The following is a 141456-nucleotide window of genomic DNA, read 5'->3' on the forward strand; positions in this document are numbered from 1 at the left end:
TGGAGCGATCCCCCGTGCGCCCAGCGCTGCAATAAAGAAGTGCCTGCTTCTTAACTTCTCATTGCTGTTAAGGAGTTTTATTCCGGATTTCGGTAACACTAGCTGTGTAGGACAGTGAAGAGGCTGACGCGTGTGTGTCCGTAGAGCTGCTAGAAAGCGTACGTGAAGAGCAGGAAGGGCTTTCAGAGCAGCCGGTTCTCGTCTTGGACGGTCGCCACACATCCGCACTTTTAGTGCCTCAGCGCCCCGGACAGCTTGGAAAACACGGCTGTAGCTGTCCCAGCGCAAGCTGTTCAGGAAAGCACAGAGACGCGATGTTCGTGTGCCTTTAGCGCTGCTCGCAAGAAGCCTCCGGAGCAGGCACTTCTCGTGCGGCAACAACCGTGCCTGCTACGATCTTTCCCAGTCTCTTTTCCTCCGGGCAGCCGGCTTGAGCTGATGTGAAGTGTTGGTGGGCAAATCATCCAGAGAAGCGTCGCAATGCTTCTGGGCTGTTAGCAAGAGCGAGTGAAGAGCAGCAAGAGCTTTCCTTGCTGACCCTTTTCACGTGGGAGATTAGCTGGACATTTGCCGGTTTAGTGCCTTGTTTCTTCTGCGCAGCTTGCACAAAGCTCATTGTGGCTTTCGCGGTTCGAGTTGTGCATCGCCGGAGCTCTGCGGGAAAGAGCGAGAGAAGAGCCGCGAAAGCTCCGAGTGCGGCCAGCTCGCGTGTAGCCGCGATGATGCGCTGTTCGCCGGTTGGAGGGCGACTGCCTTCTGCGCGGCTGCTTCCAAGTTGACGGTAACTGCCAGTGTGCTAGCTGTGTAGGACAGTGAAGAGGCTGACGTGTGTGTGTCCGTAGAGCTGCTAGAAAGCGTACGTGAAGAGCAGGAAGGGCTTTCAGAGCAGCCGGTTCTCGTCTTGGACAGTCGCCACACATCCGCACTTTTAGTGCCTCAGCGCCCCGGACAGCTTGGAAAACACGGCTGTAACTGTCCCAGCGCAAGCTGTTCAGGAAAGCACAGAGACGCGATGTTCGTGTGCCTTAGCGCTGCTCGCAAGAAGCCTCCGGAGCAGGCACTTCTCGTGCGGCAACAACCGTGCCTGCTACGATCTTTCCTAGCCTCTTTTCCTCCGGGCAGCCGGCTTGAGCTGATGTGAAGTGTTGGTGGGCAAATCATCCAGAGAAGCGTCGCAATGCTTCTGGGCTTTTACCAAGAGCGAGTGAAGAGCAGCAAGAGCTTTCCTTGCTGACCCTTTTCACGTGGGAGATTAGCTGGACATTTGCCGGTTTAGTGCCTTGTTTCTTCTGCGCAGCTTGCACAAAGCTCATTGTGGCTTTCCCGGTTCGAGTTGTGCAGTGAAGACAGAGAGCCTCCTCGTCCGGAACCCCGGAGCTCCAACCCTTCTATGATTCTATGGTTCTATGACTCTTTTCAGTGATTCTGTGGTTTTTATTGTCCAAAGTCTCAGTTTCAGTTTGCAAAGTCTCCTTTTTAGAGTCCAAACCACATCTAGAGTGTCCAAAGCCTGTTGTTCAGGCTCCAAAGCCTCGTTTATTTGATCCAGACAGTTGGTTTTCATGTCCAGATTGTATCTTGAGAGTCCAAACTCTCCTTTTTATGATCCAAATGCCTCCTTTTGGACCAAAAGCTTCAATTTAGTTGCCATGCTTTGGTTCTAGGGTTGAAAGCCCAATTTCTACGGTGCAAACTCTCAATCTTTGGTTCCAGGACCTCACGTGTGAGTTCCAAAGCCTACTTTTAATTTTCAAAGATTCACCTTAAGGGCCCAGAGCATCCCATTTAATGCGTGCAGGTCCAAAGCCTCATATTGTGAGTCCACAGCCTGATTTATAGGGTCCAGAGGCTCACTTTTGGGCCCAAAGCCTCATTTTTAGCTTCCAAAACCTCCTTTTCAGGGACCAAAGCCACATTTTAAGGACTCAGTTTTCAGATTTTTAAGGGGCAAGGCCTTAGGGTTTCGTACCAAAGCAACAGTTGAGGGTTCAAACCCTATTTTTGTGGTTCAAAGCCTCATTTTCACTTTCAAACCCTCATTTTAAGGGCCCAAGGCTGCATTTGCAAGTTCCAAACCCTCAGTTTGCGGGTCCAAAGCCCTGTTTTACAGCTCTAAGCCCTCATTAGAGTGCCCAAATCTTCATACGCTGGACAGCGGGTTGCCCGGGCAACGGATCACTGTGGGGACCCTTTGTGACCTCACTTTGTGACAGCCCACGGTGCTGCATATACCCAGCGTGGGCCCCACCCCACAGTGTCCGGCAGGACAGCAACGGGACAGGGCAGGAGCATGGGTCTGGCGAGGAGCCCCTGAGCGCAACCCACGTCTTTTCCCGCTGCCCCGCGGCACTGAGACATTTCCCCGAGGCTTCCCCAACCCTTTCCTCCATCCCACAAGATGGAAAGGAGACGCCCCAGCCGTCCCAGGGTGGCCTGGGAGGAGGTGAGGGCTTCCAAAAGGAGCAGCAGGGCCCAGTCACTAAAATACGGTGAGTGAGTGGCCCCCGGGCTGGCAGCAGGACGCGGACCTTTCCAGCCCATCTGCAAGCCAGTTCCTCAGCCCTGAGGAACCCTCTGGGTTCTCCCTGACGTGTGGTGCTTCAGCCTCGCAGCCCTTTTGCTGAGCACCCTCAAGGCCGGACACCCGCAGGGAGACCGTGCCAGGGGAGCAGGCACAAGGCTGGGCGAAGAGCAGAGCTCCTTCTTCAGCTCTCTCCTGCCCTGAGGCCCTCTCTACAGCCCTCCCTGCTCTCCTCCAGGTCTAGATGGCAGCTGGTTAGCTGTCTATGAAGAGGAAGAGGAAAGCGTGAGCTGCATCCGGGCTTTTCTCAAGAGCACCAACAAGGTAACCGTGGTCATTGCCCTGGCAGCTGTGCCTGCATCTCCTGATGGCCCCGCAGCTCTGCTGCCTGCTGCCAGGGCTCTGGTCGTGCTGGCCATGTGCCTCCCTCTCTCACGCTCCCCCTTGCCTCCCTGTCCCTGGTTTGCAGGATGAGGCCCAGAAGATGCGTTTTCTGCGGATCATCCGCAGGCTGTGCTGAGCTGCCAGACACAAGGTCTTGTGGCAGGGCCTGGATGTCTTCTGCCACAGATTGGAGCTGGCAGAGAATATCAGGGTGAGGAGACACGTGGTGGGTCTGGGGAAGGATGCAGGGACCCCGGGCAGCGGCACGCTGTGACGGCAGCACTGGAGTTGGGAGGGGGCAATGGCGAGCGTCCGTGGGTCCCAAGCTGTCCCCGAGGGGACTTGAATGCCACTGAGTTCAGGGACTCGGAGCCCTGCCAGCGGACGCCCCAGCACCCGGGTCCTAAGGGCGGCATTCTGTGGGCCGGCAGCGGGGTGGGGGGCAGAGGGGCTCTGCCAGCCCTGCCCAGCAGTGCCAACGCTCCTGGCACGGGGTGCCGCTGGCTGACAGCTCCCATCCCGCTTGTGCTCTGCAGGCACTGCTGCAAGAGGAGCCCAAAGACCACCTGCGCACGGCGGTGCGACAGGAAGCCATGCTGGCCATCGCTGCCTTGAGGTACCTGCCCATCCCTGCTTTTGACTCCGTCCCCAGGGGTGCCTGGAGGCACAGCGCCCAGCGCCTGTGTCCCACTGGCCCTCTCTCTCTCTTTGCAGCAAGGTGGGGACGGTGCTGGAGGGCAAAAAGCAGTCCCTCTTAGATGCCTGCTTCACCAGTGTCTTTGAGCTTCCTCCAAAGGAGGAGATGCGGGGCCTGGACATCTCCCTCTACCACGAGGTGAGCACTGGGGAGCTACAGGAGCTCTGGGGTCCCCTGGGGTTACCTGCCCGCCCTGTGCCGAGAGACAACCGGATGTGCAAGGCCGGGCAGTGCCCCTGGCTTTGCTTTCCCAGTCTCATCCTTCTCCCCCGTTCCCGTGGGCCTGACCACGTGCAGTGCTGCAGGCTGCGCTGCCCACAGCAGCTTCTCTGCCCTGAGGCCTCTCCCGGGCACCGCGAGGCAGCGCGGATGTCCTCCCCTTGCACAGGGAGTTCAGATCCATCTCCTGGGTGTGAGAGGGGTCACTGAAAGACTGCCACCACATTCGTCCTCCCTGCAGACCCTGCACGCCATGGACATGATGCTGCAGACGTTTATACTCAGCTCTCCCGCCTCCAGCTTCAGCGAGGAGCTGCAGAACATCTTGCAGGTCTGGCACAGGCACAGCGTGGGGTTGGCAGGGGCTGTTCTTCAAGCGTTGCTCAAGCTTACAGGACGCCTGGGCGACTGCACGAGTCCAGCCAGGAGATCAGCAGTGCTGCTTCTGCTGGCACGGGCGGCAGCTCCCAGGGCACACCAGCAGCTTCTCTCCTCCCAGATGCTGCTGACCTCCACCAAGTCCAGGATGGCAGCGGTACGCGAGAGGGCTGTGGGGAGGATCGCGATGCTGAGCTATTTGCTGGCCAGCTATTTCTCACTGGAGGTAAGAGCCAGGGCCCTTCCAGCAAGCCGTCTCACCTTCCCTGCACACCAGAGCAGCCTGCAGCTCGGGGTGCCTGCGAGGCAAGTCGGGGCACAGGCTAGGGCACTGGGCAAGGCTCCGCCCTGAAGCAGGCCTCTTGGTCCCTCCTTCCCCCACGGTCTCCCCTCAGCCCTTCTGATGTTCTGCCTCCCTCGCCCAGGGCTGCTGTCACTTTGGAACAGAGGAGGACAGCCCTGACTGCTACGGGGACATCCATATCCCGATCCTGGGACAGCTGCTGGGACGTCTCATGCTTCTCAGCTCTTGCGAGTACAAAGACACCAGCTGTGTGGCCCTGGATGCTCTTCACCTCCTCTACAGTTTCATCCTGCAGCAAAGACGTAAGAGAAGCTGTGGCAGGCCGTGTCCCTCAAGACGCACACACCTCTGCTTGTTTCCCTGAGCATTGCCACAGACGGTTCTTGTGCTTGCTGGAGGCTGTCCATGAATGGCAGCCAGCTTCCCTGACCTCCATGGCCCTTGGCAGCTGCTTTCCGTACGATCCCAGCGCTGTCGTCTCTATCATTCTGCTGCAGAAGCTCAATGCTCACCTCAAGTACAGGACCTGTTCTCTGCTGCTCTCCTTAATCACTCCTCTCAGGATCTCAGACGCGGCTGTTTTGTGGGCCCTGCAGCCACAGCTGCCATTGCTTGCCATGTCCCAAAACCCTTTTATCAGTGAAGAGCAGATCCAGCCGGGCATCATGCCGGCTGGTCCCTCCAGTGCCTGTAGCAAGAAGCTGTCCCTCCTCCTAATCCTTCCTCATCATTCCTAAGGAATGTTCCCATCTTCTTCCCATCACCCGTCACCCTTTGCTTTACACCCCTGCCCACCACCTCCTCCCCTGAGTGTGGGTTGTCACCTCCCTCCTCACTCATTCCTACTTCCAAGCTCTCTTCATCGCTTAGGAAGCGTCTTAGCAAAATGCTGTGTCTTACTGACTCTTCTGATTTTCCCCTCCATTTAGGCAACGCGCTGCCAGAGGACCATCCAGAGTACCCAGACTTGCAGCAGAGATGGGATTCCGAGGGCAACTGGTTGCACTCTTTGCTCAATAGCAGCGACACGATGAAGGTAATGAGGTCCCCCCATGCTGGGACTCTGGTCCGTGGCATTGGCAGGAGGCTTGTGTGAGCAAAGGGACCCAGAATCAGCGGGGCTCAGCCAAGCAGCACCACCAGGTCATTCGATGTGATTCATCTTGCCTTCTTTTCTTCCCCCTAGATGATTGCAAACTGCCTCGAGCCTTTTGAGAGGACAGATGTCATCCTCACGGCCATCGAGGCCATGACAGACAACAGCCTTTGTGACGAGGACGGGGCCAGCAGCATGCTGGACGAGGCCATGAAAAATCGTTGTTCCTGGCTGACGGACGTAAGCGGCCTGTGGCTGGATCGCCTTGCCCATGAGTCCTTTCAGGGCTTGCTCCTCCCTCCCTCCCTCCTTCCTTCCTTTCCTCCCTCGCCCACCCCTCAACCCCTCCCTCCCACTCCCCAGTGTGTCCAGCACCTGCAACCTTCCTAAGCCTAAAGAGAGGGAGGGGAAGGGCAGCAGTTTCAGTGGCAGCAGCTGTGCAAACGGCTGTGCTGCAGTGGCAGCACCATCCTCACCTGTGTCCCCTCCAGGTGCCAAAGATCATGACTGCCATCCATGAAAGCCTGGACTGCATTTGCGTGACAGCAGTCCTGCACAGCCTGGATGCACTCCTCCTCTTCCTGGCCAACTGGCGCCCTAAGGAAGTGGTGAGGAGCTTGTTGAAGTTCTCTCCACCAGCTGACAGGTAGTGGCCCAGACACCCTTGAGGGCTTGTTCCCTGTGGGGAGAGGGGTGCGGAGGCTCCGGCTGCCAGACCCTTGGGAACCTGCAGGACATCCTGGAGGAGCTGGGCCCTGGCCCAGCATGGTGGTCAGCTAACCCTGCTGACCCAATGCTCTGGCTTGCAGCGCTGCCCTGGCCATGTGGGAGGTGATCTTCTCCCTACCCCAGCTGTTGGAGAAGGTTTTGAGGGAGCTGCGCAGCGAACTCCAGGACCAGCTGGTGTGCAAGTTGTTCCACACCATCAGCGATGACGTCTGCATCCTGCACCTGGCTGTGAGTGACCGGAGCAGGCCTTGCTCACCTGCAGGGCTGTGCCTGCCCTCTCCCCTGCCACCTGCCCCCAAACGCTGTTCAGCCGCTCCTCAGAGGTGTGAGGAGAGGCTGGCCATGGTCAGAGGACAGCAGGAGCCATCACAGACACCGTGCTGTGTGTGGTCTGGTGCAGGGCATGGGGGGATCCAAGAGGCCCTGCACAGGCAGAGCTGTCCCCAGGATGGGCTGTCTGGCCCCAGTGCCCTTGCCCTGAGCCGCCAGTGGGAACCAGGAGCCACTGGGTGCGGGGAGCCCTGCAGGCTCTGCCAGTCTTTCACTGCCCTCTTCGTTGCAGCTGCTGGCCACCAGCGACGTTCGGTCAGAGGATTTTGCTGCCATGTACAGTAAGCAGAGGTCTCTGCAGCACTCAAGCCTGGAGGTGCTCTCGCTGACGCTCCGAGGCCTCGTCACGCTGTCGCAGAGACCTGAGCTGGTGAGTGGGGCAGAGTCGAGTGGAGCCCAGTTGGCAGCCTGGGGCTGCTGGGGCAGTGGGTGATGTGGTGGCTTGGCCTTGGCTGGGAGTCGGGAGGTGGGGTGATGGCTCCAAACACCTTCCCTTCATGGAGGGGCCTGCTGCCGTCCTGGGGAGCTCTCCAGGCACAGGGGGTTACCAACCCATCGGCCCTTCGGGCTGCTCAGAAAACGGGGTGGCTGAGCAGGGGGAGTCTTTGCTCTCCTACTGCCTCTTCCCTCCCCCTGCTCTCCTTGCATCCCCATCAGTGTGTCCGTGGCCACCGCCAGCCAGGAGGCTGCTGCAGCAATTCCCGTGCTTGCTGCCAGGAAGCCGGACGGGAGGCTGGTGCTCAGGGACCAGAGCAGTTTGGCCAGGATGGCTTTTCATTGCTTCACAAAAAGGAGATGGTGTGTTTCATACAGGCAAGAAAAATGCAGGTCCTGCTGGGAGACGTCCTGGAGACCCTGCAGCATGCCAATGAAGACATTCAGATGAAGGCCCTGCTTGTCTTCAGAAAAATGCTGGTTTATATGAAGGGGGAGAATGCCTGCCCCTTCACTCTGCAGCTGGTGGAGAAGCTCCTGCCACTCTTCGGCAATGTAAGGCTGCTGCGGGAGCCTGAGCTAAGGCAATGGACACGCTGCAAGGACAGCTGCTGGTCAGCCCAGCCCTGTGGTCAGCAGTCGGGCAGGGCTGCTCCCCTCCTCACTCCCCTGGGCTCTGCAGCCCAGCACGGCTTCTCCCTGGCAGGCTGATGCTTCCGGGTATCACCGGAGACCTGAGAGCCTACGCTGGGGCCCAGCTCGGCCCCTGTGCACAGCACCAGCAGCCCAAGAGCTGCTCTCAGAGCTTTGAGGGCCTCCTCAGCTGCAGCGCCAGGCTGGAGCAGACGTTCTCCCCAGGCGCTGTGGCGGGGGCTGAGGCTGAGCCAGCCGTGTGTGCGCCAGACCGGCCAGCCTGGTCTTCTCTTCAGCCTGTCGCTTGGGAGCTCTGCACTGGCACGGCCGGTGTGGCTGATGGTGGATGCTGGGTGGCTAGGGGAGCACGCGGAGCATCGGCCCCACCTCTTGTGTGGCCTCTCTCAGGCCCAGGGCTATTCAGCCGCAGCTGCAGATCTGGCCCACAGCCCCTGTGTTCAGAACCCAACCCCGGGGCATCTCCCCCCACATCAGCCACGCCAACGCCCTTGCTCAGCGTGGGCAGGGAGCAGCTGTTGCTGAAGTCCCCTGTCTTCCTCCCTACCAGGAGTCCAGCCAGGTGCGGGAGCTCTCCATCAGCCTCTTCAGAGACATGCTGAAGACTGTGGTGGGGAGGAACTGTACAAAGCTGAAGAAGGCAGTGCAGAGGGCCCTGCTCCCGCTCTTCCTCCGGATGCATGACCAGATCGGGAGCGTGGCCAAGGTGCAGTGACTGCGACCGCTGTCGTGGGGAGGGGTGTGCTGACAGCATGGGCTCTTGTGCCTTCTCTGAGCCTCTGCTTCTATTCAGGCCTCCAGGGAAGCCCTCCTAGCTGCTGCAGAGCTCCTGGAGCAGAACGAGCTCAAGGACCTCACTCAGACAGAGCAGACATGGAGGATTGGAGAGCGCTTGGTGAGAACAACCCCAAATCCTAAGATCCAGGCTGGACGAGGGCTGTCCTGTGTGCCCGGTGCTGTGGGCTGTGCAGCTCTGCCTTCCCTGCTCTGCTCCAGCCGGAGCCCAACGCCTGGAGCTGCATCTTCCTTCCCTGCCTTCAAGCACAGAGCCCCCAGGAGCTCTTCTGCAGGCCCCTCTCCCCTGCTCACTGCCCCGTGGGTGCTGAAGTCTCCTCCCTGCCCATCCAGGGACCTGGCAGCGGGACAGAGGGATCTCAGTACCTCCGGGCTCCCTCTGCCTCTGGCTCTCTCTGAACCCCAGCCCCACAGGGCTGCTGGCTGGAGACGGGAAATGCCGGGAGAGAAGGGCAGTGCTGGTAGGAAGGACTGCTCCAGCCGGCTGGGGAGGGTTGGTGCCAGCCCCGTGCCCCTGTGCTCTCTCCAGCTGGTGCACAACAGGAGCAGGGTGGAAGAGTACCTGCAGCAGAGCCTGCCATACTTGAAGGACTCTCAGGCCCCCGTGCGAGAGGCAGCTGTCAGGTTCATCGGTGAGCCACAGCCCCTGGGGACCCTCTTCTGGCAGCCCGGCCCCAGTCCCCGCTGTTGCACTGGCAACAAGGGGCAGCCCGTGGCTACCAGAGCCCTGAGGAGGGCCCAGCACCACGCAGCTGGGCTCGCTGGGAGCCTCGCTCGGTCCCACCACCCTCGGCGACTGTCCTTCCCTGGGGTCAGCCCTGCCGAGGGGGAGGAGGGTGGGCAGCCACCCTGCAAAGTGAAGGTCTGACAAGAGATCTGTGCCTAGGGCTTGCCGCACGGCATCTGAGGGACCGAAGCTCGGAGAAGCTCTGTGATATCCGCAACGGTGAGGAGGGCCGGTGCTGTGCTGGCTGGGGCTGGTGGGGAAGGGGACAGAGCCCGGGCAGGGCACTGTCACGCCTGGAACTGCTGCAGGAAAACTCTTTGGGGCCAGAAGAACATGTTGGGGGCCACGAGGCATTCGTCTCGCCTCCTCTCCGGGCCAAAAAATGAGATGGTTGGGCTGGCATGGTCTGGAGGGGACTCCTGGGGGTCTCTGCAGGTAGTGGGGGTTCATCTCTGCTCTGCTTCCTTCTCTTGCAGCTCTCAATCCCTTGAGGAATGACCCTGACCCCTCAGTCAGCTCCCTGGCAGCTCAGACCATCTTCATCCTGGGCGAAGAGACACCAACATCTAGAGAAACGCCGGCATCAAGACAAATGCCAACATCAAGGTGGAGCCTGCGGTCACTGTGGTGCTGGTGCCGCTGAGCCTTTGAGAGATTAAATTCTCCTCTCAAAAATGCCGGTGTTAAAGTACTTTTTAAAAAAAATAACTCTGTAACAACAGGCCCAGTCCCATGCGGTCCTTGCCACAGGGCCCACCTGGAGGGTGCTGAGCAGACAGTGTCACTGCTGGCCTCTGCCACTGCCTCAGGACAGCACACCCGGACCCAGGGTGTCCTTGCAACAAAGCCCCAGCTGCCCCGCTAGAGCACAAAACCCGGAGGGGAGGAGGAGAGAAGCTGTAGCCCAAGCTGCCCCTCCTGCGACACCTCAGGGCACGAAGAGGCACCCGTGTCTGCCAAGCTGGCAAGTCGCCCTGTGTCCCGTCACAAAAACCCTGTGCTGCACTGGGGAGCTGTGCTGGTTTGGGCTGGGACAGAGCTGAAACGCCCACAAAATGTCCCGCGAGTCCCTTTGCTCCCTGACTTTGGGCTCCGTCTGTTCTGGTGGTCACTCAGGACAGCAGAGGGGTGACGTCGTGTGGAGTCACTGGGCACCACAGCCAGCTTAGCTTGGAACCAAGAGATTCCCCTGGCTTTCTGGGTCCAAAACGCCACTTGTCGCATCCAGCCCGCCCTTCAGCACCCAAAGCCCCGTTTTTAGGGCCAAAAGCCTCATTGTAAGGGCACCCACCAGGCTGTCGGTGTCACCGAAATCGGGACTCAAGCTCATAACACCAATGCAGCATTAAGAAGCAGGCATTCTTTATTGCGGTGCCGGATGCACGGGGGATCCTTCCACCTAGCATGCGTGCTGGTCTGGAAATCTGGACAGCATATATGTAGTGATTTCATGCGTAATCATTACTAATTCCCAGAATACTAACACACAATCATTGGTTTTCCTAGAAATCATTATAATATTCCCCACCCACTTGCGCATGCTCAGTCCTTTGAATCGAGGGTCTTTCGGGTGGTCTTGAGGGTCGTCGGAGTGCCCCCTCCTCGAATTCGCTGGTGGAACCCCTCCTGAAAATCTCCAGCTACGGTCTTGGGAACAGGTCGCGTTGTCCTGGATTTTCTGGCTCCAAAGGGAGGGCTCAGGGCCTATTCCCACAGCTGGTGTTTGAGGCCTCCCTTTGTTCTGCCACCTTTCTTAATTACCCCAGACAGGCTGGGCTGACTTCTAACAAAGGAACAGCTCTGAGACTGCCCGCTCCCTCTCAGGACAAACAGATTTCATGTCAACTTTAACCTGTGTGACTACAGCTCTACAGTTAGCAAGAATCACCTCTTATTGATATTTAATTTTTAAAAAATCACATTATTCTAAAATTATTTTGATTAAGCTTTTTATGTCATGTAACATTTCCCCTCTTTGAGACTTATAAAATTTTTTCAATAAGTCTCATTTACTTATAACTAACCTCTATAATCAGTAAAACAAAATGTATTATTAACATTACTACTAAAATTCCTTTGATAGGTTCCATATTTTGATATGATTTTGTCTAATTCATTAAAATGAGAGAGTGTTAACTTTAAGTGACATGCTGCTTTAGAAATTCATTGTCTCTGTTCTGGAGACGGTGCTTCCTTGACTCTCAAATAATGAATTCAGGAATCAATATCTTCACATTTAAGGGCTGTAATATGTTGTTAGAAGCACCTGATATGGTTCTTTTCATTTTTGTTGAAGAGATTCTGATTCCCAAATTTTCAGGTACACATAATCTCCTGGTTGAAAATGGTGAACTGGGGAATCTAAAGAAAGAGGCTCTGTGGCAGTTCCATACCCTTTTAAAGCATTCAGAGTTCTTCCGAGGGATATCAAATACAATTTTGAACCTTTTTCCTTTTTCTTTTTTTTTTTCTAATGCCAAAACCGTCTGACCCTTGGGGACATATCCGCAATCTTTCTGCCACTCAGGATGATTTCTCAACGTAAAGAACAAATCAACATAGGGGACCACATCTCACTTTCCTTCCCTTCTACAAGATAACATCAACTGTAAAATATTGTGTCAATTTTTTCCTAGTCGTTGGGTCTCCCCTTACATGCTCCCAGTGTTTAAGAACACATCCCCCTGGAGACTTCATTAATATTTCCCCTCCGTCTGAGGTAGACATAGAAGATACATATTTTCCCATATTTTACAAAAAGAGGTTTTGGTACCAAAAAGACAATAATACTGTTCTACAGACAAAGTCAATCCTGTCACCCCTTCAGAAGGAAACCAGTGTCCTGGTTACCCGGGACATGGAGAAGGCTGAGCTACTCAATGACTTTCTTGCCTCAGTCTTCACTGATAAGGGCTCTTGTCTCACCACCCAAGTTGTGGAAGGTGCAAGCAGGGACTGCGAGGATGAAGAACTGCCCACTGTACTCGAAGAGCAGGTTGGGGAACATCTGAGGAACTTAAAGGTGCACAAGTCCATGGGACCTGATGAGATCCATCTGCGGGTCCTCAGGGAACTGGCAGATGAAGTTGCCAAGCCACTGGCCATCATATTTGAGAAATCGTGGCGGTCTGGTGAGGTCCCCGATGACTGGAAGAGAGGGAACATAACCCTCATTTTTAAAAAGGGGAACAAGGAAGACGCAGGCAACTCCAGGCCGGGCAGCCTCACCTCTGTGCCTGGTAAGGTCATGGAGCAGATTCTCCATGCTAAGGCACATGGAGAGCAAGGAAATGGTTGGTTGTGGGATATTTGAAAAGCAATGGACATATAGTGAACAATCCAGACACAATGGGACTGTTTAATCTGTGAGCCGGAGGCCTCTGCAGACAGCAGGCCATCGATGTAGTGGATGAGAATATGAGCAAGTGTATGGATGTACGCGAATGTGGCGAAGTGAGTTACGCAGATGGGAATATAGAATCATAGAATCATTGAATGGTTAGGGTTGGAAGGGACCTTCAAAGGTCATCTAGTCCAACCCCCCTGCAAGGAGCAGGGACATCCCTCACTAGATCAGGTTGCTCAGAGCCTCATCCAGCCTGGCCTTGAACGTTTCGAGGGATGGGGCCTCCACCGCCTTTCTGGGCAACCTGCTCCAGTGTTCTGTAACTCGCATCGTAAAATATTTTTTCCTAATTTCTAATCTAAATCTACCCCCCTCTCTTTTAAAACCATTACCTCTCGTCCTATCGCAACAGGCCCTACTAAACAGCCTTTCCCCATCTTTCTTGTAGGCCCCCTTGAGGTATTGGAAGACCGCTATCAGGTCTCCCCGGAGCCTCCTTTTCTCCAGGCTGAACAGCCCCAACTCTCTCAGCCTGTCCTCATAAGAGAGGTGCTCCAGCCCTTTTATCATCTTCGTGGCCCTCCTCTGGACCTTCTCCAACTGGTCCATGTCCTTCTTGTGTTGGGGGCTCCAGAACTGGACACAGTACTCCAGGTGGGGTCTCACCAGGGCAGAGTAGAGGGGGAGAATCACCTCCCTCGACCTGCTGGCCACACTTCTCTTGATGCAGCCCAGGATGCGGTTGGCCTTCTGGGCTGCAAGAGCACATTGCCGGCTCATGTTGAGCTTCTCATCCACCAGCACTCCCAAGTCCTTCTCCTCAGGGCTGCTCTCAATCCATTCCCTGCCCAGCCTGGATTTGTGCCTCGGATTGCCATGACCCAGGTGCAGGACCTTGCACTTGGCCTGGTTGAACTTCATGAGGTTGGCATGGGCCCACCTCTCCAGCCTGTCAAGGTCCCTCTGGATGGCATCCCTCCCTTCCAGCATGTCGACGGCACCACACAACTTGGTGTCGTCGGCGAACTTGCTGAGGGTGCACTCTATCCCACTGTCCATATCGCCGACAAAGATGTTGAACAGGGCCGGGCCCAACATGGACCCCTGAGGGACGCCACTCGTGACCGGTCTCCACATGGACATTGAGCCATTGACCACCACTCTCTGAGTGCAGCCATCCAGCCAACTCCTTATCCACCGAGTGGTCTGTCCATCAAACCCATGTCTCTCTAGTTTAGAGAGAAGAATGTCGTGCGGGACAGTGTCAAAAGCTTTGCACAAGTCCAGGTAGATGATGTCAGTTGCTCGTCCCTTGTCCACCGATGCCGTCACCCCGTCATAGAAGGCCACCAAATTGGTCAGGCACGATCTGCCCTTGGTGAAGCCATGTTGGCTGTCACCAACCACCTCCTTGCTCTCCATGTGCCTTAGCATGGTTTCCAGGAGAATCTGCTCCATGACCTTGCCAGGCACAGAGGTGAGGCTGACTGGCCTGGAGTTACCTGGGTCTTCCTTATTCCCCTTTTTAAAAATTGGGGTTATGTTCTCTCTCTTCCAGTCATCAGGGACCTCACCAGACCGCCACGACTTCTCAAATACGATAGCCAGTGGCTTGGCAACTTCATCCGCCAGTTCCCTCAGGACCCGTGGATGGATCTCGTCAGGTCCCATGGACTTGTGCACCTTCAGGTTTCTCAGATGATCCCGAACCTGCTCTTCGAGTACAATGGGCAGTTCTTCATTCTTGCAGTCCCTGCTTGCACCTTCTACAGCTTGGGTGGTGGGACAGGAACTCTTGTTGGTGAAGACTGAGGCAAAAAAGTCATTGAGTAGCTCAGCCTTCTCCATGTCCTGGGTAACCAGGACACCAGTTGCCTTCTGGAGGGGGCCTACATTTTCCCTGGACTTTCTTTTGTCCCCTACGTACCTATAAAAGCTCTTCCTGTTACATTTTATATCCCTGGCCAGATTCAGTTCTGCCAGGGCTTTGGCCTTCCTTACCTTATCCCTGGCCACTCGCGCAGCCTCTTTGTAGTCCTCCCAGGCTACCTGTCCCCACTTCCACCCTCTATAGGCTTCCTTTTTCACTTTCAGTTGGTCCAGGAGCTCTTTGCTCATCCACGCTGGCCTCCTGGCCTTTTTGCCCGACTTGTTTTTCATCGGGATGCACCTCTGCTGAGCTTGGAGGAGGTGCTCCTTGAATATGGACCAACTTTCCTGGGCCCCTCTTCCCTCCAGGGCTGCCTCCCATGGCACTTGGCCCATCAGGTCCCTGAAGAGGCCGAAGTCCGCCTTCCTGAAGTCTAGGGCAGAGAGCTTGCCATGTAGTTTCCTTGCTGCCCAAGGAACTATCTTGTTCCCTGTCTCATTCTCCTGCTAGTTTTAGAAATAAATGAGTGTTTTTCCCCAGGTCGAGTCTGTTTTGCCCGTAATGGTAACTTTAAGAATTTCTCCCCGTCCTTATCTCAAACCTCGAGCCGTTTTCCTTATATCATCTCCTCCTATTCTCTTGGAGGGTGGGGGAGCAAGAGAGAGACTGCGTAGTCCGGTCCCTATCGGGGCTGAATTACGACACCCCACCTCACTCATGCACATGTATGTCTGTATTGTGCAATCCTATGGATATGTGTACCTGCACCGTATAAATATTTGGCAAAATGTGCTGTCGGTGTGCGTGCTTTTGGAGGAGTGATCCCCCACGCACCTGGCGCTGAATAAACATGCCTGCTTTATAACTCTTTCCGAGTTGTAGAGTTTGATCCGCGTGTCACTGACAGTCTCCCTCTCCTTGACCCTGGCCATCTGAGAGACCACAATTGCATGGTCGCTACAGCCAAGGATGGCACTGTTCTGCACATCCCTGGTGAGCTCTTCCTCTTCCTGGAGTATCAGGTGGTGCAGGTGGCCATCAGACTGTCATTCTCAACTGTTCTGTGATTCTGTGTTTGTAAAGAATAAAAGTGAGGCGGAAAGAAATGACCGACACGTTACCTTGACTGCAAATACAGTGGGATCCTGTGGAGAGAACCCATACTGGAACAGAGGGAAAATGTAGGGAGGGTAGGGTGGCAGAAATTACCATGAGCCCCCATTCGCAATCCCCCCTGGTCCTCTCTGGGTCTGGATGGGTAGAAGAACAAGGAATGGAGCAATTTGAGCCTGGGAAAAAGGGGAGTGAAGGTTGGGGAATGGTCTTTAATATTTTGTCAGAGTTTCTCACCATCTAAATCTATTTTAATTGGCAATAAATTAAATTGATCTTCCCCAAATCACCTCTTCTTTGCCCACAAAGAGAAGCTGCACATGCTGGGTGTTTGATAAATCTTGAGAGCCAGAGGTCTGAGTACGGACCCAGGACTGTATGTGGGATCTCAATTAATGGAGAGTTTCAAAATTAGTTGAAACAGGGGCATGAGCACTTCATCTAGCTGGAGTTGTCTGAGAATGGGCTTGGCTGACAGCCCAGCTGTGCCAAAAGCAGTGGGATGTGGCCTGTGATGAGTGTCCGTGTGAAACTCGTTTCCTTTTTGTGAATAACAGCATGGAGGTGGGCATCACTGAGCCCCAGAGAAGGCCAGAGGTGGCCATGCAGCAAAGGCTGCTCCTCAGAACTGGAATGTACGGCCAGAGGTGGAAAAGGCTGGTGTGTGGGACCAGTCTGGGACAGTTGTTTTGGGAGAGCATCCCCTGGGTGTCCAGGTGTCGTTAAGTTCCCCTGGGAACTAGAGAGTTGTTCCTTTGCTCTTCTCCAGGGATGTGCGTGCCTCTAGAGAGCCTTTCCCCAAGGGCCTGTGTCTGTCCTGGCCTGATCGGGTGCTTCTGTCCTCTTCCCATGGTCCCTGTGGGGACCCAAGGTGGTGGTGCTGCTCTGCAGAGTGAGCAGGCTGTGGTGCGTGAGAGCCACAGGGAGACAGTCCCTGGCAGATCCCTGCTGATCACTCACCATCTCCGGGTCCACTGGGCACCCACAAGTGGAAGCTCAGCCCAAGTTTCCTTCCCTAGTTCATCGCCCCATGCCCTTCTCCCCTCAGCCCATGGAGAACCCCAGCACAGCAGCACGGCTTTGTGGCGGCAATTTCTACAGCCTTTTCCTGACCACAGCTTTGGAGAAAAACCAGAACCTTCAGACACCGGCACTGAGAAAATCCCTTTTTGTTACTGAGATGTGACCTGGGAGGCCATCTATACCGCTGTGCCAGACACATGTGCAAAGACCTCTGGGTCACATAGAGTGGGTTCATGTCTCTGGAGAAGTGGAGTGGATGCAGACATTCCTGGAGAAACAGAAGTGTCACAGATAAAGTGCCCAACACAGAGGAGGTTCCCCAGATACATTGGAAATCACTTGTGAGGAGATGTGGGCAGCTTATATCTGCTGAAAAATTACTGATTGAATGAGCTTCTTCAGGGCATCCTTGAGCTCCTGGTTCCTCATGCTGTAGATGAGGGGGTTCACTGCTGGAGGCACCACCGAATAAAAAAGAGCCACCACCGGATCCAAGGATGGGGAGGAAATGGAGGGAGGCTTCAGATAAGCAAACATGGCAGTGCTGATGAACAGGTGAGGGAGGCACAATCAGGTGAGGGAGGCATGTGGAAAAGGCTTTGTGCCATCCCTGCTCAGAGGGGATCCTCAGCACGGCCCTGAAGATCTGCACATAGGACACAACAATGAACACAAAACACCCAACAGCTAAAGAAAAACTAACCACAATAAGTCCAGCTTCCCTGAGGTAGGAGTGTGAGCAGGAGAGCTTGAGGATGTGGGGAACTTCACAGAAGAACTGGTCCACAGCATTGCCCTGGCAGAGTGGTATGCCAAATGTACCGGCCGTGTGCAGGACAGCAGTAAGAAACACACCACCCCAGGCAGCTGCTGCCATGTGGACACAAGCTCTGCTGCCCAGGAGGGTCCCGTAGTGCAGGGGTTTGCAGATGGCAACATAGCGGTCGTAGGCCATGACGGTGAGAAGATAGTACTCTGCTACAACGAAAAAGAGAAACCAAAAGACTTGAGCAGCACATCCAGAGAAAGAGATGGCTCTGGTGTCCCAGAGGGAATTGGCCATGGCTTTGGGTAGAGTGGTTGAGATGCAACCAAAGTCAATGATGGAGAGGTTGAGGAGGAAGAAGTACATGGGGGTGTGCAGGCGGTGGTCGCAGGCTATGGCAGTGACGATGAGGCCGTTGGCCAGGAGGGCAGCCAGGTAGATGCCCAGGAAAAGCCAGAAGTGCAAGAGCTGCAGCTCCCGTGTGTCTGCAAATGCCAGGAGGAGGAACTCGGTCAGGCCGCTGGTGTTGGAGAGTTGTTGCCTCTGTGCACGGCGTCCTGTCATGAGAGGAAGAATCAATAAAGAGTTAGGGGAGACTTCTCTGACAAAAGTCAGTCTTTCTCCTTGACCCTCACCCTGCTACACACAACCCCCCACCCTCTTGTGCCCATTCCTTTTCCAGCCGACCTTCCTTCACCTCTGTGCCTGGAGCTCTGGTTGGTGCTCCTGAGTGTGCCCTGAGTGTGCCCTCTGCACACTGGCTGTTGAGGAGACAGCCCTGCTCTGCAGCAGTGGGTTCATGGAAATGGTGGGGGACAAAGTCCGGTCCTGGTGTTCAGAACAAACTGCTCCTAGCTCAGAAGAGCTTTTCACCATCTGCACTCCCAGAGTTAAAGAAATTGAGATGGCAGAAGGCAGTTTGAGAGGTCTGGGGTTCTTAAAACTCCCCCATCTCACCTGGAGAGTGTCCATGGATGTCAGACAGCATTTCTGCTGCCCTCAGGGAGAACAGAGCCAGTCCTGTGAGGCAAGAGGATTGCCTGTGGCTTAGTGCAGAGTGAGGCGACCTGGTCTGTGCCTCCGACTTGTTCCCAGCTGCCCTGGGCTTGTTCTTCATGAGGTGGAGGGTGATCACACTCTTGTGTTACCCTGAAAAACAACCAGACACTGCTGAGAGCAGAGGGATGCTGTGCTGACCACTGAACGTCTCACCCCTTCTCAAGGTCTCAGCACCCCACTTCCAGCCAAGGACACACAGGGCTCATTTCACCAGCCCCACAGAGCTTCTTCATGGGGCTTCCAGATAACAAATTGTGCAAGGGGACAGCTTCACATTCTGGAGGGTGTGTCACAGCTTGGGAGGACACCTCAAGGAGATGACCAAATGTCTGAAGTATATCATCTGATTCAGGGGAAACCAGCTGCTTCTCCAGCCCCACAGACTGCACTGCCCAGAGCCCCACAGCTGAGAGGAAAGCTGGGACACTTGTTCCCACGGACACGGCTGCACGGAAGGACCCACAAGATCCAGGTGTGACCCTACAGCTGAAACTGCACCTCCCCAGCGAGCCTGGCAGCAAGAACGAAATAACAGCAGCAATAACAGAGACAAGTGGAGAGAGAAGCAAACACAGAGCGAGGGTCTGGCTGCCAGCAGGCAGGGCAGAGGCAGGCGGGCACTCAGGACAGCGTCCCCCTTCCCAGGCTGTGCGTGCCCCCTCCCCGACACCACCATCGCTGGGCAGCTGCTCTCAGCCCCTGTGCTCTGCAGAGGGACATGGACACGTGGCTGGAGAGCTTCACCATGGCTCTGCTGGAGCTCTGGCCTCACAGGAGGGGGTTCATGTCTGGGACCCCCCAGCCCCGGGGGCAGAGGCTCTGGTGGGTGGGAGAGGAGGCCAGGGGTCTTGCTCAGAGGAAGGGGTATGCATTGGAGGGGATCATATACAGAGTTTTCTGGATTCTCCCTACCACAGTTCTAATTTTAGTTTCCTCTAATTCTCTGATACTACCCCTCTCACCTGGAGATTCTCGTCCTGAGAGATGTTTCAGTGTCCCATGACTTTTCCCAGTCAGCACTCACAAACTCCAGCCCAACCTCTGGACATTGAACTTTGCCCTATAGCAACCTGCCACGGGGTGTAGCCTGGCACATCTGCCTGTTTGCAGTTAGAAAAAAAAACAGAGGTCAGACTAAGCCTGATGGTTCCAGCAGAGATGATGCTGGTACTGTCCACAGGGAGAGGAGAGGCTGGAAGTGCATTCGGAGATCCTCGAAGACGTGCTGATCACTCACTTGGAGTTCAGGGGTCTGAGTGACTTGTCAACATTTATGGCTGTTATTTTTAATCCCCTCCCATTTCCAAAGAGTAGGCAATGGAAAACACAGACCATGGTAAGTTTCTTATCTTTGTAGGAATCCTTATCTTTGTCTTCTCCTTCAAACCTCCTATTGCAAATATTCTTAGAGTGAGCTGAAGCTCTGAGCAGCCTTGACCCTCACAGCACCCTCTCAAAAGCAGAAGGACCCTGCTATCCTGGGGGTCACTCCTTCCCCCCACAGCTTCTCCCCACAGCAGCGCTGGGAGCTCCCCGGGCAGGCTGAGTGCTGAGCCTGGCAGGCAGCAGAGTCCCTGCCGCAGCACATGGCCCCTGGGCTGCAGGGACCCTGCTCTGAAGGACAGCCCTGGGCACCCCTGCCTGCACACCCGCCTGCACAGCCCTGCAGCCATCCCTGGGAGAGGGCAGCCGTTGTGCCCTGTCCCTCTGATGGTGCCGCAGGGAAGCCCTGCTCTGCAGCACCAACTTCCCCTTTGAGAAACCGAGAGCCCTCCTGACAGATCCCATAAACTGTCAGATGCACAAGCTCTGGGAGATCTCTCCAGGAACAACAGCTAAATTGCCCTGCACCCAGAGACTTACCACACAGAGGGCTCTGAAGATTCCTCCTCACTGACCTCTCAGCATCCTCCCACTCTCAACTGCCTTTAAGTTCTCTCAGCTGCTGTCTCTCTGCAGCGCTGCCCCCTTGCCATCAGCTCCCTCCATGCCAGGAGCCCAGCCCAGCTCAGCAGCAGAGGCCCAGCCCAAGGCAGCACTTTCTCTGTCCCCTTGGGGCTCCCTCCAGCTGTCCCTGGGGCTGCAGGGGAACCTGCTGCCAAACAGCCTGCAGCCAGCATGGGGGTTTTGCTCCTCAGCTGGGACAGAAGTCACGTCTTTTCAAGCACTGCCATTTTCCTGCTCACAGACAGAGTCAGCTCTAAATATCACCTGTTCTTGTCCCGTCAGCAGGCAGAATACCCAAAGTGAGGGATCTCCTCTGCCCCTGCTGAGGGAAGGGATTCAGCGCAGTCAGTGTAGGCATCTCACCCTGGGTCTGTAGTGCTGGCGCTAGAAGAGGACTCAGCTCCCTTCCATGCACACCACAAACCCACAGGAGCTGGGATTCCTCTTGCCCCTGTTCAGCTGAGCACAAAAGGGCATTTGCCTGTGAGCTCTTTCTCTCAGCTCCCCTCCTCCTTACTGGAGATGGAGGGCAGCAGGGAGTTCTTTAGATGCAAAGCCCTGGTGACAGCTGAGGTGCCTGAGGTGGCCCAAGGTTTGTGCAGGAGACTGCAGGCACAGGTGGAGCAGTTAGGGACAGGGCAGTGTCTGGGGCTTCATCTTGGAGGCTGTTGGGAAATTCCTTTGGCAAACGGAAATGACAGCAGGTGCCCATGTTTAGGATAACGAAACCTCTTCCTACTCAGGACATGCAAGGAAACCTGTAGAGGTGTCCATCTGCCCCGCTGGAGTTATTTTGCACACAGAGAGCTGGGATTCTCTCTTTCAGTTCTCCACCACCTTTATTTGTCAGATCCCCACTGACCATAATGTCTCACGGCCTCCTGCCAGCGCTGTGCAGCCCAGGCCTTCTTCCCTCTGGATCTGGTGAGAGCAGGGTTTGCTCTCTCTGTGGGCACCTACACTGTTGAGGAGTGGGGGTGTCACGGCCCACTCGGGACTCGTGATGGTTCTTTTAATGCGATCTCGAAGTGCAAAATTACGGCAAACACGCCAAAGGGGTTGGTTTCAATCAAACAGCACAAACTTTATTATTTTGCCCGTAAAGCGGCGTGCAATAGGTGAAAGGGAGTGAAAAGGAAAAGTAAAGATAGGGAAGGAAAAAAAGAAGATAATAGCTACCACCACGGGTCCAAGGCGTCCCTACGGTCCCAGGTCCAGGCAGAGTCCTGCCGGTCCTCACGATCGATGTCGATCCTTGGTGGGGAGAGCTCTTCGGGGGTCTCGTTGCTAGGGGTCGACCTTTTATGCCAAGTGGCAAACCTTGCTCCTCCTTACTTCGGGGATCTCTGCCTGCTCTCGGCCCTTAGGATAGAAGTGTGGTTTTTGTACATTATAATTAGCAAAGTTCCATTAAAGGGCACTTTCTCATCGTTGTTTTTGAGACAGCAGTTGTGATTCATCCTCCTCGATAGCAGCTGCACGGTTATCTCTGCCAGTTTTGACAACAGGGATGAGCCGTGGCACCTCTGCGCCACTCTGTCCGCCGTTTCAAGGATGTTGTACATTTTGTTCTTAGGCCAGAGTCGGCCTTGTCTGTAACAGTTCCGTTCTGTTCCTGGGAGGAAAAAAAAAAAACAACTGCATCTCAGGCAGGCTGCTCACAGCAACTCATGTCAAGTTGTGAGCCTAACTTTTAGGCCAGATCAAGTCCATAGTCCACCTGGAAGTCCTCGATGACAAGGTTGAGACAATACTGATTTTCTGACCAACCCTTACACCACCCCGTGGCTCAACATTGTCGTCAGGACCGCATGGTGGTAGCATAACCCTCAAAGGGAGACAGGAAAGAAGAGAGAAAGAGAAAGAGAAAAGTAACAGCAGCATAATTACCATACAATTTGCAAAAAGTTAAGCTGTTTCTCTAACATACACTAAAAATCTTCTAATTCTAATGCTTTTCTCTAGGCAATCTGCCTTGCACTAGCAGATTTTGGAATATCTATGTAGGTTGGAACATTTATCAGACTGTATGCATTAAATACAGAAGTCAAACGTGTCAACTGATTCATCATTTTCCAAATTCTGACATACAGTATTGCTGATAAAACAAAACTTATTAAGACCAGTATTAAGAGAACAATAATGGGGTGACACAATTTGTTCAACATGCCTGTTGCAGTAGGTGACCACCCAAAAACTGTGTCCCACCATCTATGTTCTGAATCTTTTTCTACCCTTTCCAAAACATGGTGGATTTCATCCACATCATGATGAACCGTTACTAAGGTTTTTTGTCTGTTTTCCCTGATCTTTCCCAGGATCTTGATCAAATCCTGGTGGTGTAATAATTTTTTTACCAAAGTGAGATTAATTCCAATTGGTGCAGGTAGCATTTCATGAATCAGTGTGTAATTACATTGCAAGAGTTTGTGAGAGGTCACCGGTGCTAAGTAAGAAAAGTCACATCCAGTGATTTTAGTAAAATTACAAATACAAAAATTTGGGTGGTTCCTAGTATCTACAACTACATCACCTACAGCTATGGAATCGCAAACAGTCCGTAAGCATGCACAACCTTTGCCAATATATACGAGTATTGTCTCAGGGTTTTTGTCAGGACGAATCTCGAAATGGCAAATGTTTTGTTCAGTGTCAAGACAAATGTCTTGGGCTCTGGGTATTGCTTTCACAAATGAATCCTTGTTGTTCCCGCACAATACATGCATCGACATCAATACTTTGCCATTTATCTCCGTTTTTCCGGGCCCATACTCTATGCTCCAGAGGATAGAGTACAGTTCTGTTGTGGTTCAGTCCTAGCGCAATGATTGGGTATATTGTATCTACCGAAGCATTGTGTATGGTTAACACAAAAGCTGTGGCCACGTTGTCGATGGGGTTATAGGTAAAATTAACCAGATACCACCAGGACTGGAATTTCCTTTCAAAGTCAGTGGCACTGTCCCAAACTATTTTCCGAATTTCAGTGGGGAAAGTGCCTTCTTCACCTTCTCTTATAATTGATGCGGCTACTGATTGCATCCACAGTTGAGCTTGGATACAACTGAGAGCCAGGGAGAGGTTATTTTGGACCACACCGAGTGCATCTATAACCAATTCATGGTCTTTTTCATTCACCTTCTCCCATTTTGGTAATATATTTGATAACATCCAAAAGCCAATAGGGAAGATCGTAAAGGACATTGCAATTTAGTCAGGTCACTAGTTGTGGTAGCCAATTTGTTCATCAATACCTCTGAATCAATACTATTTAGAACTCCCAATCCTGTTCCCAGAACACCAGTTAAGTCTGTCTTTATTCGTTTCTCGGAAGGGGTCTGTTTTTGCAGCCAGGTTGTCCATCCCTCATAAGAGGTTTTTAGGAAAGGTGAGCAAGCTGGCTGAATTTCTGAAGCATTATTTTGCATTGACAATTCAACTTGTTTCAGGGACCATGATGGATTGAATAACATCTGTTGCTGGCCCGTATTTCTGATTACATATGGTCCAATCTCGAAAATTTTCGGGTTCAGTACAACAACTGGTTCAGTGGTAAGAGGTGCTGTGTATGTTGTCTTGTTGGGGCTGGGAGTAGTAGTTGTTGTTGGCTCAATAATGGCCATTTTAAATTTGAATGTCAGTGCCACGTCACCTTTCTGGTTATTCCAGAGACAGATTACAAAGACAGGTTGGGTTAGTGTAAAATTACTCCAGCATTCCAATTTTTCCTTTTCAAGGGCACAGAGACTCTTTGTGAGTACAGATTCATTAGTTCTTCTTACAATAATTTGGGTTGCTTTTTCATGGATAGATCCATTGACCATTCGGCAACCTATTTGAATTTTTTCTCCAATTGTTCCCATCAAGAGGGGAGCCCTGCTGTCTCTGTCCCAGCCCCACTCGTGCTCTGAGTACATTTCCATTTCATGCTTAACCACAGCGGCCAAGTTTAAGTCCACCCGTTTAAAAGGTGGTCCCATGCTTCCTGTAAACCTAAGGTAGGCGTGAGACCATGGCTATTCAGGTATTGATAGTAGAAAAACAAAAAGGGGAAATGTGGAGGCAGAGAGTGCAGCACAGCTGTTGATATTGACGAATTTGAGCTATGTCCTTGAACACTGCTTGCTCAATAACAAAAAACAGCAACTAGAACAAGATAAGGAAATACCAAAGGAAAAAATAGTAAAGACAACAAAAAAAATATTACCAATCCAAATGAAGTATAAGACGCGTGAACAGTATATGGCTACCAATCAAATCAGATGATTAAGTGTGTGCACTTCGCGTGTAACTTAGACTATAAAAGACTTAGGCTGACTAACAATAAAGGTCTCTGGAACACCATCCACGGAGTCCGTGATTTACTGCCACAGGTTGAGATGACTACAGATGTGACTAGAGTGGCTTGAAACAATTTTTGTTATACGTCATTATTATTATTGGTTATTATTTCCTCTCACAACATTGTAGTGGTTGGTCGTGTTGTTCTGCTATACGTGCTCTTATATAGACTGTGTTTTCCTGGTGGTGCTGTTTATCATATTGAGGACAAAGATGAGAATTATTATTTGTTGTACTATGCAATATCAGTTTATGAAATGGTAACATCAATGGCCTTGAAGATAAGTTGATGTCTGTATGCAGATGATCTAGAATCATAGAATCCTGGAATAGTTAAGGCTGGAAGGGACCTTTCAAGGCCATCTAGTCCACCTCTCTCTAAGGAGCAGGGACATCCCCAACTAGATCAGGTTGCTCAGAGCCTCATCCAACCTGGCCTTGAACGTTTCCAGGGATGGGGCATCCACCACCTCTCTGGGCAACCTGGGCCAGGGTTCTACAACTCTCAGCATAAAACTTTTTTTCCTAAGATCTAATCTAAATCTCCCTTCCTCTATTTTAAAACCATCACCCCTTGTCCTGTCACAACAGGCCCTACTAAAGAGTTTCTCCCTGTCTTTCCTGTAGACCCCCTTTAGGCACTGGAAGGCCTCTCTAAGCCTCCTCTTCTCCAGGCTGAACAGCCCCAGCTCTCTCAGCCTGTCCTCACAGGAGAGGTGCTCCAGCCCTCTGATCATCTTCATGGCCTCCTCTGGACCCTCTCCAACTGATCTATGCCCTTCTTATGCTGGGGGCTCCAGAGCTGGATGCAGTGTTGCAGGTGGGGTCTCACCAGAGCAGAGTAGAGGGGCAGAATCCCCTCCCTCGACCTGCTGGCCACGCTCCTCTTGACACAGCCCAGGATGCGGTGGGCTTTCTGGGCTGCAAGGGCACATTGCCTGCTCACGTTGAGCTTCTCGTCCACCAGCACTCCCAGGTCTTTCTCCTCAGGGCTGCTCTCTGTCCATTCTCTGCCCAGCCTCTATTTGTGCCCTGACCTATGTGCAGGACCTTGCCCTTGGCCTTGTTGAACATCATGAGGTTTGCACGGGCCCACCTCTCCAGCCTGTCAAGGTCCCTCTGGATGGCATCCCTCCCTTCCAGTGTGTCGATGGCACTCCCACTCTTTCACCTCCAGGGTAGTTACAACAGTTTTTGAGAGCTTTGAATATCCTGGGGATATTGAAGCCAGCATAATCTTATTGCTATATCTCTTGAATGTGTCCTGGGTCTTGTTTAGGGTTACAAAAACACTTTTAAAGAATATTATTGAGAGATCTTCCCTGAGGCAAGATAGTCATGTGTGGCATGGCATGTGGGAGAACATGTGCAGATACCTAGAGAACTTCTCATCCCCCGTGCTTTGGAATTTGAGTCCTGAACAACTAAAGTGCCCTGATGAAGTGACAGAATATTTGAAGAAAAATGTTGTGGCTGTTCTACAGAGGCACAAATTAGTGCACTGTGCTTGGCCCTGGCCGATATCTGCCAAACACTGCTCAATGTTATGCAGCACGCTCAAGAGAAAGAAAGGGAAAACATACTCACTTGCACTGTAGCTGCTGAAACCCCAGCAACAGCCATTGCAGCTGAATCAGAGAATGAACCTGTGCTGGTATTGGTTGCCCCTGTACGCAAGAAGAAAACTTGGAAGCTGAAGGCAGCTTGTGTAGTAAGGGACAAAGAAGCTTCTCCTAAGAGGGAGCAGGAGGAAGCAGCATACTGCCCTGTCAGCAAGAAGGCAGACTACTCTGAAGCAGGGCTGTCATGAGAACAGGAAGAGGAAGAATTCAGTAAGAGGGTTCCTCCTCTTCCTCAGAGGAAGAACTCATAAATGAGATAGTAACCACCTGATCTCTATCCCTAGAGAGCTGTGACACATGCAAAAAAATTTCAGTTGTCATCTGGGTGAGCACATTGTCGGCTGGCTGCTCCAGTGCCAGGATAATGCGGCCAGTAGCCTGGAATTAGAGGGCAGAGAAGCTGGGCACCTGGGATCCATTTCTAGAGAAGCAGGCATTGACAAAGCAGTTGGAAAAGGAACACCAGCCCTCAGCCTCTGGAGGTGACTCCTGTCAGGTGTGAAGGAGAGGTATCCTTTCAAGGAGGATGTAATGTGTCACCCAGGCAAGTGGGCCACCTTGGAGAAGGGGTATCCAGTACTTGAGGGACTCAGCTGTACTGGAGGTGATTTATGATGACCTGGACAATAAGCAGTTATCTGAGGATCCAGATGACGTGAAGTACACATGACCAGTGTGGCAGAAGTTTGTTTGAAGTGCACCATTGTCATATGCCAACTCACTGGCAGTTATGACTTAGAAAGGCGGAGAGGAACAAGCAGCGGATGAACTGGCTGACCAACTCCAGCAGTATGAAAAAAGTCTGTCTTTCTCCACAGTCAAGACACAGGCCCGTAGGGAGGAACTGTCCTGGGAGTTCCAGCAATTCAAAGAGGATATGTCCTACTCACCATTGGTACAGGCCAAAATTTCAGCTATTAGGAGTAAACGTTCCCCCACTCAAGAGAGACAGTACATGTGGCGAGGTACCCTGTGGTTTACTTTGTGTGACCAAGGAAAGGACCTTGAGGAAGTGGGATGGGAACCTACCTCAGCCCTAGAAGCACAGGTATGTGAGTTGTGAGGTAAAACAATTGCAAATTGAGATTCTCCCTGGAAAATTGCTGCACCAGTCTCCAATAGGCAGAGTAGAAGGAATGGCCTTACTTCTGACTCTCTTGAAGGGACTTCTGATGCATATTTACAAGAAATGAACAATTAATACTATGACCAGGATTAAAGGGGCCCTACCTCCACCCAGGTGAAGGACAGGGACAACAGAGTTTATTGGACTGTGTGGATCAATGGCCTGGCACATCAGACCCACAGGAGTATAAAGCTCTAGTGGACACCAGTGCACAGTGTACCTTTACACCATCACAGTATAATGGGGCAGAACCCATCTGAATTTCTGGAGTGGCAGGGGGATCCCAACAACTAACTCTAAGAGAAGTGTGTTGGTTTTGTTTAGGGCTGGGGTGGGGGCTGGGCTACAGTGGCAGCTTCTGCAAGAAGCTGCTGGAAGTTTCCCCTTTGTATGGTGGACTTGGCCAGGCCAAGGGTAGACCCACCGCTGGCCAGGGCCGAGCTAATTGGTGTCAGAATGTTCCCTGATAACGCCTCTGCAGTAACATATTTAAGAAGGGGAAAAATAATAATTAAAAAAACAAATATGAAGAAGCTGAGTGGGGGCAGAGAGGGGGAGGCGCGAGCCTTGTGGGCCTTGCAGGCCTCACCCTCTGGCCTCCCACCGGGCGGTGACTGGGCCCAACTCAGCCCAGCCCAGCTGCAAGAAGTGGAGAGGAGATGAGATGTGAAGAGAACCTGAGAGGCGTCTGCCAGCCTGTTGTGAAGAATTTTCTTGTGAGAGGAACAGCTACAGACACCAAGGTCAGTGGAGCAGAAGGAGTAATGCTGCTCCTGGCCAAGATTCCCCTGCAGCCCATGATGATGGCCATGGTGGAGCCGGCTGTGCCCCTGCAGCCCGTGGAGGCCCATGGAGGAGCAGAGATCCCCCTGCAGCCCGTGGAGGACCCCACTCTGGGGCAGGCGGGTGCCTGAAGGTGGCTGTGGCCCGTGGAGGGCCCGCTGGGGCAGCCATTCCGGACGGACTGCACCCCGTGGAAGAGATGACCCACGCCGGAGCAATTCCACGAAGGACTGCGGCCCATGGGAGTGACCCCACGCTGGAGCAGGGGAGGAATGTGAGGAGAGAGTTGGGGCTGTTCAGCCTGGAGAAGAGGAGGCTCCGGGGAGACCTGATAGCGGTCTTCCAGTACCTCAAGGGGGCCTACAAGAAAGATGGGGAGAGGCTGTTTAGTAGGGCCTGTTGCAATAAGACGAGGGGTAATGGTTTTAAAATAGAGGGGGGTAGATTTAGATTGGAAATTAGGAAAAAATTTTTTACAATGCGAGTTATAGAACACTGGAGCAGGTTGCCCAGAAAGGTGGTGGAGGCCCCATCCCTCGAAACGTTCAAGGCCAGGCTGGATGAGGCTCTGAGCAACCTGATCTAGTGAGGGATGTCCCTGCTCCTTGCAGGGGGGTTGGACTAGATGACCTTTGAAGGTCCCTTCCAACCCTAACCATTCTATGATTCTATGATTCTATGAGTTCTTCCCCTGAGGAGGAAGGAGTGGCGTAAAGTGACATGTGATAAACTGACTGTAACCCCCTGTTCCCTCTTCCCCCCTGTGCTGCTTGAGGGAGGAAGGAGGTAGAGATAACTGAACATAAAGTTAAGCCTAGGAAGAGGGTGGGATGGGAGTAAGTTGTTTTGTTCTCTTCCATATTATCCTGCTCTGTTTTTAATAATAAACAAATAGTTTTCACCAGGTTGAGTCTGTTTTGCCCATAACATAACTTTAAGAATCTCTCCCTGTCCTTATCTCAAACATCAAGCTTTTTTTTTTTTTTTCTTATATTATCTCTCCCTCTTACCTCAGAGGGTGCGGGAGTGAGTGAGAGACTGCATAGTTTGGTCCCAAGTGGGGTAAACTATGACAAGTAAGCCTAACTGCAAATGAGTGACAAAAGCACCTTATTGTGACTGGTCTTGGATGCTCCATGCATTCTTGGCATAGACTATCTCAGGAGGGGGTATTTCAAGGACCTGAAAGGGTACTGGTGGGCTTTTGGTATAGTTGCTTTGGAGATGGAGGAAATCATACTGTTGTCCACCTTGCCTGATCTCTCAGAGGAGCCTTCTCTTACAGGGTTGCAGGAAAATATAGAATCATAGAATCACATGGTTGGATGGGACCTATAAGATCATCTAGTCCAACCGTCTTCCCACTACCATTGCTGCCACAGCTACTAAACCATATCTTGTAGCTCCTCATCAAGCCGCCTCTTGAACACTGCCAGGGACGGCGACTCCACCACCTCCCTGGGCAGGCCATTCCAGTGCCTGACCACTCTTTGGGAGAAAAAGTTTTTCCTCACGTCCAATCTAAACCTCCTCTGGTACAACTTGTGGCCATTTCCTTGGGTCCTGCTTGTTTCCTGGGAGAAGAGGCCAAACCCCTGCTCATCACAACCTGCCTTCAGGAAGCTATAGAGTGCAATGAGATCTCCCCTGAGCCTCCTCTTCTCCAGACTAAACAATCTCAACTCTCTCAGCCAGTCCTCATAAGACTTGTGCTCCAGACCCCTCACCAGCTTTGTTGCCCTTCTCTGGACACGTTCCAGGGCTTCAATGTCTTTCTTGTAGTGAGGGGCCCAAAACTGAACACAATACTTGAGGTGCAGCCTCACCAGCGCTGAATACAGGGGGATGATTACCTCCCTGCTCCTGCTGGCCACACTATTTCTAATGCAGGCCAGGATGCCGTTGGCCCTCTTGGCCACCTGGGCACACTGTCGGCTCATGTTCAGCTGAGCATCAACCAACACCCCCAGGTCCCTTTCCTCTTCACAGTCCTCCAGCCACTCAGCTCCAAGCCTGTAGCGCTGCATGGGGTTATTGTGGCCAAAGTGCAGGATCCGACACTTGGCCTTGTTGAACCTCATGCCATTCAGCTCAGACCAGCGATCCAGCCTATCCAGATCCCTCTGAAGGGCCTCCCTACCCTCAGGCAGATCAACACCACCACCCAACTTGGTGTCATCTGCAAACTTACTGAGGGTACACTCAATCCCCTCGTCTAGGTCATCAATAAAGATATTGAACAAGATGGGCCCAAGTACCGACCCCTGGGGGACACCACTTGTAACAGGCTGCCAGCTGGACTTGACTCCATTAACTACTACCCGCTGGGCACGGCTCCCTAGCCAGTTCTTTATCCAAAGAAGGGTATACCTACCCAGTCCACGGGCAGCCAGTTTCCCTAGGAGAATACTGTGAGAGACCGTGTCAAAGGCTTTGCTGAAGTCCAGGTAGACCACATCAACAGCCTTTCCCTCATCCACCAGTCTGGTCACCCAGTCGTAAAAGGAAATGAGGTTGGTCAAGCACGACCTGCCTTTCGTGAACCCGTGCTGGCTGGGCCTGATCACCTGAATGCCACGCATATGCCGAGTGATCTCACCCAAGATGATTTGCTCCATAACTTTCCCGGGTACTGAGGTCAGGCTGACAGGCCTGTAGTTCCCCGGATCCTCCTTACAGCCCTTCTTGTAGATGGGAGTCACATCGGCAAGCCTCCAATCCTCCGGGACCTCCCCAGATAACCAGGACCGCTGGTAGATGGCCAAGAGCGGCTCGGCAATCACCCCCACCAACTCCCTTAACACCGTCGGCTGGAGCTCGTCCGGTCCCATGGACTTGTGGCAGTCCAGATGGAGGAGGAACTCTCTAACTGTCTCCACCTGTACCACAGGGGGTGTATTCGGCCTGGCACCCCAGACTTCCAGATTAGGGCATAAAGTGTCCTGAGAATAACTGATCTGCCTATTAAAGGCAGAAGTAAAGAATGCGTTGAGGACCTCAGCCTTCTCCTTATCCTCAGTGGTCACATTCCCCGCTGCATCAAGTAAAGGGTGTAAATTCTCCTTGTTTCTTCTCTTACCACTGATATATTTGTAAAAGAATTTCTTGTTCTCTTTTACTGCAGTGGCCAATCTGAGTTCATGCTGAGCTTTTGCCTTCCTAACTTCCTCCCTGCATACCTTAGAAACTTCTTTGTAATCTCCCCAAGTAGCCTGTCCCTTCTTCCAGAGGACATAGACTCTCTTTTTCTTCCGGAGCCTCAACAATAGTTCCCGGTTCATCCACACCGGTCTTCTTCCCCTACGGCTCGCCTTACGGCATTCAGGAATGGCCTGTTCTTGTGCCTTTAAGATCTCCATCTTGAGGAGCGTCCAGGCTTCCTGGACCCCTTTACCCTTAAGGAGACTCCCAAGGGACCCTTGCAACAAGCGTCCTGAACAAGTCAAAGTCCGCCCTCTTGAAGTTCAGGATAGCCGTTCTGCTAGTCATCCTTCTGACATCTCCAAGAATAGAGAATTCTACAATTTCATGGTCGCTCTGCCCAAGACAGTGCCCAACCTTCACGTCTCCCACCAGTCCTTCTCTGTTGGTAAAGAGTAGGTCAATCAAGGCACCACCCCTGGTAGGCTCTCGTACCAGCTGCATAAGGAAACTATCTTCCACAACCTCTAGGAACCTTTTGGACTATTTCCTCTGCGCTGTATGATATTCCCAGCATATATCAGGGAAGTTGAAGTCTCCCACAAGAACGAGTGTTGGCGATCGTGCGACTCGCTCAGGCTGCTCATAGAACGCCTCGTCCTTCTCTTCATCCTGATTAGGCAGTCTATAACAGACCCCCACCACGATGTCACCCCTACAGGCCTTTCCTCTGATCCTTATCCATAGACACTCAACTGTATCATTCCCAACCCCAAGCTCTTCAACGTCAAAATAGTCTTTAATATAAAGGGCCACACCACCACCCTTCCTTCCTCGTCTATCCCTTCTGAAGACCTTGTAGCCTTCCATCACAGAACTCCAGTTGTGGGAGTGGTCCCACCATGTTTCAGCAATAGCAACCAGGTCATAGTTATCCTGCCGCACAATCGCTTCCAGCTCCTCCTGCTTGTTGCTCATGCTGCGTGCATTGGTGTAGATGCACTTCAGCCGAGACAGCTGGCTCAGCCTCAGATCGAGCACCGTTCCCCTGGGCTCTTCCCTTGTGGGCCTTGTTTTGTCCCCTTCCCCCTTCGTAGCTAGTTTAAAGATCTGTCAATAAGCCCCGCCAGCTCCTGTGCTAGGATTTGTTGCCCCCTGTGAGATAGGTGGGTTCCACAAACAGAAGACAGGCCAGGGGCCGAGTAAACTGCCCCATGATCAAAGAACCCAAAGTTTCTCTCTCGACACCAGCCTCTAAGCCAATTATTCATTAATGGAACTTTCCAAGCCCACTCCGTGCCGCTCACTGACCCTGAAGGTATAGAACAGAAGATCACTTGAGCTCCTGCTCCTTGAACCAAACGCCCTAAACCCCTGAAATCTCTTTTCATAGTTCATAGGCTTCTCTGTGCAATTTCATCACTGCCCACTTGAACTATGAGGAGTGGAAAATAATCAGTGGGTCTAACCAGCTGTGGGAGCTTCCGGGTCATGTCTCTGACCCGGGCCCCAGGAAGGCAGCACACCTCCCTACGGGTAGGGTCAGGCCGGCATATTGGGCCCTCTGTCCCTCTCAGAAGGGAGTCACCTACAGCTACCACCCTTCTTTCTTTTTTGGAGGAGGCAGTCTTCAAGCGTGGATCCAACTGCCTCACCTTACACAAGCTAGGAGGCAGAGTTCCCACGTCATCCTCACTCGCCTCTCCCTCCGGTTTCAGGGCTTCAAACCTGTTACACAGAGGGACCTGGGGAACCGAGGTAGGTCGGGATGGGGGTTGCCTGCGACGCCAACCTGGGACCTGCTGCCATCCCTCCTCTCCTCTCAAGCAGTCCCTCTCTGCTTGACTATGGCAAGAGAGAGGGTCCACTACTCCCTCGGTCCGGGGGGTGCAATCTTTCTCGCAGAGAGTCACTCCACCAGTCAATCTCCCGCTCGCACTCTCTGATACTCCGTAACCTCTCTACCTCCTCCCTAAGCTCCACCACCAGACTGAGCAGCTCGTCCAGCTGCTCACACCTCGCACAGGCGGCATCCTTCCCGTCCTCTCCTGGCAGCAGCAGGCTCAGGCACTCCCTGCAGCCAGAGACCTGAACTGCCACATTTTTGGGCAGACCTTCTGTCTGGGTTACCACAGTCTTCTTGGGGGAAGCCCGCTTCCTGGTGAGGACCATGTTTAAAGCTGTGACGTCAGGGCCTGTCAATAGGAGAGCCGGTCACTAACACCACAGTGCACCGGTGGCAATATCACACCAACTAAGACTTGCTAATTCCCATCTATGAGCTGATTCATCAACTGGAGACCCAGGAGCTGTGGGAACAGAGAGTGCAGCACAGCTGTCTGATATTGAAGAATTTGAGCTATGTCCTTGAACACCACTTGCTCAATAACAAAAACCAGCAATTAGAACAAGATAAGTAAATACCAAAGGCAAAAACAGTAAAGACAACTAAAAATCTATAACCAATCCAAATGAAGTTTAAGGCGCATGAACAGTATATTGCTACCAATTGAATTAGATGGTTAAGCGTGTGCATTCCGCGTGTAACTGAGAAAAGATATAAAAGACTTAGGCTGACGGACAATAAAGGTCTCCGGTACACCATCCACGGAGTCTGTGTCCTTATTGCAACATATGGCGCCCGAACAGGGACCCTGACTCGCGGAAAGAGAGCAACTGGTGGCAGCCCCGGTGGTCCTCGAGACCAAGGATAAAGCAGCGGAGGTAAGAGACGCGGTCCCCGAGACCAAGGAGAAAGCGGCGGTTAAAGAGCCGCGGTCCACGTGATCAGGGAAAAAACGGCGGGAAAAGAGCCGCGGTCCACGAGACCAGGAGAGGGCGGTGGGTAAAGAGCCGCGGTCCACGAGACCAGAACGAAGCACTGCTTCAAAGGAACATAAATCATTTTTAACGATTCTAACAAAAATGTTAGAGGAACAAAACTGTGCTATTAATAACACTGACCTGAAGAGCTTGTTGATTCGGGTGTCAGCCCACGTAGCAGACGCTAACATCTCTAATATCTGCACGGTGGGCACCTGGGACAGTGTAAGTGCTGAACTGTGGGACTGTGCAACGCGGGGTGACCCTGCTGTTTAGAAGTTATTACCGGTGTAGCGTGAAATGTTTGAAGCCTTAAAGAATCACACCCAGAAAGGAGATCCAACAGCACCCGTTACTCCGTCCGCTCCTTCGTCCGTGGAAACAAAGACTAACAGCGAGCCAGAAAATCCTTTTGATCCAGGTCCCATAGATCCGGAAAAGGAGCCCTCAGTCTTTGGAGCTTCCTCGTTATAGAGGTGGTATGTTTGTGTGTGCGTTCTTTATGTCAAAAGTGTCGTGGTTTGTGTTTGTGTGTCTTTTGTGCCAACGGTGTCATATTTTTGTTACTGTTCAGTGTTGTTGGTGTGGACGTAAGCTTTTTCCAGCTGATTTATATTTGTGCTACAGCTGAGTGTTCGGGTGTGTGCGGTGTCGCAGGCCGACCCCGTTAGAACAAGTGATATATCTAGATTGATACTATTGCGTACAAGGCGCAGTGTTAAGTTATAAGATCTTTAATAGGAAACGGATAGGCAGTGCAAACAGAGAAATTAAGATATTATAGGCTGGAGGAAAGTAAAAAATTTCCTAGACAGGTGTAAGCATATGTGTGTGTGTGCGTATAAGCATGAAGTAAATGGTATGAAATAAGGGGTGAATACTGTCTTGGTTTTAGCAGGGATGAAGTTAATTTTGCTCTTAGAAGCTTTGGATTTTGTATGTGAAGAATGTTGATAAAAATGCTCTGATGATAAGGGTTGTTGTTAATGAGACCAAGGACACTGTCTGGCTTTTGAAGTCTCGTTAACGAGCAGGTGCAGGAAGCTGGGCCAAAAAACAGAGTATCAGTCATTTGGACACCGAGTGGTGAGAAATAGTACATTGTTCATTTTGTATATATTAATCTTCTTATATTTTGTTATTATTGTAGATTTCCTCTTAGTAAACTGCAGCATAAGGTAACGTGTGATTGGCTGACTGTAGCCCCCTTGTCTTGTTCCCTTTCTCATTGTCCTGCTTTGGTTTTAGTAATAGATGAGGGGTTTTCCCCAGGTCGAGTCTGATTTGCCTGTGGCAGTAGCTTTAAGGATATTTCCCTGTTTTCGTGGCCGCTGCCAGGCACCACCCCCCGCCCCCCCCCCCCCATCCGGCGGGGCGGGGGCAGCTTACCCGAAAAAAAAAAAAAAAAACAAAAAACAGCTGCAACATCTACTGTACACGATGTCATCCGAGGGCAAGCTCTGGTGATGGTAAAGAATCTGGAAACAGATAATTGGGAAGGACCATTTCCTCTTATAACGTGGGGAAAAGGACACGCTTCTGTCTTTACAGGAGAAGTGAAAAAAAAAAAAATGGATCCCTGCACAATGGGTACGACCAGCGCTCCAAGCTGCCTTGCGTTCATCGGACTGTTAACAAGCTGTATGGCAGCCCTATGGACATCAATCACAGAAAGAACAACTGTCCTGCCAGACAACAGTAGGACGGCAACTTTGTGTAAAACAACAGTAGCTGGGAGTGCTGAGTGCTGAACTGCAAGAAATGGAACTTTTGGGATCAGTAAAGATGGACTTCTGTCTATTTTGTTTCTTTTTAACTATTCAAGAGCTAATGTTTCTAGAGGAGTAATGATTGTAAATGCTTTAAGATCTATACATTGCAATGACACAGCATGGTATAATCATGCAAGCACTAACACATCAAAATCCAGACAGCATAAAGGACCTAAACGAAATTCACATAGCCTTGAATCTGATTACCAAAATAATATAGAGTTTTGGAAACCAAGTGAAATTATTGCTGCTTCAATCTTAGCACCTGGTGTGGCAAATTCCCAGGCGTTAGCTACATTAAATAAATTGGGCTGTTAGCTTGCTAAGAAAACACATACAACTGCATTGGTACTATCAACGCTGTTAACTGATGTAGATTCTATACGCTAAGCTAGTTCACAAAACAGAACCGCTGTTAGCCTGCAGAGCACATATTTGACAGGCCTTGTTGCATGTGCTGGCCACACGTGCAGCAACGTCTGGTCAGGCTTTGTTGTGTGCGCTGGCCATGCATGCAGCAACGTCTAGTCAGTACTCTTTCACTGAATCTGCTGAGGGTATAAACTGAGGTGGCTCACGGCGAGGGGGAGAGGGAGGACCTGCAGAGCACTCTGCGAACAACAGAGGACGCCCTGAGGGTGCTGTGCTTGCCTCCTTTCTCTGCTCTGACCCAGCTGATAATCATCCTCTTGCTCAGCGGTGTCTTTGGCGTAGTTGGGTTGGTAACAGAACAGATCAGCAATAGATTTTTTATTATTACCACAAAATCATGGCGGTCAGGATTTTGATGGGCTTTGCTGCATGAATCTGTAAACTTCAACAAAGGGATGATTTTGATATATTCAGAATTTTTTTTTTTGGTGGATTGATATAAGCTTATTACAAATAGCTGTAGGATGCTTATTCATTCCTATTTTGATCTATATTCTGTGTATTAAAATGTGTATTCTGTGTGTTAAAATATGTGTAAACTTTAATAGATAAGGCGTTGAAACAAGCCTCTTCTCATAAACAAAGAAGGGGGAGATGTGGTATTTCGCTGAGCCAGTACGGTGTCAGTGAAAGCACACCGACCTTGGGAGAGGAACACAATCCTGCTCGCAGGAAGAAAGCCATGGAATGAGAAGGGAAGCTTTAAGATACAAGACATTGTTAGCAGAATTTATGGCTTGTTTCAACAGAGGCCTGCAAAAAATTAGTCACTGCCCTTGTAGATAAGAAAGTTACTGGAGTTGTTATATTTATAATGGTAGAAGAATGCTATAGTAGAAAATTATTAGAAGGTAGTGAAATTTAGTTTTGCTTAAGTAATCATTAATATGTATAACATGTGGTCAGTAATTATCTTGACTAAGCTTCTGTGTAGCATAACTGGGTGGTTGCTATCTTTGGCTGAAATTGGAATTGAGATATTTGGTATCTTAGTAAGCATAATCATTAACATTTTGTGTTTGATTCACCTGCCTACAAAAATGATACAGAAAATACTTCATCAGATATTGATAGTAGAAAAACAAAAGGGGGAAATCTGGGAACAGAGAGTGCAGCACAGCTGTCTGATATTGAAGAATTTGAGCTATGTCCTTGAACACCACTTGCTCATTACAAAAAAACCAGCAATTAGAACAAGATAAGTAAATACCAAAGGCAAAAATAGTAAAGACAACTAAAAGTCTATAACCAATCCAAATGAAGTTTAAGGCGCGTGAACAGTATATTGCTACCAATTGAATTAGATGGTTAAGCGCATGCATTCCGTGTGTAACTGAGAAAAGATATAAAAGACTTAGGCTGACGGACAATAAAGGTCTCCGGTACACCATCCACGGAGTCCGTGTCCTTATTGCAACAGGGAGTCATCAGCAAGACTTGCTTACCTTTTAACAGTCCCATAAGGCCAGTGCAAAAATCTAATGGAGAATGGAGGTTACACTACTACTGAGTGCTTCTGTGCCAGACATGCTAGATTTTGATATGAACTGGAGTCAGAAGTGACCAAGTGGTATGCCACAATTGATATTGCTAATGCATTTTTCTCCATCCCTTTGGCACCAGAATGCAGGCCACAGTTTGCTTTTACTTGAAAGGGTGTCCAGTACACCTGGAACCGACTGCCCCAGGGCTGGAAACACAGCCCCACCATTTGCCATGGGCTGATCCAGAGTGCACTGGAAAAGGATGAAGCTCCAGAACACCCACAATACACTAGCGACATCATCATGTGAGGCAATACAGCAGAAGAAGTTCTTGAGAAAGGGGAGAAAATAATCCAAATCCTTCTGAAAGCCAGTTTTGCCATAAAACAAAGCAAGGTCAAAGGACCTGCACAAGAGATCCAGTTTTTGGGAATAAAATGGCAAGATATACATCATCAGGTTTTGATGGATATGGTCATCAAAATAACAGCTATGTCTCCACTAACTAACAAAAAGGAAGCACAAACTTTCTTGGGCATTGTGGGTTTCTGGAGAATGCATATTCCAAATTACAGTATGTAAGCCATCTCTAGGAAGTGACGAGGAACAGCTTAATATGGGGCCCTGAACAACAAGAAGCCTTTGAAAAAAATTAAGCAGGAGATTGTTCATGCAGTAGAACCGTGGGCCAGTCCAGACAGGACAAGATGTTAAAGACATGCTTGTTCTGGTTTTACTTAGTGGCAGGGGGGCATGGGGGTGGCAGCTTCTGTAGGAAACTTCTAGAAGTTGTTCCCCATTGTCCTGTGGACTTAGCCAGGCCTAGGGGGGACCTGCTGCTGGCCAGGGCCGAGCCAGTTGGTAGCAGAATGTTCCGTGATAACGCCTCTGCCATAATGTATTTAAGAAGCGAAAAAACCAGGGAGGGAGGGGGAAGAGAAGATGTGAAGATGCTGAGCAGGGGCAGAGAGGGGGAGGCACGAGCCTTGTGGCCCTCACCCTCTGGCCTCCCGCTGTGCAGCCGTCTGGGCCCGACTTGGCCTGGCTGCGAGAAGTGGAGAGGAGATGAGATGTGAAGAGAACCTGAGAGGCGTCTGCCTGCCGGTTGTGAATTTTTTTTTTGTGAAAGGAACGGCTGCAGATGCCAAGGGCAGTGAAGAAGGAAGGGGAGGAGTAATGCTGCTCCTGGCCAAGATCCCCCTGCAGCCCGTGGAGCCCACGGAGGGGCAGAGATCCACCTGCAGCCCGGGCAGGACCCCACGTCGGGGCAGGCGGGTGCCTGAAGGAGGCTGTGGTCCGTAGAGGGCCCGCTGGGGCAGCTGTTCTGGACGGACTGCACCCCATGGAAAAACAACCCATGTTGGAGCAGTTCATGAAGGACTGCAGCCCATGGGAGTGACCCCACGCTGGAGCAGGGGAGGAGTGTGAGGAGTTCTTCCCCTGGGGAGGAAGAAGCAGTGTAAAGCGATGTGTGATGAACTGACTGTAACCCCTGTTCTCTCTTCCCGCCCTGTGCTGCTCGAGGGGGGAAAATGGTAGAAATAATGTTAAGCCCAGGAAGAGGGAGGGGTGGGGGAAGGTTATCTTGTTCTCTTTCTCATTATCCTACTTTGATTTTAATAATAACTAGTTTTCCACAGGTCGAGTCTGTTTTGCCCCTAACAGTAATTTTAAGGATTTCTCCCTGTCCTTATCTCAAAACTTGACCCTTTTTTCTTGTATTATCTCTCCCTATTCTCTTGGAGGGTGAGAGGAGTGAGAGCGAGACTGCGTAGTCCGGTCCTGATCAGGGCTAAACTATGACAGTGCTCTACACTGCAGCTGGGGAGAATGGCCAGACCTGGAATCTCTGGCAGAAAGCAGCAAGGGAGACTCGAGGTTGACCCTTGGGGTTTTGGAGCAAGCGATACAGAGGATCTGAGGCCCACTATACTCCATATGCTGCTAGTATTTCTTTTTCAGCTAAAGGAGTTTGAGTTGCTTTGGAAGTGGTTGGTGCTGAAGTGCAGCTGCTCTTGGCATGTTGACTGCCAGTGCTGGGCTGGATGTTCAAAGGGAGGGTCCCTTCTACACATTATGCAATTGATGCTACATGGAGTAAGTGGGTCTCACTGATCACACAGTGAACTCGAATAGGAAACCCCAGTCGCACAGGCATATCAGGTGTAATCACAGGCTGCCCAGAAGGCAAATATTTTGCAGTGTCATTGGAGGAGAAGCTGACATGCTGAAGAGGCTCCACCATATAATAATTTACCAGAAAACGAGAAGCAATATGCCCTGTTCACTGATGGGTCTTATTATACTGTAGGGAAACATGGAAGGTAGGAAGTTGCTGTGTGGATTCCTACACGACGAGTTGCAGAAGCTGCTGAAGGCCAAGGTGAATCCAGTCAGTTTGCGGAGGTGAAAGCCATCCAGCTGGCTTTAAACATTGCTGAAGGGGAAAAATGGCCTGTGCTCTATCTCTACACTGACTCATGGATGGTGGCAATGCCCTGTGGGGGTGGTTAAAGCAGTGGAAGGAAAGCAACTGGCAGCGTAGAGGCAAACCCATCTGGGGTGCCACGTTGTGGCAAGATATTGCTGCCCAGTTACAGAATCTGGTCGTGAAAGTACGTCACGTAGATGCCCACGTACCCAAGAGTCAAGCCACAGAAGAACATCAGAACAACCAGCAAGTGGATCAAGCTGCTAAAATTGACGTGGCTCAGGTGGATCTGGACTGGCAGCATAAGGGTGAACTATTTTTAGCTCAGTGGGCCATGATACTTCAGGCCATCAGGGAAGAGATGCAACATACAAATGGGCTCATGATCGAGGGGTGGACTTGACCATGGACACTATTGCACAGGTTATCCTTGAATGTGAAATATGTGCTGCAATCAAGCAAGCCACGTGGTTAAAGCCTCTGTGGTATGGAGGATGATGGCTGAAATATAAATATTGGGAGGCCTGGCAAATAGATTATATTATGCTCCCAGAAACTTGCCAAAGCAAGCGCCATGTGCTTACGATGGTAGAAGCTTACTGAGAGTAATGGGTGGTGGGACCTTCAAACATTGGTATACACATTTAGTAGAAGCCACCTGGTTAGTCAACACTCAGTGTCCTGGTTTCAGCAGGGATGGAGTTAATTTTCTTCTCAGTAGCCGGTGTGTTTTGGATTTCGTGTGTGAAGAATGTTGATAAAAACATTCTGATGATACGAGTTGTTGTTAATGAGACCAAGGACACTGTCTGGCTTTCTAAGTCTCGTTAACGTGCAGATGCGGGAAGCTGGGCGAAAGACAGACAGAATAATTTATCCAGACTGGCCAAAGAGAGTATTCCATGCCATAAACGTCATGCTCAGTATATAAGTGGGGGTTACCCATGGGAGGGGGTATTCATTTTCTGGTATTCCCTTTCTGTTCGGAGATTCTTTTCGGGTATCTGTTCGGGCACCCTTGACATCCTTTTCTTCTCTCTTGCTTGCTGGCATCGTTCCCTCTACCTTGCTAGCTTGCTGTCCCCCCTTTGCTTGCTGCTCGATGTTGTTCCTGTGATCGCTGCTCGGGACGGGCTGCGTCGGTCATTCGAACATCGGGTGGTGAGAAATTGTACATTGTTTATTTTGTATATTTTGTATATATTAATATTCTTACATCCTGTTAGCTTTGTAGTTTTTAGTATTTTTAGTAAACTGTTTTTATCTCAACCCACGAGTTTTCCTTTCTTCCCAATTTCTCTCCCCTGTCCCACTGGGTAGGGGGAGGGTGAATAAGAAACTGTGTGGTGATCCGGGCTAAACCATCACACTCAGGGATGCACCAATTGAGCTGGCCGTGCCCAATCAGAACTTTTACATACTGTAGAAGGGGATAAAGTCCCTGTGGTGCATGTAAGGAATATGTTGGGGAAGCCAGTTGGAGTTATTCTTCCCCTGGGCAAAGGCAAACCCATCCATGGGATTGCTTTTGCTCAAGGACCTGGGTGTACTTGGTGGGTGAAGCAGGAGGATGGGGAAGTCTGATGTGTACCTCTAGGAGATTTGATTTTAAGTGAAAATAGCCAATAATTTGAACTGTATGATGTTAATAGCTGTATGTACAGGCCCCCAGACCATGGACTTGATAAACTAGATACACCAGCTGAGCAAACACTGCGTCATCTGTCCTGCCCTGAGAGACTGTTATGACAGATGGAGCCCAAAGCCATGGACTAAATGAAATTTATGAGACATTTTGGAGGATGGTCCGTAGACTAAGGGAGTGATATCTCTCTGTGTATATATATATATATGTATCAAAGTTAAGAAAAAAAATAGTGATGATTAATTGGGAAGTCTAGGATCTGGGCTTGATGTAGATGGTATAGATTAAGGGGTGGATAATCATAGAATCATAGAATGGTTAGGGTTGGAAGAGACCTTCAAAGGTCATCTAGTCCAGCCCTCCTGCAAGGAGCAGGGACATCTCCAACCAGATCAGGTTGCTCAGAGCCTCATCCAATCCTGGCCTTGAACGTTTCCAGGGATGGGGCCTCCACCACCTCTCTGGGCAACCTTGGGCCAGTGTTCTACAATTCTCATTGTAAAATTTTTTTTCGTAATATCTAATCTAAATCTACCTCCCTCTATTTTAAAACTATTTCCCCTTGTCCTGTCACAACAGGCCCTACTGAACAGCCTCTCCCCATCTTTCTTGTAGGCCCCCTTGAGGTACTGGAAGATCGCTCTAAGGTCTCCCTGGAGCCCCCTCTTCTCCAGGCTGAACAGCCCCAGCTCTCTCAGCCTGTCCTCACAGGAGAGGTGCTCCAGCCCTCTGATCATCTGCGTGGCCTCCTCTGGACATTCTCCAACTGATCCACTTCCTTCTGATGTTGGGGGCTCCAGAACTGGAAACAGTACTCCAGGTGGGATCTCACCAGGGCAATGTCCTCACTCTGGCTATGATCTAATTTTCACCTGAGTTGGGAGAGGAACTGAAGTTAGTGGCACCTGTGGCTGGAGGACACAGCTGGGATAGTTAACTAATTAGCCAACAGCTGGGATAGTTTACCCAAATTAGCCAAAGGGCTATTCCATACCATGTGACATCATGCTCAGTATATTAAGTGGGGGATGGTGCTGAGGGGCAGGTTTTGCTACTCAGGAGGGAGCTGGGCATCAGCATCCCCTGGGAGCTATTGTACTGTAAATTATGTGCTTAAGTATTTTGCTTTTGTTCTCAATCTCTGTTTTATTTTCCTCTATTTTATCTTAAGTTGTTTTTATCTCAAGCCAGGAGTTTTGTCTTTTCTTTCCTAATTCTTCTCCTAATCCCACTGTGGGCAAGAGGGTGGGGGGAGTGAGTGAGTGAACAGCTGTGTGGTATTTTAGCTGCTGAGTGGGCCTAAACCATAACAGGTACTTCAGTTTCTCCTGGCCTCTATGACCCTTTAGTTGCTCCCCTCTGAGCTCCATCATCCAACTGTTTTTTACCCATCTGGTTGTCCATGCATCCAGACCTTGATGTCCTTACCTGGGCTCAGGTAGGAGACAGTGCTAAAGGTTTTGCTAGAGTCAAGATAAATGGTAGCCACTGCTCTCTCCCATATACAGATTCAGCCATTTCATCAGAGAATAGTCAGGTTGGTCAGGTATGATTCACCCTTGAACACTCCTTCTAGTCTATGCACCCAGAAGTTTGATCCAAGGGGACTTGCTCCATTATTTTAGCATATAATCATAGAATATCTCCAGTTGGATGGGACCCATAAGGATCAGTGAGTCCAACTCCCGGGTTCTCCCAGGACTACCTAAAACTAAATCATATTATTAAGAGTGTCATCCAGATGCTACCTGAACTCTGACAAGCTTTGTGTTGTGACTAATTCTCTGGGGAGCCTGTTCCAGTGACCAACCACCCTCTTAGTGAAGAACCTTTTCCTAATGTCCAATCTGAACTTCCCCTGACACAGCCTTGTTCCTAACGTCCAATCTGAACTTCCCCTGACACAGCCTTGTTCCATTCCCTTGTGTCCTATCACTGGTTACCAGGGAGAGATCAGCACCTCCCCCTCCACTTCTCCCCTTGAGGAAGTAGTAGACTGGGATAAGGTCACCTCTCGGGCTTTTCTTCGCTTGCTTTGTTCAGCTTGGAGACCTCAGTCACTCCTTGTAAGTCTTGGTTGCCCTCCTTTAGATACACTCTAATTTAAGTTTGATGTCTTTATTGTATTGAAACACTCAAAACTGCACACAGTACTTGAGGTGGGGCTGCACCAGTGCAGCACAGAGTGGGATAGTCACCTCCTTTGACTGGCTAGCAATGCTGTGCTAGATGCACCCCAGGACATGAGTGGCCCTTTTGGCTGCCAGGGCACACTGTTGACTCATATTCAACTTGCCGTCACACAAACCCTCAGGTCTCTTTTTGCTGGGTTGCTCTTTTTGCCCCCAATTTGTATGTATAACCAGAATTGCCCCATCCCAAGTGGAGAATCCAGCAATTGCTCTTGTTGAATTCCATTCAGTTGGTGATTGCCCAGCTCCTTAGTCTATCCAGATCTCTCTCTAAGGCCTCTCTCTGTTCTTAAGGGCATCCACAGCTCCTCCTAGTTTGGTGTTGTCAGCAAACTTATGTAACGTACACTCAATTCTTGTGTCCAGATCGTTTCTAAAAACATTAAAGAGCACTAGCCCTAAAATTGAGTCCTGGGAAACCCCACTGTGACTGGCTGCCAGCCTGATGTAGCCCTGTTTACTATAATCCTTTGAGCCTGACCCATCAGCTAATTGCTCACCAAACGTATTATTGACTTGTCTAGCGGTGTGCTGGACACTTTGTCCAGAAGGATACTGTGAGAAACAGTATCAAAATCTTTGCTAAAATCTAAATCCATCTACTAGCTTCCTTTGGTCAACCAGATGGGTGACCTCATCCTAACAGGAAATTAAATTGGTTAAGCAGGACTTTCCCCTCAAGAACCTGTGCTATGGCTGATAACTACATTGTCTCTCAAGTGGTTTTCAGTAACTCCCAGAATAACCCGGGACTGACTTTTGAAGTCAGACTGACAGGGCTGTAATTGCCAGGCTCTTCCTTCTTTCCCTTTGTGAAAATTGGGACAATATTTGCTAGCTGCCAGTTGACTGGGACTTCTCAAAGTGAGGGTGACTGACTGTAGTTCTTTTGGCCTTTCTTGAAGGTGGGGCAGTGTTTTATTTCCTTCAGTCATCAGATCTCCCTTGACCTTCATCAGTTTTGAAAAATGGTTACTTCATGCTGCACACTGTTCTCTATGCAATGTCCCAGGTATGCTCCATCAGCCACAGCAGAGGTAACCTCAAGCCAGAGCCTCTCTCTGCCTGCTCTGGTGTCACAGTCCACTCGGGACTCATGATGGTTCTTTTATGGCGATATTGCAAAATTAAGGTGAACACGCCAAAGGGGTTAGCTTCAATCAAACAGTACAAACTTTATTATTTTGCCCATAAGTAAAGATAGGGAAGAGGATTATAGCTACCACTGTGGGTCCAAGGCATCCCTGTGGTCCCAGATCCAGGCAGCATCCCACTGGTCTTCATGATCGAAGTTGAGGTCAATCCTTGGTGGGGAGAGTTCTCTCTTGGAGGTCTCGTTGTCAGGGGTTGAATTTTATGCTAAGTAACAAACCTTGCTCCTCCTTTGCTTCAGGGATCTCCGCCTTTCTTGAAGCTCATTATCCTGAGCAAAGTTCTGAGATGGCCGTTGCGCTCCATCTTCCTTGATAGCAGCTATGCTATTATCTTAGCCGCTCAGGTCCTTCCCTGATAATGGAGAACGGACAGTCCATTCAGTCCCCGCTACAGGAGTACTGCACCTTATTCAGTCTCCGTTCCAGGAGCGTTACACTTCTGGCTTCCACAGAAAACACACTGCTCCCATAGGAGTAGCAACTGAGGCTCACAGCAACTCATCCGTGGAAACTGCATTCCACTCATGGGAGCAGCAACTGTGTCTCAGGCAGACTGCTCTCAGCAAACTCATGTCAAGTTGTGAGCCTAACTTTTAGGCCACACCAAATCCATAGTCCAACTGGAGGTGCTGTGTCCCAGATGTGCCATGTCCTTGATGACAAGGTTGAGACAATGCTGATCTTCTGACTCTTATATCTGGCAGCACCTTGCCGCTTCAATTCTGGCAGCTTGATCCACCTGCTGGTTGTTTTGATGTTCTTCAGTGGCCCCAACTCTTGGGATACTCCCAATCAGAATCCAGATGATTCAGAAAGCCACTACTAAGCAAATACTGCCAGCAAGAAAATCTTTGAATTGGGGGTCAGAGAACAACTAAACATTTGGGGCTGCACTCTTCTCTTGCCACTGATGCTTCAGGCTGTTGTTCTAGGTGCTGTGTGGTTTGCCTACGACATAAAAGAAAACTCTCCTTTTCCTAACACTACCACAGCTTTTGGCTTCAAGCAGTGATCAGAGGAGAGGAATGCCAGGAAGGAGCGTTGTGATCATCTAACCTGAATGTTGCCAGCTCAATTCTTATTTTGAACCTGAGCTCTCTTTTCAAAATAGTATCTAAATGTGCTTGAAAATTGTCCCCAGTTCTTAGCCTAATAGTCCTTATTCTAATACTTCATCTGCTTTGCTCTTTGTCAATGTCTTGCCTCCAACTTTCTTCACTTATTCTAGTCAGTTCTCCACAGCAGTAAAGATATCTCTCATCAATCTGCTGTTCCTTACAGAGCTAAAAATTTATCTGTTCACTTCTCCTTCATTAGACTGATCTCTCTGTATTTCATCATAAGCCAGAATAGTTTTAAATGACACATTGACTTCTACTTCTCTTCAGTTTTCAAAAACCTTGTCAGATTGCTGCCTTAAAACCCCAAACAACATTCTAACCACAGCGGCAGAGAGGTCACAATGGTGCCAATGGTAAAGCCAGGGAGAACTGCAAGGTGAAAGAATATCTTCAGATGAATAAATACTTCTCAACCAAAAAGATGGGATCTGACTCTCATCCTGCAGCACAGGCAGTGGGTCACATGTCTGGACTTGCTGCCCTGTGGGGATTCCCTAAATAGTTTGTCATGTACATACCTTTGCTTTGCTCTTTTACCGTAAGGATATTTGCTTTCCTAGGGAAAATTTGTAGTGACTTGTGGTGTACATAATATATTATTTTATATATTTTTAATGTTTTATATGTATTATTTGTTTTTAATAGTGCCTGATTCACAGCAGTTTGTAATAAGGGGACTGCAGGCAGGGGTTGAGGGACTGCAGGCAGGGGGACGGAGCCAGGGCAGGGGGACAGGTACAGCTGCACATCCTTGCTGGGGCTCCCACTGCTGCAGCCGGGCTGTGCGTGAGGGCTGTCTGGGCACAGACATGGAGCCCTCTGCCCTTGGAGACAGGGCAGGGATGGATGGGACTGATCTGCTCCTGGGGACAGAGCTGCTGCCCTGGGAACAGAGGGGGGACATCTGGGACCCCACTGTCTAGTGGGGAGGAGAATGGGGGAGCCAGGTGCAGGACCCTGTGGGTGGTGGTGAGCTGAGCATGGACCTCGTGTTGGCCAAGTCCCACAGCAAGTACAGGGCTCCAGGGTCACAGCAGAAGCAGAGATATGGCTGCGTAGGGACAGGGAGTGTGTGGGACTTGCTCCGTGGGAGGCTGGGGAGGCACCGGCAGGGCCAGAGAGCGGCTCCTGCTGCTGTCAGCAGTGACCAACCCTCCGGGCTGGGGGCAGCATGGCCAGGGCAGATCCTGCCGAGCCTGGAGGAAAGGGCTGGATGCTGGCCAGGCTGGGGGACACAGAGGTGCTTCCCTCCCTGCAGCCCCTCCGGAGCCCCTGGGCACAGCCCTGCCCCCTGCCCGCTGCTGCTGGGGACAGGGCTCTGGCAGGGTGACGGGCACTGGACTGCCCACTGGAAAGAGGGGAACCAGAGAGGGGCTGGGCTCTGGCAACAGCCTCCTCTCCCATCCCTCCCCGTGGGGACAGGGCCCGGGAAACCCAGGCTGCCAGCTGGGCAGGGCAGGGCAGAGGCTGCCAGCCTCCCCAGAGCGGGCAGGGTGTGCAGGCACAGCCCTGGGCCTGGGCTGCTGGAGATGCTCTCGGGCTGCGACCAGGACAAACAAGATACAAACAGCGGTTCTGGCCGGAGACACCAACGCTCCGCTTTTATTGCACGCACGGCCAGGCGGCAAGTGGTGGCTCCTTCCTGACCCAGCATCACACCTGCAGCCTTTCCGAGCAGGCAGTGTTTTGCACAGGGCAGAAGAGCCCCATGCGACCTAATGCATGGAGCTCCTTGAGGATCCCCTGCCAACCTGCTGCAGGGAAGAGAGGCGGAGGGAAGGAGGGCACAGCTGGACTCCTGGTCCTGTGACAGCAGGGAATTGCTGGCCAGAAATGGCCCCAAGGAGCCCTGGCAAGGCGCTGGGCTCAATGCTGCACAGGAAGGCGAAAAACCCCCAGGGACCTGCGCCGATCTGCCCGAGGGAAAAACTCCTTCCTGACCCCAGAACTGGCAATCGGCTGTGCCCTGAGCACGTGAGCCAGACTTGCCACCCAGCCCCCCGGGGCTGCCATGGCTCCGGGGGACACCAGCACGGCCCAATCCCTGCCCTCCCTCCCCTGGAGGCATCTTAGGGGCTTACAAGCATGGACACCTGAGGTACGTTTCTTCCTCTGACAGTTCTTGGTCATCCCAGAAAGCCACCAACGGTTCCTCCTGAGTAGCGCTCTGACCTGTTTGGTCTCCTTTGGAGGAAACTCTCCTCTGGGATCTACCCGACACTCCTCCCAGGCATGTCCCGGAGTCTTTTCACCTGTGCTTTACGGATGCGACATCCCAAGTAGCAGCCCCAGACTCCCCCAAGGATGCTACCTGATATGTTTTTTTCCTTTGAAGGAAGGAAGACTCCCAAGACTCCTCTCAGGCATCTCCTGGAGACTTTTGACCTCTGCTGTGGGAACCAGAGCTGCTGGGCACCAGCCCCGGACTCCTCCAAGGAAGATACCCAAGCTGATTTCTTCCCCCTTAAAGGAAATGCTCTCCTCTGGGATCCACCCGAGACCCTGTCAGGTATGTTCTGGAGTGTTTTCACTTCTTCTAAGAAGACTCCTCCAGGGAGGCTACCCAAGATGATTGTCAGTTTTGGAAGAATCTGTTTCCTTTGGGATGCACCTGAAACTCCTCCCAGGCACCTTCCAGAGTCTTTTCACATCTCCTTTATAGACCTGAGTTCCTGGATAGAAGCCCCGGACTCCTCCAAGGACATTACCCAAGATGATTTTTCTCCTTTGAAGGAAGCTCTCTCCTCTGGGATCCACCCGAGATTCCTCTCAGGCATCTTCCAGAGTCTTTTGATATCTCCTTTAGGGATCTGAGATCCAGGTAGCACCCCCAGAGTCCCCCAGGGAGCTACCCAAGATGATGTTCTCTTTAGGAAGATTCTGTCTCCTCTGGGAGACTCCTCCCAGGTATGTCCCATAGTCTTATGACCTGTACCTAACAATTCTATGATGTGACATAGAATCATGGAATCATGGAATGGCTGGGGTTGGAAGGGACATTTAAAGGTCATCTAGTCCAACCGCCTGCAAGGAGCAGGGACATCTCCAACCAGATCAGGTTGCTCAGAGCCCCGGCCAACCTGGCCTGGAATGTTTCCAGGAATGGGGCCTCCACCACCTCTCTGGGCAACCTGGGCCAGTGTTCCACCAACCTCAGTGTAAAAAACTTTTTCCTAATATCTACTCTGAATCTCCCTCCGTCTATTTTGAAACCATGACCCCTTGTCCTGTCACAACAGGCCCTGCTGAACAGCTTCTCCCCATCTTTAGTGTCAGCCCCCTTTAGGCACTGGAAGGCCGCTATAAGGTCTCCCTGGAGCCTCCTCTTCTCCAGGCTGAACAGCCCCAGCTCTCTCAGCCTGCCCTCACAGGAGAGGTGCTCCAGCCCTCTGATCATCTTCATGGCCTCCTCTGGACCCTCTCCAACTGGTCCATGTCCTTCTGATGTTGGGGGCTCCAGAGCTGGATGCAGTGCTGCAGGGGGGGGTCTCACCAGAGCAGAGTAGAGGGGTAAAATCACCTCCCTCGACCTGCTGGCCACGTTCCTCTTGACACAGCCCAGGATGCGGTTGGCCGCCTGGGCCGCAAGGGCGCATTGCCAGCTCATGTTGAACTTCTCATCCACCAGCACTCCCAAGTCCTTCTCCTCAGGGCTGCTCTCCATCCATTTTCCGCCCAGCCTGGATTTGTGCCTGGGATTGCCCTGACCCACGTGCAGGACCTTGCACTTGGCCTGGTTGAACTTCATGAGGTTGGCACAGGCCCAGCCTGTCCAGGTCCCTCTGTATGGCATCCCTCCCCTCCAGCGTGTCAACCACACCACGCAGCTTGGTGTCATCGGCGAACTTGCTGAGGGTGCACTCTATCCCACTGTCCATGTCACTGACAAAGATGTTGAACAGGGCCGGGCCAAACACGGACCCCTGAAGAATGCCACTCATCACCGGTCTCCACCTGGACATTGAGCTGTTGACCAGCACTCTGAGTGTAGCTATCCAGCCAATTCCTTATCCACCAAGTGGTCTGGCTGTCCAATCCATGTCTCTCCTTCCAGAGAGAAGGACGTCGTGTGCTGCCCTGCAGCCTGTGTGTCTCAGAGCACCAGCCTGAAGGCCCTCGCTGGCTGCCTGTCCCTCTGCTGTGGTTTAGCCCCAGCCAGCAGCTAAGCACCATGCAGCTGCTTGCTCACGGTCTCCCCTCCCAGCTGAGGGCCATGGCCCAGCTCCTCCCGGGAGGGAGATGACACCTGTGGCACTCACCTCCTGAGCCACAGGGCGTCTTGCCCTTGTGCCCCAGCTGCTGCCCTGTGCTCCCTCAGCCCACTCTGCCCGCAGTGCTTCCGCTCGCTGCCAGTGGCAGGGCTGCTCCGTGGAGGGGCCCTGTGCGCCAAGGCCCACGGGCGCCTGCTCCTCGTCGTTACCGCGCCTTCAAACCATCCGCCGTTGCCCTGGCAGCGCCCAGCCCGTGGCAGCAGCTCCCGCCAGACCCCCGGCCCCGGCCAGTTGCTCCACTGCCCACGCCCTTCCCACCCCACGAGCCCCCCACGTGCTGCTGTGGGCCCAGCCTTTGGCACAGGAGGAGCCCCTTTGCTCTGCCCCGGGAGAGCCTCCCGCCCTGTGCGGGTGCCGAACAGGCTCACAAACGTCCTGCGCCAGGAGGAAAAACGGATAAGCCTTTTCCCGTTCTGCCTACCCTCGTCAATGAGCTCGGCGCGGCCATACTGACCACAGCGGCTGGGGGCATCGAGGCCCATGGTCGCCCCGCCAGCAAGGCGGCACCAGTGCCATCAGCCCGGGGCCTGGGGAAGCGCCTGGCTTTTTTGTAGCCCTTATAGGATGCAGCGGGAAAGAGAGGGAAGAGTTCCCCCAGGAAACTGCCCGGCTCGCTTGCTTCGGCTTGCTCTTTCTGAAGCGCCTTTCCCTTTCCTCTCAGAAGACGGACGCTTGGTGAAAGAACAAGATGCCGTCTCAAAGTTAAAGTGTGCACGCTGTAGCTTCAGCTGCCTCCAGCAACCTCACTCCTGACACCGTCGTACGCCAGCTGTCCAGTGTCTTTCTGCTATCCATTCCTCTTTCTCCTTTTTCTGATATCTGTCCTACTGTCCTCTTGCCTGTCTAATTCTTGGCCAGATTGCCTCTGCTGGTTCTTGCCTGCGATTCAGGTCTGGCATCATCTCTCTGTCCACCCTCCTGTGTTCACAGGTACCCACCTGCCCGGGTCTCCTGAGTGCATGTCTAGCTGTGTCCATCTGACTGACAGGTACAGTTTCTGTCAGATGAAAAATGCTGAATTTTAGGGTTTGTGGTGTTTTGTTTTGTTTTTTTTTTAATACATAGCATGGCTTTTGGTAACCTCACCCTGCCTGCAGGCGAGTGACAGGGAAGGCAGTTGAAGCCCTCACGGGATATTACCAGGCCGTGTTGTGTTCTGCTCCGGTTGCAGCCCTTCAGGGGAGGTGGGCTGACCCTGGCTGGCAGCTGAGCCCCCACCCAGCTGCTCACCTGTTGTAGTTCAGCCCCAACGGGGACCAGACTACGCAGTCTCTCTCTCACTCCCCCCACTCTCCGAGAGAATAGGAGGAGATTTGACAAACAAAAAAAACCAAACACGCGGGTTGAGATTAAACAAAAAGTAAATTTAACAGTAATGACAAGAAAACAATAGAGTGATGGAACACAAATACAGTATAATAGCTCACAACAGATCTCTACATCCAGTCTCTTCCAACTAGGAGGGCCTCCCTTCAGCACCCTCCTCACTTATATACTGAGCATGATGTCAGATGGGATGGAATAGCCCTTTGGCTAATTTGGGTAAATTAACCCCAGCTGTTAGCTAATTAGTTAACTATCCCAGCCATAGGGGCTACCAGCTTCAGTTCGCCACCCAGCTCAGGTAAATATTAACTCTATCCTGGCCAGAACCAGGACATCACCCCTCCTCAGCGGGCTGGGGGAGAGGATCTAAAGGGCAAAAGCGAGAAAAAAAACCTCATGGATCGAGTCACAGATGGTTTAACAAGGGAGGGAAACTCCCGCAAGGAAACAGCCATAGAAGCACATGGTGTGTGAGGTTGGAAGGCACCGCTGGAGGTCATCGGGTCCAAGCCCCTGCTCTAGCGAGGCCACCTACAGCCAGCTGCCCGGGCCCACATCCAGACTGCCTTTCAGTATCTCCATGGTGGGAGACTCTAAAACTTTCCTGGGCAACTGGTGCAAGGGCTCGGTCACCATCACGGGGAAAAAGCGTTTCCTGATGTGCAGAGAGAACCTCTTGTGTTCCGGTTAAACCGACTACCTCCGCTTCTGCCACTGCACGCCAGGGAAACAAGCCACACTCCGTCCTCTCTGTGCTCCCCCTTCAGGCATTTGCACACCTTGCTAAACAGCCACCCCTTCGCCCGCCCTGAGCCTTCTCCAGGCTGAACAGTCCCAGCTCTTGCAGGGTAAAGGCCCTTTTTTGTGCAGCTGCACGTCAGAGTAGGAAAGCGGGACATCACCTTATTGACATAAGCGGTGCTAAAGAAGGTCAGCTCGTGCAACTCCTCCCTTATTGATGGCTTGTTATCCATCCAGTCAACCCTTTTTCCGTTGCCTGGTCCTCACTACTGTCCATCTCCTCGTCCAGTCCCCCAGTAGAAGGGCTTGAATCCCAGTGCACTCAGCCTTTACCAGCGTTTGTGGGACAGGACTGAGGAGAACAGAATAAATCAAAGTAGTTTTCTCAGCTCCATTTCTTCTTGGAGGGAAAGCATTGTTCCACTGCTGACGGCAGCCCAGGAATGAATACAGCACTATCTAGGGTGCATAACCCGTGGACCAGGATGGAAATATGCCAAACAGACCGCCTCATTTAGAGCATGACCTCCTTCTGCCAGACAAGTTACCCCTGAGACACAGTTACGGCTGTGTGTTGCTCCTGGTAACGTAACACCCACTCCGTGTTACGTGTTTGATTAGCGCTGGGCATGAAGGTGCTTACAGCGTCTCAGCTCAGGAGATGGCTGAAGAATGAGGGCTTACTGTAAATGCACTGGCATGATGGCAAAAAGCTGCCTGAGCACGCCCTAGGCACATCTGGAATCTTAACTCCCAGCCTCATCCCACCACATAGCAAACGCATAAATAATGACACAAGTTGCCGGCTAGTGGTAAAATCCAATCCAAAATATTTTCACCTTTTTAACGCTGTGAACCATAGTGCAGGAGTCCATCTAACACTCGAAACCTCCACCACTTCTTGGAGGGAAAGAGTGTTTTCTGCCTGGGTAAGACTGATTAAAATAACACGCAGTTCACAGTTGACACTTGTTTTATTAGAATCTCACACAAAGATTTTTAAATGTAAAATTCGTCATTTACAACAGTCAAGGATCTTAAAGCTTGTTCCTCTTTTTCCAAGCAATCTAGGTTGTGAAGAAAGAGACATTCTAACCCAACATCTTCAGTTTGTCAATGTGAAAACGTAAACAAAGCACAATTTCATTTAAAGCACTGGAGCACTGAGACAAGCAATGTGAAAAGCTGAATTGCAAAAGAAAGAAACAATACCACCGGACATCCAGGCTACAAGTTTAACTTTCCACAACTGTTAGTACTTTCAGGTCAGCTCTTCCCACCAAAAAGATACTGGAGTGGCAAAAAGATTATCCTGGGGAAACAACAAAAAAAGCACATTCTCTGAGAATCATAACGGCAAGGTAATTTCTGTCCACCAGAAAGACACAACCCCAAGACTGAACAAACAGAGGAAACAAAGAACAACTTGCGCCCTAAGGGTCGCCTCAGTAGTTAAAGGAACTGGCACACATTATGGTTAACAAAGAGTTTTATTTCTTCCCAAACTAACTCGCCAATCAAACAGTTACTGCCAGCGTTCACCCCATGCTGCGCAGTGACCAGACTGTTCTTGCGGGATACAGCTTTGACACCTTTAGAGCACTCCTTCAGTGAGCAATGCCCAGCAACCGTTCGCATGGTTACTTTAATTTTGGTTTAAAATGGTGTCTTTTGGGAGTCAAAGTTACAAAGGCCACAGCTGCAAAGCAGCCCAATAAAGGTCACACTTACCTGCACAGGACTGAAGGACCGTCCCGGGAAGGCCCTGTTAGAAGGGGGAGTGTTCAAGTCCCTTCAAAATCGGGCTGGAGACCACACGCCTCAGCTGATAAAAGCCACTTTGTACAAGGGCTGTGACCGAGGTCAGTAACCCTCCTGTGAGGAGGTTTTTTTTTTCCCCACAGATAGCTCAGAAGAGGAACGTTTATTGGGAATGCTTCACCTCATCACAAGGCTAAAGGACATCCCCTGCCTTGGGAGAGTTTGGTTTAACCATACAAAAGAGGTCTCTATTCTTCAAGATAGCACAGAATCACCTAAACTGCCAGAACTGGGCACAGGCTCAGACACAGCCAGGACCGCGTCTGCTCATAGCTGCAGGATTAGTACCTTCTCCAGAACTTGGAGAGACCTCCTCCTTCCAACTCCACGTGTCCTTTGTTTACCCTTTGGTCCACTTGCTGCAGCAGCTGCATTGCACCCTCAGCCTGACCGGTTCCTGTTCTTTCTTCAAGGTTAGATTCCACAGGTCCCCCTGTAAGAAACAGCAGCAAGAACAAAAACACGTGCTTGCTCTCTCCACGCTCCCTGCACACCCAACGGCAGACCCTGAAACGGAGAGACGGGTCCAGACTGACTGACGTGACGCCTGGCACCTTTCCAAGCAGCCACAACGCAGCCTGATTTGGAGGCAGGCTCCCATCCCACAGCTCAGCTCTGACAGAGCTACGCAGCCGAGCTCTGCGGGTGGGAATTTCTCACGTGGGAAGAGAGGCTCAGCCAAAATCAATGATGGCCTGCCGCTTGACAGTGGGTGTAATTCCTGATCTAACACGCTGCAAAATACCAAACGTGATTTTAAAAGGAAAACTAATGCCCCTGTAATCCTTGCAGTTTTTGATTTAATATGACCAATTTGAATGAAACAATCCAGGAATTCCTTACTTACAGAAACTCGCTTCCTGACAGCCCACGGTAAGGGATGCTGGACTAAACTCACACTCACTTTCTTTGCAGGAATTCTGAAAGGAGAAGGGACCCAAGAACTGTTACCCAATGTAAAATTCTGCTCTACGGGAGATTTTTATTGCTTTGCTTGCCTGAAGAACTAAAAGGCAAGGTATATTCTCTCGCTCTGTGATTTTTAATTTTTTTTTTTTTTCTGGCTACTAGGACTTTTTTCTTCACCAACGTATTTCTACCTCTCCCTCCTCAGGACATTCACAGGCCCAACATAAAGCAGTAATTCACTGAGCAGACTTTAACATAGCAGATAGTGAAGGAGTAACAGCAGCTATGGCACAGACAGAGATTTCAAAAAACATGACCAGGTGCTGTGGGCAACAACAGCCACTGGACCACACAGGCCCCTAGGCATCAGCCCTGCCAAGACATCGCCACAGGACACAGAGCAACAGGGAAGGGACAAAACTGGGAAGTGCCAGAAGCCAGAGGTGAGCCAGGAATACCCGTTAGGATGGCCAAGCAGCAAGACAAGCAACATCAGCATGTCATCCTCTTTAAGAGAGAGTAAAACAACTTTGGCATGGAGAGAAGACAACAGAACAGATCCACTCACCGACGGTGTTTCTCTTGCACTAAGCTCAGGTTCACCCAAAATTCCAAACTTTACAGGGCCTGAGATCTTTGCAGTTAACTTTCCTAACTTAGTTAATGCTCTGAGATGCTCTGCAGTGACAGGCTGAGCATCTCTCAGTTCTCTTTCTTTCCTTCCTTCTTTGACTTCTACGGTGCACTCAGCAAGTGGAAAGGTGAGCAGCCTCAAGTCCAGCCACCCCAACCAGGCAGCCTGGCGTCACAATCGCAGGCCTAGAAGGCATCTGAATGAGAGCTGAAAATGCAGTCTGTTTAAGATCCGTGTGGCTTGGCATCTTCATGCTCCTCTTCTGAACCCTCTGCCAACGTTGTAACGTCTATCCTACGTGTACTAAGTAGAGAGATTTCCTCCACGTTTAACGAGATCCTTCCCTTTTTGAGACGCATTCTAAAACACCAGGTGGATTTGGCTCCAAAGTCATGCGCTGCTGATAAACTGAACAAGAGCCCCCGAGGAATGATCAGAAGAATCCTGCGAAAGTACAGGAGCCACTGCCACGTTTTTCCTAAATCTAATCTTTCTTCTCATCCTGAATACCAAAAGAAACCTAATGGAAAGCATGTCACAGAAGCACCCGGCTCTGATCTCCCCAGAAAATGCATAAAAGGGCAAGGTCATCTGCCCATCGTTCCATGCAGTGCTCGTGACACCTGCTCTGGTGTTCATATACACAGCAGTTTGTGTCTGGACATCCTTCTCTCAGTGTAACAGTGCCCCGACCAGTGCAAATGTCACGTACCAGTCAAGCCGCCTACCACTTCACTTCTCAGGGTCCAACACGCTAACCGCGAGCTCCAGCTTTCAAGGACTCTAACATTTGGGAAATTCAGCCGCCGTACAAGGAGCGGAGGCATTCTGGGGACAGCAATTACAGCAAGGTGGGGAATAAAAAAGCATCTTGCCAAGGGTGACCCTTATCCCACCAACAGAGTGTCTGGAGCACCTGAGGAAAGAAGTCGGAAAGGGCATGTGTAGGGACCCATCACTAATCCTGCAAACGACAGCTGAGGGGAAAAGACACTGATACAGGTTTTAGAGACAAATAGGCCTGCTTGTTTTAGAGAAGTTCTTCTGTACTGAACGCTCCTGAGGAGTTACCAGGCAGTCTCCTCCTTATCTCAAAAATCCAACAGACCTGTCAAGAACCTGAAAAAACATTTTGAAACAGCGCGAGAAGCAGCTGTTCTTTTTATACCACCAGGCAACTTACTCTGTGGACAATCCCAACAGGAGTGAGTTTACCCTCCTCAGAAAACACTCTCTCCTAAGAGCTGGAGCAGGGAGAAGGCCAGGAAGGTGACAGTGTGGCAGGGATTTGAACTAAATTTAGAAGGGGTATCAGTATCCAGAAAATGGATGAAATGCACTGGGACATTTGGGAGGGTGGGCAGCAGCAAAGAGAAGGAGAACAGGGGTGTTAGGGAAGATCCTGTTACCTAAAGGTCGTGCTCAACAGCAGCTCTGTCAGAGCAGCCTTTTACCCTATGGGTTAAAAGAGAAAGAATCTTCCCCTCTTGGCAACGTCTCTGGAGAACAGTGGGTTTAGAAAGCAACTGCCAATCCCTCTGGAACAAACCTGTTGTAAATCTGCCTCCCGATGCCCCACGGGAGAGAGAAAAGGCACGACACTGTTTCAAGAAGAGGACGATGCCCGCAAGGCCTTCTGCACAGACAAAGGACACTGGTGGGGAGTGGCAAGGACTCATACTGACGCCAGTGTCCAGGTGTCAGCACCCACTGTTGGCCCTTCATGGAGTCCTGCACAAAGGGGCACCTGAGGTGAAAGAGGACTGGAGTCCTGAAGACAAGGCAGGGTAGCCTTCAGCTTCCTCTCCGACAGGCTAAGCTCACCCCTGGACTTCGTAGCGTGACAGTCAGAAAAGCTTGTGTCCTCTCCCAGTAAAACTCATCCCTTGGCTAAGTCTGATGAGCTGGAATCACAAATCTCTCAATGCAGGTGAAGAGGGAAAAAAAAAACCAAACCCTAAACACAAAGCCATTTTTATGCTTGCCACTTTAAGAATCTGGGACTAAACAGATACTGTTCTCTTTCCAAAAATTCTGTAGCTTACCGTTTCAAATCCATGCTTTGCTTTACTCATATGGTGAACACACTCAGCTCCAGTTCTAAAAATAAGTCAAATAAATAAGAACTGAGTTTACAAATAGTCACAAAAAGGAAGCAAGCTCGTAAATGGCGACTCCAAGTGTTTAATCAGAAATCAGGACTTTAGTACCTTCAGCCAACAGGACAGATACCCTTAACCTATATTTGCACTCGTGCCTCAAAGTCTCATTTAAAAAAATGAAAATATGCACTCATTCCAGTACTAGGCTTTCTGCTTTTCCAGTAAAACCAACAAGCAGTTAAAGAGGAAAAAAAGTGTTCCATGACATGGAAAGGGGGGTGAGTAGCAAGTTGAGAAAGCTTAGGTAGCAAAGCACCACAGAAAGATCTTACAGGACTAGGTCATGGAGCAACACAATGGCAGAGGAAACTCTGTACAGAGAGGTAGAAAGTGATGCACATGGGGAAAAACAATCCTGGCTTCACACACCAAAGAGATGAGAAAGCATTCTGGATCCTGGTCTCATTCTTCACTCATTTCCAGCAGTTTTACTGTGATGAGAAGCTGATGGGGGAGGGAAATGAAAGGACCACATTTTTAGGAGGAGAAGAACCAGGTTCCCATTGTCATCTCTGCAGGAAATACATTTGGGAATTGGGTAGAATACAAGGCAACAAGGGAGATTATTTGACATGGGCTGTACATCACCACGGAAGGAGAAAGGGTGAAGGGCAAAGACCGGGCTCCCCAGGACAAGACTGGGACTCACTGGGGTGAGCCCAGCAAAGGGCCACAAAGATGATGAAGAGACTGGAGCATTTTTCATGTGCAAAGAGGTTGTGAGAGCTGGGACTGTTCAGCCTGGAGAAAGCTCAAGGGAGATCTTGTTAATGTACACCTGATGACAGGCCATGAAGAAGAGGGAGTCGGGCTCTCCTCAGCAGCGCCTTCTGGCAGGACAAAAGGCGAAGAGCACAAATTGCAAAACACTAAATTAAATCTGAAGACAAGAAAAAACATTAAAACTGTGGTCAAGCACTGCAGCCGGTCACCCACAGAAGTTGTGGTGTTCTCACTCTTAAGAGTCCACTCTAAACCTGAGCGGACACGTCCTGGGAAACCTGCTCTGGGTGACCCTGCTTGAGCAGGAGGGGTTGGACTCAGCGATATCAAAGCTCACAAAAGCCTCAATGATTTTGTGAAATCCACAGACAGAGATCTCAGCCTCAAGCTGAGAGGCAGCATTCGTCAGCCGACTCAGAGCAACAGGCTGGGATGCAGCCAGAAAACTGCTCCCAGTTCTTCCCTTGTCAGCCCTGGCTCAGGTGTGCAAGCCAGTGCCCTGCTCTGTCGAGCTGCTGAGTTCTCACCGCGCCATGATTCTACAGATAACATTAATGCAATGTGATGAACAGGAAGACCTCTAGTAATGGCACAGGGACCTGAAAGCACATGACAACTTTTCTCCAAAGACGGGCAATGTTGCTTAGATTCCATCACCTATGGAAGAGAAGGAAGGAGACAAATGGGGCAAAGGATTACACAGGAATGAAAAATGAGGAAGGTACAAGAGACATTAAAAATACTGACATGTGCCCTGGAACACTATTTTGCAGTCAGCTCACCTGTCCATACCCGACTGTGGGCATGAGGTCTCTGCTCCAACTTGCACTCTTCTCCTCTTCACCGTTTCTTCCACTGCAGCACTTTCTGACACTTCATTTCTTCTCTTGACCTTCAAAACATTGCATATGTGGTGCTGATAAAATTTGATTCTGACTTTTCTCTTTTAGAACAAAATTCAGAGTTAATATACGTTCCTATGGCACAAAATTGTTCGTCTTTATACAACAAAAAAAAACCAAAAAAAAAATTACCTAGGAATAAACGATTAGCTGCCTTATTCAAACAGAAGATAAGCACTGAGAGGCCATCCACAGAACTAAGCTCAACAGTTTTAAACAAGAAATAGTGCTTTCCAGGACATCATATTCAATCCAGTTTTAGAGGAGGGCCGAGGAATGTCACTAATGGGAATGGAACGCTAGCAGAGAGAGTGGGATTTTCTTTTGGGGAATTTGCACAGGACATCTTCACTAATTCACTCCATCTCCAGACACTTACTCATATTGAAAACAAACCTACCCTGAGCTGTCACTAAACAAAAACTTTCCACAGAAGCTCAACTTTGTTGTTCATGACACATACAGCACTTAGGAAACAACTTAATTATCCAGCACTATTGGCCTCAGGCAGACTCTCAGAGTGAAGGAGCCACTGGACAGCTCAGCTCAGCCTTGAGAAAACACATTCAGCTGCAGCCAGCAGAGCTCTCAGGTCCTGAGGGAGTGTTCTGGTTCTGGCTGGGATGGAGTTAACATCCACCTCAGCTGGGAGGAGAACTGGAGCTGCTGGCCACTGGGGCACCCAGATGGGATAGGTTACTCATTAGCCCACAGCTGGGGTCAGTTTACCCAAATTAGCCCAAGGGCTATTGCATCCCGTGGGACACCATGCTCAGTGTGTAAGTGAGGAGGGTGCTGAGGGGAGCCTCCTGCTCCTTGGGAGGAAACTAGGCATCGGGATTGGCTCTGAGCTATTGTGCTATATTTGTTTTCCATCTCTGTTTTGTTTTCTTCTGTTATTTCTCTTAAATTTATTTTTTGTTTCACCTCAACCCATGAGTTTTGCTGCATTTTTTTCTACCAGTTCTCCTCTGCGTCCCACTGGAGCATCAGGGGGAGTGAGTGAGTGAGAGACTGTGTAGCTCGGTCCTGAGCAGGGCTAAACTACACCAGGTAGTAGCTTAATTCAGAGTCTGACAGAATTGACAGGAAGAGTTCTCTCAACTTGGATGGTTCTAGGGGAGAATTCAGTGCCTGACTGACATCCAGAAACAGAAGAACTAGAGCACTGCCTATATATATCTCCCACTTCTCCAGACTATTTAGACTACAACTTTTAAAAACAAACAAACAAACAAAACCCAAAACCACAGACACAACTTACAAGCTCACCACTGTCCTTGTTTACTTCGTCACCTGGAACAGAGGTATTACACAATTTGGTGAGCATTTGGTGACTGGGCTTTCTTTAACCAACTTAAAAGCACATTTTTGCATTACACCTCACTTTCTGAGAACAAGATAAAATACTGAGGAACCATGCTGGGCTTGCATGTGCTATGTTGAAACTGAACAGCTGCAAACACAGCTCTTTCAGAACCAGAATTCCTGGCTATGAATACCACGTGCCGATAGCATGGGGACAACTGCTTTTCTTGAAGGAGTCAAAGGAGTCTTCTGAAGAGAGGAAGGAACTGAAGAACCGCTGGCATCACTCTGTGTTTTGGGCACCAGACGGAAGATGCAAGGACATCTGGAGTGCAGCCTCCACAGAATGTTGGCCAGCTGACCTCTGATGCATGGGATCCATACATACTTCCCTGAAGAAAAATCCCTGCCAACAGAAACTTGAAACAGCAGCGCCTGAAAGTAACAGCATGTTATGCTATGCATAATTTTAGAATAGAAATGCTGTACAGTGACATGGGGAGGGCAATTAAATACTGGAGCAAGGTGCACAGGGAAGCGAGTGAATTCTCCACCTGTAGAAGTGTTTACATCCAAACATGGTATGTTTGACAGGGGATGCTCCACGCAAGCAAATGGCTGAGACCTAGGAACGACTACTTGTCCATTTCATAAAGGAGACCAGAATATCTGCTAACCAGTCGTAAGAGAAACCAGCAGCTTTTCCCAGGGAACAATAATTGGCACAGGAAATGGTAAGAATAAACACTCCGTTTTCCCAACAGAGGAGGTTAAATGTAGAGTCCCACAGGGGTCTCAGCTGCGGCCTGAGGCTGTCCAGGGAATTCCCAGAAAACCTGGAAAATGAGATGCGAGTGAGGTGACAACATCTGCTAATTAAACAAAAGACATTATTGCCATTATTATTGTCATTATTTAGAAAAACAAATGCATTCTTTCTTTAGGAAGACAGAAACAAAGGGTGCAAAGTTCCACGTCAACAAGTGCAGTCAAGCACAAGGAAGAAAACCAAACCGTGCCTTCCACAGGCTGGCTCCAGCCTGGCTACTGACATCAGAGAATGAAGGCTGGGAGCCACTGGGCACTCCTTCGTAAAACACGAGCTGAAGAGTCAGCAGTGGTTGAAAAGAGAAATTCAGGAAATTTTAGAAAAAGCAACACTGGAGAAAAGAGAACAGGCCTTTCTGCTCTATTTCAAACACAAAGTACAGCCATACTGCACGCAGTTTTGCTCCATCCAACCCAAAGACACAGTAGACGAAGGGAAAGGGAAAAGCAAGACACAGATCACAGATGTTTCCAGAAACTATCCAAACATAACCAGAGTGACTCACCACAAGATAGGTTTTGCCGAAATGAGTTCAGTTCTAGGTATATCGTGCAAATGTAGGGGTAAGGCACAAGATGGACATTCTCATGTTTGAATCTCATCTTTGATACTCTCTCCCATTTACTCAAATCTGAGAACAACAATAAGACATAAGAACACAGCACTAACACTTCAAAGGAGCAGGAGTCCTAACAACGTCTGCTTGGAAAGCTTCCAAACCCACACCACGCTGCACGTGTGTACAAGCGAGCAAAGACAACGTGTCGGTATGAACGGTGTCAAAAACCACTAGCAGCATGTTACCAGAAACACTTCTCCAGGTGATGCCCTCCCATCAGTCGCTTGGACTGATACCGTCGCATTTCCTTAACTGTATTTGCCTTCCGTCCTGACGTTCTCCCACAAGAAACAACATGCCAGGCTCTTCCAAAGCTACGAATAAAGCCTCATCAGCTTTTTTAACTAAAAAGTAATGCTTTTTAGAATTGAAAAGGACTAGGACTCATAGGAGTAGTACTGTTACATTTACTTCACAGTTCAAAATGGGAGGGAAAAAAGGATAACTGACAGGACAACCACCACAGCTGCAGACGTTCCTTGCTGCGGGTGCAGTTCTGACACCGAGGAGCTCACGCACACGAGAATGGATGACGCTAGGCAGCGTTCTCCCAACATGCCTCTGATCTCAAGAAGAAACAGGTAAAACAAACACCTTTAGTCTATTTGCTAGCAGGAACTCACATTCTGAGGACTGGAGATGGAGCCCCAGATTTGCCCAGCTGAAACGCTGACACAATCCGTTCCCTTAAGGGATGAAATTGCTCGTATGAGTTTGGTTCAAGGACTCTCACAGCCAGTGACTAACTAAGGGTTACACTACAGTGAGGAGCCCACCACTCAAGACTGCAGGACAACTCATCACGCCAGGCCTCTGAGCTTGCTGTTCTCATCAGGGCCCCAGCACTGGCTGAGCAAGTGGACGGACTGACAACTTCTAGAAATACAAGTTCCTGAATCAAACACCCCTCAGGCAAGCAGGCAAAACTGGCTGAGCTTTAGTGAAGCAAACCAACAAGGAGGCTTTGTCTGCTTGAGTGCTTCCTGTCTGACAACGCTCTTGGCTGCTTTCTCTTCCTGGCAGTAACAGGAGTAAGTTGCTATCACACGTACCAGCTTCTGAGAGGGAAAGAGGACGACCTCGTTCCTGCCTGCTATTACGAGGTGTGGCAATCATCCCAAGACTAGAAGGGAACACCTCGGAGGTGGGAACACGTGGGGGTTCATTACTACTTAGCACCCACAGCCACAGGAGGTGATGCCAAAGGGCCTGCCTGATTGTGCCAAATTGACATACCTTAGGACTGAAAAGGCTCCTCGTTCATTCAACCAACTTACTTTGCCTCTCAACAAGAGCCTCAGGAGGCTTTTGAACCCTTTATACCACAGCAACTACAATATTTAATCCCCACATGCCTTAGAAGAAAACTACTGTGGTCGCCTCTGCTAGCGGGCCAACGTTGCTGAGCCTGTGAGGAGCGCTTTACGCTTTATTCACCTTTTGAAACAACACACTCGCTCTGCTTGCACTGGACGGGCTTCCTGCAACTTTCTACAGACACGTTCGTTTTCTCTGGCTAAATCTGATTTGGAACGCAGGGGTGTTCATCTGAAACACTGCAGAATGCTCTTTCCTCATCAGTTTGCTCTCCTGTGAAGGCAACAACTGAGGAGGATCTTCAGCTACCGTAAAACTGCAAAGCTCAACGGAGTCGTACTCCAGCCAAAGATCTGCACATTACTAGACAGGAACGTTGACCTACGCAATGCCCAACAGAGACAAGTGATTGAATCTTTTCTTTTACAAGCACAGGAAAGGATACACGGAAAGACAGTGAAGTGGCCTGTGGAAAATGGATGTAAATCATCAAGATTTCCAAGGACTACTCGAATCGCTTCCTGGAGAGGCCAAAAAAAGAAAGGAAGGAAGAATGTTAACAATATAGCCACAATACCATTACAGTTTTGAAGCTTGGGAAAAAAATAACATTACAGTTTGCACAAATCATGGAAGAGCGGGCTCTAGTGCTTCTCCTCCCCCTCTTTGCCCCAGTCCCTCCCATCACCTTAGAGACTCATAGAGATCAAAGGGAAGTAACAGTTTAATCTTGAATTAACACAGCAGCATTACTATGGAGAGTGGAGGTCTGCTTTTAAATTTAAGAAGCTTTAAATTGAGTAAGTCTCCTTCTTTGTTTCAGCAAAACACAAGTAGTAGTTGCTGGTTTCAAAAATACACATATTCCTCTTTTTCCGAATATTGACCCAATTCAGTTACAAAGGAACCGTACCTCAGCCCCAACAAGCTCCTGCTTTACAAACAGGAAACTTTTTCTAGTACTACCCTTCAATATTGTCAAAAGTTAAAAAGAAAAAAAATTAAACGGTAATTTTCCATGTCAATTAAAATCAGCACATTCTCTTCAATAATGTTTATAATGCTACTACTGTACTCTGACAAATATTTCACATTAAGTAACAGGAACATTTTTAAGCAGGCAGTATATTTGTCTTATTTCCTCAGGAGCAGCAGGGGCTTTCTTCTGTCTCAGGAAGAAGACAACAACAGAACTCATGGGTTGCCACCAAGCTCGGTCACAAAGTAACGGTATCATTAAAAGAACATCCACTGGTTCCACTAGCTCCACAGCTACAAAGAAAGCACACGCAACTGAGCAGCAGATTAGCCTCTGCTGAGCTAGCTCACCAGCACTGCCACGGCTCCTGAAAAAACAGCAGAGTTTAATGGCTGAGAAGCCAAAAGCACTGGTCAGGTCTGGGGCTGAGAGCGAAACCATGGGAGAGTGCTGCTGCAGAACGAATCTGAAGAGGAATCAGAAAGGGACGGGGTGCAACTAGCTCGACAAACAGGAGTTTTCATTTCTCCAATTTTAACAGTCAATAGTTTCTTTGAAACATCTCAAATAAAAACATTACTCTTCCACGCTAACGCTGCCTGTTGATGACATTCTTCATTTACATCTTTTTTTTATTCCCTCGTACTCTCCAGAGAAGTTCCCCCTTACTCTCACTTGAAATGCTGCATCTGACAAAACGCCCTCAGTCCCATAACGATCAAAAGATTTGCTCAGCTTAACATTCAGCTAAGGTCCCATGGAGCTGCTTCATCTCCTACCTCTAACTCCTTGACAGCGCTTTCAGTGCTGGTGAGATCCGGAGCGCTGTGAAACAAACAGAGAGAGTCAGTCCCACCCCAAGCCACGGAGCCACCTCTGCTGGGAGAGTTCAAACACCAACAAAACACCGCTCCCACTGCACAGAGATAATACCTATCAGGCAGATGAATTCCTAATTTATGGTTCTTAAAAAACACCCATTACTCCACAAAGACTGTTTCTTTTCAGTTTTCTGCCCATTTGCATTTTGCGTGTCTGAGGATACAACAGATGAGATCAGATCTTTCCAGCCGATCCTCAGTAACCTTTAGGATTGTTTGTTTGACAAAGCATCCTCCACCCAGCACCTCTGCCTCCCAGCCTATCGCGATGCCATTCTTCTCAAGGAACTGGCGAGACACGTCTCTTCATCCCCTCCGCGGGGCAAACCTGCAGAGGAACAGGCCTTCCTGGCACCGGAGCTAGGCCCTGCGATTCTGGGAGCTGTGCACGGCCTGCATCAAACTGTGTTCCCAAACATTAACCACATCTTTCGTAAGACAGCTCCTCAAAGGTTGTTTGCTGCTGCTGGGTATCAGCCAACAATAAAAAGCACAAGGAGAGAAAAGGTCTTAAAGAGTAACGAGGAAACGAGGGTGGGAAGAATGGAAGACATCAAGGCACCAGCCAGGGTCTCATGACAAGGACGTCAGATCTGTTACCTGACTGCAGCAAATTCCTTGGTTGGGTTGCGGGGGCTGGGAGAGGAGGGGATGATTGTTTTCTTTTAAGCCTGGAGTGCAGAGATGCAAAAACGGACTCATCTTTGAACCGTTAAAAAGGGAAGAACCTTCACTGTCACCTGGCCTTCCCTGGGATTCAGGAGACCTGCAGTGAAGATGACCTTGCTCTAGCAAAAGCCTGCACCCCTGTGCAGATACAATCAGCTCAGTGATGAGCTGGCACCAGCTCTTGCAACTCTTTGAAGGTTCTTTTGGGAATCTGTCCTCAGATCGGTCACTGTCTTATCGTGGGGAAAAGGAGCTTCACTTCCCAAATCTGCAGGCTGACTGACAGCACCGCTTTGGGCGTAAGGCTGTGTATGCGCTCCTTTACTCTCTCTTATGAACTGGGAGAGAATCCAGATGCTTTGAGTAAGTACCCGCTGTTCACCACCACCCTGACACGATGGGGAAGACTTTCACGAGTTTCGCTGTAAAAGGAGTCGCTTTTGCTAAGTTTGACCACAGCGATGTGAAGACCAACTTGGTGAGCTCACCACCCATCCCAAAAGTGATGGTGAAACACAAAAGATGCTGCAAAAGTCTCTCGTCTCCTGTTCCCTCAAGTATAGCAACGAATTGCAAGAACTGATGTTGCAATGCACGCAAACCGTGAGCCATGCAGGGGCAATGACAGACTGCCAAACTCAGCCACAGGTACTGCTCACCACACCACTGTTCCCTCCCACAGCCCTCCTTGTCATTGTCCCCTGCACACCCAAAGGCTGTTTTCCTTTCTCTTCCTTGCACACCAGCAGTACCGCAGAGTACAATACTCTTCTTTCACTCTCATTTTCCAGGCTTGCCGCTACAGTGCCTGCCAGAAAATGAGAGGAAAAGTTATTCTAAAAGCCCTGCTCAGCCCCTCTGCCTGCAGGAGAGGCACTGCTCTTGTTCCAGAAGAACAGGACAGGTTTGCCACAAACACATGTGAAAGAGGAGCGGCAGTGGAAAGGGAACCCGGAGAGAAAAAAAGTCCCGAGAGCACAAGCACCTACTACTGCCAGCAACCAGCGAGAGTTTCCAAAGACTCTTTCCACATCCACACTTGAGCGCCGGGTTGCAAGGCCAGCAGAAGGCCCATTGCGAACAGCAGACAGCCCAAGAAATAAGTGCAAACTGCAAGTACAGAGCTCCTAGGGGGTGCTGGTTCTGGCTGGGACAGAGGTCATTTTCTCCACAGTAGCTCGGATGGGGCTATGCTATGCATTTGTGCTGAAAACAGTGTCGGTAACACAGCGCTGTTTTAGTTCCTGCTGAGCAGCACTTGCACAGCGCCAAGGCCTCTTCTCCTCCCCACACCGCCCCACCAGCAAGTAGGCCGGGGGTGCACAAGAAGTTGGGAGGGGACAAGGCTGGGACGGCTGACCCCAACTGACCACAGGGGTACTCCAGACCATAGGACGTCACGCTCACCAAGAAAACTGGAGGAAGAAGGAGGAAGTGGGGGAGCGCTCGGCGTTATGGCATTTGTCTTCCTAAGTAACCCTTGGTGTGATGGAGCCCTGCTTTCCTGGAGATGGGAAACAGTGAGTTTGCTTGCCCAGACGGCTTTTGGTTCACTTATTAAACTGTCTTTATCTCAACCTACAAGTTTTCTCACTTTTACCCTTCTGATTCTCTCCCCCATCCTGCTGCGGGGCAGCGAGTGGCTGGCTGCGGTTAAACCACTAAGAAGGCTCTAGAGCCTCTCAGTTAAGCACAACATTTCAAAATCCTGTCAGGAAAAAACAGCCTCTTTTTCCACTCAAACACGAAATCCACACATGGCAGTGAAGCAGGAGCGTTTTTTACAGCTCAAATTACTCTCCCAGCCCAACGCTCAGCCTGTGCAAGTGCAGTAGCAGCTTTGAAGTGACCACTTTTGCGGTCAAGGCAGGAAATCAGGAGCCCCCAAGAGCTGAATTTAGCGTTTCGTATTAACCCAGCGCTACACGCAGCCATCAAACTGCGAGCCGCCTTTGCAGCTTTAACACGCTTACCTGCTGAAGTTGCCGTACCGGATTTTGAATTTGTACACAAGCCCGCCTGCATGAAGAAACCTTGTTTCAGGCAACGGACAGGTAAATGGTTTCAAGGGCATCTTTCTTTCTCCCCCACTGCCGGCCTAGGGAAGCAGGAGAGCCCGAGGTAAATGACTAAAACCCTTTGCCACATCTCGTTCTGCCGTAGCAGAAGAAAAGATTACGGGCAGTTGTTCCTCTGGAGGACATGTGCAGAGAGAACACGCTTCCTACCGGCATCTCCCGCAAGTCTGAGAACCGCTGCTGCCAGTCCGTCCGGTAACGCGGGGATTTCTGAGCAGGGGTCGGGGACAGGCTTCCAGTCGGCGGCCACCCTCCCTCCAGCCACGCCGCTCGGGAAACGGCGCCGCCCGGGTCCCGGGAGCCCGACAGGCTCCTCGCCCCGGGGGCTGCCAAGGAAGCCCGGACAGGCGCGGGTCGCGGCCCGTGAGCGCGCCCAGGCCGTGAGGGCCCCCCCAGCTGCCGGGGTCCCTGCAGCCCCCGCGGGTGCAGCCGGGAGAAACTCCTTGCTCGGCACAGCCGCACGGCTCCCCGCTGGCCCCCGGCCTCCGCCGGACGGGCACCAGCGGGAGGCGGCCCCCACGGCCCCGGGGCCGGGCGGGAGGGGCCGCGGCTGCAAGGGGAAGGCCGGGACCCGCCCCGGCCCGCCGAGAGGGGACACGACGCCACCTCCTCAGCCCCGCTGCCAGCCTGCGAGGCCGTCGGGCGCCCCCTGCGCTGCCGCCTGCCCCTGCCTCAAGGTGGGGCCGGGGCTGCGCCCGGAGCGAGCCGACCGGAGCCGATCCCGGTCGAGCGGAGCCGAACCGAGCCGAGGGGGCAGACCCGAGAGGAGCCGAGCGGAGCCGATCCCAGCCGAGCGGAGCCGAGCCGAGGGGGCAGACCCGAGAGGGGCCGAGCGGAGCCGATCCCAGCCGAGCGGAGCCGACGCGGCCCGAGCCCAGAGGGGCCGACCCGAGTGGAGCCGATGGGAGCCCGGCAGCAGCAGCGGCGTCGCCCGAAGCCCGCACCCGCCCCGCCGCCGGGGCAGGGGTCGGTGCCCACCCGGGGCTGGGGGTCCCGGCGGCGGGCCGGGGCTAGGCTGATATAGGGAGTTAACGGTCTGCTAAATATTGCTTGATTTAGGAGACTAACTGTCTGCTAGAGAATGCCTAACAATCCTGTTTTGCCTTGAAACTCACTTAAGCTTATCAGGGACTGGTATTTGTCAAGGACTAATATCTCTAGCAAAGGACGGAATGTCAGTTCCCCCACAAATTCGGTCAGAAGCTGGGAAACTGCTGAAATTACCAAGTGAAAGGAGAGCATGGGTGAATGACTAAAGTTCATCTAGAGGAAGATAAGACCCCTGAAGAAGTAAACGACCACCAGAGACAGATCTGAAATGCTAACGCAAGTCTTTTTAATAACCCCGCCTCACTTATGCATGTGTATGTCTGTATTGTGCAATCCTATGGATATGTATACCTGTGTTACATGACATAAACGTTGAAAATTAAGTATCAATATGAGGTGATTCTTGCTAACTGTAGAACTGTAGTCACATAGGTTAAATTTTATATGAAATCTATTTGTCCTTAGAGGGAATGGGACCTCAGAGATATTATAATACCCATTTGTTAGAAGTTAGCCTAGCATATCGTTAATACAATGGTAAGTCCCAAACACCCCAAACACCACCTGTAGAAATACGCCCTGAGCCATCACTTTGGAGCCAGGAAAATCAAGGAGCAACGCGACCTGTTCTCAAGACCAGAGATGGAGATTTCAAGGAGGAGTTTGACCAGTGAATTCGAGGAGGGGGCGTTCTGATGACCACCAAGACCACCAAAAGACCCTCGACTCAAAAGACTGAGCATGCGCAAGTGGGTGGGGAATATTATAATGATTTCTTGGGAAGTTGATGTTAATGTATATTTCTCAGGAATTTAGTGAATATGTATAATTAATGTGTATTTAACCTGTGCTGTTGATCGAACAGGTGTGCACGCTGGGTGGAGTGATCCCCCGTGCGCCCAGCGCTGCAATGAAGAAGTGCCTGCTTCTTAACTTCTCCTTGCTGTTAAGGAGTTTTATTCCAGATTTCGGTAACAGTTTTGGCGACCCAGATGGGACTTTGCGAGTGAGACTGAACGAGATCGAGTGTTGATCGAACTCCAGCCGGCACCAAAGTATTCTCAGGGAGACCCATCACTCTTGACTCACAAAGCTCCTCGCAACGTTCCCTGGAGAAAAGGGTAAGGCACTTCTTTGAAATCTGTCTGCTCTGGATAGCCTGCCCATAAGGCGCGGCAAAAGCTTCGCAGGGTTGGGGCTTAGAGGGTACCCATTTGGTTTGGAAGCCTAGGCGTCTGCCTGTAAGTCATAAGCGAAAGCTATTGCTGGTTGGACATTTGTGTATTTGGGACAATTGTCATTTGCATTTGTTTGGTTTTTGTATTTGGGACAATTGTCATTTGCATTTATCTGGTATTTGGCATTTGGTCTAAATTGTTTAAGGGTAAGAGTATGGGGAGTATTGGAAAGATTTGTACATAGCTTGGAAAGGGGCCCCAGCATGTTTTAGAAGTGATTTACAAGCTGGTAATTGTTGCTTCAATGCTGTTTTTTTTTGAAGTCTGTATGCATGTGTTGCGGTGTACGGGACTTGAATGATATACAGTATTGCATTTGGGGTTTTAAACTTTTCTTGGTGACGGGATTGACTTTGTCTGTAGAACAGTGTTATTGTCTTTTTGGTACCAAAAACTCTTTTGTAAAATATGGGAAAACACGTATCTTCTATGTCTACCTCAATGGTAGGGGAAACATTAGTGAAGTCTCCACTGGGATGTGTTCTTAAACATTGGGAGGATATAAGGGGAGACCCAATGACTAGGAAAAAAAAAATTGATACAATATTTTACAGTTGATGTTATCTTGTAGAAGGGAAGGAAAGTGAGATGTGGTCCCCTGTGTTGATTTGTTCTTTACTTTGGGAAATCATCCCGAGTGGCAGAAAGATTGCAGATACGTCCCCAAGGATCCAATGGTTTTGGCATTAAAAAAAAAAAAAAAGAAAAAGAAAAAGGAAAAAGGTTGAAAAGATCCTGGCTTGTAGTATAGAAAGTGGTGTTTAAAATGTGGAAATGAAGAGGAAGACATAGAATTCATGTGTTAAATTTCTGTGTTAAATTTCTATGTTATCTTTATGGGTTGTCTGTAAGTGTTGATGCAGGTTTAAGAAATGAAACAGTAGAAAAAGGGGGCAGAACACCGAACCCCTGGTGGGAGCTGTAGAGTGGGACAGTTGAATTATGAGGGATTCAGTCCTATCGCAGGGAGAACTGGAAAGCCGACAAGACCAGATAGAACAAGGAGCGGCTCAAGCCTTGCTGGCCCCACCACTTTGACAAGCAGTAGGGGAACAAACCGGGGATGAGGTCGGGGTGTGGTAGAGGAATGGACAAAATAACTGCAGTAGGAGAGAGATTGGGAAAATCAGTGTGCAAAGTGTGAAGGATGGTGGCATTGGAAAAATGAATGTCCTTATTTTGAAAAAGAAACAAAAACTGGCAGCAGAGCAGATGCCTTTGTCAGAGGTGCAAAGAGGACTGGGGGAGAATTCCCCAGCAGAACCCCTGGTTACAATCCAGCTGGGGACCCAAACCATGGATTTTCTATTTTGATACTGGAGCTATTCAGTTTTAAGTACTTGTAGAAGAAAATTGAGTAAAAAGCATGTAGACAAAATTGGTGCCACAGGGAAAGCTGAAAATAATTTTTTCTTTCAATCCTTAACTTTAAGGTGGGTAAACAATGGGAATTGGCCACTTTTTATACATACCAGAGTGTCCTGTTGCCTTATTGGGGAGAGATTTATTGAGCAAATTGAAAGCACAAATTAATTTTTAAAACTGTGAAATTCAATTAAATATACCCTAATCAAAAGCCAGAGAGGCAAGAATTTTTATGTTACAGACAACTTCAGAGCCATATGAAATCCTTCAAGAAGTGGACAATGCAGTAACCCTTTGGTGTGGGCTGGCGAAGTTCCCGGACATTCAAAAGGAGCAGAACCGGTAAAGATTTTTCTAAAGGAAAGCACCAAACTGGTAAGACAAAAACAGTACCCTTAAAATTAGAAGCTAGAAGAGGCCTTGAGAAAATAATTGAAATAAAAAAAAAAAATATCGACTAATCAGTATTCAATACTCCCATTTTACCTGTGAAAAAGCCAGAAAGTGAGGAATATAGGTTAGTACAAGATTTTAATAGCAATAAATTTAATAGTTCAAGATATTCACCCCTTAGTGGCAAACCAGTATACCTTGTTGACAGCTTTAAAAGAAAATCACAAGTGGTTCACTGTATTGAACTTATAGGATGCCTTTTTTTCTGTATTCCCCTTGACAAAAATAGTCAGGCATATTTTGCCTTTGAACTGGAAAATCCCACAACTGGGCAGAAGACTCAGCTCACCTGGACAGTGCTACCTCAAGGATTTAAAAATAGCCCAACGATCTTTGGAAATCAATTGGCTAAGGAATTAGAAACATGCAAAATAATTTATCCTGAAAGACTGGTGTTGCAATATGTAGATAACATTTTAATAGTCACAGAAAACAAAGAAAAATATTTCAACTTGACTACTAACCTGCTAAATTTCTTGGGCCAAAGTGATAGCAGATTTTCCAAGAAGCAAGCACAGATTGGCAAAGAGACTGTCATGTATCTGGGATTTGAAATCACACAGGCACAAAGACAACTTGGAAATGAGAGAAAAGAGGCAATTTGCCAAATGCCGGAGCCAAAAGGAGCTAAGGAGCTGCGAGCATTTCTGGGAATGGCTGGCTGGTGTCACCTGTGGATTAAAGGAATCAAAGGAGGGACCCCTTGTGTGAGAACCTGAAGCTCGAAAGGCATTCCAGAATGTGAAGGCAGCTCTGATGTCCACTCCTGCTCTGGGGTTGCCTGATTTAACCAAACACTTTGAACTGTTCATAAAAGACAGCACTTGGCTCTCAGAAGAATCCTTTCTCAGAAAAATGGAGAATGAACAAGACCGGTTGGTTATTTCTCCAAACAATTGAACAATGTTAGCCAAGGATGACCAGGTTGTCTACGAGCTGTAGCAGCAACTGTCCTCCTGATTTAAGAAGCTCGTAAGCTGACAATGGGACAGCCAAGAACAGATTATGTACTGCATATGGTACTTTCTGTTCTGGAACAGAAAGCAGGACGCTGGTTATCCCCAAGCAGGATGCTCAAACATCAAATTGTCCTGTTGGAACAAGATGATGTCAAATCGAAAACAACTACAACAATAAATCCTGCCATCTTTTTAAGTTCAATAGAAGAAGAAGTTCTAAGTCATGACTGTCTACAGACCATCAAACAAGTTTATTCCAGCAGAAGTAACAGAAGAGTTACTTACATACCTGACCCAGAATTCGACATATGTACTGATGGAAGCAGCTTCATGAGAAACGGAAGAAGATTGGCTGGATATGCAATAACAACAACAAACTGTTATTGATGCAAAGCCACTCTCAGTGAACACCTCAGCACAAAAGGCTGAATTGATAACTAGCCCTCATAAAAGCCCTAAAATGGACAGAAGATAAAAAGTGAATATGTGGACTGATTTAAAGTGTGCTTTTGGAGTAGTACATGCCCATGGAGCCACGTGGAAAGAAAAAGGAATGCTGACAGCACAAGGAACATCCATTAAACACCAAGAAGAAATTCTGCAATTGCTCCCAGTGGTGCATAAACACAAAGAAGTTGCAGTAATGCATTGCAAAGCCCACCAATTTGGGAATTCCCCAGTGAATACTGGAAATAAATTAGTCAATCAAAAGGCAAAGGAGAGAGCAGGAAAAGGCATCATGACAATAATACCAGGTAAAGAAGTGAAATTTGAACAACAAACCCCAAATTACAGTAAGGTTGATTTGGAATTAGCTAAATCAATCCAAATAAAAATGAAAAATGATCATTAGTCCTAAAAATCAAGCTGTGCTCTCACCACAATCAAAGCTAAAAGCATAGAGAAATTCATTGGGAAATAGAGGCAATGATCAGTGATTTAAGTGTTAGGATGATAAAGCTAATAAAATCAGTAACAAAAAGTGTGAAATTTGTTTAAAGAATAACCCTAGAAATATTAAATAACCACCTCCAGGAACCACATATAAGGGAAACTTGCCTGAAAATTATTGGCAGATTGATTTTTCAGAATTGCCACAACAAAATGGATATAGATATCTATTGGTATTAGTAGATATGGCCAAAAGTTGTTTTTTTTTTTTTTCCTGTCGCACCAATAGGCAAGAGAAGTCGCTAAAAATCTGCTAAAAGAAATAATATCATGGTTTGGAATCCCCAAAAGAATGTCATCAAATAGAGGTCCTCATTTTGTAGTTGAAATTATTCAAATATTGAGCAAAATTCTGGGAATTAAATTGAATTTACACACTCCTTGAAGGCCACAATCTAATAGATAAGTAAAATTTGTCAGGAAATATCTTTAAAATGGCCTCATGCACTTCCTTAAGCACTTCTGAGAATCAAGATTCAATCCAGATCTAAGACTAAAATTAGTCCATATGTTAATGTATGGAAAATCTTATCAGACTCCAGCCCTTGTTCAAAATGGGACTGTTCCTGGGGATAATGAAATGGAATTGTATTGATGTCCCTTGGAAGAACTCTGAATGCTTTAAAAGGACATGGAACTGCCACAGAGCTCTTTCTTTAGGTTCCCCAGTTCAACCAGGAGATTATGTGTACCTGAAAATTTGGGAATCAGAATCTCTTCAATAAAAATGGAAAGAACCAAATCAGGTGCTTCTAGCAATATATACAGCCCCTAAATTTGAAGATATTGATTCTTGGATTCATTATTTGAGAGTCAAGAAGCACAGCCTCCAAAACAGAAACAATTGATTTCTAAAGAAACATGTCATTTAAAGTTAACAGTCTCTCATTTTTAATGAATTAGACAAAATCATACCAAAATAATGAAATCTATCAAAGGAATTTTAGTACTAATGTTAATAATACTTTTTGTTTTACTGATTATGGAGATTAGTTATAAGTAAATGAGACTTATTGAAAAAAAAATGTCTCAAAGGGGGGAAATGTTACATGACGTAAACGTTGAAAATTAAATATCAGTATGAGGTGATTCTTGCTAAATGTAGAACCGTAGTCACATAGGTTAAATTTTATATGAAATCTATTTGTCCTTAGAGGGAATGGGACCTCAGAGATATTATAATACCCATTTGTTAGAAGTTAGCCTAGCATATCGTTAATACAATGGTAAGTCCCAAACACCACCTGTAGACATAGGCCCTGAGCCATCACTTTAGAGCCAGGAAAATGAAGGAGCAACACGACCTGTTCTCAAGACCAGAGATGGAGATTTCAAGGAGGAGAAGTTTAGTGAATATGTATAATTAATGTGTATTTAACCTGTGCTGTTGATCGAACAGGGGTGCACACTGGGTGGAGTGATCCCACATGCGCCCAGCGCTGCAATGAAGAAGTGCCTGCTTCTTAACTTCTCCTTGCTGTTAAGGAGTTTTATTCCGGATTTCGGTAACACCTGTACCGTATAAATTTTTGGAAAAATGTGCTGTCTTTTGGAAAAATGTGCTGTGTGCGTGCTTTTGGAGGAGCGATCCCCCACGCACCCGGCACCAAATAAACATGTCTGCTTTATAACTCTTTCCGAGTTGTAGAGTTTGATCCACACGTCAAGGCCGGCTGCTTGGGGAGCTTTCTGAGGGAGGGGGACCCCGCGTCGCAGACCTCGCCACGCTCGTCGGGCAGCACGTGGCCATGTCGCTGGCAGAGCGGGACTGCAGGCGAGCCCCTGGGGACGGGCGCTGGCGGAACTGGGAAGGGTGGAGGCGGCGCGGCGGGAAGGGACAATGCGCCCCGCGTGCCCCAGCGCGGCCGCCCCTTTCCAGGCCCGGCGCAGGGGTGAGGGGCGGCCGGGGCTGCGCTGCAGAGGGGGCCATCGCAGGTGCGGGGAGGCTGCGGGAGCCGTCTGGCGGCTGCGAGGGAGGCCACGGGCTGATCCCTGGCTGCTGCAACAGCTCCTCTTCGCTTTCTGCCCCGCAGAGCTCCCTGCCGCACCTCTGCTCCGGGTCACCCGGGGCTACCGCCTCCCCCTGCCGCAGATCCCCGCGGCCTGCTCTGCGCCAGCTGCCGTGCTTCCGAGGCAGCTGCATCTGGGGGCTCGGGGCACTCTGGGTCCCAGTGCGAACTCAGAGCTCAGAGGAGTTGGCATTTACCTTCTGCAGTTCTTGCGGCTGCTCCCAACGGCGTCCGGGCTCTGCCCAGGCCTCTCAGGTCAGCACTGACTCTGGTGCCTAATGACAGCCCTTTCTCTGTGGCCCCGGGAGCTCAGCCCGTTCTCTCCCAGATCGCAGTGATGTCAGATTTGCCTTTGCCCGGTTTGGGCACCAGCTCTCATGCAAAGATTCCCAGACATGCCTTCATTCCTTCGCTACTCACAGAGCGCGATTCCGGCAGGGCCGCAGAAATGCACTGCCCCCTTAGAGAGCAATCTTGAGCCTTTCTGGCAGCCATGTTGTACTTGTAAGACAGACACAACTGAAAAGCTCCCATGATCAGTGACCTAGCTGAGCAATGATCCAAAAAAAGCCACTTTTTACCCTATGAAAGCCTAACGGTGATGCTTGTAGGAAATACAATGTCCCAGTTAGTTCTCTGGTGCCAACCTCACACACAGATTTTGGTATAAAAGAGGCGGCTTCTAATGAACTAAACAAAAACCTAAACACACAACGAAAGCAGACGCTGATCTGCCTCCTCAGGCAGGACAGTCAGAATCTCCCTTTGCTCGGCAAAGGATGGCCTTTCCGGTTCATGAGGAGCTCCTCCTCCTCGAACCCTGAGGCAGGAAGTGCTTGCTGGCTTCTGGCAGCAGCCCGGCCTGGGCACCCCGGCTCGCACAAGTGCTGGCACCGCTTTGGTGCTTCTGGGGAGCATCTGGACTCCTCCTGCCTCTCGGGATATGCCTGAAGATCCCAAACATCGTTCTTGTCAAAAAAAAAAAAAAAAAAAAAGAGACGATGTTCACGTCAACCTACAGGGAATGAGCTTCTGCAATAACAGTTTGCATTTTATTATCCAAAAAACCCAGTAGAGGGTAAGCTGAATCAGGAGACAACCAAACCAGGAGCCTCACAAAAACCTCTCCGCCCTGGTGACACCCCACCTGCCGTGTCCAGTTTGGGTGTCTCAAATAAATACATTAAAAAAGCCACTGTCACCCTGTTATGGCCCGGAGCCGTAGCAGGTTTGTGATTCCCTTGGACTAAATTAACGTGAAACAACACCAAACGATCAACTGAGGATTTTATTTAACAGTTGGAGGAATGACTTAACTTTGGAAACTTGAAATGCATAAAGGGGGTTGATAGCCAGGGCTCGTATTGGAATACTTCTAAGAAGGAAAAGGAAAATAGAAAAGAGAGAGGAAGAGAGGGAAAGAGATATGACCACCCTTGGATAAAGTGGTGGGTGCGCGGCTTCTGGTGGTGGGGCCGCGGTGGTGGGCGGCCATGATGATCTTCCGGTGGGGGGCTCGCCACGCAGCTCCCTGAGGCGGTATCTTTGATAGCCTTATCCCCGCCTCTGGTTCTGCCCCTTGAAGGGTCTTGTTCCAGAGAGTTCTGAGTCCTCCGCGCAGGCGGCAAATCGGGCGCTGAATGTGAGGAGTGGTCGGAAGCCCCCTCCTCAGATGGCCACGGTGGGACCCCCTCGCCATAAACGGCCAGTCGTTAACAGAGGCCTGGGGAGCTGCCAGCCTCCACGCGGCCTCCACCTCCCCTGTGCAGACTGCAGCCTGCACCTGAAGCCACAGCAGCGTTGGAGACATTGACACCCACCGTGGCTCAAACATTGTCCATATTATCTTCATCTGTGGTGGTGATTCTCACATGGAGACAGAGGACAGAGAAGAGAGAGAAGATAAAAAGAAAGGGAAATTACAATGGCAAGGCCAACTATCAAAAACAAGAGCTCACGGCCCAACATTATAACAATATCAAGCATTTTCTATCAGTAAGATTTAACATTTCACATACAGCTTGTTCTTTGAACAAAAACATATCCAATGCTGGTCTGTTTTGTTAACTGAGAGTATTCCAGGGAAGGAATTTCAACATTTCCCTCATCAACTGGGCGATCGAGATGAGTGTCCCCATATATCATATGTTTGACAGACCAGGCCCACTCATACCTCGTCCTGTCTATGTTATGTTTTTTGGCCTGGGCAATCAGGAATTTTTATCCAAAAAGGTTCTGTTTCAAGGGGTGGAGGCCAATAGGGAGTTTGGGGCCCCAAGTACCACTTGTGATATAGTTCTTAACGACTGTATTTAACTTATTTTCTAACAATTTGGAGAGGTTAAGATTAATGAATCTCAGCACAAACTCCTTCCTTACTATGATTTCAGATGCATACCAATTCCTGACTTAGCTCCCAGGCAAGATGTGGAGACCCATTTCCTCCTCCCTCCCAAAAGATGGTGAAGGTGAAGAGGAGGGTTTCCAAAACATTGCACTCTATTACAACATACAAAACAAAGAGAATCAAACAGACAACACGGGCAACCACCAAGGGAACAATGTAAACATTGAGAAGAGGGGCTAAGGAAACTTTAATAGATATGGCATTTATTGATTATTGCTGTGCATGCTAATACAAATGGCGCTTTATGCTTTGCTAACTAGCTATTGTAAAAACTACCCGAGGGGGGAGAAGTCTTGCATTCCCCAACCGAGGGGCCTTGCTTTGTGCTTTGAACTCTTTATCTGAAGTGAGAAGTCCTGCACCTCCCGCACAAGGACAGTCCTGATAAGAACCAAGGGGCTTCCTTCAGGAGCCAGCTAAAACTGGCCAAATGACCTCTTGGAACTAATTGTAATACCCAAATGACCTCTTGGAACTAATTGTAATACCTAAATGACCTCTTGGAACTAATTTTAATACGGAGCGGGGATAGCTCATGCATATGTATAGGCGTGTTTTTTTAACTTCATGTATATGTAACACTTGGTTGTATAAAATTCAAAGTGAATTGCCACGCCAGGTGCGCACGATTTTGGCAGGACTACCCCCCGTGCTGCCCGGCGCCGAATAAACATACCTACTTTACAGTCTTACAGATTGTGGAGTCTGCTTTCCGCACGTCAACATAAGGCCCACAAAGGTTTCTGGATAAAACAAACAGTTTTAGAAGGACGGCACAATCCATCGGTATTGATTTGGTGGTCTCTTCCATTGGTGTCAGCGGCTATCCAGGCACAGAAGCTGAGCAGCCTGGATAGCGGGACTGGTTTCACCGGATCTTTAAGGGGGTTTGGGGCAAAAGGCAGTGCCATTTACCCCCCAGGGATTGTTCAAAAGTTGCGCAGGCCATCCAGAATCCTGAGGTCTAAGGAATAGTTTTTTTTTTTTCCACTATCCCGTTAGCTTTAGGATAGCAGAGGGCGTGAAATACCCATTGTATCTCCTCACCTTTTGCCCATCCCTGGACCACCCCGGCAGTGAAGTGACTGCCATTGTCTGATTGAATTGATTGGGTTTTTGGTAGGTAAAGCCTCAGCCCCTTTATGGTGTTCCAAATGTGGGCTGGGTGATCTCCCTTTTGATGTGCAGCCACCCATCTCACCAAAAAAGTCCCCTGCTTAGCAGTATTTAGGATTTCCTCCCATTTTTCCCTTTGCCACACAGGCACTCGATTAACCTCCCACTGATTTTGTTCCCAGAAAGGCAGCCACTCAATGCATCCCTTAAACACACCGCTTCCCTGTTCTCCACGTCTCCTTATCACACTCCAAATTGCTACCAACTCTCCCACCTGAGCACCCCCCCACCTTCTGCTACTGCTCGGTATTTCCTGCCTCCCCCCTGCCTCTTTCAGAGGATGCCTCAGTGAACCGCATGTTCTGTAGGTGAGGTTCAAATGGAGAGGCAGGTTGGACATGAGAAGGAAGAGGTTCTAGGTCTGGGTGATCAGATGGTGGATGGCCGTAGTGCTCTAGCTGTGCGTACCACTTCCTCACTGCTTCTCCCTGTGTAGCCCCTACAGGGAGTGGGGTCCCAGTCAGTACCGGTTTCAGGATCTCAAATGGTCCCTGCAGAACGACGGACTGCTGCCATACAATTCTCTCGGCCTCCTGCAAAGCTAGGCCAAGCACAAAAGGCCACTCTCCCAAACTGAATATCGTTTCTCCGCATCCTCGAAGCTACGCGAATAAAACCCAACGGCATGAATCAGACCCTCAGGGCCACGCTGCCACATATGCATGGACAACCCATGAATTGAAATGCCCCGTTCAGTATGGAGTGGGTCTGTCAGGTGTACTGGCCCCAAAGGCTGCTATACCCCAGCCTCAAAGCAGTTTTAAGGCTTCCTCAGGGACAGGGTCCCGTCCCAGGAAGTTCTTTTGTGCATCAGATCATATAAGGGTCAGGCTATGATGGAGAAATCTGGGATGTTTTCTCCAAAATACCAGGGCATGTCGAAATTCCCTTTTGTTTCCAGGCATTCCCACCTGTTCAAGCATAGTCACGGTTTCAGGGGGAACACACATTGTCCTGCCCCACCAAATACCCAGGAACTTTACTTCTGAGGAAGGGGGTTGTGGAATTTGGAGTCCTGAACTCCCCAGGTAAGTAATAATTTCTGTTTGGGTTTGTCCTACTATGTTAGTATCAGGGCCACCAATCAATACGTCATCAATATACTGACACACTTTGACGCCCTCCCCAGGAGTAATTTGGGCAGCTCTTGTGCCAATGCACCATGAGCAGCAGTTGGTGAATGGCGGTATCCCTGCGGAAGGCAGGTAGAAGTCAACTGTGTGCCTTCCCATGGGAAAGCCAAACCATCTCTGTGTGCTTCTGGCAGGGGAACCATGACAAACATCTCTTGTACATCGATAGCTGCTAAGATTTGGTGGGCTTGTTCCTGTATAGTTGCAATTAATTCAGCTATGTTAGATATGGCAGCGGCCAAGGGGGCCAGTATTGGCATTTAGCAGTCGATAACGAACTGTTAATCGCCACACTTAGGTTTAGGACTGGCCCTACCGGGGGAGCCCCAAGGTGAATGGGCTGGAGTAATCATCCCCTGCCCCCGCAGCTCAGATATAACAGGGGCCACCCCCCGCAGGTCCCCAAGGGAAGGGGACAGGGCCCAACATCCATGGTCCCCGAATGGGGCAACTCCGGCGCGGGCTGGAAAAATTGCATATCAACAGCTGGGAGACCCAACACCCATGCCCCGAGCAGATCCAGCCCCAGCACAGCTGCTGGAATTTCAGGGAGCAAAATACAGTCACCCCCAGTGAGAGACACCCTTCCTGCACATTCGGTTTCCATCTCCCTGGGTCCCCGGGAATATTTTTCCTGAATTTCAGCCAAATCAGTAGTGGAATGGTATGCATAGTGACTTGTTGAGCTCCTCCATCATCAACAGCTTCTGTTTTAATTAGAGGTCGCATTTTAGTTTCCTCTGTTCCAGGGGAAGGTCTCTCTTGTATGTGTTCTAAATCCTCAAAAGGGTCTAACAATTCTAATTCCTTTCCCTGGTCAGAAATTATATCCATGTTTCCCACACCAATCTGGGAATGGGTTTCATTCAATTGCTGCTTTAGTTCTTTTCCCGCTCCAAAACCTCTGCCAAAGCACTGTGTAGCCTCGGGTCGGTCGCCCGCTCGCTGGCAAGACTGCACTGTGCAGAGAGACTTTTTGTCTCATTCTCCAGGTGTTCCTGTAAAGCTTTGACTTTTGTTGCCTACTCCTCTGCTTGTCGGGTCAGATACCGGAGCCCCACCAGGGCAGCTCCTAAAACCCCGCAAACCAACGCACTTCCCTTTCCAAGTTTAAGTGTTCGTTCCTTTGCCAGAACGGCAGCTCGTGGATCAGGCCAATTACTTTGGGCCCAAGTCACACCAGAGGAAGAAGGTTGGGCATTACAGCCCTCTGGCTTCTCCAGGAGAAAGTTACAGTCTACAATCAGAGCTCCCTGGGAAGCCATACTACCTACAATTCCAGGGAACTGATCCCTTCTAATTCTACAATTCCAGGGAACAGATCCCTTGTCCCTTTTGTGTGTGATGCCCCTCGGGGCAGGGGGGGTGCGGCGCAGTGAAGGCATGGGCTTAACGATCGCTTTAGTACCAACGAGAGAATCCTGTCCCTGTTACGGCCCGGAGCCGTAGCAGGTTTGTGATTCCCCCGGGCTAAAAGTGAAATGACACCAAACGATCGATTTAACATGTTATTTAACATCCAGTGGAACGACTTAACTTTGAAATCTTGGGAAGCATAAAGGGGCTGTTAGCCAGGGCTCACACCAGAACATTTCTAAGAAGGAAAAGGAGAAGATGGAAGAGAAAAAGAGGGAAAGAGATATCACCACCCTTGGATCCAGTGATGACAATGATAGGCGGGCGGGCAGATCCTCCGGTGGGGTGGCGGGGGGTGCGGCCGTGATGGTCTTCTGGTGGGGGGCTTGCACGGGGCTCCTTGAGGCGGTATCCTTGATAGCCTAATCCCCGCCTCCGGTTCTGCCCCTTGAAGACTGGTAGGGTCTGGTTCCAGAGTCCTCTGCGCAGGCGTGAAGCGGGCGCTAAATGTGAGGGGTGGTGGGAAGCCCCTTCCCCCACCTCCCCCTGCTGTGTTACCGGACTCCCGCCGCCCCTGTGCAGGCTGCACCCTGCCCACAGCCACCGCTGTGTCTGAGACACAGTGACTCTGCCGGTCCCTCGCAGTGCTGGGCAGTATCGAGGTGACAGCTGTGGGAGGAATCTCCAATTTCCAAAATGGATGACTGTAAGCGCAGGCACAAAGGAGGGACTTGAGGGTGTCTTATAAAGAGAGGGGATGTTGCACAAAATGCAACTCATGTACTTCTCAGTACTTCTGCTGTAAGAAACAGCTGGACGCGGCAAAGACGGAGGGGACTGAGCACAGACATGGCATCAACAGGCGCAACTGTCGTGGGCAGGTGTAACTGCCACGGCTGTAGCGGGTGAGATGTTTTCAACAGGCAGCTCTGACAGCCTCCAAAGCTGCAACGGGGCACCTGTGTCAGATGCGAGGGAAAAACACACTCACTTAGAGAGGCGTGCGAGGCAGGTAAGTGGTGCAACCTCCGCCTTGAAGGTTTTAAGAGCTCAACTGGAAAAAGCCCTGAACAATGTGATGGAGCTTTTGAGTGCGCCTTGCTTGGAGCCGGTTATTTAGATGACCTCCAGAGGTCACTTTGTTCCTCTGGTTTTTAAAGGCATCACTAAAACCTAATGTTACCCATAGGTCTACTTAACAAGGTTACAAAAAAAGTCCAATTGAAGCAGCTGCAGAGAAGGAGTACCAGGAAGGTTTTAAGAATGAAAAACTTGTTTTATCGGCACTTTAAAGTTCTTGCCTTGCTTTTCCTAGCAAAATGGAAGTTGAAGAGAGGACACATCAACTGTACTAATGAAAGTAACTCCAGGGAAGAAATGTCACTCAAACAAAAATACTTGGTACAAGATAAAAAAAATGCCCATAAAAAAAAAAAAAGTTAAAACTGGAAATGGGAAGTTTCTAGAGAACAGAGGGAAAAACCTAAGTAACACCTTCCTACCAGGAGAGCAGAAGGGATGAAACTGTCAGGAAGCTCAAGAAACATGTAAGAGCTGTTTGCCCCACCTTGGTGTACTCTGGGTGTTATGAATTAAGGCTTGCAAGCAGCAGCACCTCTGAACGGTATTTTAATGACATCTGGTTCTTTAAAATTTTTGCTGGCCACCTGGAAAGGACAAAGATTTCTTCTTTCACCTTAATATAAACTCAGTTTCTACAGATGGATCACGAAGCACCAGTGTGCCATCACAATTAACAAAACCTCCAATACGCGTAAGGAAATGGAGAAGACTGGTGGAGCTTGCTGGAGCATTGCCTCTCTGTCCAGGAAGGTGTACAGGGGTGTACGGGGGGGAGGGGGTGCTCCTTCCCTTCATTTATACCAGGATGTCCGGGCCCAGGTCCTGAATGATGCAGGCGGTCTCACTGCGTGCTGTTACAAGGACCTGGAATTCAGGTAACGAGCCAGAGTCTGCACTCTTCTCCTGCGCTATGTAGAACTTGGGAGCTCTCCAGGACTATAAACCATTAGTGCTTAAGACCTTCTGTGCCACAGATGTTTAATCTGGAAATCTTTTTTTTTTTTTTGCAAAACATCTATTACACATTCAGCTGTCAAACGAACCCCAGTGGTCCATGGTCCATTTCATTTGGTGTTCCTGAACGTGGGCACTGCTTGGTCACGCTGTGTTTCTCCAAACCACCAGGCTGTTGGGGATTTCAGTTTTCTGAGCACTGAGTTCATGGACGTCTTGTCTCAGCAGACCTGAGAAGCTGGCTAGCCAGTGAACTCAAACCGAGTCACCTTGGCCATAAGTGGTCTGCTAGGAGCTGTAGTGCAGCCTCCAGCTGGGAGGACGAGGGAAAGGCGTTGTCCTTGCCACTGACCCAGGGCCAGATGTGACTCAGCAATGCAGGGTTCCAAATTCCAGCTCTCTAATAAAACTACCTGAAGAGCAAGTTGATCAAGGCAACACGAACCTGAGAGAGTGACAATAGAACAGAGGGTCGCTTTATTTTCAGCTGTCCAAGGAGTCCTGCCGCTGTTGCAATTACGTTTCAAAGAAACAGCAGCAACAGTGTGCAATAAAGTGACTGCTAGGAAAGAATCTGAACTCCACCTTTCTACTTCTGATGATCACAACCCACTGCGAGCAGCCTAGGAGGCCATCCTCTTCTAAAAGGATCATCAGCCTCTGACTGTTAGCACGGTGGCAATTCCACCTGCTTACGGAGACCCCACATTCGGGAACCTCACTACCCTGGCAAGTGCCCCTACCCCCAGCCCCCTCAGAAGCACCAAGATTTCATCCCCTCCAGTCACACTCACACAGGGAATGTGTTTGATCTCCATGTAGCTCAAATTTCTGACTTGGCTTTTTCTAACCCAAGTTCAGTATCTGCAAAGTCCTCACCTCCTCTTCCATAACTCAAGGCTTATTTTTAAGTTGCTGCCAGGTTCTTACTTGAGACAACAACCTGCTAGGCGGGATGTTCTGGTCTTGCAGGTTTAGCACAAGAATATACCCCAGATGCACAAAGGGGACTCACACTTTTACCTCACTAAAAACACACAGCAACCCTCCTGCCATATCAGACACAGTTCCTATTTCTTTTAAAAATAAATATTTATAAACAAGAGAAAGAGATACAGAGAACTACAATGTTAAAATTGTTCCTGCCAACAGCACAAATGTCTTTTTCATGTGAAGTCACAAGAACAACTTGTACATTAACACGAAGTAAGTACTATCTAAAAACCCTCCCCCCTCAACAGCTGCCATAGTCCTCCACTGCAGCAATCCAGATCTCCCATTGCAGCAATCAGTGCTTCTGCACTTCTCTAGGACTTGTACCAGGTCTGCTCAATCTCCTTTTGTGATCAAGTCCTCGATGTATGCATCCAGTTCATCATCTGTATTAATATCAATGTCCTGAAACCAAAGGCACAAGAAATACCAGTGAAAAGTGAATCTTGAAGAACAGTGCAAGAACAGACAGGACAGAGCAGCACAGCATCCTCTGCCACATCTCTCCTGGTCAGCCTCTACACCCAGACTTCCAGCACTCTCCAGCTGCTGACATCTGCTGTGAAAGCACAACCAGCTTTCCTTGTCAGAGCCTGATGGACGGTGCCTGGACACCAGTCAGCACTTGATGCTTGGGCTAAAACATCCCAAGTGCCTGGAGGGGCCTGGGTCTGGGGAAGGCTGCTACTGGTTTCATTCCCTTCCCTCACTCACCTCCTGCACTTTCTGCAGAAAGGCCACAATGTTAGTCCTCAGCTTCTGCAGTTTCTCCTCCGTTTCCTTCAGCTTTCTCTCCGAGTTGCGAAGGTTTTCTTCACAGGCTTTGGCTCGGGCATCGGCACGTGTCTGATATGAATTGCACAGGTTCTGCAGACCCACCTCATACTGTTTGAAATACTCTTTCTGTAGAAGACAAAACACAGTGGATGACACGTTAAGAAGAAACACTAAGCATCAAGAAAACACCAGCACTCGCAGCTTATAGAAGAGTCCAGCTACAGGCACCTGGTGACCGAGCACCACCAGCCTAACACCGCGCCCCTGTGTGCCTTCTCCAGTCATTACCATGCTCACATTTACATTTCTGATTTGCGTACTGCAGGCAGCACAAAAATCACACACATTTTCACATTCCTCAAAGACCACAACTACAAGAAAATCTGCCTGAATTCAGATTAAGGATGCAGCACGTTTTAAAAAACCTAAAAGCACAGTTATGCTGTAGAAAGTTCTGACAGCTTCTGTACACAGTGAGTTTCCTTAGTATAGACCACCCTGACAACACAGCTTATTACTGCAAGGCAGGAATGTCTACACTTGCAGAAAACTCCAGATGAGACCAATGTGTCCTGTGGAAGCAGCAGAACTCAAGCAGACGCCTGAATTAAGAGAGAGAAAAGAGAAAGAAAGTGGCTTTTATCATCTGGTCATCTGCAGGTGGCTTTTGTCACCCATCAATGCCTCCTGCAAAGGTCTCCCTTTGTGGTATGTCAGAGAAGAGAGAAGTCAGAGAAGCCAGTACTATTTCTCTGCACTTCAGCCAGCACTGAACCTTCCTATATCAGCTCGCAGATACTGGTTCAGGCTCAGCTCCATCTGTTCCTTGCTCAGATAAATGGAGGCCACACCAAAAGCCTCAAAATATACAGCTGACTCAGAGTCTGTCAGTTTGCTCACCTGGAGAAGTGTGAGGGGGGTTGGCCTCCATGTTCCATTTTTAAGATTGCCTCCACGTAAGTTATATTTATATGGCTGGGGGAAAAACGAACAGGTATGCCTACAAACCTCTAATGTGGCCTCTCTTTTTTAAAAGCTTAAGACCAACGGACAAGAATTTAGGAGAGCGGCAGCCAACAGCTTTCCCACACAGATGTATGGTAATTTAAAAAAATCCTCAGACAACAACTGTCAAAAGACCTAAGGCACATTTCAGAGGCTCTTTTTCTCAGCTATGTTAGTCTGCTAAGGATCCAAATAACCTTTTGAAGAAGTGCAATCTTGCATCAACAGGATGCACACTTGCTATAAGAATGGAATGCGTGTGGGGAAAAACCCCAAACTTCCTTTTCTTGAAATACTGAACTCACCAAGGGAAATGCCAACAGCCCTTCCGAGCTCATGGAAGTCAGCTCCTTCTTGGAGATAGGAAAATTTGGAGGTAAGAAGTACCGCAAACAATTTCTATGCACGAAAGAAAAACACAAAGCCAGAACTGGGAGTTTAAAAGACTAAAGCAATCATTCTGCAGCAGCTCACAAGAACTGCAGTGAACTCACCGAAGGATCTGGACCAGTAAGTCTACTGTTTCTTGGTTGCTGCTGGGACCAGTGGTGTCTGGCTCAATTCTGATACAGTCTGAGGTGGAAGGTTCAGCCACAAAAATATCCTCTACCTTCTGTGTATCTGGAGTGTGGTACTCAGGAGAGGGAGGCCTCATCAGCCTCACATCCTCACTGCCCTTCTCTACCCTGAAAAAAACATAGTAAAGTCAGATATCTTTTTCTACACTGGCCATATCTGAAACACTGTTAAGAGCTTCCTCAGAACCTGTACCAAGCTGTCACTCTGAGACCTCAGATTACACAACAGCTGCCTCCGCAGACACATCACATCAAAGCGATGGGCAGACTGTATGGAGTCTGTCATGCTCATTCCTTACGAAGCAGTTGGACAGTCCTGAGACACACACGCTCCCTGACATGACAGTAACGTATTTGTCTTCAGCATCTACAGAAGTAAAATGGGCTTTTCCTCCTGAAAGTAAAGCAAGCCTCCAAAATCCAGTAGCTAGAGATAGTTACCAGCGATCCCTTGGTGTGGTGTCTGTAGGAACATAATCAAACTTCACCTTCCAGCGTACCGCATGCTTGCCCATTTCCACAGCTGTGACACGCGCTGTCAACCACACCTTGTTCACACGCACTTCCACGTGCAGCCCTTTATCTGCAAGGAGGATGATAGTGAAGATGTTTGCAAATATTCAGAGGCTGGAGAGCACATTCTGCATGAGCTCTAGAGAAGACAAGCACCCTCAGCGGGGAGCAACCCTAAATCTGTGATAATGCCTTCAAATGGTATGTAAACCATAAAAACACTGCTGTCACAGTTCAGTTCCTACTCAGAAACATTAAGACGCAAGGAAATTATATGGCATTTTCAGGGCTCTCCAGGCTCGTGTTGGCCACTAGGACAATTTGTCACGTGTTCCTCATGAGTCACTTTCCAGAAAGCTCCTTGGGAACGAGCTGAAGAAATGGCCTGCTCTGGCAGAAGGTGCAATACCATCTAGGCTATTGTCTTTCCTGGGGGTCTCTTGGCCCCTCTTCTCTCACAGCAGTGCAGCAGGTCTAGATATAGTCCTCTGCATTTCCCAGCTAACGTTGCTCCACGATCCATTCAGTAAGGAAGGGTGAGCAGGACATCAGTCTACACCATGCAGCCAAGCATCACACCCGTTAAGGTGACACAACCCTCAGATTACTGATCCTCCCATACCACAATTGCCTCTTGTCTAATCAAGGGGTTCCTGGCCAAAATGTTTCATGCGAGTGAGAGTAATCTCAGGGCTTGGGACCCAAATTTACACGAACTCTTTAAAAGCTTATTAATGAAATCACATTTAGCCAGCAAGTCTAGTCCTGCAACTGTTCTTTTCCACTGTGTTAGATACCGGAGGCAGTTCAAGGGTTCACTTCTCACCTTTCTGAGCTTTCTTCAGTTCTGCCAGCTCTTCTTCCCCAGCACTGTCTGTGAGCTGTGAGCATAGAGAGCTCAGATTAGCTGCCTCCCAGCAAGATTATACACACTTGACAAATACCTTCTGCTGGGGAAACCAGCACACTCTCACCTCTACCACAACCTCACTGGAATCTTTCTTCTCTTCTTTCACTGTCACAAATCTGCCTCGTTTTGTCTTCTCCTTCTTGTGCTCCCCCTCCTCAGACCCATCCTGTGTGGCGTTCAAGGTCCTCTTCCGAGTGGTGGAGGCCTGCAGGAAGCAAACAAGCTGTAGCTATAATTTCCGCATGCTACCAACCAAAACCTTCTTCCAGCCAAGTTAAAAAAGCCCCAAATGCTCAGTGTCCAGTATTTCATTTGATAGTTAATTAGCTTTTCCAGAAGGGTTTAGCAGCTGCTATGTCATCATGCAAATGCTCACCCTCCCACTCCACGTTCTTTTTTTTCGAGGGAAACAGTCCCATCTGACAGGAAAGAAATGAAACAAGCCTTCACAAGGGGTGTAGAATGGCACCCTAACCCAAGAGTTGTAAAAGTTATCTTGTCCTGCACAGGGATTACGGTGCAAATCCCATGTGAAAGAGCAGATACGCTACGCAAGGCAGTAGGTAAGGAGCTGACAGCTTTCATCCCATCAAGTCTCACCTGTGGGCATTTGACAGTGGCAGATTTCTTTAGTGCTGGTGTCTTGGCAGCTTTTGGACTGATTGTCTCACGTGAGCTTTTGTGGTTCTGCAGGGCAGCAGAGGGTGTTTTCATTGTTGTACTTTGTTTGGCATGGGTCTTTAAAGTGCTGTTAGACTTTCCAGTGGTCACAGTGTGCTGGTGTATCCTGGAAGTGCTGGCCTCCTCCCTGGAGAGCACAATTGCCAGTCTGGGAGCATTGAAATCTGGCCAAGCTGAAGCGCATTTTTTCGGCTGATTGACAGACTTGGGAAGAGACATAGGTGGTGGTGGTCTGCTGGGAGCGTTCTTGATTATATCAGGTAAAGGAGGAGACCTTGGGCGCTGAGGTCGAGTCTGTGACTGGGTGTTCTGAAACAAATGAGGGTACAGAGAGAGAAAGGATGGAAAAGTCAGGCACTGCTTTTCAGCACAGCTAAGGATAGCACAGAAGAGTACGAAGCCGACAGCGGTATCCCGTTTACCTCCCCTGCAGGCCGTGTGGTCACTTCCAGAGGAAGTTTCTTTAAGTCAGCTTGAGATCGAACTGGAGTGGTTTTCTGGTAAAGAAAAAAAAAATTCAAAAAATCAGAAAGGCCATCCTTAAAAGCTGTCAGGGTCTGCCTGAAACCCACCCAGCAAACAGTTTTCCCGTTTAAAATCAACAATTATAAGAAGGTGTGTTCTGTGTCCTTCAAGAGACACCCCTTCATCCAAACACCAGCAGTCACTCCCATTTTTCTAGCAGAAAATGAAGGGCAAGCTGAGATGCTTGTTTTCTGTTACTAAAACAACCCCTATCCCATGAAGGAGCACAGGTGGCATTAGAGGCTGAGACAGACATGACTTGGCATCAGCCATTTGCACTCATAGGTCCCCCAAATGTGCTGTGCTTAGCTGGAGACCTCCAGATTCACCTGCAGAGCTTCGAGCTTTTCCTCCTGCTGGCGGATTTTCTCTGTCAGTTCTTTCTGTTTTTCCTCCTGTGATTTCAAGTCTTTCTTCAGAGTTCCCAGTGGTACCTTCTGCTTCTGCTCTGCAGCTTCACATCTAGCACAAAGGGAAAGCAAGAGAACCTCAGCAATGACAGCAGAGCCTGCACCTTCTCACACACACAGCACTGTCCCCATATCCCATCCCAAATGCAGCAGCAAACCCCCTTTCCTTTGTGCAGTAGCCACGACCTCAAGAACGGTGATTTCCTTCTTAGGAAAGACATACACAATTTAAGAATCAAAAGCACAGTTAGAAACCAAGCCATTTACACTGGCAATTACCAATTCAGAGCCTGGGAGTGAAACAACGCTTAGGAACAGCTGCGACTAGTTTTCTGTACTGTGTCTGTAGTGTGGACTTTCACAGCAGTTTCCCTTCCTATCAACTTAGGTCTTCATATCAATTCATCTTTTTACAGGCTTCCTTTCCATTCAGAACGGAAAGGTTATTACCAGTAACTCGTGATTACGATGTTGTTTGCGCGAGCCTTCCAACAGAAGACGCGCTTTGCTGTGCCCAAGGCCGCAGAGTTGTCCTTTGCAACATCCCTTAACTTTTTGCTTTTCCCATCCTGTTCAGCTTATGGCCTGCAAAACAGTGGCAAGTATCCTACTCCCTCAGGTCCTCTCAGCTGCGGAATCCCGGAAGAGTCCTTGAGAGAGGAGGAAAACAGAGGCAGGAAATACACGAAAGGGGACTGGCAGCAGTGCCCCAGCAGTTTAGTCAGAGGACATCCTCAGCACAGCCACACTCTTCGTAGCTCTGCACCGGGGCACAAGTACATGGAGCAACAGGGAAGTCAGCATTGGTATTCTTCCAATGACAGGTGCCGAAAGGAAGAAGCCAGAAAATCAATACTTTTCAAATATCAACATCAACACTTCTTTGTTGCCTGTTCAGCCACAGATGTTACATTTTTATTCCAATCAAAAGTTACCACCTGGATTCACTCTCTTTGTCTCTAAGCACTGAGCCAAGGCAACTAAATTACAGCTGAGCAGCTTCCCTTGCTGTACAACAAAGACAAGAACCAGCTTCTAGCAGGCTCTCTCTCCACAGAGCAGCAGCAGCCCAGAGCAATCATCTTCCTCATTCAAATGACTAGTTTCTACCTAAATGTTGTAACTGTGAAACACAACGCTGGTAAATAAATCAATGCAGTAGTAGCAATAAAGACAATTGCAAAGACCCCACTGAACACATATTGCTCCTAGCCTGCCCTTATGACTATTCCTCAACTGCTGTCCATGCTACCTACATTAAAATTAACATGCATAACCTAGGGCTACAATCAAATTTCCAGTGGCAGAGCAGAAAAAATATAAAGGAACTTAATCTCACCAAATCACTTGTTGAGGCTGGAGGTCATCAGCTCCAAATCACTTGCTGAGGCCTCTGGAGATGATCTGCTCCAACTCGCTGCTCAGGCAGGCCCACTCAGAACTGGGTGCCATGGACACAGAATCATGGAATCACAGAATGGTTTGGGTTGGAGGGGACCTTTAACGGCCATCCAGTCCAACCCCCCTGCAAGAAGCAGGGACATCTCCAACCAGATCAGGTTGCTCAGAGCCCCATCCAACCTGGCCTGGAACGTTTCCAGGGATGGGGCATTCACCACCTCTCCGGGCAACCTGGGCCAGTGCTCCACCAGCCTCAGTGTAAAACATCTCTTCCTTATGTCCAGTCTGAATCTCCCTCCCTCTGTTTTAAAACCATCACCCCTCATCCTGTCACACCAGGCCCTGCTGAAGAGTTTCCCCTCATCTTTCCCACCAGCCCCCTTTAGGTACTGGAAGGCCGCTCTCAGGTCTCCCCGGAGCCTCCTTTTCTCCAGGCTGAACAGCCCCAGCTCTCTCAGCCTGGCCTCACAGGAGAAGTGCTCCAGCCCTCTGATCATCTGAGGCAAAAAAGTCATTGAGTACCTCAGCCTTTTCCATGTCCCGAGTAACCAGGTCTCCCGTTTTCTTCCACACAGGGCCCACATTTTCCCTGGACTCCTTTTATCCCCAGCATACCTATAGAAGCGTTTCTTGTTGCCTTTGACATCTCTGGCCAGATTTAATTCTGTCAGGGCTTTAGCCTGCCTCACCTCATCCCTGGCCACCTGGACAATCTCTCTGTATTCCTCCCAGGCTGCCTGTCTTTGCTTCCACCCTCTGTAGGCTTCCTTTTTGTTTTTCAGGTGGTCCAGGAGCTCCTGGCTCATCCATGTAGGTTACCTGGCATTTTAGCCCGACTTCCTCTTTGTCGGGATGCATTGCTCCTGAGCTTGGAGGAGGTGATCCTTGAATATTAACCAGCTTTCTTGGGCCTCACTTCCCTCCTGGAATATCTCCAAGGACGCAGACTGCACAACCTCCCTGGGCAACCTGTGCCAGGGCTCCATCACCCTCACAGGAAAAAAGTGTTTCCTGATGCACAGAGAGAACCTCCTGTGTGCTGGTTTGTCTGCACTGCCTCTGGTCCTGCCACTGGGCACCACTGGGAAGAGCCAGGCTCTGTCCCCTCTGCAGCCTGCCTTCAAGTATGTATACACATTTATGAGATCCCCTTGAGCATTCTCTGCTCCAGGCTGAACAGCATACATTGGGGCCTGGGGTTATTCTTCCCCAGGGGCAGGATTTGGCTTCTCCTGGTTGAACCTCACAAGGTTCCTGTTGGCCCCATTCTCCAGCCTGTCCGGGTCCCTCTGGGTAGACATACGACCCTCTGTTGTATCAGCCACTCCTCCCAGTTTGGTGTCCTCTACAGATGTGCTGCGGGTGCATTCTGCAATCTGTATATTGCACAGATGCCCACCAACGTGTCAGCTCCAAATACATACATCGTCACTACCTTTCCACAGACTGAGCACAGCTTCAGCTACAGAATTAGTGCCTATCCCTCCAATTGTTCTCAAAGAGCAGATGATCAGAAAAGAAAAAAACAAAATGTGCAGGTAAGGCACACTGCAGAAAAGTCTTTATATTGACAATTCTTACCTGTCTTGTTCAGGATCAGGGTTCATAGAGCACACCCAGCTGTCAGGGTAATTCTTCTCCACTGAACTCAGCTGGAATGGGAGAGTCCGCCATTTCAGACATACATCTGTTAGACAAATATTGGCAAGTCAGAGATATACAGCCTGAGCCACAAAATCTTTTTTTTCCATAGCACTTCTCAAGCCCATTTAATGCCTAAGGACCAAACCAATTTCCAAAGTATATCCCATGAAAAGAAGACTAGTGGCCAAAAAAAAAAAAAAAAAGAGAGACAGGATATATGGAGTCAAATCTGGCTTCACGCTCACAAAATACTTGGAGGAAGACCTCAAATCTTGTACAAGGCATCCATAACAAGAATCTGATGAAGCCTGGCATCAACCAGTACTAGAGAACCTCACACTCACTGCTGCAGTAACAGCACATACAAACCAAACTGAACAGCCAGTCCTGAAATCACTGCTCATCTCAGAAGTCGGGCTCTTACTCATATTAACACAAAACAAGTCAGAGATTTATCCACTTAAAAAAATTTATAATAATCTAATAAATTTTAGATGAACCCGGAAGATAGATTTGGCTTCCAGAGCATTGCTGGTCTACCAGGAAAGCAACAGCTTAAAAAAAAACAAGTTTTGCCAAGAAAATGGAAATGTTCTTAAATCAGGATCTGGAAGGATGTCAACAGCAGAGGATAAGAGAAATTACAGGAAAGCCCCTCCTCTTGGGAGGAACTTGGAAAGGACTAAGAAAACCATCAAGGCGGGACAGCCTAACAAAATAATTGCACAAGACTGGCCTCACATTCCTTGCTACATCCTCATTCCCAAGTCCTGCGGGGAAAATGAGGTCGAGGGAGTTTGGTGTCCCTCTACTAAGAGACAAAGGGGTTGTGTTGAGATCTCCCGTACCCCAGTATGGGCTTAGCCAGAGCTGTTTAGAGGTGCACAGAAGAGAATCTGCATTCAATTTGAAAGTCAACTGTTAAACGGTTCCTTTCTCTGCTCTCATGTAGCATGATTAGCAGGCCAGTGTATTAGAATGCAAATTACTTGGCCACTTTCCATTACCTACGAGGAAGTTTCAAATGTTATTCTAGTGTTGGGATGGGTGGCTTTGGCCAGTTCCAGTTCATGTGATATTTTTAAGCCCATTCTCAGCATTGCTGCTGGCCAGACCTGCCCTGTTCTGTAAAGGCACCTGAAGAACATCACGGTTAGTAAACTGTGTAGGAAAGGAACCTTTCGCCAAGATATCAACGTGCAGACAAAGGCAACTCACAGAAGGAAACAAGCCCTAGAAGGGGATAATGATAGCAAAGCTCCTCTCAAATCTCCCACCCATTTAGCTGCTCCCCAACCCCAGCCAGGAGTCCCTCCCCTCTTCCCCAGGAGGACCAGCCTTCTAATTGCAGCCTGGTCAGACGCACCGCACTGAATTGCGGTAGGAATCTCCATGGCTCTCCGGCGTTTGTAGCGCAGTTCACTAGACGGAGGCTGGTTCCAGTTTGCTGACAAATAACCAAATTCATCCCAGAACTTGATGATACCTCTCTGGGCGGGAAAACAAACAAGCAAGCCTCCACTCAGTATGGAGCCACCACCACAAAAATCACCACCTGCATTCTTGGCTGCCCTCCCCCTTAGCTGCCTTCCAGCCACCAAAGTTTCCCCTTCCACCCCCTGGTTAATTGCGAAGCTTCATCACCTATAGCAATATCCTTCCAACATTGAGCCAAATGCTCTCCCATGGCCTTCAGCAAGTGTCAATACTCTTTCGCATCAGCAAAGTCTTGTTTATTATGGGTTGGCTCCAGAACCAAATAGGGCACGTCCACCACGCCTACCACTCCACCACATGCCCTGGAAGAGGGGAACACAGTCACAAACATCATTAAACTACCAGGTCATTGTTCAACGGAATGATATTGAAAATAGCAGGTTACACACACACACTCACCCACTCATTCCTGCAGCAGTACTGTTTTTGATTGATCAGCTTTCTAAGTCAGACTTGAGTTAGCATGCAAAAAGTAAGGTGAGCTCAAATATTTGTATTTCCTTTCAAGATCTATTCTCCCTGTCCCTGGAATGAGGCCAGTATTGCTACCAGTATTCATCAGCCCCAGATGCCAGCATTGAGCACAAAAGCCTGCTAGTGCTGTGGGTATGACCAAAATCTCTGTAGAGAACTCTCTATTAAGAAACAAGGGAAATATTGGGCAATATTAAATATAATTTATTTGTCAGAATTCAAAGTAAAGGCTGACAACATGCTTGTGAAGAATGATTAATGCAGAACAAGGTTATTGCACAGCCTAAGCTACATGCCAGCCTTAAGCAAAAAGATTGCTGAAAAATCTCCAGAAACTCACATGCCACCCTCCAGCTGTGGGCCCACCTTCTCATACATCTTTATCAGTCGACTGCAGTTATAAATGAACATGCCATCCAATTCGCGCTGCTCAATATTCACGCCAAAGATAAAATTCAGTTCTTTGGGTTCCTTCAGCGCCCTGTAACAGAATGAAACAGTCTCAGAGATGCTGAATGTAAAACTAATTATTTCCTGTCATTAGACAGAAGGTATGAACATACAAAAACTTTGCAAGAGAGACACCCATTTAGGCTGGATAGTATCTGTTCAGATAATGTAATTATTCATTCCGGTTTGTTTTCTCCTTCAGGAATGGATTCTGGTTTTTATTTCAGATCTGCTTGTTCAAAAAAGATTACAGTTAACTAGTTTTATGAAGGCACCATTAGGTATAGACTGGCCCTCTCCAATACTATTTTGGTTTCTGTTTTCCAGATGCAGATATCTATAAAGCATGGAAATCAAGATTTTGATACAAAGCTACAGTCTTGATAGTCAGATTCTGGGAAAGTTCTCATAATTACAAATTTATACAACACTATTACTCATCAGTTCAAAAGCTGTAAGATACAACACACAGCCCAAACAGAGCTCTTTTTTTTTTCTGAAAATGGCAGGATAGCAATTTGCATGATTTTCACTTCATCTATGCAGCAGCCGACTTCAACAAAAGTTGGCCTGAAGTATGTTTGTGAGCACATACAGATTTGTGAATCTCAATCATTAATTATCAGGGATTGTATCTCCTGCAATGCAGAAAGCCTTAAGAGATTTAGCTCTGCATTATAAATCAAACAAAATCCTCATGTCTCACAAACGGTACTATTGCTCTTTAACAGACTGTGTTTGTTTTGTGTAGCACGGGGGCTGTGGAGGCAGCTTCTGCAAGAAGCTGCTAGAAGCTTCCCCTTTGTCCAGTGGATTCGGCCGGGCCTAGGGCGGACTCGCTGCTGGCCAGGGCCGAGCCAATTGGTAGCAGAATGTCCCGTGATAACGCCTCTGCCATAACGTATTTAAGAAGGGGAAAAATAATTTAAAAAACAGAAGGAATAAGATATGAAGAAGCAGAAGCTGGAAGCAGAGAGGGGGAGGCGTGAGCCTTGTGGACCTTGCAGGCCTCACCCTCTGCCCTCCCGCTGGGCAGCCAACTGGGCCCGACTCGGCCTGGCCCGGCTGAGAGAAGCGGAGAGGAGATGAGATGTGAAGAGACCGTGAGAGGCAACTGACAGCCTGTTTTGAAGGATTTCTGGTGAGAGGAATGGCTGCAGACGCCAGGGTTGGTGAAGAAGGAGGGGGAGCAGTAATGCGGCTCCTGGCCAAGATTCCCCTGCAGCCCGTGGTGATGGCCACGGTGGAGCCGGCTGTGCTCCTGCAGCCCGGGGAGCCCACGGAGGAGCAGAGATCCCTCTGCAGCCTCGGGAGGACCCCACACCGGAGCAGGTGGGTGCCTGAAGGTGGCTGTGGCCCGTGGAGGCCCCGCTGGGGCAGCCGTATTGGAGGGACTGCACCCTGTGGAAGAGATGACCCACGCCGGAGCAGTTTCACGAGGGACTGTGGCCCATGGAAGGGATCCCACACTTGAGCAGGGGAGGAATGTAAGGAGTTCTTCCGCTGAGGAGGAAGGAGTACCGTAAAGCGACATGTGATGTACTGACCGTAATCCCCGTTCCCTCTTCCCCCCTGTGCCACTCAGGGTGGGGAAGGAGAATGCATCGACAGCAGCCCTGAGGAGAAGGACTTGGGTGTACTGGTGGACAAGAAGCTCAACATGAGCTGGCAATGAGCCCTTGCGGCGCAGAAAGCCAACCGCATCCTGGGCTGCATCAAGAGGAGCGTGGCCAGCAGGTCGAGGAGGGGGATTCTGCCCCTCTACTCTGCTCTGGTGAGACCCCCCCTGCAGCACTGTGTCCAGCTCTGGAGCCCCCAGCATCAGAAGGACATGGACCAGTTGGAGAAGGTCCAGAGGAGGCCACGCAGATGCTCAGAGGGCTGGAGCAGCTCTGCTGTGAGGCCAGGCTGAGAGAGCTGGGGCTGTTCAGCCTGGAGAAGAGGAGGCTCCGGGGAGACCTGAGAGTGGCCTTCCAGTGCCTAAAGGGGGCTGCAGGAAAGATGGGGAGAGACTCTTCAGCAGGGCCTGGTGTGACAGGACCAGGGGTGATGGTTTTAAAATAGAGGGAGGTAGGTTTAGATCAGATATTAGGAAAAAGTTTTTTAAACTGACGTTGGTGGAGCACTGGCCCAGGTTGCCCAGAGAGGTGGTGGATGCCCCATCCCTGGAAGCATTCCAGGCCAGGTTGGCCAGGGCTCTGAGCAACCTGATCTGGTTGGAGATGTCCCTGCTCCTGGCAGGGGGGTTGGACTAGATGACCTCTGAAGGTCCCTTCCAACCCTAACCATTCTGTGATTCCATGAATTCTATGATTCTAAGGAGGCAGAGATCATGTTAAGCCCGCTTTACATCTCCAACCAGATCTGGTACCCCCTTTAGTAAGACTGTAAGGGTGGACTTGTGTACCTTCAGGTTCCTCAGATGCTCCCGAACCTGCTCTTCCAGTACAGTGGGCTGTTCCTCTTTCTCCCAGTCCCTGCCTGTGCCTTCAACAGCTCGGGTGGCACAACAAGAGTCCTTATCAGTGAAGACTGAGGGAAAAAAGTCATTGAGCACCTCAGCCCTGTCCATGTCCCGGGTAAGCAGGTCACTCATTTCCTTCTGGGAAGAGGGAGGGGTGGGGGGAAGTTACTTTTTTCTCTTTCTCATTATCCTTCTTTGGTTTTAATAATAAATGAAGTTTTCCCCAGGTTGAGTCTGTTTTACTCCTAGGAGAAACTTTAAGGATCTCTCCCTGTCCTTATCTCCAACCTTGAGCTTTTTGTTATATTATTTCTCCCCTATTCCCTCGGAGGGTGGGGGAAGTGAGAGAGAGACTGTGTAGCTTGGTCCGGAGTGGGGATGAACTACGACACAGACTAAATTAAGAAGGTTCCACAGCTTCCATGAAATCCACACTGAGGATTTTTCATGAGGATCTGCAGTTTCAGGCTGAAGGTATTATCAAATGTGAGATCCAAACTTTTAACTATTGCAAGACATAGTCTACACCGCTGTCCTACTCATCTCTCATTTTTTATCTCCCCTGGTTTTCTTCTCATATCAAATTCTTAGCACTTTAGTGCTTTATCCCACCTAGAAATGTGACTTCTCCTGAAGTGATTAGTTGAAGATAGTGGAATTCTTTAAAATGATCTGTTGACTGCCTAACTAATATCAGATATTAAAAGAGCCTGAGCAGTGCATGCATAAACACTGCACAATAATAATAATCTGCAGATAAAACATGTAAGTCTGTCTTATGGGTCAAGCATCTCAAAATAAATCCCTGAAATAGACTCATTTCATGTTTAAAGATACTCTCTTCCCTGCTCAGATGTGTAGGTACCCTGTAACACACCTTCCTTTACAACAGGTGACTCTAAAAGAAGTTACTAGTAAAACACCTGGAATAGCAGCTTTCAATAATTTTAAACCTAAACATTTGCCAAGAGGTGTTCTGAACACTGCCAACACAGAAGCTGGACTAGAACATTACCCGTTTGTTCTCAGCTCATCCAGGTGGACAACTGTGATTTGAGAGCATGAGTAGGTGTGGCAGAACACCCATCTCAGGGATTAATCTTCTTTTTCTAACTTCTGGAAAAGGATGTAGAGCCTTAAATTTCAAGTAACAACACGCACTCACCTACAAAACAGGAAGGGCATCTCCTCATTTTTATCAAAGAAGACAAGAAGTCAAATTAGCATCCAATCCACAGAAAACTAAGTGGTGGGCCAAAAGCTCAGGATTTTATTACTAGGACTTTAGTATCTGTCCCATCCACTGGATTTATAACCTGACCTTACACAGGCTTCAGAAACCAGAAAACATTTCTTTCATTGATGCACTCAGCACCAGAGAAACAGCAGAAAACTGTCCTAGGACATTCTCTACAACTCAAGAGTTTTCTGAGAGGCTACAGAAACTGTTTTGTACAGAAGGTTTCCTATTATACACATTTTTCAGGAATTTCTTCTGTTTTCTGGATAAAGTGCAAGCTTATGGAAAAGCCTGACCCTCTTAAGTGTCTCTGATCTCTGGTGACAAATGCAAGGGCACAGGCAAAGTCATATGCGTACCCAGAGCTGGCTGAGCACCCAGCAGCTCTCACATGGCTGAGTGTGTACAGAAATCTGGACAAAAGGCCTTTTCCTCTGCTGTTGTCTAGCTGTGATATACATCTATTTTCCTCATCATCACATATTTGAAATCTGACTAGAGATAAGCTTTTGATGTATCTGCAGTTGTTCTATTCTTCCAAACGAGCTGTTTTACATTTTGTGGCCTACAAACCTTCTTAGATTTAAACAGAAAGAACTGCTGAAGAAAATTTGGAATCTCTCATTTCCAACTAGTCAATAAAGGGCACAGAGAAGCTATTTTCAAACAAACTTGTATTGTGCAAGTTCTTTGTTTGTTATTCAGCTTTTTAAAAAGTACTTTGCCCATTGACAGGAAGGCCAGAAGACCATTCACAAAATTTTACTTTGTGCACTTATGTCATCCAAACCAAGGATTAAAAGACAAGCCGTACATTAAAAAGTACATGGAAGCTGAAGAAAACAGCTTCTCCCAAGAGCTTCTGAATTCTTCAGATCACAGCTCTGGCACTTTTAAATTAAAGCTGTATTTGTTTATTTACTTTTACCATCTTAAGTGCATTACCTCTGGCAACAAGTCTGGGATAGTTAGAACTAAGCAGTCATGTAAATTAGCACGCAAAACAACTAGGTGGGAACTGAGACTTGGTATATACAAATCCCTAACTTTCTCAGATTCAGCATTTGTTTTAAGAGCATTTGTCCCTGGTTACTACTTTGTTTGTGAAATGCACGTGACAAATTTGCAAAACACTGTGAAAAACGAAGAGTGAAATATTCCTGTGAGTGCATTGATAGGGAAGTTAATTGCATCCAAAGCTAAGTTAGAAGAATGTCTTGGGATTTCATAGCACTGACTATAACAGAACTCAAGAAGTTTTTAGAAAACATCTCTATGGCTCTAAAAGCCATTGCACTGTAACTTGCTAGCATTTGTTTGCCTCCCTGAATCTTACCTGCAGATGAAAAAGTGAAAAAAGCTGACATGAAAACCAGATAAATATCTACAGAAAACAAGCCAAATCCAAAGATGTCTTTCAGCAAGTAAGAGGGGAATAGCAGAAGCAATCAGAAGGGCAAACTCAGTCCCCTTGGTTTAATAGACCACAGATATTTAAGCTTTGAGCTGAACTGCTCCCTCCACCACACAAGGCAAATAGGAGACATCTGAGCACACAGAGCAAACAGCCTGGGAAAATCAGAGCTTTGAACCACCTTGCACTCACCGCTGCTTTGCGTCCTTGATCCTCTTCTTCACATCAGCCTCCCGGCGCATGGTTATTGCAGAGTTTTGTACTTGACGTAGCATCACCTGCAAACAAGCATGGTACAGTAAAATTGCTGCTCTGAAATTAACTAACTCACTTATATGATTTTTCCCCCTTCAAGGAGATACCAGAAATGCTTTAAATTTAAAGAATTCACGAACAGTGGAGGGTGACAATCAGCACATCTTTACGCTTAGGGCAGCACTTGCTGCTGGGTTGTTTAAGCAGCTGCACAGTTGCTTGGACAAAAATGTCTAAATGTAACTAAACATCTCAGGTAATTGAAACCAGAGGGTAATGGAAGCACAGGGAAACAGCTAGGGTAATTAAATATTGTTGTTTCCATTAGATGCCATAGGAAGTATAGTGACTTTAAGCTGGTGTCACTTGCTGACTCACCTGGCAACCCTGCAAGCCCTTCTCCTACCCAGCAGCGAGCTGGGCCTCAGCCTTGCCTGTGAAGGGCCGCAGCCCGACTGGGAGGAAGCAAACAGCCCCTGCCCTAATACTTTGGAGCCAACAGCCAGAAAGCACCCAATTTTACCTCTGTTCAAGTATCACACATTTCTCAGGCCTATTCTACAGAGGCTGACATCAAACAAAGCACCTGGGGGCTGGGAGTGGCCTTCCCACTCAGGATACATTGGAGGTTGTGGGCAGGCTTCCCACTTGGGCTGGAAACCAGATGCAGATGTTGAAGCACATCCAGTGGTGATGAGATCACAGAGCTGCCTGAACACTGCTGGCAACTCACTGCCGGCTGAAGTTGCCATCTGCTTAACCTACACACCGGGTGCTACCACTGCCTGCTGACTAGCCAGCGCTGCTCCAAAACCACCACTCTGAACCGTCCCTCAGCACCTAAAATGTCACACGCTGCCAAAGCACGAGGCTTACCCTGGACTCCCGCGTGAGATCCCCTCCTAGGCGCAGCTCAAGGGCACGGGCTTTACTCTCCGCCTCACGAGCCTTCTCCTCCGCTGAAACACACAGGGGAAAGGATGAAGTCAACCATTCAGTACAGACAGCATATCACAACGTATTCGCCTCAGGAGACTGATTCCCAAAGAGCCTTTGCTGGACTGACATGTACAAGGGTACAAAGGTAACACAAAAATGTACAAAATAAAACCTTACGTATGAGAGGGCACCACTGACATGCCATCTTAAACTTGCTCAGAGGTCGCAGTCAACACCAGCATAGCAGCAGGGCTAAATTCTGCAAAAGCTTGCTTAAAGGAAGGATTCATGAGGAAGTCCACGAGGAACTAGAAAGAGTAAGGATGCGAGTGGCTCTGCCTGCTCTGCCCAGAAGCATGAAGGCAGAGAAAGGCTCTCACAAAACAGACTGAGTTCAGGCTTGAAAAGGAGTTACAAAGAGGTAATTTTCTTGCAGAGATGAAGGGAAAGGACTACTCTCAGAAACACTTTTATCTTTGATAATTGCTAAATTTTTGCCTGGAAAAAGACAAATCTGTGCTACACACAAAATAGTGTTCTGAAAGCCCATCACTACACCTGACATTTGCACACACGAAGTTTACCACTTAAACTCCCCTTTTCGCTTCTTGCCCTGACTACCAACAAGATCACACGGCAACAGGTACACATCATCCTCGTATGGCTTCAGATTCACTCAGTAAATTTCATTTTCAGCAAGGAGATCCTTTCCTAAAGTTGAGACTCAAGGTGCGTAGGTAAATTAGCACGATGTACCTTGCATCTCCATGCTCTCCATCCAAAAGGACACTGGCTACAACCCTCTAATGTTCCTTTTCAGGTCAGAAGCCTGTTCTGCTCACAGTTGTACAAGAATTAGTTGAGTGAGTAATCATCCTCCATCCCACAGACTATGAAGTCCACAGGGGTAAATATGGACAGGCAAGTAATGTTCTGCTTGGACAGGGAAAGTCAGAGCTGCAGCTGCCACCTCCAAGCATCCGACTTGGGCACCTGTGCTGTGGAAGCAGCACTGACCTTGCCGTGATGCTACTTGTGATTGTTTCTGAGCGCAGAAATTTCTGAGAGACGATGCAGCCACACTGTGGCCTTCATGAACTGGAGAGATTTCTAACAGAAATAGGCTGGTATAAATAAAGTAAGAACGGAAATGTTTACATGCAAGATGACTAGAAGAAACAATAAAGCACAAGTTAGAAGAGTGGCATGTGCTAACAGGCAAAGACACAATTTGGAAATACAGCTGGTACGTGCTGAGGGATGGTGTGGCTTACACCAAGGTGAGCAGCAGGCCTGCTCCCCTGTAGCAGGAGGGTCGCAATGTGGCTGCAGCACACTCTACGAGCCATCTCCCTCCCTGCTCTCCATACAGGGAGACAAATTGCAGCTGTGAGACACTCAAAACAAGGAAACACAACCAGAAGCGACCTTGCCTAAGATTTACGGAGGATGAGGTAAGCAAGAAGATGACAGGACAGCAATTGGCTCCTAGAGATTACCAAGCACCTCTCCAAAAAGCAGCACTCAGTTGCCAACCAGAAGGAATCCAGATGCTGTAGCCAGTGTTTGATAACCGATATTCACTGTCCTCTGTGCCATGGTCAGCATTACTTGTGAAAATGCACATTTTTGGTGTGTGCAGGTACAGGAATGCAAATAGGCACAGTCAACTTATTAGACCATTAAAATAAAAATCACCTTTCCCCTCTATGCAGTGTTCCATCTGAATTTTGTTCCACTAATTCCCACAGCAGCACGCTCTAGAGGCTCACAGCAGCTTATCAAGCAGGTCACAGCAGAACTGCACTGTGCGACTGACTTCATCATCAAGAGACCACTTCGCTAAATGTGAAAACACAGGAGTTTGGAGATTGTTTAAAACACTTGGCCCTTTTAAATCAAAGCTTGTACGGTAGCAGCTGGTGGGCTAAATGCAACTGTGTCTAGAGGGAAGAACACAGCTGTGACCCAAAAGGGCACAGGTCAAACCTGCTCCAGTAAAGCAATGACAACTGAGAAAGCATGGCTGACAGGGAATGACTCAGTTACGAGTCTGAGGGTTGAGGCCCTCCCTAATGGGCAAAAATGCATGCCCTAAGCGGGATGACGATCATACAGCAGCTAGAATCCAGATTCACGTCCTCCCAGGGGACGACAGGCATGGCATACCCATAGTACTGCCAAGCAAGTCACTGGACACACTAAAACACTCCGGACTAATATCCAGTGCAGAATACAGCTGTTAATGACTTTCGGTACTGGACACCCATGTAACTCCTCACCTTTTCTGTCTGCTTGCTGTTCAAACTTTGTAAGAGGATTTCCCGAAACTGGCAACGCCATACCGAGATGTCTCAGTGCAGTCTTGGTTCAGAAATACACAGAAAGCAGCTGATGGTCTTTCACAGCTACCTTGCCAGGAATGGTACTTTTCTCCTGTGTCCATATGCTCACTTAGGGATGTGGATGCTACAGCTTATCGCACAAGCCAGGGAATGAAGAGTGGTTTTTCCTCATCTTGAATATATGTATGTCTTCACTCCTGAGGTGTGGCTCTTTTTGGATATGCCAAAGCCATGTCACCAATAGTCACAGCTGCCCATATGTCTTTTTTTCTTGTTTTTTCCCTTCCTCACTACAGCTATTTTTTGGTTATCATGACATTTTGGTTCAACAAGCTCATAAGCTACTTCCAGAGACTCATCAATCCCTCAGTAGAGTTCTACAGTATGATGGATTCCAACACATCCCTGGCAAGCAGACATGGCATACTGGAACTGCTGTTAGCTCAGCTGAGACCCACCATTGCTCACAACACACCTCTTGCTTTGAAAGGGAAAACTGCAAATCATTCCCTGGTGAAGATCCCTCCTAAGAGTGGTGTGCATCTTCAAAAGAAAACATATGCTGGATATTATGAGTAACTAATCTTTTCTATCAATAGCAGAACAAGAGAACTTGGTTGTTAAAGATTAAATTCCTTTTCCCAGAAGCAAAGAAATGAGCTCTGTGCCACTGACGCTGAGGTTAATGCTACGAGAATGTTTTAGTCTTGAAGGCTTCATGCAATCAAACTTTGCAGAAAACAGTCTGAGGTCTGCTGTGAGTTTTCATCACCATGTTCAAAGCCCTTTGCTCAGCAATCACTCATTGGGACACCGAATGGCAGTACTCTTCAGTGTCAAGACACTAAAGCTCACCTTTTAAACATCATGAAGGCCTCACGGACTGCTGCAAGAAAGAATCTCTAAATCATGCTATTTGCACCTTCTTGAAGGCAATGCAAGTGTGTGTGGAACGCCTGCTTTGGCTATAGGACTCAACCCAAAAAACAATCTATGAGGACTGAGGCGCAAGATAAAATCTGCTTATACTTCACAGTTTTAAGTCTGTCTTGTTAGGCTGGACTTCATAAAGGAGGAATAGGGGACACAGCAACTTACACAATTTTATTTTGGTGCTTTGCTTTGGGCAGGGCCAAAATCATACTGCCTTTAAAGCCTCTAAATAGGCTGAACGTGGCACTGTCACTTGCAAGCTGTAAGGCGAGCCGTAGGGGAAGAAGACCGGTGTGGATGAACCGGGAACTATTGTTGAGGCTCCGGAAGAAAAAGAGAGTCTATGTCCTCTGGAAGAAGGGACAGGCTACTTGGGGAGATTACAAAGAAGTTTCTAAGGTATGCAGGGAGGAAGTTAGGAAGGCAAAAGCTCAGCATGAACTCAGATTGGCCACTGCCGTAAAAGAGAACAAGAAATCCTTTTACAAATATATCAGTGGTAAGAGAAGAAATAAGGAGCATTTACACCCTTTACTTGATGCAGCGGGGAATGTGATCACTGAGGATAAGGAGAAGGCTGAGGTCCTCAACGCATTCTTTACTTCTGCCTTTAATAGGCAGATCAGTTATCCTCAGGGCACTTTATGCCCTAATCTGGAAGTCTGGGATGCCAGGCCAAGTACACCCCCTGTGGTACAGGTGGAGACAGTTAGAGAGCTCCTTCTCCATCTGGACTGCCACAAGTCCATGGGACCGGACGGGCTCCATCCTAGGGTGCTAAGGGAGTTGGTGGGGGTGATTGCTGAGCCGCTCTCGGCCATCTACCAGCGGTCCTGGTTATCTGGGGAGGTCCCGGAGGACTGGAGGCTTGCCGATGTGACTCCCATCTACAAGAAGGGCCGTAAGGAGGATCCGGGGAACTACAGGCCTGTCAGCCTGACCTCAGTACCCGGGAAAGTTATGGAGCAAATCATCTTGGGTGAGATCACTCGGCATATGAGTGGCATCCAGGGGATCAGGCCCAGCCAGCACGGGTTCACGAAAGGCAGGTCGTGCTTGACCAACCTCATTTCCTTTTACGACTGGGTGACCAGACTGGTGGATGAAGGAAAGGCTGTTGATGTGGTCTACCTGGACTTCAGCAAGGCCTTTGACACGGTCTCTCACAGTATTCTCCTAGGGAAACTGGCTGCCTGTGGACTGGGTAGGTATACCCTTCTTTGGATAAAGAATTGGCTAGGGGGCCGTGCCCAGCGGGTGGTGGTTAATGGAGTCAAGTCCAGCTGGCAGCCTGTTACAAGTGGTGTCCCCCAGGGGTCGGTACTTGGGCCCATCTTGTTCAATATCTTTATTGATGACCTAGACGAGGGGATTGAGTGTACCCTCAGTAAGTTTGCAGATGACACCAAGTTGGGTGGCGGTGTTGATTTGCCTGAGGGTAGGGAGGCCCTTCAGAGGGATCTGGATAGGCTGGATCACTGGGCTGAGCTGAATGGCATGAGGTTCAACAAGGCCAAGTGTCGGGTCCTGCACTTTGGCCACAATAACCCCATGCAGCGCTATAGGCTCGGAGCTGAGTGGCTGGAGGACTGTGAAGAGGAAAGGGACCTGGGGGTGTTGGTTGATGCTCAGCTGAACATGAGCCGACAGTGTGCCCAGGTGGCCAAGAGGGCCAACGGCATCCTGGCCTGCATTAGAAATAGTGTGGCCAGCAGGAGCAGGGAGGTAATCATCCCCCTGTATTCAGCACTGGTGAGGCCGCACCTTGAGTATTGTGTTCAGTTTTGGGCCCCTCACTACAAGAAAGACATTGAAGCCCTGGAACGTGTCCAGAGAAGGGCAACAAAGCTGGTGAGGGGTCTGGAGCACAAGTCTTATGAGGAGCGGCTGAGAGAGTTGGGATTGTTTAGTCTGGAGAAGAGGAGGCTCAGGGGAGACCTCATTGCACTCTATAACTTCCTGAAGGCAGGTTGTGATGAGCAGGGGTTTGGCCTCTTCTTCCAGGCAACAAGCAGGACCCGAGGAAATGGCCACAAGTTGTACCAGAGGAGGTTTAGATTGGACTTGAGGAAAAACTTTTTCTCTCAAAGAGTGGTAAGGCACTGGAACGGCCTGCCCAGGGAGGTGGTGGAGTCTCCGTCCCTGGCAGTGTTCAAGAGGCGGCTTGATGAGAAGCTACAGGATATGGTTTAGTAGCTGTGGCAGCAATGGTAGTGGGAAGACGGTTGGACTAGATGATCTTATAGGTCCCATCCAACCATGTGATTCTATGATTCTATGATTCTATATCTGACCTGCACACACATGCACAAGTACCTAGAGCAGCTCTCACACAGCGAGAGAGGATATGTGCCTCTAATTGATTTATTAAGTTGACTCATTAAATCTACCAGAACATATAGGTCAACATGTCTTACAACTTCCGAGATTTCTGCTCTGTATGTTAAATTTGTGCAAATTTAACACAATTATATGCTATATTTATATGCGTATGTAATTTCTATATGCTGAATATCCAATAATGTCAAATTTGGTTTATCCTGAGTAGTACAGGAAGATTAGAGGGACAAAAAAAAAACAAGAAACAAACCAGGGCTCCCTTGCAGATCCAGATTTATCACTTTACATCAAGTAACAGAATAAAAATCTATTTTTTAACAACTGCCTCAACAGGGAAGGAGCAGGAGAACAGAACCAAAAGCTAATGATATGCAAAACGTGAAAGCAGAACTGCAGGGTAACAGGGTGGCAGCTTAGCCAGGCTTCAGATGGAGCACGGTCAGACATCTGTGACTCCAAGGGTTATTGCGTGTGCATATTCCTCAGAGGAATTGCTCTTAGGGAACAACGTATGTTCCTTCCATTGCATAGAAGTTGAGGTCATCTGTAGTTGCTGTAATAACTAATTTCCTGAGCAACCATAATGATTACAGAAACAAGCAATTTCAGGTCATATCCAGCAAGGCAGTCTCTTTCAGTCCTCTCCTTCACTAGAGCAAAATCAGGATGCATGCATACCCCGAAGACTCACCTATCCTCGCCATGTGCTCTGCTTTCTTCACCTCTTGCTCTGCACGGGTCTTGAAACGGTTTGAAGTGTATTTGTACATCCTGTGATGATCAAAACTTATTAATCAGCAAACTCAGCAGTAAGGTCAAACCAAGATTTCATCACTGCATGAGAGAGCAAGGTCTCCACACGCTACTCCACTCTTCTCAATATTCAATAAATGGAGAAGGAGGTTTATGTATCAGGAAGTAGGCATTTTTGGATGCAGTTAGGCAAAAACTTTCAAAGTCAGAGATGGTTTAGTAGTGGCTGCAACCACAACACCCCTTATTCTGCATTAGCAGAAATACACCCATATTCTCAGAGGAAATCCCAAGGTTTAGAGGAATAACTTCCTCAGAAGCAGAAAGGAGGAGCAAAAATATATGGAAAAACTTTAAAAAACCTCCAGTTACAGATAAATAATCCTTCCTTTCGCCTGCAAACACCTGCCCACAGGTGCAGTCTGACAGTGCAGGGATAGCTCAAAGCCTCTAAGTGTCAGAGCAACTCTCTGAACAGAGCTTCAAGTTTCAGCTCTAAAATTTCAGGACATTTCTGTATGCTACACATTTGACTCACAACCTTGTAAACTTGTGCCTGAGTTGCAGTGGCTTGTTTCAGCTCCCCTATATTGTAACATGCCAAGTGCAGTTCACAATCTGACTGACTACTGCAGAGTGAAAGAGGCAGAAGCTTCTGAGTATGAGTCACATATGCAGAGGTACGTAATCGGGGAAGAGGAGACGACACCAAGAAGGATGTTCAGATCCTGCAGGAACTCGAACCACCTTAAGACACAAGGGTTTGGATGTGTCGAGGCAAAAATCCCATCCCAAATCACTTTTGATGAAAAAAATATACCTCTCCAGCATTTAGCCAAAGCAAAAGCCACTAGAAATGCTGCTTCTACAGAGAGAGGCGGAAACATATAAGGACTAAGCCTTGACGGATCAACTCATTAATGTAGGAGGAATAACATTTAGATGCCAATGAGAGACAAGATCCTCCCAAATGGTAGATAATCTATCAAGATCCATGAGATGAAAAATTACATTTAGGTATGTTTCTGTGGGCAAGCACACACCGATGTCAATACTGATGTCAGAAATAGTCTCACCAACGGAAATCCCTTGCTCCCAAATCCAGAAAATTCCCACCACAAGCACAGTCCACTTAAATACATTTCTGCATTTACTAAACTAATTTTCTGCAACTCATAAGAATCTCCTCACTGGGAAAAAAGCAGGAAGGCGCTAACTCTTCCAGAAATCGCTCAATAACCATGTTAGGAGATGCAGAGTCAGGTTTGTGATGGCGTAATCTCCTCAGATCTACTTAAGGGTGATTAAAACTACCTGGGGCTGAGAGAGAGAACACATTCTGAAAATCAGACTGCTTTCAACATGTTAGCATAATTAAATTACGTCATCCACATCCCACCTGACTTTCCTGAGGCAAAACCAAAAAAAACCCAAAAAAAACCAGAAGCGAAGTGAAGCTGAATGGTATCAGCACACCCAGCTCGTGAGATGGGGGGACCTGAAGGGGACCTTACAGACAGCACCTCCTTTGCAACAGTGTGTAGCCCGAGCAATTGCAGGGTGTCCCAGACAGGCACTGTGAGCCATCACTGTGCTCACCCTCCTGTCTCACTTTCTTTTCCAACACCAAATGACCAAATGACTGTGACTTCAGTCACAGCCAGGAAAGCCCCTGTTCAAGTGGTCTGGAGCAGCATATCTAGCAAAGATACATGGAAACAGGTCAGACAGACAAGAAGTCTGCAGGACACACTAGTAAAACACTCTTCCAGCTTCAAGATGTTCATTATGACTGCCTTGGAATGCCCTCGTGAAGGGACACACTTGCACATGGCGCGGCTACTTCCATCTGTACGGCCTGCACTGCTAAACAACCAGTTACTGCGGGACGGAACAGATGGAAGCAATTCTTCAGGAGACACAAGCCATTCCCAGGGAGGCTGGTACTGTACTGGTACTTCACTGCAAGCACTGGTGAGAGATCTGCACAAAACCAGTCTGCCCCTGCCAGCAGGACGTTACAGGCTCCAGAAGGGTATGGAGAAGTCTCTACCCACAGAAACACAGCTTCCAGAAAGGGCAGATGACAAAAAAAAAAAAAAAAAACAACAAAACAAGTGCCCTGCTCAGGAGACAAGCTGTTACTCCTGATGAAGAACACTGCAATGGCCGCAAAACCCCGATTTTCAGTAAAGACACTTTAGGGTATTTACCCTAAAGCCTACAATGGATTTCCAGTCTTTTTTCCCTAGCACCAACACATTAACCCACAGACAAGCCACTGCACAAGCTTTTCCTTTAGAGATGAAGGCAACGTGACTTACAGCCCTACTGTAGGAGGGGAGCCACTACCCCTCAAAACAATCCTCCTGAGAGATCTTGAAAACAGACCAGAGGGCACAGAGACAAGCGGATGGCTGTACCTAACAATGTTCAAGGTAAGGCATGAAAGCACCACTTCAAATAGAAAAGACACCTGGCTCAAAGTTCACTAAGAAGTATGCAAAAAGACCACAATCAGGAGTCATTTGTCAGCTCATCATCAGGTAGTGACCTGTCCTTTCCATGCCAGGCTGGATTATACTAGCCTTCCTTATAAAACCAACAAATGGATGGACAGAGGTGTCTCCATACTGACAGATTAATGACATTCCCTTACAGTAGTTTACTGGCCTTTATCAGGAGGATATGAATAAAATTAACACCTGTTTAGGCTCAGGCATCATGAGCTTCCCCAAAGACTAGCAAAGAGCCCTTAAGTACGTACCACAGGCAGCATATCATCTACCTGGGCTGTAAGACTGGAGAACCTTCACTGCCTGGTCCTTGCTGGACCAAAAAAGTTCAACTGTTACCTGGCCTAGGCTACTGAGGCTCTGCAAAAACCAGCTATGCTAAAGAGCTGAGCATCACTGCTGCATCAGCTGTCCTCTAAAGGAACACCTTAACAGGAGTACACTTCCCCCATGTGACTCCCTGTACAAGTGCAGGGGAGTAGTATTAACCCGCAGAGCACTCAAAATCCAGTAACGAAATGGGGATGCGTGAGCTCTGGCTCCAACTCTAAAGGGAAAATCCAGGGCATAAACAACTCTTTTCAGCAGGTTCAGAGAGAAAAAAGGAAAAAAAAATCACCTATAGCTGTAAAAGCAGCGTAACTCCACTCTCAGAACGGACTGATTTACTGGGTTTTCCTTGGGAAAGAGCCCTCCAGGGCAGACTAGGCTCTGCTCAGGTGTCTGAAGGTAAAAGATTGAGTTTCCACAACCTATTCAGGACATAGTGTGGGCACCTACCCCAAGGGCTGTGCTGGCTCTCAGAACCCACGGTGAAGGCTTTGACGGCTCATCCCAGCGGCCAGGCGGCTTCTGGAGCCCAGATCTGGCATCAGGAGTCTGAGACCAGAAGGAAGCAGTCTGGATACTCTCCATAAAGACCCAGTAAGGCTACAATAATTGCACCAAGTCCAAGAAGATCTACACTGTGCTCTACAGGAGGGCTTTGTTTGTAGAGTCTTTACTACTTTGTTGTAGGAGTGGGGGTTTTAAATGTAAGTATTTTTACAGTGTTGGGGAATTTTTATTGACCTACCACCATAAGCAGATCTACAAGGAGTCTGCAAAGATGTGGTACACACAGATTTGTTAGACAAACCTGCATCAGCACTGATCCTGTGAGCATCAGCATGGGGCACCTTAGCCCAGCGTTGGGTTCATCCTCCAGCACCAGCACTGCAACTGGTCCCTGAGCACTTGGCATTACACCATTGGTATGAGACAATACTGCAGCACTTCTTATCTCATCAGCCAGTGTAACCCGTTTTGTGGTTGGGCCTTCTTGTCCTCCATGCTAGATAATTCCTTGGTCATTAACTGTCATTGCTAAGCAGTTACAATTTTAATTTCTCCTTCTACAGCTGCAACTATTCCCCAAAACCAATCAAAAGCAGAAACAGAACTGGTGATAGGGATCCAGAAGAGCTGCTGCCTAAATTGTCTAAAAACACTGTCTCTTTTCAACAGAAAACAGTCCTATGGTATAGAACAAAATTCTCATATCCCTCCCTAGACATTGATTACTGACCACTTGAAAAAGAAGATACTGGCGCAGGTGAACATCTAGGGTGACCTGGGCCGTGTGATATTATCACAACAATGCTAGCACCATCCCATAGTGTTGGGATCCTGTCTTTGAGTCTCACAAGAAGCTGTTCTCTGATGAAATAAAAAACTGTGTGCTCTTCCTCTGCTTTCTCTCCATAGTACTTTTGTTGGACTGTGGCACAAGAGGAAGCAGCACATGGCACTCACATGCAGGTAAAACACAGTCAGAGATTTTCTACCTAGCAAATCAGGATTTACAGTGGCAAGTCAAGCTGCACCTACCAACTGCCTTCTACAATGAAACGACTGGCTTCGTCAACAAGGGGAGAGTGGACATAATCTTCCTTGACTTCGTAGGGCTCTTAGGGCAGCAAGCAGTGGCATGACATCAGACTGCAGTTAGTGAAAGTACCTGATGTGTTGATAGCGGGCTCGTACTATTGAAACACTATTGCAATCCAAAACAATTATTAAAACAATCTGCAAATACTCTATAAAATTACTACTATTTTCTTAAGACAAACTATGTTAAGGTATCTAGAATGCAGCCTGTGTGCTCCCAGAAAAAGAAGAACACTGTTGCCTCAAGCAGACTTAAATACACATTTTCCTCTCCCCTGCCACCCTTACAACCTTTTCCAGTTCCTGTTAAGCCAACTGGCAGCACATCTCAGCTCACTTTCAAATTTTTTGTTTAAGGGAATTTAAAAGGAAGACAAGGGAAGGTATTTCCCAATCTCTATTCAAATCTAGATCAGTTATATATAAAAGTTTATTCTCAAAGCAACTGTTTCGAAGTGCTCAGTCCAGTTTCTTTTCAGTAATAATTCTAACACCCACCATGTGTATTTCCTTGTCCTACTTAAAAAAAACCAGTTACCCAACAGTTTTGTATGGATATGGCATTTTGAACAACCAGTATCTTCATTTGTTTGTTTGCTCTGAAAGCAAGCCAAATTGCACAAATTACTCATGTGATTTTCAAAGGCATTAGATTTTCCACTACCTACCTGTTTTTTTCATGATGTCAATACCACACATCCCATTCTCTTATGATCTGTTTCTGCGGCTTTAACATGGAATTATGCAGGATATATCTGGAGAGCAAAATGCTACATCTATTCCACAAGCAAACTCCAAAAGGTCCTACACATCTGTAGACTATGAGTCCAAAACTTACCTGGGCTTGTACAAGCAGCATGACAGTCGTTTGGTTTGAACTTTGTGTCCATTTATGAAGATCCTCATTCTCGGATCAATATAAAGCACCGCAGCATAGGCCCGGAAGGAGCGGCGCTCAGGCTTTCTGCAAGAGAGGGATGCTTACAGAGACTGAGCAGGTTGTTCAGCATTCCCTTGTAGGACTGCCAGCAGGCACTGTCCCAGAAGGGTCCATGTAGCCCAAAGAGGATTCCATCTATTCAATGTCTCTTCAGTCAGAGTGCTCATCTTAGAAGCTCTTTCAGTCTGCATTCTGCTTCCTCTTTCCTTCAGTTTTTTCCCTCTCATTCTCCTCCAATTAAGAAAAGCCATGTCATACTACTGTCACAGACCCTTCTCCTCTATCCAAACCAAATAAATCAGTTTCTCCAGGGACAAAACTTGTAAGCCTGTCACTTCCCAATAAACTGCTACTCAGGAGACAAGTGACCAACAGAAGCACCTCCCCACGCTGCTCTGCACTACCTCTGATATATTTTAAGCACCTCTGGCAGGATTCACACCTCATGCAACTTTAGCTGTTACCATCTCAGCTCATAGCCATCTATTGCAAAACATGCCAAAGAGACCACCTTCAGCAAGAAAGCTAGGTAAAAGAAAAGGCCCTTCTATTTTAATTACCATGCACCTACATTAAGTGAGGCTTTTCTTTCAAATTTTTTCTACCTATGTCTTCTACAGAGATTTTCTATTGAGTTGTACATTTGAAATACTTTTACAGAAAGTAAAGCATGTATTACTGTAGCTTGAACAGAATGCTCTGAATACAGCTGGACAATAAAGGTCAAACCTACGAACTGCCCCACTTGCTAGTGTGTTCTCTTACGCTTTGGTTACTCAGGAGTGTGCTCTGACAGAAACTGCACTGATCACACAGAAATGATATCACAAGGCCAGGAGGAGGAAGCTCTTTCCAGTGATCAGTGGTAACCACAAAAGCTCATGCATATTAGAACCCTGGAGGCCCCCAAGGAGTTTGCTGCACCTATGTACTCAATAACATCAAGCTAATATGAACAGAAATAGCTAGGTTTGCAGTGTTTGAAATTGTATTTCTATGGGAAATTCAAGCACCTCAGGGAAGAAGTGTGTAATCTCATAAAAAGGTAAAGCTTGCTAGATGTGCCCATGGAGCTCTAGGATTTAATCAAGCATTTGGCTCAGTTTAGCTCAGTTTTTTCTTTTCAGCTACAAGTGAATAACCCAGCAAACACTCAGCTCTCCCTGAACAGGGGCCTCCAGCTGCCCTCTCAGCACATCCTCCTTCCTCCTCTGCAGGAAAGTCCAGGAGCTGCTCCTGCTCCCAGAAAGATGTGGTGACATGTCCCACTGGCATCCACCCATAGCATTTGCTCGTGGAGGCTGACCTGTGCAGCACCTTGTGTTTTGCCGGGGTTCATTTAATCACAAAACTGAACATCAGTTTGAGAGCACCACAGACTCGAGACCAGCTGTCATTCTGACATTAAAAAAATCTTTGATGAGTGTAGAAAACTAAACCTATAGCTTAGGGCTCCTTTGTTTTAAGGTGCCTAAAGAAGGGCATCAAGTTTGCTGCTTGACTGAACTGAGACAAGCCAACACAGGCATTCACGCCAAACACGCCACCTACGGTGGGCCATTTACATGCATGAACTCTAAACTGCTAAAGAACAAACTAAAGATCTTCTAAATTCTCCAGCTCACCATAGAAAGAGAAGCTTTTAAAAAACACATACACACAGTATATAGTCAAACCCTACACACCATTTGATCAGAGCCCATGGGCCCGTAACACCCATCACACTTACGTTCCCTCTGGCGGTGTTTCTGCCATCTGAATGTCTCGGGGGTCAGAAGTCACATCCAGCTCTGGCTCTCCATTATCCATTAGTTTGAGATTAAAGATGATCACCAGGGTGCCTGAGCAAGTAACAAGTTGATCAGATGAATCCCAGGCAAACCCCAAACACCTTGCCCGTGACCTGCACCATCCATACATACCTTTCTCACCACAGATCTTATTAAACTGCTCCATCACTTCCTGTTCTGATTTGAAAGGGGAATACTTATAAATAAGCTCTGTCTCAATAGCAAACTTCTCCATGTCGTCAGTCACAGGCTCCCGGCTTCGTGCATTCCAGGTGGGCAAGGGAACAATGACCTGCAAATTGTATCACACCAAAAGCAACTCAGGCTCACCCACTCCAGTCAGTTCCTTCTGCGGATCACAGCCGAGCGACTTACACCTTTTGACAGCCCCCTCAGTCCCTGCAAGAGTTCTTCCTTGTTTTTCAGTGGTGTGCACATCTGTCAAATGCCCAAGGACTCGTCTTGGCTAGCCTCTGAGTTGCCTTCCTACAACACCTAGTCGGAGACTGAACCATTCCCAAATTGCCTGTATGGTACCGGCTACTCACACACTCAATGTCTTTTTTCCTCTCCTCTTGTAACAACTTAATACTAAGGAAACACTCAAACCTTGCTTCTTTAAAAATGTCAACCTTGGTGCTAAACTTCTCTCGTGATCTCAAACACCCTTCACTCATATTTATCCTCATCTCACTCTTCATTATTTTTTATGGGACTCTAGTAACGTTATTGGTGTTTTTTGCCATTTAGAACACAAACATGGATAGAATTCTAGACTGCAGCCTGACTGCCTATCAAGGACAGCGAGTCCTGTCCTCACTTCAGAATTGAGGTCAAGCCAGAATTTCCGTCTCCAGAGCCATTGTGGGAACTACATCACTGTTCCCAGCTTGCTTCAACCATCAGCTGGCCACTAGCAAGCCCTGTTCCCTCAACAGCTTCTTTGAAGAGCTCCCTCCACTATTACAACGGAAAATGCTTTCTTAGATACTAGCCCAGTGCAAATTTAAAATTTTTCATTATTGGCCTTGCCTGGAAAATACTTATGCTTGAGCACAAAAATACTTCCGTGTTAAGAGTCTGGATGCAGAACAACAACGTCTGAAATATCTGTTAAGATATACAAGTTTTCAATAGGTAGAACCACACGGATTTTTTATTTACAAAAAGATCCACGTCTGGAGTTCATGACCTGTGGGTAGCAACTTCAATCATGTCTTTAATTCTAATCAGAGAAATAAATTTAAATACATTTCAAACTCAAATTTTGTGGCAAAAGGAAAGTGCAAGATGTTGGGGCATGTCCCCAACTCGGCACAAGCAACTTTAAGTGACTGGAGCAAGCCCTTCAAGCTTGCTGTAGTTTAGGGAGACCTCTCAAACAGAACTAAAACCAAAAGGAAAAAATCTTTGATGACTTTGCAGAACCTCTACAAGTATATCACCAAGAGAAAACCATACACTGATCCAACCAGAGTGGCAACCAACACCGACACAGATGACTCCTGTGAGAGCTGGGGAAGTTCAGATGACACAAGCATTAACTGCATTAATTCATTACAACAACGTACATACAAACCTCATCAATGCCTTCTTCCTCATGGAACGTCCGTGACAAGAGGAGGCAAGTCATGGTGTTGTCTTTCCTCGTGAACAGGATAAAATCCTTCCCAATGCGCATGGGACCCCTGGAGACAGATTTCAGGCTGCATGTTACACCTGATGCACAACAGTTTCTAGAAAGACCACATTACTTGAGTTTTCTTTCACTGAGCTCAATTATGAGATGCCAAAAACCAGGTAAGCTAAAAGAAGGGCTGAAACAGCAACTACCATTTCTCTCTAAACATCTCATTCCTTTCAAAAGGCATCTCAATCCGGACACTTTCATAACATTTCAAAACACTTAACACTAGCCACAATTAAAAGGTGCAGAAGTACAGTGTGGCTTTCCAGGTTCATACCATGTAGAAAGTTTTTTTAAAAAACATTTAAATCTAAAAAAGATTACTAAGGTGAGATGTGACAATAACCTTTAAACCGGAGAGACATGGGTTTGACAGATGGAGCACTCGGTGGATAAGGAGTTGGCTGGATGGCCGCACTCAGAGAGTGGTGGTTAACGGCTCAATGTCCATGTGGAGACCGGTCACGAGTGGCGTCCCTCAGGGGTCCGTGTTGGGCCTGGTCCTGTTCAACATCTTTGTCGGTGACACGGACAGTGGGATAGAGTGCACCCTCAGCAAGTTCGCTGACGACACCAAGCTGTGTGGTGCCGTGGACATGCTGGAGGGGAGGGATGCCATGGACAGGCTGGAAAGGTGGGCGCATGCAAACCTCATGAAGTTCAACAAGGCCAAGTGCAAGGTCCTGCACGTGGGTCGGGAGAGGGAGGGACTTGGGGGTACTGGTGGACGAGAAGCTCAACATGAGCTGACAATGTGCGCTCGCAGCCCATAAGACCAACAGCATCCTGGGCTGCATCCCCAGCAGCGTGACCAGTAGGTCAAGGGAGGGGATTGTCCCCTTCTGCTCCGCTTTGGTGAGACCCCATCTGCAGCACTGCATCCAGCTCTGGAGCCCCCAACATCAGAAAGACATGGACCAGTTGGAGAGGGTCCAGAGGAGGCCATGATGAGACAGCTGGAGCAGCTCTGCTGTGAGGCCAGGCTGAGAGAGCTGGGGCTGTTCAGCCTGGAGAAGAGGAGGCTCCAGGGAGACCTGAGAGTGGCCTCCCAGTGCCTAAAGGGGGCTGCAGGAAAGATGAGAGGAAACTCTTCAGCAGGGCCTGGTGTGACAGGACGAGGGGTGATGGTTTTAAATGAAAAGAGAGTAGATTTAGATTGGACATAAGGAAGAGATGTTTTACACTGAGGGTGGTGGAACACTGTCCCAGGTTGCCCAGAGAGGTGGTAGATGTCCCATCCCTGGAAACGTTCCAGGCCAGGTTGGCCGGGGCTCTGAGCAACCTGATCTGGTTGGGGATGCCCCCTCCTTGCAGGGGGGTTGAACTGGATGGCCGTTAAAGGTCCCCTCCAACCCAAACCATTCTGTGATTCCAAGATGCTATAAAATATGTGAGCAGAAATTTAAGTGAGAAATTGAATGCACACTTCATTTCGCTGTACATAGAATGAATAGCAGCAGACAAGCTCTGGGAGAGAGATAATTTATTTCCTAATGTCTAACTGGAAGGACTCATTGACACTTCAGCTAATGCAACTTAGCAGCTCGTTGTCATGAAGAGACAGTCTCATCTTCCTCCCCTCTCTCCTATCCCGAGCAGTGCCTTCCCCACTTCTCTTTTACCCTATTACCCAACTTGTTCAAAAAACCTTAACAGAGAAAAACTACATTGCATAAAAAGGGTTAGTGTTCTGTCAGTTCAGTTCTCTTTAGATTGGTTTAATGCAACACCAAAGCTCACCTTTTGCACGTTTAGGCTTCAGTTTGCATTTCTCAGCTCTAATAAAGTATATCTCTTGCTCAAGGTTAAGAATAGGACAGAGATCTGTCCTGGAAGTGCACAGGTAGGATCTAGGATCTGTCCTGCACTGCAACTGGATCAACAGCAACTCAAGATCCCTTACACTCAATTTTCTACTTTCCCTCCAGATTATAGAGTCCCACAGATTTCCCTGGTAGGATGCATATAAATAATCAAGCCACATGGAACAGCATAAAGCAGAACAGTCAATCAGAAAAAGCCATAGAAGCCCTTTAACTTTCCCAAAGACATCAGTTCACCACAGCAAACATCCTTCTTTTTCCTAGCAAATCCCCTCCAATCCCCTGGGCCCCACCTGAAAAAAAACCCCGAAAAATCACGAACGTCGGACGATTGGTCCCACACCGAAAGTGCCAGCCAGTCAAGCTCTTGCTGCTCCTCCCCGGCCATTGGCAGTGCATCTAAAGCACCACAGACATCGGGGCTCCGGGCTTTCCCTGACGAACAGGGATTCGACGTTTACCACCAGCTGCACCTGGGCGCCCACTGGAAAAAAACTTCTAAAAATCACGAACGTCGAACGACTGCTCCCACACCGAAAGTGCCAGCCAGTCAAGCTCTTGCTGCTCCTCCCCGGCCATTGGCAGCGCATCTACAGCACCACAGACATCGGGGCTCCGGGCTTTCCCTGACGAACAGGGCTTCGTCATTTATAACAAGCTGCACCTTGGCGCCCACCGAAAAATGATCCCGAAAAATCACGAACGTCGGACGATTGCTCCCACACTGAGAGTGCCAGCAACTCAAGCTCTTGCTGCTCCTCCCCGGCCTTTGACGCCGCATCTACAGCACCACAGACATCGGGGCTCCGGGCTTTCCCTGACAAACAGGGATTCGACGTTTACCACCAGCTGTACCTGGGCGCCCACTGAAAAAAAACCCCGAAAAATCACAAACGTCGGACGATTGCTCCCACACCGAAAGTGCCAGCCAGTCAAGCTCTTGCTGCTCCTCACCAGCCATTGGCAGCGCATCTACAGCACCACAGACATCGGGGCTCCGGGCTTTCCCTGACAAACAGGGCTTCGACGTTTACCACCAGCTGCACCTGGGCACCCACTGAAAAAAAACTTCTAAAAATCACGAACATCAGACGATTGCTCCCACACCGAAAGTGCCAGCCAAGCTCTTGCTGCTCCTCCCCGGCCATTTGCAGCGCATCTACAGCACCTCAGACATTGGGACTCCGGGCTTTCCCTGACGAACAGGGCTTCGACGTTTACCACCAGCTGCACCTGGGCGCCCACTGATAAAAAACCCGAAAAATCACGAACGTTGGATGACTGCTCCCACACCGAAAGTGTCAGCAACTCAACCTCTTGCTGCTCCTCCCCGGCCTTTGACGCCGCATCTACAGCACCACAGACATCGGGGCTCTGGGCTTTCCCTGATGAACAGGGCTTCGACATTTACCACCAGCTGCACCTGGGCGCCCACTGAAAAATACCCTGAAAAATCACGAACGTCGAACGATTGCTCCCACACCGAAAGTGCCAGCCAGTCAAGCTCTTGCTGCTCCTCTCCGGCCATTGGCAGCACATCTACAGCACCATAGACATCGGGGCTCCGGGCTTTCCCTGACGAACAGGGCTTCGACGTTTACCACCAGCTGTACCTGGACGCCCACTGAAAAAAAACCCCGAAAAATCACGAACGTCGGACGATTGGTCCCACACCGAAAGTTCCAGCCACTCAAGCTCTTGCTGCTCCTCTCCGGCCATTGGCAGCTAATCTACAGCACCACAGATATCAGGGCTCCGGGCGTTCCCTGATGAACAGGACTTCGACGTTTACCACCAGCTGCACCTGGGCTCCCCCTGAAAAAACCCCGAAAAATCACGAACATCGGACGATTGGTCCCACACCGAAAGTGCCAGCCAGTCAAGCTCTTTTGGTTTCTCCCCGGCCATTGGCAGCACATCTACAGCACCACAGACATCGGCAGTCCGGGCTTTCCCTGACGAACAGGGCTTCGACGTTTACTACCAGCTGCACCTGGACGCCAACTGGAATAAAACCCCAAAAAAATCACAAACGTCGGACGATTGCTGCCACACCGAAAGTGCCAGCCAGTCAAGCTCTTGCTGCTCCTCCCCGGCCATTGGCAGCGCATCTACAGCACCACAGACATCGGGGCTCCGGGCTTTCCCTGACGAACAGGACTTCGACGTTTAGGTCCAGCTGCACCTGGGCGCCAACTGAAAGAAAATCCCTGAAAAATCACGAACGTGGGAGCTCCCCCGGAGCTCTGCAGGAAAGAGCGAGAGAAGAGCCGCGAAAGCTCCGAGTGCGGCCAGCTGGCGTGTGGCGGCGATGATCCGCTGCTCGTCGGTTGGAGGGCGACTTCCTTCTGCGCGGCTGGTTCCAAGTTGACGGTAACTGCCAGCATGCTAGCTGTGTAGGACAGTGAAGAGGCTCGACGTGTGTGTCCGTAGATCTGCTAGAAAGCGTACGTGAAGAGCAGTAAGGGCTTTCAGAGCAGCCGCTTCTCGTGTTGGACAGTCGCCAGACATCTGCACTTATAGTGCCTCAGCACCCCGGACAGCTTGGAAAACATGGCTGTACCTGTCCCAGCGCAAGCTGTTCAGGAAAGCACAGAGACGCGATGTTCGTGTGGCTTTAGCGCTGCTAGCAAGAAGCCTCCGGAGCAGGCACTTCTCGTGCGGCAATAATCGTGCCTTCTACGATCTTTCATAGCCTCTTTTCCTCCGGGCAGCCGGCTTGAGCTGATGTGAAGTGTTGGTGGGCAAATCATCCAGAGAAGCGAAGAGTCGCAATGCTTCTGGGCCGTTACCAAGAGCGAGTGAAGAGCAGCAAGAGCTTTCCTTGCTGACCCTTTTCACGTGGGAGATTGGCTAGACATTTGCCGGTTTAGTGCCTTGTTTCTTCTGCGCAGCTTGGACAAAGATCATTGCGGCTTTCGCAGTTCGAGTTGTGCAGCGAAGGCAGAGAGCCTCCTCGTCTGGATCCCCGGAGCTCTGCGGGAAAGAGCGAGAGAAGAGCCGCGAAAGCTCCGAGTGCGGCCAGCTGGCGTGTGGCCGCGATGATGCGCTGTTCGTCGGTTGGAGGGCGACTTCCTTCTGCGCGGCTGGTTCCAAGTTGACGGTAACTGCCAGCGTGCTAGCTGTGTAGGACAGTGAAGAGGCTCGACGTGTGTGTGTCCGTAGATCTGCTAGAAAGCGTACGTGAAGAGCAGTAAGGGCTTCCAGGGCAGCCGGTTCTCGTGTTGGACAGTCACCAGACATCCGCACTTTTAGTGCCTCAGCACCCCGGACAGCTTGGAAAACTGATTTTTGCTGCAATCATCCAGTTGTTACATAGACTCTTCACTTCTCTGTATGATTTGTCCCACCAGCACTTTTCATCCAAAAAGGTAGAAAGTCGCCCTCCACCTATACTTCCAGTTAAGAAACCTGATGGGTCCTATAGGATAGTTCAAGACTTAAGAGCCATCAACAAAACAACAGAGGACCTGTGGTAGCTAACCCCTATACCCTATTAACCATGCTAAAACCTGATTTAGCTTGGTTTACAGTCCTAGATTTAAAAGATGCTTTCTTTTGCCTCCCTCTCCATGAAGCCAGCCAGAAAATTTTTGCTTTCGAATGGGAAAATCCCAAAAGTGGTCAAAAGACCCGGCTCACATGGACGGTGTTGCCGCAGGGGTTTAAAAATAGCCCCACAATTTTGGGGAATCAGCTAGCAAAGGACTTGGAACCATGGGAACCACCATCAGAAGAAGGGAAGGTGTTACAATATGTAGACGACCTTCTTATTGCAACCAGAACCAAAGAATCCTGTGTCATTTGGACCGTGAATCTGTTAAATTTCCTGGGACTACAGGGATATCGGGTTTCTAAGAAAAAGGCACAGGTGTTGTTACAACCCCAGGTCACGTACCTGGGGTACGAGATCAGTGCCGGACAATGGATCCTAGGACAAGCCCGGAAAGAGGCCATATGCCAAAGCCCCCGACCACAAACTATAAAGGAACTATGGACATTCTTAGGAATGACGGGGTGGTGCCAACTTTGGATATGTGATTATGGTCTGCTTGTTAAGCCACTCTATTCCCTGATAGCAGCTAACCAAAAGGATCTCCAGTGGGATGCTGAGTCAGATCGAGCCTTCCATCAGCTGAAGAAAGCCCTGATGTCGGCATCAGCATTGGGACTTCCTGATGTGAGTAAGCCATTTTTTCTATTTTCCCACGAAAAACAAGGAATGGCACTAGGAATATTGGCACAAGATTTGGCACCATACAGATGGGCGGTAGCATACTTCTCCAAACAGCTGGATAAAGCTGTGAAAGGGTGGCTGTTCTGGTTTTGTTAGTGAGGGGGGGCCTAAGGTGGTAGCTTCTGTGGGAAACTGCTAGAAGTTGCTCCCCTTTGTTCAGTGGACTTGGCCGGGCCTAGGGTGGACCTGCTGCCGGCCAAGGCCGAGCCAATTGGTAGCAGAATGTCCCGTGATAACGCCTCTGCGATAACGTATTTAAATAGGGGAAAACAGAAAAATAAAAAGGGAGAGATGTGAAGCAGCTGAGCGGGGGGCAGAGAGGGGGAGGCACGGGCCTTGTGGGCCTTGCAGGCCTCACCCTCTGGCCTCCCGCTGGGCAGCAGACTGGCCCAACTCGGCCCGGCCTGGCTGCAAGAAGTGGAGAGGGGTTGAGCAGTTGAAGTGAATAAGATGTAAAAAGGATCCTGAGAGATGTCTGCCAGCCTGTTGTGAGGAACGGCTGCAGACGCCAAGGTCAGTGAAGGAGGAGGGGGAGGAGTAACGTGGCTCCTGGCCAAGATTCCTCTGCAACTCGTGGTGAAGACCATGGTGGAGCGGGTTGTCCCCCTGCAGCCCATGGAGGTCCACGGAGGGGCAGAGATCCACCTGCAGCCCGTGGAGGACCCCACGCCGGAACAGGTAGAGGCCTGAAGGAGCCTGTGGCCTGTGGAGGGCCTGCTGGGACAGCTGTTCTAGAGGGACTGCACCCCGTGGAAGAGATGACCCATGCCAGAGCAGTTTCACGGAGGACCGTGGCCCGTGGGAGGGACCCCACGCTGGAGCAGAGGAGGAATGCAAGGAGTTCTTCCCCCGACGATGACACAGAAGCGTAAAACAATGCGTGATGAACTGACCGCGACTCCCATTCCCTCTCCCCCCCCCCCACCCAGCCCCGTGCCGCTCGGGAGGGGAGGTAGTAGAGATAATGTTAAGCCCGGGAAGAGGGAGGGGTAGGGGGAGGTTATCTTGTTCCCTGTCTCATTCTCCTGCTAGTTTTAGAAATAAATGAGTGTTTTTCCCCAAGTCGCGTCTGGTTTGCCTGTAACGGTAACTTTAAAAATTTCTCCCCGTCCTTATCTCAAACCTCGAGCCGTTTTTCTTATATCATCTCCTCCTATTCTCTCGGAGGGTGGGGGGAGCGAGAGAGAGACTGTGTAGTCTGGTCCCGATCGGGGCTGAACTACGACAGTGGCCCAGCTGTCTGAGAGCAGTAGCAGCTGTCATTCTAAACATTCAAGAAGCCTAAAAGTTCACTCTAGGCCAGAAAATGACTGTCCTAGTTTCCCATACTGTATCTGCGGTCCTTGAAGCAAAAGGAGGGCATTGGCTTTCCCCACAAAGGTTCCTGAAATATCAAGCTATAATGGTTGAACAGGATGATGTTGAAATCGTGACATCATCAATCCGGCCTCATTCCTTGATGGGAACATCGGGAGCCGGTGAGTCATGACTGCTTGGAAACAATTGAAACCACGTATTCTAGTCGAACGGATCTTAAAGATGTCCCTGTCGATGGAGCCGAACATTGGTTCACCGATGGAAGCAGCTATATGTTAAATGGAAGGCGACATTGTGGATATGCTGTTACCACTTTTGAAAAGATGATAGAGTCCAGGCCACTATCAGCCGACGTCTCAGCCCAAAAGGCCGAGATCATAGCCCTTACCCGAGCCCTGGAGAGAGCCCAGGGAAGGACTGTAAACATTTGGACTCACTAAATATGCCTTTGGGGTGGTACATGCCCATGGAGCAATATGGAAGGAAAGAGGACTGTTAAATTCTCATGGAAAAACCATCAAACACGCAGAAGGGATTTTGAAAATCCTGAATGCAGTCCAACTTCCCAAAAAGGTGGCAATTATGCATATTGAAGCACACCAGAAAGTGAGCACAGAATTGGAAAGAGGAAATGAGCTGGCAGATAGGGAAGCAAAACAAGCAGCTAGAGAAACAATCAAGGTAGAGGGTGTGCTAATACCTGATGGACAGGTATTTCTAGAAGGTAAACCAGAATACACAAAGGAAGACGGCAAACTTATTAATGATCTAAAGGGATCATATAATGAGGAAGGGTGGGCCAATTACTACCCCTCACACGGGAGGGTAGTAATTCCCTCCTACATGATATGGTCAGTAGTCCGAGAAGAACATAGAAAAAGACACTGGGGCGGGGGGCAGAAGCCCTATATAAAGATCTCATCAGGAACATAATAGCGCGAAACTTAGACACTACCGTTAGACAAGTAACTCAACAATGTGATCTTTGTCTCTAGACTAATCCTAAAGTTGTAAAAGGGCCAAAACTTGAAAAAATCGGAAAGGGGAATGGTCCAGGACAACGTTGGCAGATTGATTTCTCAGAACTCCCTAGAAAAGGGGGGTATCGATACTTATTAGTACTTACGGATACCTTTTCAGGCTGGCCAGAAGCTTTCCCGTGCAGAACTGCTAAAGCCCGGGAAGTAACCAAAATACTGCTCCAGGAAATAGTACCTAGGTTTGGAGTCCCAGCGGTAAGGTCCTCGGATAGAGGACCACATTTTGTGTCCAGAATAGTACAAGAAATTAGCCACCATCTAGGGATAGATTGGCAATTACATACCTCTTACCGACCACAATCAAGTGGCCAGGTGGAGAAAATGAATCACCTAATCAAACAACAGATTGTCAAGTTGGGTCAGGAAACTAATCTAACTTTACCATTAGCTCTTATACGAATACGAACCAGACCAAGAGCAAGAGAAGGGCTTAGTCCATTCGAAATTCTATATGGATGACCCTATGGGGTACAAAAGGGAACATCTTCACAAATTGGTGAAGAAATAATGACCTCCTATATGGTGGCACTAAACAAACAATTAAAAAGAATTGAAAAACATGCAATGGGAACATGTAGTAGGGGTCTGGATGGGCCTGTTCACGATATACAACCAGGGGACTATGTATATGTTAAGTCTCTTACAGAAAAAACTCTGGAACCACAGTGGGCCGGACCTTTTCAAGTCCTTCTCACCACCTACACGGCAATTAAGGTAGAGGGACAGAACTCCTGGATACACCATACTCGGATCAAGAGAGCCTCTGCAACCTTGTGGAAAGTAACTCCAGACAACAACAAAGACTTGAGACTTAAACTCGTTCGAACGGATAAGGGCGGCAACAATGTGGGTAACAAGTAAGTGAGCCAAAAGCAGTAGTGAACCGGAGGGACACCACAGCAAACAATACCGGACAAAGAAACCGGGACCGGCCAGTAACTAATCTCGCCCAAATCTGTCATCGGTGCAGTTTATATCTTATTTGTCATTTTATTATAGGAAACATAAAACCCATTTTAGCAGGTCACCGAAGGCAGTACATTATCTACAGAAGTAGCTGTACTAATCCACTAGACCAACTAAATCCTAAAATGACCAATTGTTTAATTGGAATTGTGATTGGGCTTACAATATTTTCCTGCATCTTACCACTAACTTGTAATCAAAAGGACATCAAATGGCCATGATCTCACGCCTTCCTTGGGTTTACAGGAAGCATGGGACCACCTTTTAAACGGTCGGGCTTAAACTTGGCCACTGTGGTTATGCACGAAATGGAAATGTACTCAGGGCATGAGTGGGGCTGGGACAGAGGCAACAGGGATCCTTAATACTATGGTGCACCCCGTTGTGATCTTATTGATTAGCTTAGGAATTTTATTAATATTAACTATTGTGCTGTACCTATGGGTTTGGAGAATGTTTAAGAAAGTAACACTGTCGTAGTTCAGCCCCGATCGCGACCAGACTACGCAGTCTCTCTCTTACTCCCCCCACCCTCCGAGAGAACAGGGGGAGATAATATAAGGAAAAACGGCTCGAGGTTTGAGATAAGGACAGGGAGAAATGCTTAAAGTCACCATCATGGGCAAAACAGACTCCTCTTGGGGAAAACTATTCATTTATTACTACAAACAGCAAGATAATGAGACAGAGAACAAGATAACCTCCCTCCACCCCTCCCTCTTCCCAAGCTTAACATTATCTCTACTACCTTCCCCCCCCCGCCGAGTGGCACAAGAGGGGGAAGAGGGAATGGGGATTGCGGTCAGTTCATCACACGTTGTTTTACGCTGCTGCTTCATGGTCAGGGGAAGAACTCCTCACATTCCTCCCCTGCTCTGTTGTGGGGTCCCACCCATACGCCACAGTCCTTCCTGAAACTGCTCCGGCATGGGTCATCTCTTCCACAGGGTGCAGTCTCTCCAGAACGGCCGTCCAGGAGGGCCCTCCACGGGCCACAGCTGCCTTCAGGCATCCACCTCCCCCAGTATGGGATCCTTCATGGGCTCCAAGTGGATCTCTGCTCCTCCGTGGACCTCCATGGGCTGCAGGGGGACAACCTGCTCCACCATGGTCGTCACCACAGGCTGCAGGGAAATCTTGGCCAGGAGCCACATTACTCCTCCCCCTCCTTCTGAACTGACCTTGGCATCTGCAGCCGTTCCTCACAACAGGCTGGCAGATGTCTCTCAGGATCCTTTTTACATCTTATTCACTTCTCCTCTCCTCTCCACTTCCTGCAGCTGGGCTGGACCAATTTGGGCCCAGTCAGCCGCCTGGCGAGAGGCCAGAGGTGAGGCCTGCAAGGCCCGTGAGGCCTGCAAGGCCCATGAGGCCTGCGCCTCCCCCTCTGTGCCTCTGCCCCCGCTCAGCTTCTTCACATCTTCTCTTCTCTCTTTTTTTTTTTTTCTGTTTTCCCCTTCTTAAATATGTTATCACAGAGGCGTTATCACAGAACATTCTGCTACCAATCAGCTGGGCCTTGGCCAGCAGCAGGTCCGCCCTAGGCCCCGCCGAGTCCACTGAACAAAGGGGAGCGACTTCTAGCAGTTTCCTACAGAAGCTACCACCTTAGGCCCCCCCCCTCACTAAACAAAACCATGTATGATGCTTCATATCATTCAGGGAAACTGTTTAAGTAAAAGAATTTACTTAGTGTGATAAAAAGGGGGGATTGATATAGGGGACCACATAGAAATGGGGACAATAAGTTAATCACAACTATGCACTTAAAGAATTGTTGTAGTTCAGCCCCGATCGGGACCAGACTACGCAGTCTCTCTCTCACTCCCCCCCCACCCTCCAAGAGAACAGGGGGAGATTTGGTAAACAAAAGAAAACCAGGAAAAAAACCAAGCACGTGGGTTGAGATTGAACCAAAAGTAAATTTAACAGTAATGACAGAAGAAAAAAAAACAGTGATGGAATACAAATATAGTATAATGGCTTACAACAAATCTCCACACCTAGGTTCTTCCAAGTAGCAGGAGGCTCCCTTCACCACCCTCCTCACTTATATACTGAGCCCCAGCAGTTAGCTAATTAGTTAACTATCCCAGCTATAGGGGCTACCAGCTTCAGTACTCCACCCAGCTCAGGTAAATATTAACTCTATCCTAGCCAGAACCAGGACAAGAATATAGTTATAAAACATAGTCACGTAACCATATAGCTTAGAGAAACAATTAATGGAGGAGGAAGTCTGTTTTTTTTCTTTTCCTGACGAAGGACTCATTTGTAAGGAGTGAAAAACAGTCCCTACTGCCCAGTGGGAAAAAATCTTAAAAATCCTGAACCTTTTGTTACATGGTGACCAGCTCTGAATACCCTTGCTGCTCCTCACCGGCTCTTGCTACCACACATACAGGCTCCAAACTCTGGGGCTCCGGGCTTTCCTAGACCACCAGGACAGGGTGGTAAAGATCTACAGGCGTAAAAAAAAAATCTACAGGCCAGGAAACATTGGGGTTCCAGGATTTCCTAGACCACGAGGACTCCGACGTTTAACACCAGCTTGAGCTGTCCGCCTAGTGTTAAAACACAGCTTAAAAATGATGAACGTCGGACAGCTGCTCCCACACGGGAAGTGTCAGCTCTGGAAGTTCTTGCTGCTTCTCACCAGCTCTAGGCACCACATCTACAGGCTCACAAACGTTGGGGATCTGGCATTTCCTGGGACACCAGGACTCCGTCGTCTACCATCACCTCAACTCAGCAGTCCCTTTTGAAAAAAAATCTTAAAAATCACAAACGTCAGAAGACTGCTCCCACACCAGAAGTGACATTTCTGAAAGCTCTTGCTTCTCCTGCCCGGCTCTTGCCACCGCATCTACAGGCTCACAAACACTGGGATTGCGAGATTTCCTAGAACACCAGCACTCCAAAGTTTACCACCGTGTACTTATGGCCGCCCAGTGAAAACACTCTTATATATCATGAACGTTGGACGATAGATCCCACACCAGAAGTGCCAGCTCTGAAAACTCTTGCTCTGAAAACCCCTCAGTGGCTCTTGCCACTGCATCTACAAGCCCAGCAACATTAGGGCTCTGGTCTTTCCTAGAAAATCAGGACTCTGACTTTTGCCACCATGTACACCAGTAAACTTTCAGAGGTGGCACTTTTGGTGTTGGAGCAATCGTCTGACGTTTGTGATTTTTAAGATTTATTTCTCACTGTGCAGCAGCTCTAGGTGATGGTAAGTGTCAGAGTCCTGGTGGTGGAGGAAAGCCCAGAGACTCAATGTTTCTGAGCCTGTAGATGTGGTGGGAAGAGTCGGTGAGGAGCAGCAAGAACTTTTAGAGCAGGCACTTCCGGTGTTGGAGTAATTGTCTGACTTTCGGGATTTTTAAGATTTATTCTCAGAGGGCTGCCAGGTTGACTTAGTGGCAAATGTCAGAGTCCCGTTGGCCTCGGGAAGCCCGGAGCAATCGCCTGACATTGGGGATTTTTAAGCTTTCCTAGACCACTAGGACTCCGACGTTTTCCACAATTTCAACCCAGCAGCCCTCTGACAATAAATGTTAAGAATCCTAGACATTAGACGATTGTTCCAACACCAGAAGTGCCAGCTCTGAAAGCTCTTGCTGCTCCTCAACGACTATGGCCACCGCATCATAGTTCCTCAAAAATCGGAGCTGCGGGCTTTCCTAGACGAATAGGACTCCGATGTTCGCCACCATGTGCACCCGGCTGCCCAGGAGCAGCAAGAGCTTTCAGAGATGGCACTTCTGGTGTGGGATCTATCGTCTGACCTTAGTGATTTATACAGATTTTGGCTCACTGGGCGGCCGGGTCTACATGGTGGCGAACGTTGCAGTCCTGGTGGTCTAGGAAAGCCCGTAGCCCAGTGTTTATCTGCATGTAAATGACATCGCCGTAGATAATGAGGAGCAGCAAGAGCTTTCATAGATGCCAATTCTGCTGTTGGAGCAATCATCTGACGTTCAGAATTTTTTAGATTTATACTCACAGTGCTGCCAGGTTGAATTAGTCAGAGTTAGCAAATGTCAGAGTCATGGTCGTCCAGGAAAGCCTGGAGCCCCGGTGTTCGTGGGCCTGTAGATGCGTTGACAAGAGCCGGTGACATTTACCACCACCTACAGCTGGCCGCCCAGTCATCAAAAATCTTGAGAGTGAGACGTGAGACGACTGCTCGTACACTACAAGTGTCAGTTCTGAAAGCTCTTGCTGCTCCTAACTGGCTCTTTCCGCTGCATTCTACATCGCCACAAACAATGGGGTAGTAGGCTTTTATGCACCACCAGGACTCCGGCATTTACAATCACCTAGAGCTTGCCGCCCAGTGACCAAAAATCTTTAAAATCATGACTGTTGGATGATAGATCCCACTGCAGAATTGGCAGCTCTGAAAGCTCTTGCTGCTCCTTACCGGCTCTTGCCAACGCATCTACAGGCCTGCAAACACAGGGCTCTGGGCTTTCATAGACCACCAGGACCGAATGTTTACCATCATCTAGAGCTGGCCGCCCAGTGAGAAAAAAATCTTTAAAATCACAAAGGTCGGACGACAAATCCCACACCAGAATGCCAGCTCTGAAAGATCTTGCTGCTCCTCACAGGGTCTTCCCACTTCATTTACATGCCTAGAAACAATGAGGATTCAGTCTTTCCTAGACCACTAGGACCACAATGTTTATTATCATCTAGAGCTGGCTGCCGACACAGAAAAAAATCTTTAAAATCACAAACGTCTGACAATGGCTCCAACACCAGAAGTGGCAGCTCTAACAGATCTTGCTGCTCCTCACTGCCTCTTCCACCACATCTCCAGGCCAAGAAACATTGGTACTCCGGGATTTTGTAGACCATAAGGACTCTGCCGTTTGCCACCACCTCAACACAGCAGCCCTCTGAGAATAAACCTTAAAAATCCCAAACACAATACAATACGAGATACAGTTTTTGGGGATAAAATGGCAAGATGGGCGTTGTCAGATTCCAATAGATATAGTCAACAAAATAACAGCTATGGCTGCACCGACTGACAAAAAGGAAACGCAAGCTTTCCTGGGCGTTGTGGGTTTCTGGAGGATGCATATTCCAAATTATAGTATGATTGTAAGCCCTCTGTATAAAGTCACCTGAAAGAGGAATGGTTTTAAATGAGGCCCTGAACAACAGCAGGCTTTAGAAAAAATTAAACAAGAAATTGTACATGCGGTGGCTCTTGGGCCAGTCCGGACAGGGCAAGAGGTAAGGAATGTGCTCTACACCGCAGCTGGGGAGAATGGCCCTACCTGGAGTCTCTGGCAGAAAGCACCAGGGGAAACCCGTGGTCGACCCCTTGGGTTTTGGAGCTGGGCCCGTGAGGATCAGCAGGAGCTTGACTGGCTGGCATTTTCGGTGTGGGAGCTGAGCTGTGGCCACACAGCCTGAGCTCGTGTGGTGCCCGGAGCAGCCCCTCCATCACCCCTGTGCCCACAGGAGGACCCCGTTCCCCGTTTTCCAAAGAGAAAACCTGGGTTGACGTTCCCTTCAAATGAAGATATTGGGGATGACAGAAGCTCTTGGGGAAATCAAACAGTTGAAAAGGGGTTTACGTCAAGCTCGGAAACAACCGAGCGCGGTCCAACGCGGGAACGAAAAACTCTGGAAAAGGGAGGGAGGCAGCAGCTGGAGGCTTTCCTGGAGAGGATGCTGCACTGCGCACACCGGCATCGGTGAAGTGCCGGGGCTGGCGGGGACCCCGGAGCCGGTCCCACCGGCTGCTGCCCGTCGGGGTCCCCAGGCGAACCCCCGGGCCGGCAAAACACCGCCGGACATTTCCTTGGCTTTGCAGGGCAGATCTCGCGTGGGAGGGTCGGTGGGTGAGCGAAGAGATGCGGGGAGAGGGGGCTAATTAAAAAACAAAACAAAACAAAACAATAAAAAACAAAACTAGAGGAGCCTGCAACTCGCAAGTAACGGGGGCAGCGGGGGCGCAGGCTGGGCGGCGACCCGAAACCCGGGACGGGAAACTGGGGGGGAGCTCCCCGGCTGCCCAGTGGGATTTGGGAAGGGCAGTGGGACACCGAGCCGGCTCCCGGGACGGGAGGCTCCCGCCGCGGCCAGGTGAGCCCGGTACCGGTCCCTCCCTCCGGTACCGGGGAAACCGAGAAGCGCTTCCGGAGGACACCTGTCCGCCCCGCCGCCGCTCTTCCAAACTTCTCCCGGAGTTGCAAACCCGCCCGCTCCCCTACCAGCTTTGCAGGGGTCGCGGTACTCCATCAGCTCCTCCACCGCCTCCGCTTCCCCCGCCGTTAAAACGGCAGCATCCCGGTCTCCCGTTCCGGCGGTAGAAGGGAGAAGTAGCAACAACAGCAGCAAACGACGGAGCAGGGCGACCCCGCAGCCCATAGCGGCGGTGACGGCGTCCGGGTTACCGGTGGCTGCGGGCACTGCGCGGCGACAGCCGCCGCGGGAGGCGATGGCGGGGGGGTGGGCGCTGTCACTCAAGGCACGGCCAGCCAATCGCCTCCGTGCCCGCGCTTCTGCCCCGCCCCCGACGGACCCCCCCCGGCCCGCCCGGCCCGGGGCGCGGACCCCCCCCCGCCCCAGGCCGGGCGGGGCAGGGGGGGGTCCGTCGGGGGCGGGGACCCTTCTTTTGAAGCGCGTTACAGCAGCGGGCTGTTTTAGTGGAAATGTGGGCTTTGAGATCATCCATACACAGCGAGGGCCAGGAAATCAGGGGCGAGATGCTCAGCTGCATCTCCCCCCAGAATTTTTGGTTTTGTCCTTCTTTGGACTACCACTGTGTGGAGAAAATAGTAGCTCATTTGGGATTTCGAGGCCAGGTTGGATGAGGGTCTTAGCAACCTGATGTAGTTGGAGATGTCCCTGCTCCTTTCATGGGGGTTGGACCAGATGGTCTTTAAAGGTCACTTCCAACCCCAAATATTCTATGAGTGTATGAAAATCTACAGCATAGTATCTGAGCTGGTGGACCCCAGTTGCCTGATGTTGTACAGTTTTTCAGTCTTCCTTAATAGCAGAGCATGGGGTAACACATGGGAAAGCATCGCACATCAGGGCTGCTGGCTTGTGATGGAGGCAATCTGCTCCGGCAGGGTGCCTCTGCTATTCACACAGTGACCCCATATGCAGACCCCAATGGCAGATACCCAAAGCCCAGCCACCTCACCAGATGCTGAAGAGTCTTCAGATTTGTCCCACCAGGGCCAAATGCTTCAGTTTGAATTCAACGCTGCACCGGGCAGCTGCTGCTTAGACAAGACGTTACGGTCTGAGGCTGCAGCAACACTTACGGGTCAGTCACCTGTCCTCATGCTGCTCAACAGACACAAAGGCAAAGACAGTACAGATGCTGTGCTGGGGAGTAGAGGAGAGCAGACAAGTGTACAAGCTCAGTGGGAGGCTCTCGGGGTGAACATGCATACCACAACCTTCCTGTGCCACAACTCTTTGCTTCTTCAACTGCATATTTCCAAGTTCCCACAGCAGGATCTTCAAGCAGTGTTTCCTGTTACAGCACCAGCTCAAAACCCTCCCTTCACTCAGGCAGACAATGGCTTGCCATCAGCCATCCATAAATTTGTCACTTCTCTTCTACTCTCCAGCAATGAATGATACCTGAGCATAAAAAGGCACAGCATGATTCAGGCATCTCCTCAGCAGCCACACCAGCTGCTGCAAACCTTTCCTGCCTCTCCCCCCACCCTGCCCCCCTTTTAATATTGGCTTCCCAGAAAAGATAAAGTCAGGAAATGAATATCCTGTCCAAACCTTCAGGGAGACCAAAAAGGCTGCATCAAACCCTGGCATGAAGACCATGGCCAGAAGCTCTGCTTCAGAAGCTCTGCTGACTGAACGCACTAGTTTTCTACAGTCGGTGAAAAGCCCATCAGGTAGAGACAAGCAGCTGGCTGGGGAGCATGGAAAAGGCTCCCTCCCCCCGGGAAGGGGAGGCTGGCACGAGTTGCCCACTTTCCTCCCTGAGCATCAGGTTCTCCACTTGTCCTCTGTAGCACTCAGCCCGTTATCGAAACAAAACATCACTCCAGGCATAGCTACCCACGAGGGGAGGTCGAGAAAGATAAAACCCAGATGTACTGTAAACAACTACCAGCAAGGTATAAGACATTAAAGGAAGGGCACTCTAAAAATCTTTATAGCATGAGACATTTCTGCGCACGTGATGGATGTCATCCTACCCTCTGCACTTGAAATACCCTGAGGAAAACTTCTAACACAAATGTTTTTCCATCTAATCTGCATTTTCTGGGGGCTGTAGTCAAGGTGATGGCAGCCAGGTATCCACCAACACCTCAGAATCTCTCTCATTGTCTTTTGAACTGTGATATGAGACAGAGCAAGCTGGCCATTTTATGTCTGTGACCCTGATAAACACAGCAGCTGCCCCATGCTAACACCCAAGATCTGTATTCAGCCTGTAATGTCAGCAGTTCTGGCAATAGCTGGGCAGAAGACACACTGTTTTCTCCACTTTGTGCTTCCAAGCAGGTCCCAGAGGATCAGAGGAGAAACCTGAAAGACAGGGATCCAGAGGTGGGGGAGTCTGGGCCACCCATGAGGGAAAGTCCCAAGCTGCTCCAGGGGCTGTCACTCACAGGGTAAGCAGAGAAACTATACATGGGAAAGGTCTCAGATTTTCACTGGAAGAGTGCAACCCTCTTTTGCTATTTCAATCTTGGCAAAACGAGGTGAAAACAGGAATAACAAGAACACATTTCAATGGATAAGGTGGTGACTAGGACTTACTGTTAACGCTAATGCTGCATAACAAAACAGCTGCCTGGCCATTTGTTTTCCCTGAGGATGCTCACTCCAAATTCTCAGTCCTTCAGTCCTCACTGATGGTCACCAAACTGGGGCAGTAACACCAACTCCCTTTATTTGGATCAAGCCTGGAGTATATGGGCACTTTGAACAGGAGCCCTAAACGAGTACCTGTTCTCATCAAACTCATGAGGATTTGAAATGCAGCTGACCCATCCATTGATGAGTGTCCTGAACAGAAATAATAAAAGGAATGGTAGTTTTGGAAACTAGTCTAGCACTGGAGGCCTCATACGAAAGCCTCAAAGAAGTATCTTGCTGCTGCTCTTGCTCTCGCTGTCTTAGCAGATTACCAGGGGCTTTAGGTACAACTCTTCAAGACCTGAGCCAAGACCTGCAGGGAGGACAGGGACAAAGACAGTAACCCTCTTCAAATATGTAAAGGAAGAATAAGCCTCAGCTGGACCAAGGAAGATTTAGGTTTCAGGCAAGCTTTCTAGCAGTAAAACAAGGAAGCCCTAGAACAGGTTGCCACGAAGAACCAACAGCATTCCATCACCATAGGTTTTTTAAGAGGAATGTAGACAAATACGCACTAATGCTAACAACTTTTACTTCTGCTGCATTAGGTTGCTACTTTCTATGACTCTGTCGGAGAAAGAGCAGAGCCTAGTGGTTGTGTTAAAAGGAAAGGCTGATCCCCTTCCATGCTTCCGAAGAATTTTCGATTACTATAAGAACACTAGGTGATCCTTTCTCTGTAGAGAAGGTACTGACAGCTTTACTTTCTGAGGGTATGAGAAGCTGGAAAATAAAAGCTTGAACATTTGCAGGGGTGAGTCAACAGCTTCCCTGAGCAGCATCATGGATCAGCAGAGCAAGCACTGCCCTTGTCAGCAGTGTGGAGATTTGGGCTGTCACTCACTAAGAACAAAGTCTTTTGACCACATCGAAAGCGTTCACTAACCTCTTCCAGGATGGCAACCTATGTTGGGAGCCCAACCTCTTCTGCATATAGAAGCTCTATTAGAGACATGGATGGGCGTGCAAGAGGACATCCTGCAGCTTTGAAGGAGGAAGAGGAAGGGAACAAAAGAAAATGTGGATCCTTAATTATGCAATTAGAATGAGCCCGTGAGGGATTCAGAGGAGCCTATTACTATTATCCGCACACAAACAGAAATGTTCCCCCACTACAGCAGACTCTTTCTGGATGTCCCGTTGCTAACTTAAGAGATGCTGGATGCTGCTACAAATGTCTCTCAGTAACAATCAGAGCGTTTTGCAACAGGCAGCCAAAGCAGTGCAGGCAGAGTAATGACTGCTTCTTGGCGCTTAGACCATCAGCTCATGTCCGCTCGATTGGCAGGTGCCTCATCAGTGCACGCAAGGAACACAAAAATCCCTGTGAAAGTATCTTTTTCATCTGAGCTGGTAAAACAACCAGTGAAGTTTCACACCAGCAGTGCAATCCGTGACAGCAACAGTTAAATATCTGAAAACAAAACAATCTATGTTCATCACTGTGACAGGCAGCCTTTTCCTTTGCAGAATCCCGTCCTCCCCAACACACGCAAACAAAATACACCATCTTTTCAAGCCTCGCTGAGCAAGAATGCACATAGATCTTTCTGAACAGCATCCATGAGCAAAGCTGTGTGGGAGCTACTTAGCCCTGATGGAATATCCCTGCACACATGTCCCGAGGCCAAAACACACAGACAAGTTTGTTAGTTTTTCCACAAGACCTGCTTCTTCCCTCTTGCCAACACTTGAGCCCATCAAATCTCCTAACAAAGTGACTGAGGCACCACCCCTTTGGAACCTGTCCCGCAGTCGGTTCCTCAGCTGTCTCCAGGTTTACAAGCAGAGATTTCATTTCCTGGTCTTGGCTCCTCCAATGGGCTAAGGTATTTCTTCTGTGTACATCCCCACTACAAGGGCAGATGGAGCCCTGGAGAGCTGGAGCACATCTCTCAACCCAAAGCATTCTCTTTCCCCTGCATTTCCAGTACCCTTCACTTCTGCCGAGACTTATTTCAAAATGCTTCCTTTCTGGTAGGAAACCACCCTTGCTGCAGGTTTAGCCCAATGTGCGGTGCATCACTTCCTACAGGCACCGCTGGGCGCTCTGCAGAGCCATCACCCTCCCTCTGCTTCACAGCACTCAGGCAAAGGCTCCTTGACTCTGTTAGCGCCTTTACAGGACCATCCTGTAGAAGCTCCTTCACTTTCCCCACCTCCTCTTGACCATGTTCTCCATCTGGTTTTACCTACCAGTCTCTTGCTTTCAACTCCCCTTACCACTCCTAGAGCTGACCTCTCTTCGGACATCCTTTCTTCACCAGCTTCACTACTGCCATTGACAAATCCAGGTGACAAAATGAATATTGACCCCTGCTTGCTCTTCCTTCCATCACCTGTTTTAGTTTCTCCTGCAGTAGGGTGGGGGTGGGTCATTCACTTTTATCAAGTTCATTGCATTGCCATCCAGGAAACACCTGAACTAAGGCTAAATGATTCCCTACCCAAAAGGAACCTTTAAAGGTGCTGACCTGTACGTGCTTAAACATGTCCCAGGGTTCTGAAATCCGCTGTACGGAGAGCTCGCTGCAGTCACAGGCGCATTCACCTGTGCATTAACAGCTCAACATGCGTTTAACAACGTAGCCCTGTTCCACACGAGCAGTGACACTTCAGGAAGCTAGAGGTAACCCACCCATGGTTGGAAAATTATTTTTGTTCACCAAATCAGCAGCAGACAGGATTTTAAGTTATCCCCTCTAAAAAAGTACCATTTTCCCCACCATTACTGCAATCCTACACTGTGCAAGGAAAACCGAGCTACCTCTGGGGTATTTTTGAGCTGTAGTCAGACACAAGCTGTGGGAGGCAGGGGGAGAAACCTGTCTTACCTGCAAGTACAAATTTTAGCTTGACCACCAGCTCCCAAACTGAGACACGTCAAACTGATGTTTCATTACTTCACTGAAAATTCATTTTCAGGGTTCATACAGAAATCAGTTGTGCTTGGAAAGCATTGAGCAGAGCTGGTGGGTTTGCTGATCTCTCCCACCAGGTTAAGCAGGAGGGCATGGGAACAACTTTGGAAAAGCATCTCTTGAGTTCAAAGTTCTGAAAGATGAACCTGCTGGTGCTTCTAAAGAGTTTTTTTTTTTGCTGTAGGAAAATGTCTGTATTAAATAATTTCTCTTTCCCCAAAGAGAAAGTAAAAATATTTCTCCAAGCTTCTGCTATGAGAGGAAGATGGGATAGTTGCATTTACCTGTTCACCCGCAGGCATCCTTCACAGAGCCTGACAGCATATGATGCTTGAATTTAGGCTGTTTCACAACAGCGGGCAGGATTTAAGGCATCTGTCAAATAGCAGAGATGCTGCTTCATGGAGCACTGCCTCAGAGAAGCTTCCCAATTACAGTTTCTGCACAGGATTTCTGTACATAGATTTATGTGTAGTAACATCATCACCCAAATCACACATCTGGCTATCACACAGAATGCGCAGATACTTCCCTTTGTTAGGCCAGCAATACTTTAAATTAGGTTCATCTTACATTTCACTCTTTAGATCACTAAACCCAGGATAGCGATTTCCTTTTTCCTAATTTACTTCACTATATACATCATACAAAAATGTGCCACATTTAAGATTCAGACAGAAGTGGGTGTTTGATCACTTTCTGGTAGTGAGATAAACAGAAAAAAAAAATTCTCAACAAAAACCAAGTTTCAGCTAAGCAATTCAGATTACTAAAAATGGTTCTGCAGAGCCCAAAGTAACCCCAGAGCAGCTCTTCCAACATTTAATTGTAAGTCTCCAATTCTTGCAGGTAAATGGGTGTCTCTGTAAAACTGTCCGATCTCTTTTTAAAAACAAACAGTAGGTAATGCTCACTAATTCACCTGCCAACATATGGCCAGGCATTATAAAGGAAATAAGGGGAAAATTTCCATCCCGTTCTTGTAGCTACTCCTCTGTAACCAAGGAAGAAAAGCCTCACGCTAAGCTAATGACATAATCCAATGGGTAGGATATATCATTTTTCTCAGCCCGATACAGTGATATGGCCAAACCAAGACTGTAATGATCCAGAATGAAAAAACAGCATAAAACGAACTCAAAGGGAGCATTACATCTCTGGTAGCCCCGAACCATACCTTATCTAATGCTTTTGTACATCATACGACTGAAATTTCTGAGATAAACCTTTGGAAACAAACATGAGCAGCCACAAAAGCTTCCTTGAGGTCAGTACCATGTGATGTTCTCAGCTATGTTTGGCAGCCTCTTACAGTTACTATAGCTCTCAAAAATTTTCTGAAACCAGGTAAAAGCTTGTGACACACAACCTTCATAAAAAATTAAACATCACAGTGTGGTGCTTAACTGTGGCATGTTTTGCTAGGTTGGTCAGCTTGTTAGACAGAACTACTAGAGACTGGACTTTCTGGCCCAGACCCAGCACCGCATTTCCAGTTTACAGGGCTGAGGTCTATGCTTGGGTGAACTGGAATCTATCAAGGTAACTACTGCATCATATCAGCATGCATGTCTTGCAACATTAGAAGAGTTTATTTCTAAGTCAGGACTACTTTGTAATAGAAAAAACCTCTAAAATAACAGTTCTGTAAAATAAGGTATTTTGTTTATTGCACGTAAACTCCCAATTCTAAAAATGCATGTATCTCCTGGAGTGCTGTAGCCATTTGATGCCAGCTGAAGAAGCATGAATTTGTATACCTATGTTCTGGAATGGTCCAAGCCCAAGGTCTTGAAGGAGATTTTCCATCTAGAAAGTAAGGAAAGTTCCTATGGGTTTGGTTTTCATAAGAAATGAAGTCTCAGCATGGTAGAACCTCCATATTCTACATACTGTTCTGTATTGCATTAGTAGGAGCTGGCAAGAAAATTAACCTATCCACAAGCCAAAAACACTTGTAGCAACTAACATCCCCTTTACTCCTGACAGATGAACCCTCGCAGTTTACTGCAAAAGCCTGGCACTGTGGCAAATACACCGATGAAAATGAAAAGGCTGTAACTGGTATGGGGAGCGGGCAAATGATACCCTGACTGCAAGTTTGTCTCCAGA

The 141456-nt window shown here is 48.9% G+C and overlaps 3 protein-coding genes across 5 annotated transcripts; 1 reads left to right on the forward strand and 2 right to left on the reverse strand.

Annotated features, from left to right (window-relative positions):
• The first annotated feature begins 6542 nt into the window (after window positions 1–6542).
• Window positions 6543–52882, forward strand: LOC147600087 (maestro heat-like repeat-containing protein family member 7). Its single transcript, XM_086752393.1, has 13 exons — window positions 6543–6556; window positions 6891–7028; window positions 7472–7648; window positions 8295–8450; window positions 8538–8639; window positions 9069–9171; window positions 9426–9485; window positions 9743–9872; window positions 12653–12719; window positions 32981–33161; window positions 48793–48966; window positions 51659–51716; window positions 52822–52882. The coding sequence occupies exons 2-13, from the start codon at window positions 6933–6935 to the stop codon at window positions 52880–52882; spliced, it is 1365 nt and encodes a 454-aa protein (XP_086608519.1). The 5' UTR covers window positions 6543–6556; window positions 6891–6932.
• Window positions 52883–53750: 868 nt separating this feature from the next.
• MAJIN (membrane anchored junction protein) lies at window positions 53751–70375 on the reverse strand. 3 transcript variants are annotated; one of them, XR_015259095.1, is made up of 11 exons: window positions 68777–70375; window positions 68522–68646; window positions 65778–65823; window positions 64465–64540; window positions 62589–62714; window positions 61211–61242; window positions 59827–59936; window positions 58205–58259; window positions 55464–55560; window positions 54527–55049; window positions 53751–54107 (listed from the first exon to the last, which is right to left on the reverse strand). XR_015259095.1 is itself a non-coding variant. In XM_086752579.1 (11 exons), the coding sequence occupies exons 1-11, from the start codon at window positions 68780–68782 to the stop codon at window positions 54062–54064; spliced, it is 840 nt and encodes a 279-aa protein (XP_086608705.1). In that variant the 5' UTR covers window positions 68783–70375; the 3' UTR covers window positions 53751–54061. The 3 variants fall into 3 exon arrangements, 2 of the variants coding, with proteins under 2 accessions (XP_086608705.1, XP_086608704.1); XM_086752579.1 differs by having other exon boundaries at window positions 54905–55049; window positions 55464–55536; XM_086752578.1 differs by having other exon boundaries at window positions 54905–55049.
• Window positions 70376–85833: 15458 nt separating this feature from the next.
• On the reverse strand, window positions 85834–118157 carry LOC104480301 (ATPase MORC2-like). Its single transcript, XM_086752584.1, is given in 21 exon segments — window positions 85834–86158; window positions 86468–86656; window positions 87841–87934; window positions 88030–88221; window positions 88555–88696; window positions 89453–89507; window positions 89601–89741; window positions 90137–90526; window positions 90640–90714; window positions 91072–91204; window positions 94135–94240; window positions 95564–95713; window positions 95842–95996; window positions 96509–96649; window positions 101929–102014; window positions 102868–102950; window positions 109240–109319; window positions 114585–114710; window positions 116416–116527; window positions 116609–116768; window positions 118056–118157. Coding segments are annotated over 21 exon segments (2781 nt in total). The 3' UTR covers window positions 85834–86089.
• Window positions 118158–141456: the final 23299 nt, after the last annotated feature.

This window comes from Chlamydotis macqueenii, chromosome 7 (assembly GCF_036417535.1).
Source record: "Chlamydotis macqueenii isolate bChlMac1 chromosome 7, bChlMac1.mat, whole genome shotgun sequence".
Classification (NCBI taxonomy): Eukaryota; Metazoa; Chordata; class Aves; order Otidiformes; family Otididae; genus Chlamydotis; species Chlamydotis macqueenii.

What these genes read in the sequence shown, in the direction of transcription:
- LOC147600087 (XM_086752393.1), top strand. Translation starts at nt 6,933, where the DNA reads ATGTACAGTAAGCAGAGGTCTCTGCAGCACTCAAGCCTGGAGGTGCTC. An exon ending in AGATCGGGAGCGTGGCCAAG is followed by an intron (nt 8,451 to 8,537) that starts GTGCAGTGACTG and finishes GCTTCTATTCAG; the next exon opens with GCCTCCAGGGAAGCCCTCCT. An exon ending in GGAGGATTGGAGAGCGCTTG is followed by an intron (nt 8,640 to 9,068) that starts GTGAGAACAACC and finishes TGCTCTCTCCAG; the next exon opens with CTGGTGCACAACAGGAGCAG.
- MAJIN (XM_086752578.1), bottom strand. An exon ending in CGGTACGGCAACTTCAGCAG is followed by an intron (nt 65,824 to 68,521) that starts GTAAGCGTGTTA and finishes TTTGTTTCACAG; the next exon opens with CGCTCCGGATCTCACCAGCA. An exon ending in CTCTCCAAGTTCTGGAGAAG is followed by an intron (nt 54,108 to 54,904) that starts GTACTAATCCTG and finishes TTGTTTCCCCAG; the next exon opens with GATAATCTTTTTGCCACTCC.